The sequence below is a fragment of the Helicoverpa armigera genome, chromosome 29, assembly GCF_030705265.1.
Source record: "Helicoverpa armigera isolate CAAS_96S chromosome 29, ASM3070526v1, whole genome shotgun sequence".
Lineage (NCBI taxonomy): Eukaryota > Metazoa > Arthropoda > Insecta > Lepidoptera > Noctuidae > Helicoverpa > Helicoverpa armigera.
In genome coordinates this window covers 4,433,212-4,548,791 of record NC_087148.1, presented here as the reverse complement: position 1 = coordinate 4,548,791, position 115,580 = coordinate 4,433,212, and the positions used below count along the sequence as shown (strand labels likewise).

General features: G+C 36.8%; 4 protein-coding genes across 8 annotated transcripts; 2 read left to right on the top strand and 2 right to left on the bottom strand.

Moving 5' to 3' along the window:
- Window positions 1–3,803: 3,803 nt before the first annotated feature.
- Window positions 3,804–11,738, top strand: LOC110383418 (uncharacterized). Its single transcript, XM_064042529.1, has 10 exons — window positions 3,804–3,816; window positions 4,283–4,418; window positions 6,659–6,779; window positions 8,208–8,346; window positions 8,973–9,002; window positions 9,826–9,915; window positions 10,123–10,179; window positions 10,583–10,639; window positions 10,923–11,027; window positions 11,370–11,738. The coding sequence occupies exons 1-10, from the start codon at window positions 3,804–3,806 to the stop codon at window positions 11,597–11,599; spliced, it is 978 nt and encodes a 325-aa protein (XP_063898599.1). The 3' UTR covers window positions 11,600–11,738.
- Window positions 11,739–17,169: 5,431 nt separating this feature from the next.
- On the bottom strand, window positions 17,170–30,112 carry LOC110381176 (uncharacterized). Its single transcript, XM_064042747.1, has 17 exons — window positions 29,922–30,112; window positions 29,255–29,315; window positions 28,385–28,553; window positions 26,863–26,964; window positions 26,424–26,489; window positions 25,645–25,755; window positions 24,976–25,026; window positions 24,517–24,621; window positions 23,999–24,067; window positions 23,002–23,052; window positions 22,423–22,548; window positions 21,334–21,393; window positions 20,928–20,990; window positions 20,422–20,469; window positions 20,053–20,109; window positions 19,620–19,694; window positions 17,170–17,355 (listed from the first exon to the last, which is right to left on the bottom strand). Exons 3-17 carry the CDS (start codon window positions 28,530–28,532, stop codon window positions 17,255–17,257), a joined length of 1,233 nt encoding a protein of 410 aa, XP_063898817.1. The 5' UTR covers window positions 28,533–28,553; window positions 29,255–29,315; window positions 29,922–30,112; the 3' UTR covers window positions 17,170–17,254.
- A 5,626-nt stretch (window positions 30,113–35,738) lies between these two features.
- LOC110382776 (putative fatty acyl-CoA reductase CG5065) lies at window positions 35,739–99,807 on the top strand. Of its 3 annotated transcripts, none has more exons than XM_049851333.2 (13): window positions 35,739–36,044; window positions 78,498–78,770; window positions 80,755–80,871; window positions 82,211–82,333; window positions 82,750–82,875; window positions 84,280–84,433; window positions 86,518–86,619; window positions 91,417–91,609; window positions 92,117–92,223; window positions 92,727–92,859; window positions 93,372–93,500; window positions 93,955–94,083; window positions 94,537–99,807. In XM_049851333.2, exons 2-13 carry the CDS (start codon window positions 78,651–78,653, stop codon window positions 94,682–94,684), a joined length of 1,581 nt encoding a protein of 526 aa, XP_049707290.1. In that variant the 5' UTR covers window positions 35,739–36,044; window positions 78,498–78,650; the 3' UTR covers window positions 94,685–99,807. The 3 variants fall into 3 exon arrangements, with proteins under 3 accessions (XP_049707290.1, XP_063898588.1, XP_049707292.1); XM_064042518.1 differs by lacking the exon at window positions 35,739–36,044 and adding an exon at window positions 56,518–56,540; XM_049851335.2 differs by lacking the exon at window positions 35,739–36,044 and adding an exon at window positions 75,455–75,588.
- A 2,054-nt stretch (window positions 99,808–101,861) lies between these two features.
- On the bottom strand, window positions 101,862–115,368 carry LOC110382775 (uncharacterized). 3 transcript variants are annotated; one of them, XM_064042742.1, is made up of 18 exons: window positions 115,308–115,368; window positions 114,011–114,120; window positions 113,362–113,525; window positions 112,592–112,762; window positions 111,868–112,027; window positions 111,491–111,552; window positions 110,694–110,717; window positions 110,041–110,245; window positions 109,648–109,676; window positions 109,290–109,347; window positions 108,332–108,433; window positions 106,128–106,252; window positions 105,519–105,618; window positions 104,751–104,881; window positions 104,244–104,363; window positions 103,695–103,849; window positions 102,760–102,815; window positions 101,862–102,355 (listed from the first exon to the last, which is right to left on the bottom strand). In XM_064042742.1, the coding sequence occupies exons 2-18, from the start codon at window positions 114,096–114,098 to the stop codon at window positions 102,312–102,314; spliced, it is 1,794 nt and encodes a 597-aa protein (XP_063898812.1). In that variant the 5' UTR covers window positions 114,099–114,120; window positions 115,308–115,368; the 3' UTR covers window positions 101,862–102,311. The 3 variants fall into 3 exon arrangements, with proteins under 3 accessions (XP_063898812.1, XP_063898814.1, XP_063898813.1); XM_064042744.1 differs by lacking the exons at window positions 105,519–105,618; window positions 106,128–106,252; window positions 108,332–108,433; XM_064042743.1 differs by lacking the exons at window positions 109,648–109,676; window positions 110,041–110,245; window positions 110,694–110,717.
- Window positions 115,369–115,580: the final 212 nt, after the last annotated feature.

Genomic DNA, 115,580 nt, shown 5'->3' with positions numbered 1-115,580 from the left:
TTTGCCCTATAACCAAACCTTATATCTCAAAAAAGCTGGGTGAACGATGTATAAAGGATTCGGTGGTGACTGATTGTTGTGTAAAAGCGTTTGACAACACATTTTGGCTTTATAAGTTTATACAGCAAAAACGACCTATTAAGAATTGATGTAAAGGTTTACTTCACAACATTATATAGCTGTTATAGTCAGGCGTTATAGCAACCTCCATTGTTACTAGTATACAACGATAGAACTTTATAACAGTGTTTACTGTCGCCCTGATGCGCCTGATTTACGCAATAAAGGTTCGAAACGAACTATGATGTGTCTTTCGTTGTAGTAGAGATGACAACTCAAGAATAGGACGATATTGTGATATTGAGACATTTTAGATCGTCGTTACAGTACATAGTACTATAGTGGTCCCAAAAAGTCTACAACAGAGTGATTTGTTGATATAACTGAGTGTCAAATTTTATTTATGTAGCTTAATTGCCATATAAAAGGTTGTTAACGCTCGTTATAGTTGTAGTGATAAACTTATCACAAAGACACTTTTTTAGAAGAGTATTGTTTTTTTTATAACTATTATAGTCCCTCTATTACACAATAGTAGTATAACGGAGCTCTTATCTCTTTTAAAACATTATTACTGCGTATAAAAGTAGGCTAGCAATGCTTTTAAATGCTAATTCAGTTTCGTAAAGGCACTTCTATCGCTCTTCTACAACAATATTGACATTTTGATTCAGCGTAATTAATGCGACAACCAATATTTTTTGAAGACCCAATTATAGAAAATGGTTCCGTACAAAATATAGTTCACGTCAATGAACAAATGGAGAATTATTCAAATGGTTACAATGATTCTAGATGTGACAGTTTTTCAGGTCAGGCTTTTCTAAGTTTGTATGTACTTTCTAAGTATATCTTGGACACCAATGGCTGATAAAAAAGGTGAAGGAAAACATCTTGAGGAAACCTGGACTATAAAGTCTGAAATCACCAACCCGCATTGAGCAAGCGTGGTGATTAATGCTCAATCCTTCTCCGTGTATGAGGAGGCCTGTGCCCAGCAGTGGGACAGTAGTGAGTGAGGCGGCGCGAGGCGCAGTGTGGGAAACAAAATTAATCGGGTGGAGACATGTAGGCACGTAGGTTTAATGCTTGCCTTGCTATGTAAACTTCAAAACAACGTAATTAATAAGAGATATTTTAATTTTTCTACAATTAATAAATAGTAAAATACCTAATGGATTTGTAGTACGAAAAGTTTTTTTAGCCAATAGGTAGAATAATTAATCACAATAATAACATTCATCAGGGATGTAGTGGTCATTAATAGACATAATACCGCAGCCCCGACACCAGAAAAAAATGAAGCTTGGTAAAGATATCATATATTTTTTGCGCATGAAGTGCCTTGGTAAAGATGAATTGGTATGTAAACCACAGTTAACACAATTCTTATTTAACAGAAAATGTGTAATTTCCCACGGCCATTCCACTTCCGCAAGTAGCTTGAAGTCGTCACGAGTCAAAAACTTATCGATGTCTATAATGACTACCATTTTGCAGAACATTACACTGAAAAGAAAAAACAACACTATATTGACAAACTTTGGAAATTAAAAAAAAAAATTGACAACCTCAGAGTATTCAATAATAACTCTGACGTCGTAGTACCTGCAGCTGTATAGTATAAACCCATGTTTTCTGACGTGGTATTTTTATTTGTTTAATAAAAAGTATTCATCACATTATGGAATAAGGACAAACAACAAAACAAAGAAACAAGCTCAAAAGGAACCCTAATTTCATGTAATGGTGGTTGTAATATCTATGATAACGAGTACTATAATAGAGTTTAGGAAGCTGGAAGTATATGTATGACTTAAAATTCGTAATTGTTTTAGTTAAAGCTCATTACTTCGAAGGGGGCATTCAAATATTGTCGTAAACCCATATATAGTTTATCAGTAAAATTACAGGCGCACGTCATTTTCCCCGTAAGAGACGAATAACTAGATTACAAAATAATATCTAACTTACCACGGTCTCCTCGTCTCTTCTGATTTATCTTTTATTTCTCTTCTAAATAAAACACTGCAGCAGCGTGAACGAATGTAAAATGAATGAATGATGAATATTGTAATAGATTCATGAACTCTTCTACAGTTCTTAAAAAGTGTTTAGTAGTGTTGCTGTGGCTTGTATGTCACCAAATATAGAGATTGCGTTACTGTTACATCACTGCAACGGGCCCAAATTGTCATGCCTGATATCGTTATAGTTGTACTTTAAGACTGAATGGAGATATAATTGCGCCACTTTCTTTGTAGGTGCACCTTCTTTGGCCTTTTATTTGACCATCGATTAGTTTTTACAAAACGTTCTATGGCCTTCTATACAACTAACTTTTGCTGGTTGGGATATTATGTGTTTTTTTGTGGTTATTTATTGTGAAGGTGAGTTATTTTATTTTTATTATCATCTGCCTAGCCTTTTCCTAACTGTGTTGGGGTCGGCTTCCAGTCTAACCGGATGACGCTGAGTACCAGTGTTTTACAAGGAGCGACCGCCTATCTGACCTCCTCAACCCAGTTACCCAGGCAAGCCAATACCCCTACCCCTAAGCAAGACTGGTGTCAGACCTACTGGCTTCTGGCCACGAATTACGATTGCCAAAGATGTTCAATGACAACCAGAACCTACAGTTTATCGTGTCCTCCGAACCACTGTCTGAGGCACTTCTGTATTAGTAAAATTGAAATTGTAAAAGCATTTCTATTGTTGGCCCATGCCAAGGCTTTGTTCGTGATTTCTGATATGTAGAGGCTTTTCGCAACACTAAATTATTTTCCCAAATAATAGTACCTTGCCTCCTATCAGACTGTGGGATTGTTCTCGACCCCGTTACCGCGGCCCTGGTACATAAAGGGCTCCAGAAGGAATATGATGGGGTTTGGGCCGTAAGAGTCTAACATTCCCTCTCGTTATGCGAGGGTTTTGATGATTACCCACTATCTCAAACTCATAATTGTATAAATGTCTCTCTCTTCTATTAATCTCACCCATCCCCGTAATAATAGCTGAACCTTTGATGGTCGTCTCGTGTGGCTACGTCAGGAATTCTCATTTTTTTTTTGTTGGGAAATCATTAGTTGGCCCTTCCCGCCGTGGGTGCAGCGTGAGGGAGTGTCAGACTCTTACTGACTAAAAGGCATCATGTTCCTTCTTAAGCCCTTAATGTACCAGCGCTGCGGTAACTCGCGCGAACAATCCCGCAGCCCCGGCAGACTTTGGACTTATTGGGCCTCTCTGCGGTTTTTCTGATTCTTTTAGCAGAGCATATCTACGTGCTCAATTGCGGTCAACTTACCTATATACTTATCGAAATAATTACAATGGTATTAGTAATTTAGTGATTCCAAAATATTGAGGAAAATTGACCAATATAATCGTTGTAGGCATGCAAATAATTTAATAGATTTTACATGTTGCAATTACGTATTTTAATTGAACAGCTTTTGTCTGACATCAATCTAACCAAGGGGTATCGGGTTGCCCCGGTAACTGGGTTGAGGAGGGCAGATAGGCAGTCGCTTCTTGTAAAGCACTGGTACTCAGCTGAATCCGGTTAGACTGGAAGCCGACCCCAACATATATAGTTGGGAAAAAGGCTCGGAGGATGATGATGATTTAATATCTTTTGTCTAACTAAGTGACCGCCGCATAAGTCGATCTATTGACGCGGTTGGTTCGTGGATAGGTGACCATCTTGTCATGACTAGTACCTTCGTGTTTCGGAAGGCACGGTGATGGATCCCAGCTGTAATTTTGATAACATATGATTATCTTATTGTCAGTCATTACGGGTAATAACTTAATTAGAACCCAGATACTCTGAAAATCAGTTTTTCAAAGGGTGTTTTCATTGGGTTGAGATATTTTCCCTACTATCTTGAGGTTGGCTTCCAGTCTAACCGGATGCAGCTCTGTACCAGGTTTTACATGGAGCGCTGCCTATCTGACCTCCTCAAACCAGTTACCTTGACTGCCGAAGATGTTCACTGACAGCCGGGACCTACAGTTTAACGTGCCATCCTAAACGCAGTCATGGGTGTCCAAGATATACCTAGAAAGTACATACAAACTTAGAAAAGTTGCATTGGTACTTGCCTGACCTGGAATCGAACCCACACCCTGTCTCGGGAGGTTGGTTCTTTACCCACAAGGCCACGACGACTTTGTGCCGAAAAGTAGGTATGTCATAAAATAATTTTATTTCCTTTTTTAGTTATAGACAATGAAGTTCGTATAGAAATATTGAAAAGCAACCCTAAGGAATGCAAAGTACGGCCAACACATAACTTAGAGAGGGGGTCTAACTTTACTTTGTTAATCATCAGTCAATATTTCATCGAAGAAAATACGTAAGTAAAAACTTTTGACTTTATACAATTGATGGCAAGTTTTTTTATTCTATAACTAAGACCCGCGTCCCGTGGGATCTACTGCTCGGGATAAAATATAGCCTTCTAGCTTCCACCAGCGGCTTCGCCCGAGTAGAGTTCGGTTAGGTATATCGTGTTTCCAAGAAAATTCTTCTAAAGTCCGGGATAAAAACTATCCTATGTTCTTTCTCAAGGTCAACTCTATCTCTGTAACAAATTTTATTAAAATCATTTCAGTGGTTTAAATGTGAAAGCGTAACAGACAGACAGACAGAGTTACTTTCGCATTTACAATATTAGTGGGATGTTACTTGGGAAGAGCGTGTTTTACATTTGAAAAACTCTTTCTCGGTTGAAAGCTACACTCTTCCCGAGTAACATAGGCTATATTTTATCCTGGTACGGGCAGTAGTTCCCGCGGGACGCGGATGAAATCTAAAAACTAGTGTGACTGTAAATTTATTTTTCATCCCACCATCTCGGAAAGAATAGTTTTACCCTTTGATATCTAAGCGCAAAAGCCGTTTTTTTCCTCTAGAGCGGCAAAGTGATTTGAATCCCACCCAAAACAATAATGTGAAAGACTGCCAAGTTCGATAATATGGGAATGCTTCGCCTATAAAAGAAGTGAGATCTGAATAAGTACCAAGTTCCATAGTTACATATACCTCAGTTCAAAATAGTTACTTTTTAATGATGCTACTTGGCAAGTTTTCACACACCTTGTTATTAACCTACTAAACGCAATGAATCAAGTATTTAATTTTCTATTAAAACTTGCCAAGTAACATCATTAAAAAGTAACTATTTTGAACTGAGGTATATGTAACTATGGAACTTGGTACTTATTCAGATCTCACTTCTTTTATAGGCGAAGCATTCCCATATTATCGAACTTGGCAGTCTTTCACATTATTGTTTTGGGTGGGATTTCATTTATTTTTGTAATGTCGATTATTTTATTTTTTTCTTATGATTAAGTTAGTTAAGGAAATGTCTCATTTATACTATCTTTCAGATTTATGCTTCTTACAAAGAAATGAACTAGATTAACTAAATGGACTAGATTTACCAACTGACTGACATGACATGTTATCATATATTATGTTCGTGGATCAAACTTACACATTCGTTATTTTCGAAACTGACGCACACTTGGTCGTTTTCAGATCAGATTTTTACTTTACTTTGACTTAATACAAACCTTTGTAACGAATTTCAGATCGGTACGACCATTCGAAGATATATTATATAAATATAGATACATTATATAAATATAGATACATTTATTTCGTTTTAGTTCCTTAGGGGTATAAATTTACACCGGGTATAAAACACCTTCATTATTTTGAAACCGACTCACACTTGGCCATTTTCAGATTTTTCCCTTTACCTTGACATAAAGACCTACCTCCATGCCAAATTTCAAGTCAATACGACCATTGGAAGTGGTCTAGGTTTTTGATGAGTGAGTCAGTCAGTCAGTCAGTCAGTGAGTGTATAGTAAAAATAGCGATTTTGTGACGTCAATATCTCAAGACCTACAATAGGTATATTAATGAAATTTTGTATTTTAGATAAGTGAGGGGGTCTCAACAGATACTAAAAATTTGGTATGCGTAAATAAAATAGATTTTGAGTTATAGGGGGGTCGAATTTGGCCCGAAATGGTTCGTGTAATATAACCCACGGCCGGTGTGTCGCTTTTTTTGCTCGAACTTGGCGGACACACTGCCGTGTGTCTAGATTTAGAACATCGTGTGCAATACTCCATTTGTGACAATCTTGATAAGACTTTTCATGGACTTTTCAAACAAATACATATTAAAAAAAAATACTGCTTAAAATAATTAATTGATTAATCAAGTAATTTTTATTATTGTTTTTACATAGATTTTTAACCTCGTTTTATTTTTAAACTGAGTTTTCTAATAAATGAACTTTAATAGGTACCTACATCTTTTTAATTGATGTGCGCGCCATTTTGTTTTTTGAGTTTATAAATTTCCTCGATGAGGTGGGATGAAAAGTTACGTGTTGCACTCGAGTGCAAAGATTTTTCACCTTGTGCTCTTTTGATTCCCTTGCTATCGCTCAGGATATAATCAGGATATCATTTTAGAATCCTTCGCTTGCTCGGTCATCAAAATTGAGCCCGCGGTTAAAAAGCAACTTTGCACTCTTGTATAACAAATAACTATTTTTAACAATGATTTCAGGTGGTCCCTACCTGACCCTGAATTAAAACCGAAAAGACTGGAAACCTTAGAAAACGTAGAATTTCGCTCAATTTATGAAAAAGGTTTTAACTCTCAGATATCAACGTTTTTCATAAACCATGTAAGTATCTACTTGAACAGTCCTACCGCTTTTCTTAACGACGTCAAAAATCATAAAATGACCCCTTCCATTGTGGGTTAACAGCGGTGAGGGAGTATCAGACTCTTACTGACTAAAAACCGTCGTGTTCCGTCGTAGGCCTTTTATGTACCAGGGCCGCGGTAACTCTTTCGAACAATCCCGCAGTCCCGGCAGGCCTTGGCCCTACTGGGCCCCACTGATCGCCAGCGGGCTCAGTCGATTTCTGAGGGACCAACTTCCCGCATTAGGATAAAAGTTTTGCGTTGGTGTGTTGTCAAATTAATGCGACTTACGCGATATCCCGACCCACCATAAACTTCATCTTCTTCTTTCTCCTGCCCTGTTCCCAATTTTACTTGGGGTCGGCGCAACATGTCATTTTCTTCCATTTTCCCCTGTCACTCGTCATACTGACACTCACTCCCTTCCTATTCATATCATCTTTCAGGCAATTCATCCATCTTTTCTTAGGTCTTCCTCTTCCTCTCCATCCATCTACATTCATACTTAGCACACACTTTGTTGCATGCGTATCATCCCTCCTCATTACATGCCCATACCACGACAATCTTCTACTTCTCATCTTTTCTGTTTACCCTACCATACTTTACCATAAAGTTCATCTGAACGAGAAAAAAAATTGGGAAAGTTTTTTGTAATGTACCTAATGTCGACCACAACCGATTTCGGCCATGGCGGCTGTTCTCATATAAGGAGATCAGCCAGCTGCGCAGGATATATTATCATCAATGTGTTCAAGTATCGGACACAAATTACTTGTCATCCTACAGGTAAAACATGGTACCATTTTCCTTCTTTCCTTTTATCGATATAAAACATTTTTGAAATAATGAGATAAGGGGAAAATTTTGATTAATAAATACCGCTCGAATTCGTGTTGGTTTCAGTTCATGGAAGTCTCTCTGAAATTGGTTATATTTTATTTATTTTCAGCTCATGGGGAAAAAGTACTTATTAAAATATATCGGGTGTGTCGTACCTAATCACATTAAATCCTATCACATATACTCTATATTCTATGGCGAATTGTTAAAAAAAATAACCTAATCCATTCAGTGGTTTATCCACAGGAGTCACTTTTCGTTTTCAAAATTTATAACATCATCTGTAAAGCAGAGATAAAGTTAGTAGTAGGTATCGAATGTTTTGATTTTTATTCTATTTACTTTATTCGAAAAAATCATTTATTTTTATTTTTCATTTGTGCTAATGGACATGTATATTAACGTGTTTAATTTAATGTGATTAAGTACGACACATCATCATCATCATCATCAGCCTATCGCAGTCCACTGCTGGACATAGGCCTCTCCAGGTGCACGCCACTGAGATCGATTTTCGACAGTACGACACATCCGATTTATAAAATTTTATTTTTATTTTTAGACCCACAAGGTTAGAAAACATTTTCATGGAGTATGGCAATTCAGTTTCAAGATTTTTTTGGATAAAGCGGCTCGGTACCACGTTTTTTCGAAAGCAAATAGAAGCTCTATTTCTAAATGTAATACTACTGTCAATATAGGTGAGTACCTATTATACAATCCAATTGTAATCCTATAAACTGTACAGGAATGAATCTTATTTAGTGCGCAAACTTTGTCAACTTATAGTTAAATAAGTTTTATAGATACGTATACTTATTTTTATTTGGTCGTGTTTTAGTACAAAAATGAATAGTTATTGATATCGAAAGATGTTTATTTTGTAACCGATTGTACGGTCACAGTCGTCATAGTAGGCACGGCGGCAACGCGAAACCGGTTTACTGACGGAGCTCCGCTCGGCGCGCGTAAGAAGAGTTGGTATCCATATTTTGCTGATTTTTGGGCGGACAAAAGAATGAAAAAAAATTTTTTACTGATGATGCAGATATGTTCTGTTAACGATTCTGGACTACCAGTTTTTTTTGCGCACTGCTTAAAATTCATTCCTGTATACTAAAATTTTCTGAAAGAAAAAACCTGAGCCTAATGTACAAACACATATAGCTACTATAATCTGTCAAAAAGATTTTCGACTTTACCCCAATAGTATAAAGTTCAATTTTGATTGGGAAAACTTGACAGATTGAAATAGGTAGCTGGCGTTTGTACGTACGGCCAAAACTGCTGTAATAATATATTCTAATTATATTTTATTTTATTTCAGTACCTCAAAAAAAAGCAAATAATAAGGATGGTAAGTTTTATTATAACGATTCATTAATTATCTATTATTTCCCATGAATCGAAGAGCACGTAAATGTCGGTCCTGCTTGTGATCTCTCTCCGGTGGTGTCGGATTGTCGTCGCATCGCGCTATGAGAGTAAAGGAATAGTGAGTGCACCTGTGTCTGCGCAAATGCTCGTGTACTGTAATATGTCCTGCGCAGCTGGCTGATCTCCTTAAATGGGAACAGCCGCCGTGGTCGAAATCGGCTGTAGACGCCATTAACTTAGCAGAATCGGGCCTCATCTAGACACTGTCGTCATAGCACGAAGTTAGTCACCAATATCATTTCGATTGTGCTGCCATCTATTTGAACTAGTGCCGCGTTTCGTTTAGCGTCCGTATTAATGACAGTTTTTAAGTTTTTGAAAATCTGTATTGTAGGTAACTTTGTCTCACTGACATGTAATTTTTAACCGACTTCCCGAAAGAGTAGTTTACTTCTCAAAATTTGCATATTGCATATTTCAAGTGTCTTTCACTAATTACCAGTTACCCTATTTACTCACTTTTCATATCTATATCATCATCACCATCATCTCAGGCACAGGACGTCCACTGCTGAACATAGGCCTCCCCCTTAGATCTCCACAAATACCTGTTGGAGGCGACCTGTATCCAGCGTCGACGGCGACCGACATAAGGTCGTCTGTCCACCTCGTTGGTGGACTTCCTACGCTGCGCTTGCTAGTCCGTGGTCTCCACTCCAGCACTTTTCGACCCTATCGGCCATCCGCTCTGCGAGCCGAAATATATCTATCTATCTTGTAATAATTAATACATAATTTTTCAGAGTCGGTTAAATGGGAGCTGATTGCAGTACCTGTAATAGTCGTGGTCTTACTCGCACAAACTGTGTACATTATATGTATGAAATACAGGGGTAAGTACATTGTATGTATATCTAATGCCTGTAGGTACTCCATTTATCGTTGTTTTTTTATTTTTATATCTGTCTATAAAATTGATTTTCATAAAACGATTGAAAGGATCTTTGAGCAGTTTTGCCCTACTTTTAATAAATAAGTGCGGATTTCCCACCCGTGTGAAAGTTACAGTTTTAAGAATACGAAATTAATTTCAATTTTAGGCCAGCCGATGAAATTCAAGAGGAAAGGAAATAAAGCTAAGAACGAACACAGCCAAGGTAAGTCTATATTAATATCTACTTCTATACCAATAAGTATATAATAAAGAGAAAACGTTTTTTTGTTTGTTTGAACCCTAAATCCTCCATAACTACTGAACCGATTTGAAAAATTCTTTCATTCTTCGGAAGCTAGAGTATCCACCCCCCAAGTAACATAGGCTATGCTTTGTCCAGGTACGGGAAACATTTCCCCCAGAATGGGGGTGAAACCGCGGGACACAGCCAAAATTATAGAGCTGAAAAGTTTGTCTGTTGGAACGCACTAATTTCAAGAAGTAGGAAGTCCGATTGGAAAAAAATTTCAGTGCTAGATAGCCCATTTATCGAGAAAGGCTATCTATATACTCCTTTTTAGTACGATACGATAAGAAGGCTCAAGTCTGATGATTATTATTTTCAGCGAGTATAGCCGATCGACCGCCACAGCCGCTTCCTCCCGGTGCAGTTGTAAAACAAGGTAATTTTACTTCAGTTAATACTTCATCACACGCATCGAGATCGGTTCATTGTTGATTGATTTTTTTGTCTTTATTACTCGACTTCTCGAAGACGCTTGATTAATTTTAGATTTGGGTCAAAAATTTTAAAGCATAAAACAAAAATATAATTAACAAAAAAATAAAGCGACTTCACAAAATATTTTAAGGGAGAAAATCAAAATTTTGTTATGGCTCTAAAACTCAGTGGTTTTTATCAAGATATTTTGGGTCGGACTTGTATATTTTGTGAAATGTTTTTAGAATCTACACCCGTGAGAACGCCAGAACCCGTACGACATCCCTACTCAGAAGCAACTGAGGTTCAGCCAGTTAAACCGACAAATATCATACGCCCTTGTCTAAAAGGTAAGCTTTTTGCATTGTATGGTATTCCGCCCGCGGCTTCGCCCGCGTAGATTTCGGTTATATTGCGTTTCCAAGAGAATTCTTCAAATGTCCGGGATAAAAACTATCCTATGTTCTTTCTCAAGCCCAACTCTATCTCTGTATCAAATTTTATTAAAATCAGCAAAGTGGTTAAGACGTGAAAGCTTAACAGACAAACAGAATTACTTTCGCATTTATAATATTAGTAGAGATTATAAGTAGGTGTAGGTATATTACGAGTTTTAAAATATAAGTAATGGTTATATTAAAAAGCAAATGATTTTCTATGCATTTACACCAAAAAATTATATTTACTTTCAGCTCAAATACCGACAGCCATTCCAGCCCCGGTTCAGAATTCCTATGCCCCCAATATGTGTCCCGGTGAGTATTTACAAAAACTGAAAAAGATGAAAAGTCGTGGTGACCTAGCGGCGGACGAACCTCTCGAGTATGAGGGTGTGGGTTCGATTCCAGGTCAGGCAAGTACCAATGCAACTTTTCTAAGTTTGTATGTACTTTCTAAGTATATCTTGGACACCAATGGCTGATAAAAAGGTGAAGGAATACATCTTGAGGAAACCTGGACTATAAAGTCTGAAATCACCAACCCGCATTGAGCAAGCGTGGTGATTAATGCTCAATCCTTCTCCGTGTGAGAGGAGGCCGCAGCCCAGCAGTGGGACGATACAAAAGGCTGTAACAACAACAACATATTTGGAGTAACTGAAAATCTATCTTCTATGATTTGGGTAAAATAGGTCTGTTTTTATCCGCAGTTTTGGTGAAAAATAGACAAGGTTACAGAAATCAAGGATTTGATACCACTGAAGATGTACATCCTCATGACTTTGTGCGAAGACATTTGGAAGGTGAGGACATTCAACTACTTTATGATAATTTATTTTTTGATAAGTTATACTAATAACTAACTAACACGTTAGAATAATACTGGCATCCACGGCCGATTTCGACCACGGCGGCTGTTCTAGTTTAAGGAGATCAGCCAGCTGCGCAGGACATATTATACTGCACGAGCATTTGCTTGGACACAGGTGCACTCACTATTCCTTCACTCTCATAGCCGATGGGGCGACAATCCGACACCACCGGAGAGAGATCACAAGCAGGACCGACATTTACGTGCTCTCCGATGCACACTACGTTAGACAAGTCCTTGATAGACTTAATACTATTAACTTTTTCATGCTTCATATATAAATATTTCGAGAAAAATAGCAACAAACAGCATAATAAAAAAGATATCAAAAATTACTTGGAGGTACTTATATTATTTCCGCGAATGATAAGATCACGCCTCATCTGGGGCGCGATTCTACAAATTTTACAGAAAGAAAGCTGGAAAAAGCTGGAAACTTATTTATTTAATTTTATATTTATTTTGCAGCCAGACCATCAGCTCCAAAAATGATTAACCGTCATTCAGGATCATTCAGAGAGCTACGTAAGTGTTACATAAGTACTTATTCATCCATACTAATATTATAAAGCTGAAGAGTTTGTTTGTTTGTTTGAACGCGCTAATCTCAGGAACTACTGGTCCGATTTGAAAATTTCTTTCAGTGTACAGATAGCTCATTTATCGAGGAAGGCTATAGGCTACTTTTTATCCCGGTACGGGAAGCAGTTCCCACGGGATGTGGGTGAGACCGCTGGCAGAAGCTAGTACTAGCTATGACCCTCGGTTTCAATTGCGTCCCGTGGGATACTGCCTGTACCTACCCGGACAAAATATAGTCTGTCTTACCATAACTACTAATAATAACCCGGTGATTTAGTGTCTTCCCAACTGTGAAAGAATCTGTGTTAGATAGTCCATTTATCAAGGATCTCTCTCCGGAGGTGTCGGATTGCCGTCCCACCGCGCTATGAGAGTGAAGGAATAGTGAGTGCACCTGTGTACAAGCACATGTGCGTGCACTATATGAGAACAGCCGCCGTGGCCGAAATCTTCCTTGTACGTTTTATTATTATCGAGGAAGTAAATATTTTTAAAGCCGTGTAAATAGAATCGAATAGATTAATAAGGCCAAAACCAAAGGCTACTTTTTATCTGGGTGCAGGAAGTAAGTAGTGCCGGTTTAAGCCGCAGGTGGTGGCTAGTATCGTTGTAAGAAAACATTCGAATATATTTATTTTTTCAGCCTCAGCACCAATGCATTTATCGCCGAGTTCAAATCATCTAGTTTCTAAATCTTTCAAAGAACCGAGTAAGTACCTACCTATTTATTTGTGTTGCATATATTTTTTCAATATTAAATAGATACATACCTATGGAACTCCCTTTTATAAAGGGGGAAACGACCCTCTTACTAAGACTTCAGATAAATATTGTAAACTGGGATTTACTAAAAGGTTTTTCTTTATGGGAAATCATCAAATGACTCCTCCCGCTGTGGGTTAGCAGCGGTGAGGGAGAGTCAGACTCTTACTGACTAAACCCCACCATGTTCCTTCGTAGGCCTTTAATGTACATGCCCACAGCCCCGATATTTTAGAGGGCTTCCATACAACAAACGGGATTTTTCGCCGTTTTAAAGACCCCTTCGTGTGCAAGTTCAACTCGCTTTTACCCGGTTTTTTTGAGACATAATCTCTATGTTTAAATGTATATTATTTTCACAGAGCCGGCACCTCGTTTGTCACCTAATACGTCACCTAAAGTATTACAGCTTGCACCTAGACAAGGTATTTATCATGATTTAAATAAAACTTAATCATATTATTATTCTTAAATCAACAGATTAAAAATGCAGATATTTATACCTATCTATAAAGATTTCTAAAACATGGGTTTTCATCGTTTTATAATACCTAAACCTAGCTTTGTTTTTGGAGTTTCATGGAACCACTTTTTATGCATACCAGGATAAAATATAGCCTTCTTCGATAAATATGCTATCAAAAACTGAAATAAGGGTGCAAGTAGCATGTTGAGGCAAATGCGCAGGTTACAGGCATTTTAAAAACGTATGGGTCCAGCGACTCGCGCATGTACCAAAACAAAAACCCACCCGCGTGCTCTTGTCACTTGTCACTTGCGCATGTTAACTTGCTCCAACTACATGCACCGTGTAGATGCACCCTAATTTTTCAAACCGGACCAAATAGTTCCTATGGTTTTAACGCGTTTAAAAAAAGAGCTTTATGGACACGCGAGCTATTTTCATTTAAGTATCAAATTATAATTATGATGTTTGCTTCAGAACATGTACAGCCTTCGAAGCCAAAGAAAAAATTGCCAATATACCCACCGCCACCTTTACCAGGTAAAAACCCTTCAGTTAGAGTATTATTTTATTTTCAAATAGTCCTAACAGGCCCAGCCCACACCACTGGAACCGCGTCGGAGCGCATTTGAAGACAAGATGGTCTACAAAAGATGCGCGCGCATGCTCTTCGATGCTGAATTTATTCTTTTGTAGAACGTATGTCAAGGTAGTTAAGGTTTATATTAAATTGTTGTCTTCAAATGCGCTCCGACGCTAGTGCGCTTGGCCTAACACCTCTTTCGAAACGTCAAGCTAGGTGCACCGTTCTAAAGAGTAGGTCTTATGGAGAAAAATCGGCAAGATACTACATATACTATACACTCTTTATAAAGCTCTTTTATAGGTTAAAGTTTTAGACACACAAATGGCTTCTAAATAAAGTTCGCGCTAAACCTAATGGCGTAAATAAACAAATTTCCGAGCATTATTACGCATACCTTTCCTGTAGGCCTTACCTTTGCAGCCTGCTGATTGTAAGTCATTTCATACCAGCGGATTTTCCACTCGGTTTCTTCACGCGACAGCACAAAATCTGTCACGCACATTTTCGTACATACTTAAGTACCAGTTGTCAATTGTTTTATGTCGCCTATATACGGAGCAGAGTAGTATGTCTCAGAAAAACCGAGCGAAAAATCCGCCGTTGCGAAAACGCTGTAAAAATTGTTTTTGTGCAGCGAAACATGCAATGTTCTGATTAGGTATTTGTTATTCTTTTCAGAACGAAGAATATCATCCGATGATGAATGGCAGTACGAAGAATTACAGCCAGCGGCAAAATATATAAACGGTGATGGATTTTTATAATAATTTGTTAATAACTTAGGTAATATTAGTTAGTAAAAAGTGTATGTCTATCTTACCTTCCGAAATACGGACGAACTCGTTAGAGCCCTGCTTCATTAGGACGCCAATGGCGACGTCGCCGGCTACGTATCCAAGCAGTTAGTATTGAAATGTATGGAACCTCACTCTCTTGGCGACAGTTTGGCAACGTCGCCAAATTGGAGGCGTGGCCACGAGCTACAGTTCCCTACGTGGATTCTGGCTACCGTGGCAGCTTTGGCGACGGAACCAAGTTTGCCTCTACATATAATCATGGTAAAGAGCACCTCCCTCACTCAGTCGCCAGTGTGGTCGCCAGTCAGCTTGCGATTTCTTCAGCGACGACGTAAACAATTGACTGTCGAGACGCCATGGCCACTCGACTTGGCGAACTTTGGATGCCAGAAGTAGCCAGGCTTGCGCAACTGGCGACGTCGCCATGGCGTCTCAATGAGGCAGTTTCTATACATATATCATCTCTATCATAAGGTTAAGCAATTCTTGGTGCGGTCGGTCCGTGGATGGGTGACCATCTTTTCATGACGAGTTCCTCCGTGTTTCGGAAGGCACGTTAAATTAGTGTGTCCCGGCTGTCATTTGAACATCTTTAGCAGTCGTTACGGGTATTCAGAAGCCAGTAAGTCTGACGACCATTCTTATGAAAGGGGTTCCCAGTTAACAACAAAATTATTATGATGTAAACTACCATTCAAATGTATTTAGCTAAGAAGAAGTTGCACTTTTTAACTATAACGATAACCAAACCATAACCAGCCGTATACTTGCCGCCCATTGGTCACATCGGCGATTTGACTACTGAAAATGGTTCGGTTATTATTATCGTAATCGATAAAGTTAAATGGTGCAACTCACTGTAGGCATTGTAAATAAGGTAATTAGTTTTGAGTGAATATTTATTGTCTCTTTAATTATTTACTAATATAGATCTTTAAGTGAAGTAAATTCGTTATACTTATTGCATGTACGTACATTCAACTTCAGGTCAGTGGTAACAGTTTTATAGGAAAATCGTACTTATTACTATTGAGTTAAGGTGCATGACAGTTACCACTGATGTGCAGTCTACCGTACACCAGGTATACATAAAATAGGGATGTAAATAAAAATATTAAGAGAATAAAGTTTTTTTGAATTTCACACTAATTTAACTGACAAAAATTTGCGAATTGTCATTTTCTATATTTAAACCTTTTGTAATTTTCTTAAAAGTTAATTTAGTTCAACAACGCGTTTTAGGTATATTCAAGAAATAAAAAAGGTAAAGTATAGACTGCTATGCTCACCGAAGTTATAAAATAAGAATAGAAAAGTGTTATGAATAAAAACTTTATTTTATTTTAACTATTTACAAAAAATACATTTCTAATTTAACCTAAGTACATATTTATTTTAAATGCATCGCTTAGATTATAATATATGAATCAATAAAATACAAGTTTATACAATAAATTCGATGGTATACTTTTCTAAAAAGGTACTAAGTAGGTACAGACAGCAGGTCAACCTACCCGAATCTGTCAAATTTTACCAATCAAACATTAACCTTCCACTATTGTGATAAGGTTGAAAATCTATTGAAAAAAAACCGGGCAAGTGCGAATCGGAGATCCGAACCATTATTTAGAAAATGAGCAAAAAATCACGTTTGTTGTATGGGAGCCACCACACGATTTATTTTATTTTAGTTTTCAGTATTTGTTGTTATAGCGGTAACAGAAATACATCATCTGTGAAAATTTAAACTCTCTAACTATCACGGTTCATGAGATACAGCCTGGTGACAGACGGACGGACGGACAGAGGAGCGGAAACAATAGGGTCCCGTTTTACCCTTTGGGTACGGAACCCTAAAAAAATATAGATTGTGGTAGGTTGATGTGCTGTGCTATAACCGGATAAAATATATCCATTGTCACCCGGGAACAGTGTAGGTTTCCAACCAAAAAATAAAATCCCTTTTTTTTTCAAATCGGTTCAGCAGTCCCGGAGCCTTGTATGTACAAACAAACTTTCCCTAATTATAATTTTACAATAGATGGGTTAAATAACTTCTATCAATAAATATTACTAAATGTTGTATATATTAGGATCGTAATTAGTATAAGGTTTGAGCGGTTCATAATTCCATTCTTCATCGGACGAATCTCGGTTCTCGTTGAAATATATTTCTGAAAACAAGAAAACATGGTCTTATTAAAGTTAAACATATTACTTATAAAAATTTCTAATCACCTTCTAAGCAACATTTTAACTGATATACTGAATAAATGGTAGTTAAGACATGCTTAAGCAACGTTTATAAGTAAGAATTTTTATAAACAGCCCTCAAGTATTACTTAAAACCGTGAAATATATGCCTATATTTACGGAAAGAGCCGATTTTTCAACCATCAGTTAACTTCTATCTGAGGAATGAATACAGTAAGTAGTTTGTCATATTTTCCATACAAAAGCTGTCAAACATATTCTTCAGAAGAGAACAACTTGTTTTATCTGAATTTTTGATTTAGTTTATTGATTGATTGGAAAATTGGCCCTTAAACTACAAAACTTACCTAAAACTATACTAGTCTATTTTCATCGACAACATTAAGAGCGTATACGCTCGCCGCGCGATGTCAACTTTAGGTAATTCAACGCAAGAAATCACGCAGACTAGCGTCGCGGCTGTGTGCGTGCCTATCATACTTCACGTATAGTCACACAAACCATTTTGATCCTTTCGAGTGAAATTAGTAGAACAAAAAATATATTACTTAGTAAATAGTAAATAGCGAGAAAATAGTGTAAGTCTATGGATGACTAAAATATAAAGGCATGAAAATAAGTCGTTAATACTTACACTCTTTTGCAAAAAAATCGGACATCTATGAAAATCTTGGTTTTGAGGACTTTCTGTATATTACATACAATTTTCAACAGTACGAAATAGTCGACTGATGATTAATGGCAATGTAAGTTTCTGTATTTTAACCGATTTCATAAAAAGGAGGAGGTTTCAATTAGATTGTTTTGTGATTGTTCTCGATTTCTCAAAGACGCCTGGACCGATTTGAAAAATTGATTGTTTATATGAATGGTCCAGTCCATCTAGACCGAAAAATTGTGGTCAAATAACAACCAAATATTGGTGAAGAGCTTGGGTTTACCAAATAAATAAAATTAAAGTTTTAAGTTATCTATCCTATATGCTTCAAAAGTTATTCGGGATCAAAAGTCAAGGGTACATCCAAAATGAACATATAAATAGCTCTGCTCCTATCTAGCCTAAGGAGTCCGCCATATTGGATTAAGACTCGCGACACATTTTTTTGTTGAGTTATTCATATCAAGCCCTTTTATTTGATACCCATATCGTAGGAATGCATTAAAAACATTTTTGTCTCCATCTTGGGTATACCCCCATATTGGATATAGAATCATACATTGTCATTAAAACTGAACTTTCAAACAAAATTTCAACTCATTCGATAAAAAAAATATGCTTCAAAATTGAGCTTTAAATAAAATAGTAATGTATCAAGATTTGTTGGTCGCGCTTGAAATGTACTCTATTCTCGGTATCCACGGCAGAGGTTATTCACCCTACGCGATGTGACGGAGCGACACGTCCTCTCTCTGCGAAGCCTTGCGGCGGTCTGGTTTGAGTTGACTCGCGTGCAGCGTTTTATAGTAGTTTTTAAATAATTTATAAAAAAATAAAAAACGAGAGATTAAATTATAATGTAAAGTTTATGTTAAAAAAAAAGAGTTATATTACTATAGTAAATAATTGTTATATTAAATTAAGTAAGATAGGTAGGTAAAAAAAGCATTTGAAATTCACAATTTTTCACATTGTTAAAATATTTTTTTCTGAAAGATAGAGACCAAAATCAAAAAATGTTTTCAACTAACTATAGGCATGGGGATTTCGTCTATGAGTAAAAAAATAAATATGATTAGATTTTCCACTATTTTCACATGAATTTAAGCTTCGAAATAGACGCTGAACGGGAATTTTATAAATCATCTGTTACGTTATAGGGGTTTTAAGTATTTAAACTACACAAATTGAAATTTATGTTCAATTAACTATATAGACAGTGAAATTAACTTGCGTTATTAGAAATTAACATAGTTATAGGATAAGTAGTTAATGAGAAACAGTGGTTTGAAAAGTACCTTTTTAGGCCAAATGGCGCGCGGTTGACGTACACGCTCTTAACGCTCGTTTACTATTCATAAAACAACTGTTTCCATTTTTGCTGTAAAATTGAACGTGAAAAATCATAGTGAACAGTTGTTTCAATCAATTAACTGTAAATTTTTATAAACGGAAAGAAAGCTGACGTTAACATTGTCGGTGAACTGGGAACTGGGGTCTTAGCTGTTTAAAACTCCGCGTAGAGTCTGGGTCTTATACCAACTGCTGAAAAGGAGTATCCCTTACCTTCTTGCATTGGTTGAGGCACTGGTGGACTTCTAGGCTTCGACTGCTCGGCTGTTCGGCTTCGAGGAGGTGGTCCTGAGAGAGAAGTTACATATTAATAGAAAACAAATGGATAGTTTCACCGGTAAATGCCACCTACCAAAATCAACTACCAACCAACCCAAGTTTTCCAAATCGGTTCAGTAATTTCGAAGCCTTTAGCCAAAAATGAAAAAAAATGTTTCCTCTGTACAAGATACCTAAATACCTTCTTCTTCTTCTTCATATATTTATCTTGTTCTATAACCTACATTGTATATACCGTATTCATCATCGGATGATCATAATCTATGGTCATCTATGCTATATCATAGACACTGCGCTTGGCACGGAGAGAACCGCTCGACCTTAGCCTTATAAAAATAATAAAAATGTTAGGTTGTTGTATACTTACTGGAACTGGGCTTCAATCGAGAAGGCTCGGGAATAGTTGTTACTGGGACTGGCGCAACTGAGAACAAAAATATTGAGTCTTAGGCCCAACTTAGTAGCAAACATAAACGTCAATTATCTAAGTGTTTACTGCAAATCACGTTCAATTTTCAAATCAAACAATTGCCTGGGTAACTGGGTTGAGGAGGTCAGATAGATAGGCAGTCGCTCCATGTGGCACACTGGTACTCAGCTGTATCTAGTTAGACTGGAAGCCGACCCCAATATAGTTGGGAACAGCTAGGCAGATTGACAACAAGGCAGGATGAAGAAGATGTAAGAAATAGAGTCGCGTTTTTACATTTTGATGCCTAAAAAGAAGATTTCTTACCATTGTTTCTCCTTCTCATTGCTGCTTCTAACTCAGAAGTCTGCATATCTGTTATGCCAAAAAACAACACCAGATCAGTTCAAGATCAGTTAATTATACATATATTTCAGTATCATTTATAAATTCGCGTCTTAGTAACAGCGGCACGGATCGATTGACCATATTGTTAAGCAAAGCTTGGCGTCTTCGCTCTGTGAATCTGTGACCATCATCACATGTCAATTTATCCAGTCTTTCAGAAGGCAAGGTAATTGCACGCCTCCGGCTGTCATTTGAACATCTTTGGCAGTCGTTACGGGTAGTCAGAAGCCAGAAAGTCTGACAAGCAGTTTGACCAAAAAATCGATGTGAAGAGGTCATACAGCTACCTACTTCTAGTTAGACTGGAAGCTGACCCCAACATAGTTTGAGAAAGGCAAAACATACAAAAACATTACTGCTAGTTGGCAGAGATGCCAGTTTGTAACTTTCCTGCTATTTAAAATCTACTAAGAAAGTAAAATTACCGTTATTTCTTCTCCGTAGAGCTTGTTCCAATTCATTGGTTTTAGGAGTAGTAGTATGTTGTTCTGTGAAAGTTAATAATTATAATTAGTTAAACGTAAGTGTGCAGGAATTAATCAACTAGCTGATCCCCTCAGTTTCAACTACGTCTCGAGGAAACTATTTACTTCCCACACCTGAATAAAAAGTCGTCTAAAAACAAAGTAGAGCCTGAGAACTCTAGACTATGTTTTCACCATTTAAATAGATTCATTAACTTTGGCGTGAAAGCGCAGACAGGCTGAAAGAATTGTTTTTCACTACGATTTGTGTAAAGCTGCAGAAGTTATCTTCACAGCAGCAAAATTATTTGACGAATATCATTTCACGTTTTGGAGAGTTTCGAAGATATATAAGAATAAGACTTACCCACTGCGTTGTTTCTTCTTTTTAGAACTTGTTCCAGTTCATTTCCCGGAGAATTCACAACTGCGGAAAAATAAATAAAAGTATTAGGTATATCCAAGTGATAATCAATGATGTAAAGGTGAAGGGAAAAGTCTCGAGGAAACTTGAAATCCGCCTTGGGCAAGCGTGGCGATTAACGCTCATTCCTTCTCTGTATGAGAAGAAGCCGCAGCCCACATGACGGACAATAAAAAGGGTCTGCCGTAATGTGTTTCTTCATGCACGGGTGCTAATTGCCAGGCTAAGGGCTGCTTTTTGAAGGTGTCTTTCGGTCTGACCCAATTGAACTGCTATTGGGAGAATCAAAGCCACCAACTCGTGCACAGCAGTCTGTTACGCTATGCGACTACTAATATCCTCCTAGCCGATTATCGGCTACGGCGGCTTCTCGTTCTCATGTAAGGAGATTAGCCAACTACGCAGGACATATTATAGTGCACGAGCATTTGCGCAGACACAGGTGCACTCACTATTCCATAACTCTCATAGCCCGATGGGACGGTCATCCGACATGACCGGAGAGAGATCAGGCGCAGGACCGACATTTACGTGCTCTCCGATGCGCGACTACTACATAGTTAATGAGAAATGAAGGTAAAGAGTTTATAATACGTACTGAATGCACAGGACATATAAATAAGGTATAGTGGACATGCATTTGTGCAGACACAGGTGCATTCTCTTAGCACAGCAGTCACGCTATGCTAGATCTGCCATCCGACCGGGTTTCCCCGGATTTGTCCTCGTTTCGAGGCCGTCCGGGTGCCGTCCGGGCGGGGTTTCGAGAAGTGTCCGGGGAAAACCCGGACACTTTTCATGTAAAGAAGCACCTCATTGAATTTAAGTATATGTTAATAGTAAATGGATTACAAATTAGGTATAATTTTGTTAAAAAGAATCGTACTCGTTCGGGGAAAAAATGCGATTTACGCCAAATGTCCGGGTTTTTGAAATGTTTGTCCGGGTTTGGCGAAATTCGAGATGGCAGCCCTACGCTATGCGACCACTACATAGTTAAGGGGATAATGAAGGTATAGAGTTGATACTCACTGGATCTTGGTCTCCCAGGCTTGGGGGTGACCGGAGGCTTGTTCACGGGTTTGAGCTTCAACGTATTTTCCTTCACGTCCAGGAGTTTGCCTGTAGGCACCTTCTTTGGAGGTTTGGGTAGTCTTGCTGTAGAAAACATATAAATTAAAAGATATTATAATTTATAATATACATATGCAAGTTAGACGTTAATGGTACATTAACGATAACCGAACCATTTTCAGTTGTTAAATCGCTGATTTGACTTGCGGCTAGTTGTGGTTTAGTTATCGTTATAGTCACTTTGTCATTTTAAAACTTCCATTTATTTTAATTCTTCTTCTCATCACCTAACAAATAATGATTTTATCCCCTAACAAGCTCTAAGTGTCTGCAGTTTTCTCAAATCCGCCTGACGGCCTCTGACGTGGGTATGTAACAACGACTGCTACTGAGTAGCATTCGGGGACGCCGGCGACACGTGTCCTCCCAGGCACGGGGGTGTAACACCGCCAACTTCCAGACTCCGGGCTGCTTTGTGAAGGTTGCTAATTAAATGTAAAGGTTGTGAAGGTCGCTTGCTACTTAAAATATACTTACGTGGCATGGGGTTCACAGGAGGTGGTTCGTAGACATCCTCAGATTCCATTTCTGTAATGAAGTAATAAAAAGTTTTGGTCAAGTTATAATAAGCGTGACTACAGGATTAAAAATAGTGGTTCTAATTAGGAAACTATCCTGTTTTTTAATTGCCCAAAAATATTTCAAATGTAGTTTTAATTTGAACAAAACAAAATTATAAGGCAACAAAAGGTTAAGAGTGGGAGTTCGTCACATCTCAGTAAAATTAGTACCTAAAAGTGCCGTAGCACAAAATTAAAACGTATCGTATATCTGTTCGATAAATGAAAAAATATGTATTTGACGGCGCCACCGTCGATGTGTCAACCGTCGATCTGTCAAAGTCAAAGTCAAATCATTTATTTCATTTAGGCCTTTACAAGCACTTATGAACGTCAAAATTATAACTAAGTTTGATTCTAGTTGCCCATTCCAAAACGGTGTCAATGTCCCATGTCAATGTCCCATGTCAACGGTGGACCTTATATAAAGCGGCGCGCGCGCACGACTCGGTTAGTTGTTTTACGCCCCTGGCTGGAGGCCCTAAATTCTAGGCATCCACAGGGAAAAGTCCGGTTAAGCAGTACACGGCCTCCTAGGCTGAACTGCGAGATGCCATACCAAAAAGCACGACTCGGGTCATTCGTTCGCCGACCGTTGCCGAGTGCACACCTCCCACAAATTCGTGATAAATAATTGTAGTGACTAATACTGTGTTAATTGGAATAAACCAAGTGATTGTGTGAGAACCCCTTTGTTTTATTTAACGATGTCGGATCCTGACGCCGACATATTCAGTGTTTTAGGGTTATGTCAAAGATTTAAAGTGTGTTTAGATCAAACGAATATGAAGTAGCTTATATAGTCAGCTCCTCTATCGAGGAAAGCTACAGGCCATTTATTCGGGTGCTCAAAGTAATTCCTACAGGACCAGGTGAAACCGCTGGTGGAAGCTAGTAAGAAAAAAGAAAATTACCCTCATACACTTCTTGAGGTTGGTTGGGCAATGGCAGAGGTGGCCGGTTCGCCAAATTCGCTTCTCGATCTAGAATTATAAGATTTGATTAACATAGCTTTCTAGAAAAAACAAGTGAGGATCCAGCTGCCCCTGTGTGCAAAATATGCACCGCTGTCGCATCTTCTATAATATCAGTCAGCTGCGCAGGACATATTATAGTGCACAAGTATTTGCTTGGACACAGGTGCACTCACTATTCCTTCACTCTCATAGCGCGATGGGACGACAATCCGACACCACCGGAGAGGGATCACAAGCAGGACCAACATTAACGTGCTGTCCGAGGCACGGGTGAATCTATCACCAACTTCTAGACTACTGGCTGTTTTGTGGAAGTTTCTCTAAACCGTGCAAAGATATTTTTGCCCAATCCAGCAAATAAAACGTATAGGAATATCTGTCAAAAGTCTGATTAACTTTCTAGTAATAACGTGTAGGTACATTCATTTTTAAGTTTGGTAACAATTAAAACGAACCGTTTGATCTCCCTCTTGGGAGGGTAGGCTGTTGGTTCTCTTTCAGACCTGGTGGTAGCATCGTTGGAGGACCAACTCTGATCTTGTGGTCTGTTCTTGGAGTACCTGTAAATAATAAATGGATTGTGTAGAGTAGATCGAGTTATCAAACTGAGTGAATGAGTGATTAATAGATCAAGTTTTACAGGGGAAGGTTAAAACAACCTTTTGGTTGTCCTGGAGGGCTGCAAACTCCTTCCATGCAGTACTAAGGAAGAATGAGCGTTAATCACTATAACCGGTGAAGAAATCATTTCTTAGACAGGTGGAAAGTACTCATAGGCAGAAATAGATTAGGAAGTCGCTCCATGTACTCCATGCACTGGTACTCAGCTGCAAACAGTTAGTCTGGAAACCGACCGATGATGATGATGAAAATCATGATGTGGTTATTGTGAGAATTAATAAATAATAACTTACGAGGTATTGTGTTAACAGCTGGAGGCTGGGGTACTTGCAAACCAATGCGTCCTAGGAATAGATACAGATTTAATTGGGTTATAAAGTAATTATAATTTTAATATAGAAAATTGACTGCTTGGCAGTAGTTACGGGTAGTCAGAAGCCAGTAGTCTGCCACCAGTCTAACCAAGGGGTACTGGGTTACCTAGTGAACTGATGATGATGATGATATAGAAAATTGACTTTTTGGTAACATACATAAACATGACAATGCAAATTAGAAACTGTCGAATGATGCTGCTAGCATGTGTTCGCACGGCGGTTGCAGTTTCGCGGACATTTTAGAAATGTTCGCACGCAATGTGTTACTGTTTGCTAGAGCGAGTACACCAGAGACATTTGTGTGCGTCACAGTGCCGCGCACAAGAAAAAAATCATTAAATGACCCCTCCCGCTGTGGGTTAGCAGCGGTGAGGGAGTGTCAGACTCTTACTGACTAAAAACCGTCGTGTTCCGTCGTAGGCCTTTTATGTACCAGGGCCGCGGTATCTCTTTCGAACAACCCCGCAACCCCGGCAGACCTTGGCCCTGCTGGGAGTTGAATGATCTTGAGGAGGCTCTTATAACTACAAAGAGTGGTTTTTACACAAAAACTCTTCTTTGAAGGAAAGATAAATAAGCACTCACCATTCAAGTCAATATTAGGAGCTTCGTAAATGGCTTCATCGTCATCATCATCATCATCCCTCGGAGCCGCGATCTTCAAAGCCTTTGGAACTGGGTTCGCGCAGTAGCGTGCTGAAGAAATACATGTTTTGAAGGTTAAATAGGTACTATGAATAGGAACAATATCTGCAGTTATGTATTTGAGATCCTTAGGTATCCAAATGGTGGATTTAAAATTATAAAAAATATAGTTTAAAAAATTAAAAAACACGCTACACATGTATGTCATCAGAACTTATTATTTTTATTTTTTTTCTTTTATATTATACAACATGTAACTTAATTAACGCACATCCTGAAATTAGTTTGTTCAGAATCGTTTACTGAATCGATTTATATCATTTTTAATATAGGTAATTTTTTATCCCAAAAGTAATTAAAACTACGGAAATTATTGTCATATTAACCCTGTACAGTCAAAACAAAATCAAATAGACCGTAACTCAAAGTAATAAGATTTCGTGTATTGTCGGCTTTTTCCGTAGTTTCGTTATGTTGTTTCGAGTCGAGCGGCGCGCGGCGCGATATTTGCGTGCGTAGTAGTATGACCAAACAGTTCTCCAAGAATTGTTAAAACTAATTTAGTAAATATCAATGCATATACATGTTAAATTAAAAATTCAGTGTATGTGTTATGATTATAACATAATATTCTAATTGGGGTGTTTGAGGGTGTGCGTTAATTACGTTACATGTGGTATATCTATCTTTTATATATTGTTAAAATCCATGAAACTTACCTGTTTCATGTTCATCAGTTTCCGGTGTTATCTTAGATATATGTTTATGGGCATTCAAACTTCGAGCTGGAAAACAAACAATTATTAAAAAAATATATAATGCTGACATTCGGCGGCTGACTTAGTGTGGTATCTGCTCTTAGACAGGTAAAGTAAATATGTAAATCAATCATGTACTGACACTGACATAATATTTATATTGAAATTGTAAACAATTGAAAGATATTTTTTTTATTAAGAAAGACAGACATGTGTTGCTGGGGAGTTTGTTGCGCCACTTCTTCTTCCCAGCAATAACACATAGGAAGTGGTGAAGGGTGGGCGTTTTGGGGACTGTCTTTTGTAAAGTGACGTTCAAAAAGTGCTGTTTCAGCCAGCTTTGAATAAATGATTTTTGATTTTGATAAGAAAAACTTAATTTTACCTTGTTACATCTTACCTTTTGCTTTCAATACGGCGATGTAAGCTGTTTGAGCTAATATTATGAGTACGGACACTCCCGCTACAGCGCCTATTATCATATACTTGTCATCTGACGGTACTGTAAGAAAACAACACACAAACAGAAATAAACTATAAGAAATTTATACTTAAAATAAACTTAAAATTTGCAGTTAATAAACTTGCATCTCAGCTGTTTACGCTAGTTCAAACTATACGAATGATTTAAGAGTGGGTCTGGGTACTCTTAAATATGCGATAAGGCATATGTTATACAGGTGTGTCCTACCTAATCATATTAAATCCTATCACATATACTGAATGATATTCTATGGCGAATTGTAAAAAAAATAACCTAATCCATTCAGTGGTTTAGCCACAGGAGTCATTTTTCGTTTTTTTATAATTTACAATTACAACATCATGTGTAAAGGAGAGATAAAGTTAGGAGTATCGAATGTTTTGACCAGTTGACAGCTCAAGGGAGAATTTCCGTTGTTTGTAATGACTGACTCATATGTTGTTCTAATTTTCGCACATTTTTATTTTATATTTACTTTGTTTGAAAAAAAAAATGTTTTTATCTATTTAATGGTTTTCTAGTGCTAATCGACTTATATTAACCAGTAGGTATATTAATGTAATTATTTTAATTTGATTAGGTGCTACACACTTTGTATATCCTAAAATATGTGATATTATATTGGGCAGTAGATAAGTAAGTAATATTTTAAAGCTAATCTACTCTAATATTATAAAGCTGAAGAGTTTGTTTGTTTGAACGAGCTAATCTTAGGAACTACCGGTCCGATTTGAAAAAGTATTTCAGTGTTCGATAGCCCATTTATCGAGGAAAGCTATAGGCTACTTTTTATCCCGGTACGGGAAGTAGTTCCCACGGGATGCGGGTGAAACCGCTGGCAGAAGCTAGTGTATGTATAATTATCCAAAAGACACGATTCTTACCACTTCTTCCGGTACTCGACAAATTTTCTGAAATAAAAAAAAACTAAAGTTAAAAGTAGTAATAAAATGGGAAGCAAAACCCTGAAAAGCAAAAAAAAAAACGTTTTTTATGTTTTTGGAAGTCGGTTTTATTTTTTGTATGTTTTAAAAATCCTTTTTTTTAATGTTTGCGTATTTTTTTGTTGTGCTAATCAACATGCATATAAAACAACACAAGTACAGTATATAAAAGTATTTAATTTAATGTGATTAGATACGATACACTTTGTATTATAAGCGAGGACTTCTAATTGGCTCTCTGTCGACTATGACTTCCTTCTATTGTTTAGCTGTAAGTCCTCCATAGTGTGGCTGCGGGTTGTTCGCGCGAGTTACCGCGGCCCTGGTACATAGAAGGCCTATGACGGAACACGACGGTTTTTAGTCAGTAAGAGTCTGACACTCCCTCACCGCTGCTAACCCACAGCGGGAGGGGTCATTTGATGAGTTTTGACGTCGGAAAAAAGTCCTCCATAGTGTACTACATAAATAAATAAATAAATAAATAAATGTACCTGGTTTTGTGGCATTAAGAATTTCCACAACAGTTCTGCATTCACTTGAAGAATAGTTCGTTCCGTAGTGTGGAATTTTCGCCTTTTCTGGTTGAAATTCAGACATATTTGGATAGTAATAGAATTCAAATTCCCATGTACCAGCCATAGTTTTGTTCACGACGATAGACTGCAAAATTAAAAGAATTAATTAAATCTAAACAAAAAATTCAATACAAGGAGTACTACGGGATTGTTCGTACGAGTTACCGCGGCGCTGGTACATAAAGGGCTTCAGAAGGAACATGGTGGGTTTTAGTCAGTAAGAGTCTGACACTCCCTCACGCTGCACCCACAGCGGGGAGGGGTCATTTGATGATCAAAATATGAATACAAATTGAAACTTAGACAATCTGGTTACAGCCAGCAAAAAATAGAGGCTACTTTTATCCGGCTGCGGGAGGTAGATACCTCGGGTTGCGAGTGGAAACGCTTGGTAAAGCTAGTTGAAGATAAGTTTGGGTACATGATCATCATTATCATCTCCCGAGCCTTTTCCCGACTATGTTGGGGTCGGCTTCCAGTCTAACCGGACACAGCTGAGTACCAGTGCTTTACAAGGAGCGACTGCCCTATCTGACCTCCTCAACCCAGTTACCCGGGCAACCCAATACCCCTTGGTTAGACTGGCGTCAGACTTACTGGCTTTGACCACCCGTAACGACTGTCAAGGATGTTCAATGACAGCCGGGACCTACAGTTTAACGTGCCATCCGAAACACAGTCATTGGTGTCCAAGATATACATAGAAGGTGCATACAAAATTACAAACTAACAGTACAAAGCATACAGTTGATACAGTATATGTATAGAAATCATATTTTCACTTACAGAATTAACTTTCAAAGTTTCCTTTATTAGTACTTTGTCCTCTTCAGATCTTAGCCGCAACCTGAAAAACGATGAGCAAATTAAGGCCCAATCATATTTATTTACACATACACATTATAAAAACAGAAAAGAGAGAATTTACAAAGGTAATGCTTATTTCTAAAAAAATCTCTTTCAGCTTTCATCTTGGCTGATAAAAAGGTGAAGGAAAACATCTCGAGGAAACCTGGACATAAATTCTGAAACCACCAACCCGCATTGAGCAAGCGTGGTGATTAATGCTCTATCCTTCTCCGTGTGAGAGGAGGCCGCAGCCCAGCAGTGGGACGATAAAAAAGGCAAATAGTAGCGTCCAAGGCCGATTCCGGTCACAGCGGCTGTTCTCATATTATGTTGCACAAGCATTTGCTTGGACACAGGTGCACTCACAATTCCATCACTCTCATAGCGCGATGGGACGACAATCCGACACCACCGGAGAGAGATCAGGCGCAGGACCGACACTAACGTCTATCCGATGCACGGGTGTATCAATCACCAACTTCCAGGCTTCGGGCTGTTTTGTGAAAGTTTTTAAACCCATTCATTTTGGCCCGATCCGGGGATCGAACCCGAGACCTCGTACACGGTAGTCGTGATGATGATGATGAGATAAGTATATTCTTACCATCCATAATTAATGAAATGTTTCTCGTTTGAGAATTGCAAAATTATAGTAATATTGCTTCCATCAGTAAATTTGTAGTTCGACTGCAAAGAGCACGGTTTTCCAGCTATTATCTTCACTGGTAGAGAAGTGTTTTCTGTAAAGAAATACAAATTATAGTAAATTAGCGACCCGCTCCGGCTTCGCACGGGATAATATTATTTTCCCACTATATAATGGATGTCATTATACATATAAACCTTCCTCTTGAAACACTCTATCAGATAAAAAAAACCGCATGAAAATCGGTAGCGTAGTTTTTAAGATTTAAGGCCTACAAAGGGACATAGGGACAGAAAAAGCGACTTTGTTTTATACTATGTACCTAGTGGTTTTGCATTTTGATACAAGTGCCTTTAGTTTCTAATAGGCATGTCGAACGGAACATGAAATTAGTCCATCTTTAGATATATCCCTAAAATAATGGACCCGTATTTTTGAGTTTCTCTCACAAACACATAACAGCGATTTAATTTCGTGTTACGTCACTCTTAGGCACTCATTTTACATAAAAATTACGTCACAAACTCCCAATCTAAACCTTTACAGCCTTACTAAAAAAAATTAAACATCTGTTGAACACTTCTCTAAAAAAGTGTGGCTGCAAAACGGACTTATTTCAACGTCATAATCTGACATTTTTTTAGACAAGTGCTCAACAGACGTTTAAGTTTTAACGATTTGTGGTACGACGGTTCATGCCTTATAAGTATCTAAACGAATTTTTAAGGTCCTCCGAACACCCGCATTTGCGTTATATCTCCACTACTCATTTTATTCACCATGCGTCGAAGTATTGCTCCGCATCACTGTCCTCCGGAAACGTGCCCAGAAGACTGGCTGCATTGCCACGTTGAATGGCAATGCTAATTCTTTGTCCAAAGAACAAGCCAGCCCCCTGGTCACGCGAAGCGTCGACAAGCCTTTTCGCGATAAACTTTCATATAGTATCTATTCTATATAGTATCTATAGATATTCAAAAAAATTGGTCGTCGTCGTTGTCACTAGGTAATGTGAGTAAATAATTACTAAGTATAATTTTCTAACCAAAATCTATTTCCAATATTGGTTGCTGAGAGAAACGCGTATGAATAATATAAAATAATTATAGGAATAAATATGAATCATTCAATGTACGGGTAAGTAAAGATAATGAATTTAAAGTTTTATTAATTCCTATTAATTGTAAATGTTATTACAATATGTAATGAAGTCACTTTCGCAGTTTAGGTAAGGTAATAAGGATTACCGGGCTGCGGGATTGTTCAAAAGAGTTACCGCGGCGCTGGTACATAAAAGGCCTACGACGGAACACGACGGTTTTTAGTCAGTAAGAGTCCCTCACCGCTGCTAACCAGTAATCCTGACACTAGTCTAGCTAAAGGGTATTAGGTTGCCCGGGTAACTGGGTTGAGGAGGTCAGATAGGCAGTTGCTCTATGTAAAACACTGGTACTCAGCTGCATGCGGTTAGACTGGAAGCCGACCCCAACATAGTTGGAAAAAGCCATACAGATGTTGCGCTATGAGAGTGAAGGAATAGTCAGTGCACCTGTGTCTGCGCAAATGCTTGTGCACTATAACATGTCCTGTGCAACTAGCTGATCTCCTTACATGAGAACAGCCACCGTGACCGATAATCGGCTAGGAGGACTATGTCATCAAAATAGAAGGTATTTCTGATTGACATATTAATATAAATGAGTTCAAATTAGCTTATCATGTGGTTTTCCTTTCAGTAGACAATCATATAGGTACGTCACTGTTGATTGGGTAAATCACTATGGAGTTATAAAGGGGATTTCCCATGAAAACGTTAGAAGGAGATAATGAAAAAACCATGGATGTATTGGATAAAATTATGGCTAGAATGAATGCTACCTACTTATGAGCTCCGAAACTACTGAACTGGTTGGTGTAAATTCTGCCTTATTAGAAAGTCACTCTTCCCAAGTAACATAGGCTATATTTAATAAAATTAAATTTATAGGATTAAATACGAGAGCAAAACCGCGGGAAAACCAAGTTCCTCCTTACCAGGAGTGTTTATCACTGTACCTACTTTTCAATAAAATCGGTTCAGTAGTTTTGGCGTGAAAGCGCAACAGACAGATAGTTTAGAATTTTATAAAAGGCAGGAAGCAAGCATTTTCAATATAAGTCGGAATTCCCTATGAGTAATCGCCATGCTTACGACATAATGCTTATTTATTGTTATATTTTTGTATTATAACAATTAGCTACTCTGGTGAACTTAAACCTACTTAATAAGTGCATTTTAGAAGTTTTCTTATATTATTCTTCCTTGAAACCTTCTCATGATAAAAACAAGTGCAAAAAACTATATAAGTTTAGTAGTTTTGTCGTGAAAGCCCGATAAACAGAGTTGCTTTCTTAACTCTTTATAAATATTACCTACTGAGGATTTCAAATAAAACTATTATTGTAATTGGTTGATTAAGTATTTTATTTAACGTTCGAAAAGTGCTGTTTTTCAGAATAGAATAGAATATATTTATTTGTAAACACAGGTATTGACAAAGTAAAGATCTTACCTATGTATTATTAGAACGCTATGTTTTGTCATTAAGACGTACAAATATAGCTGAGAGAAAAAAAAACTTAACATTACGTCAGCCTACTTTATGAGACAGCCCAAAAAATGCCCACCCTTCACCACTTCCTATGTGTTATCACTGGGAAGAAAGAAGCATCATATTTGCACTAGATAAAAGCAAGTTCAATATCGAATAAATAAAATAACTTCTAAAAATAAACATTTATATCACTTACCCATCAAACACACACAATACACAATTTATCCCTCTATTGTAAAATAACAATTTTAAAAATAAAACTTTCTTCATAACAAAAAATCTAATATGGCCGCTTAAAACTTAAATTGACAGTTTACAAACTCACCTGTAGACATTATAGGTATAAATTTTGAGCACAAGAACACCAAATATATGTAAAACAACATTTTTACATAGTTTTACTGTAAATACATGTGCACTATATAGTATGGTACTTAATACTGAAAATGGCGGACTAGTAGGGTGACAGTAATTTACTTGTAATATCGAATTTTAGTTATTTTTTATCTTATTTCATATTTTCAACATATAATACATTATTAACATAGAAACTAATATGTACCTATCATATAATATGAAATAAAAATAATAACAACAAAATAGCAGATTTCGAAACGTTTGACGTCTCGAAAGAGCTTTTATGGGCCTGTATGAGTAAATATTTTTTTTGGGAATGATGCTTGCGAGGCTAAGTCACAGCCGCACAAGCAATCAAAAGGTTAAGTAACTACTACTTCTAGAGTCTTCGTAACTCTTTCGAACATTCCCTCAGCCCCGGCCCAATAGAAGAAGAGCTGTGCTTGGCTTTAGATAATTGTGATATGAAAACATAACATACTTTTCAATCATTCTTATAAGACAAGCTTTCCCCGTAGTTTCACCCGTGTTTCGAGGGAACACATTTTACCTTGGATAAATTACAGCCTATCTCCTTTTTTAGACTTTGGTCTATCTCTACGTTTTTTTATTTAAATCGTTTAAAATAGTTTTGTTGTTAAAGCCGAATAGTCAGACTGAGCTACTTTCGTACTTAAATAATACTTAAGTACCTATTAGTAAGGATGAGTAGAAGTATATCCTGTGCACATCAAATTTATAGTCATCCTACGAATGAACATGACAAGGAAAACAGGATAAATCTAAATACAATAGTTGAGTGTCAATAAATAACTAAATGTTACAATAACTTTTCCTTATATTTAGCTTATTTATCATTTTGTACTTTTGATTTAATTTATCTACCAGCGTTATATTGCGGTCACTATTCTGAATTCAGAAATCATCATCTCCCGAGCCTTTTCTCAACTATGTTGGGGTCGGCTTCCAGTCTAACCGATGCAGCTGAGTACCAGTGTGCCACAAGGAGCGACTCCTATTTCTTTGATCTGAGCGACTGCCTATCTGACCGGTACCGATCTTGGTAAAACTGGATGTGAGACTTTCTGGCTTCTGACTACCCGTAACGACTGCTAAAGATGTTCAAATGACAACCTACAGTTAATTTTGCTTGCTAGTGTCACATAGAGCGACTGCCTGTCTGACATCCTCAACCCAGTAGCCAATGTTAAAGGTCATGTAGGTATATAATAAAGTATACGTAGTATACGAGTAAGTAGATGTTTTATTCCACGAAAGCAGGTGAGATGAGTCGGACTGCGGGATTGTTCGCGCGAGTTACCGCGGCGCTGGTAGGTACATAAAGGGCTTCAGAAGGAACATGGTGGGTTTTAGTCAATAAGAGTCTGGCACTGCGGGAGGGTTCCTTTGGTGATTTACCATTAAAAAGCAACTTTCCCTTAATGTTTTATGTGTGCTCAGCTAACTGATTTGAGGAGGTCAGGCAGGGCAGTCGCTTCTTGTAAAGCACTGGTACTTAGGTTAATCTGGAAGCCGACCCCAACATAGTAGGGAAAAAGGCTCGGAGGATGATTTCCCTTAATGTTTTAATTCATGTAAGCGGGTGAACCCTACGTGTGTGTGTACGAAGGTGCACATTGTGTTAATATGACTCGGCGACTACGTCACTAAGTAGGAGGTAGTAAGCGCTCCCGAGCTTACACATACAAAGACAATGTACAAGCACATTTCTGCCGTCAATCATCTGTCTAGCTTTTTCCCAACTATGTTAGGGTCGGCTCCAAGTCTAACCGGATACAGCTGAGAAGGTACTAGTCTGATAGTCTGATACAATCAGAAGCCTGTAAGTCTGACAACCAGTCTTACCTAGGGCCTAGGTGTATTGTGGGTTGCCCGGGTGCTGGGTTCATGAGGTCAGATAGGCAGTCGCTCTATGTAGGTAAAACATTTGTGCCTACTCAGCTGCATCCAGGTAGACTGGAAGCCGACCTAAACATAGTTGTCTAGGCAGATGATGGAGGTAAGGTACATTTGTAGTCTACTTTTTAGCTTCCCTGTGGAAACTACTTCACTTGGATAAAAAAACTACATATAGATTTCCTTTAAATGCATTAAAATAATAGTTCTTTTTAAAAAAACCTACCGCCTGCCCTACCTATACCGAGTCCTAGTTACTAAATACGCTAATTAATATTTATTTAAAATAACAATGCGCGGAAAAATCAATTAAGTTACAATTGTGAATCATAAAAATACTTAACTAAACTATTCAAGTCACCTAAACTTATTTTCACTAACAGAAGTTTGAAAACAGCGCCATCTATTTTCACAAACGCGAACTACAAGCAAGCTTTGTGTACCTACTGGCTAAAATTATCCTGGATGACTGATGTTGTTTGCCCGTGAACCATCAAACATTGGAATGACGGTAGTTTATAATTAGCTAGTTTTAATAACTGAAAAGTTGACATAATGACCTAGTTTTGCTATGCTAATTTTTAACCGCTTTAATTTCAAAGAAATAGGTATGTTGGAAAAATATATTGAGCTAAGCATAAAGTATGTAAGTAATACTTTTTTGCCGATTTCTTAACCCTAAAAAACCGTCGTCGTTAATTTGAACCGCGAATCGAATAAAAAAAATGAAATCGGAACACCGAATTTACTTTTTCGCGAAAATGAAATTCGGTATTCAAAAAAATGCCATCGCTAAACACGCCGAAACGATAGTAACATTGATACGAGGGTTGTTCAAGTTTCATGTATTCTGTGAACTCATCTATTCGAGCATAGAGATTTGGGCGGCATTGGCGCATGCGTAGAAAACAGTGCCCTGCTTATCCAGTCAGAGACAAAATGGCTACCCGACGGATCGTCTCCAATTGATTTTTTTTCCCCACGAAACTAGTAACCACACACATTTCAACCTTACTGTGTTTAAATAAATAATTTTAAAATTAACCGCGTTACCACATACTGAGTTAGTGTAAAAATAAATTTGCCAGTGTAAAGGCTCAGGTTATGAAGTGTGTCGAGTGTTAAATCGTTATTACACGTTAAAATCGAGGGTTTTTCTATCAAATGCATAGACTTAAGTGTTATAAGTCGTCCCGTGTTCGTCGCAGTACACGTAAGTACATTATCCCTCATTAAATTCACGACTTTAGTTGAGTCCGAGTGACCTAAAATCTTTCTAATGCAGTTAGCAACAGAGGAACGAATGTTAAGGCGTGAACGATGCTCTACTAAGTCAAGAAAAAAAAGACGGTTGGTTTTGCCGCATTTTTCTTTCGATTTTAGAATTTAGATTCTAAAATTCGAATTCGAGTGTTCCTATTTAAAAAAAATGTGACGTTCGAGTTGACGGTTTTAAAAAATTGCAAGAATGACATAACGTTAATGTGTTATACATAATGTTAGGTTGCCGAAGTGGGTTTCCCCTAAATTTTAGGAATCTTAGTCGTGTCTCCTTCTCTTTTCTATTGCCGTCACTGTCTGGCTTCGTTCCTGAATGGGCTGTAAGCATGCGCTGTTTGACCCGGCAATATCTGGACTATTTCGCAAGAATTTTTTCAATAAGCTACCTTTCACGGGCGATTTTTTTCGCCAATGTCAAAGTTGACATATATTCAGCTATGTAAATGTGTGAGTGAGTAGAAATTGTACGTAAGGTTAATCTGATTATTGGCCATTGGAACTATGTAATCGTATTAAGTAACACTAGAGATGAACACGAAATATGCTCAATCGATCCTTTTTTCGTTGAGGATCTTAGATTGGCGAACGTTGTTTCTTAAGATAAAACTGTTTAATGTTAAAGATATATATTTTTATATTTAGATAGATAGACATTTTCAAAAAATCACTATAAAATTTAAAACTAAACCTAGTTAAAAAAAAAAAACTTAAACAAAAAAGAGAAAAATCAAGATTATTTATTAGTTTAAAATTATGAACCATAGATATGATGCATTTCGTCTATTTGAGAGCTAATTACTTGTCCTCAATTACGTCAGTATAGTTAAAAATATCATTTCTATCGTCATCAGAATGCACGCCAGGAATACTTTTTTCAGCAAATTTTCTGCCATTGAGTAAGCTTGTTTCGTTCAAATGAACATTCGTCATTTTGAAATCATCATCATCAGGCTTTTTATCGTCCCACTGCTGGGCTGCAGCCTCCTCTCACATGGAGAAGGAATGAGCGTTAATCACCACCCTTGCTTGCGGATTGGCGATTTCATACTTTAAAGTCCAGGTTTCCTCAAGTTGATTTTATTTGTCCTTTACCAAGATATACTTAGAGAGTACATACATACATATGACTTAGAAAAGTTACATTGGTACTTGCCTGACCTAAAACAGTCTATACCTAGATATCGTCTTAGAATGGCCATATAGATACTCATAATATCTTACTTTAGGCTACGCGAGTATCACTAGAAACTCATAAATAATTTAGATCTTGTATTTTGACCTATAAAACTATTTTGTCACCAAAAACTCTGTTTCGGAGGACATGTCAAACTGTAGGTCCCGGCGGTCATTGAACATCCTTAGCAGTCTTTACGGGTACTCAGAAGCCAGTAAGTCTGACACCAGTCTAACCAAGTCGTATTGGGTTACCCGGGTAACTGGGTTGAAGAGGTCAGATAGGGCAGTCGCTCCTTCTAAAACACCAGTACTCAGCTGCATCCGGTAACACTGGAAGCCGATCCCAACAAAGTTGGGAAAAGGCTCGGAAGACGATGAAGTCGCCAAATATTACTTGGCTCCGTATTTTATTCTCTTGGATATTCTTAGTTAAAGCTATTGAATAATGTGTGCAGGCGTTTAGTCTCGCTATTTTAACTTACCTCTCCATTGACGCGAATTGAAGCCGCGATGCTGAGAAATGAAGAAATAAACAAACGAATAGATCTAGGATTGATTGTACGACATGGTTTTCAGATTGTATGCAATCCTATTTTAGATTATTTTTTAGTATCTTCGCACTGCATTATTTTTCCACATCAATGGACGGGATCGAAAACCATTTTCTTATAGTTCTTAGAGACCCGATATAATGCCTCTTAGTCTGATAGCAGTCTAACCAAGGGGTATTGGGTTGCCCGGGTAACTGGGTTGAGGGGGTCAGATAGGCAGTCGCTCCTTGTAAAGCGCTGGTACTCAGCTTCATCCGGTTAGACTGGAAGCCGACCCCAACATAGTTGAAAATGCTCAGAGGATGAGGATGATTGGTCTCCCAAGGAAGGTTAGCGTCAGGCAGGCGGCCGGCTGTAAAACTTATGCCAAACATGTTGTAGTATGTTAAGGTCCGATAATATTATGATAAGAAAAGTATGGAAGGAGAAAACATGCTGCGCCGACTCCTAGGGCAGGAGGATGATGATGCTTAAACTATTTGACTTTGCCTTTCTTAACCGGGTGCGGGAAGTAGTGGGAACAGCTTGTGAAGAATTAAGATTGTAATGTTAATATATGTCAGGGTCACAAGGTTTCAATGATGTAATTTGCATGACGTCATGATACTTAATACTCGAGGAATCGTGCCCACACGTAGTATATACTAGACTGGCTGATTGTCGCGGTTTCACTAGCATTCTTGATTTAATTCGGGGACTCGGATACAAAATATCCTTGGATTAAGTATCTATCAGAAGCTGTTTCTCAAAAATTTCACCCATGTCCTGAGGAAAATTCTTCCTGAACCCGGATAAAAAATAAATAAATAGCCTATGTTATTAGGAATAGTGTTTAGCAGTTTCAGAGCGTGTAGGGTACATACTACCAAGAAACAAACAAATAATATTTCGTCTTTATTATATTTGTATGCATCGAAAAAAGACAGACGAATTGAGAACCTCCTCTTTTTTTGGGAAGCAAAATGCAAGAATTCGATCTTAAAAATAAAATGCCTTACAAACATTTATTCAGATAAAAAGGGACCATCTTTTTGGCAATGGTTATGAAAACAATTATACTATTATGGCGCCCCCACCTAACCCCAATCATGCCGGGTCGGGGTCTACGGATGTGGGTGAATAAATGTATAGAGGTACCTACAGTGAGCATTTGAGGGTTAACTCCCGTTTGTACGGTTCAGGTTAACGATGATTTTTTTTTGAAACAAAGGACTTTTTTTGGCGGATTTTTGTTGATTTTCAATAAATTGGAGAAAAAAAATGAGATTTATTTCTCAAACAAGTATTAGGTACCTAATAATATCTTTTAAAAGAATTGAAAACGGAAAATTGTTTTTAGTACATAAAAATAATTCCTGTTTTGGGTATTTAAATGCTAAAAACATATTTTCCCATGTACAAGCCTAGGTACTTATACTAAGATTTTTAAATACATGAGTCTACATAAAACCAAAATTAATGTAACTATAGGATATAAAGCAAACAGTAGTTGTAATTTTAATTTATGCAGACCAGTCTGAGCTTTAATTGCATGTGTTATAAAAGTGGAACAAGTATACCCCATAGTTAAATTGTTTTATTTTATTTATAAGTATAACTACTATATACCTAGGTATATAGCCATTTGTTAAAGCATTCACTAGACTCTCGTGTCTAAGTAACAGCCGCACGGGTCGATCGATCATAAGGTTCAGCAACGCTTGGCGCGGCCGGTCCGTGGATGACCATCTTGTCATGACGAGTTCCTCCGTGTTTCGGAAGGCACATTAAATGGTGGTTTCCGGCTGTTATTTGTAAGTCTTTGGCAGTCGTTACTGGTAGAAGCTAGACAGTCTGACAACCAGTCCTACCAAGATCATTCTGAATTCTGTCTCAAGATGTATCCGGTCCGTGACCGTGCATAGAGAGCACGTAAATGTCGGTCCTGCTTGTGATCTCTCTCCGGTGGTGTCGGATTGTCGCCCCATCGCGCTATGAGAGTGAAGGAATAGTGAGTGCACCTGTGTCCAAGCTAATGTGCCTGCACTATAATATGTCCTGCGCGGTTCGCTGATCTTTGCAAGATTTAAAAACTCAAATTCCGTGAATGTGCTTTTCACAAGAGATTATCTACTTAAACCTACCCCTTCTCTAAAACGAGGGGTTGACGAAATCTTTTGGTAGAAAGACGATTTTCCACCCCTTGTATTTCAAAGGGGATCTTCCAACCCCCGGATTTTATAGCCTTGAGATCCGTGACTCACCCTTTGCCAAATTGCCACAGATTATTATAGGTACAGTCAACTTCAGGTCAGTGGTAACAGTTTTATAGGCAAATCGTACTTATTGCTATGGAGTTAAGGTGCATGACAGTTACCACTGATGTGCAGTCTACTGTACCTATCTACCACGTGTTCTCGTCATTTTGAAAATTGCCGAATCGGTTTCGTTGTATTGAACTTTTCTATTTATTCTAATTTTGTATGAATTTAAATGTTTATTTTTATCTGCTAGCGGTTTCCTGTGGTTTTCCCCGCGTCCCTCCGAAAGGTCTGGCGTTGTCCGGGCAAATATGATAATAGTTACTCATGGATAGTGTATCTTTAAAACATTGACAGAATTTTTCAAATCAGCTCAGTGGTTTCAGAGACTTCGGGGTACAAACAAACAGCCAAAAAACCAGTGTGGCAAACATTGAGCGACTGCCTAGCTGACCTCCTCAACCCAGTTACGGCAACCCAATACTCCTAGGTAATACTTGGTGTCAGACTCACTGGCTTTTGACTACTCGTAAGTATCTTACTAAAAGTATTATTTGTATGAAAAATTACTTATATATTTATAGTTTTGACACGTCAAATTGTTTAAAATAGCCGAAGGTTAGGGGTTCATCGAATTAATAATATTGTAAAGGCGAAAGTATTTATTTTTTTTATTCTACATAGTATGGTATTTTTATTTGTAATATTAAGTAATTTCTAATCATTTTGCATAAAATTAATTTCTAATCATATATTTAGTAAGGAAAAATAAAATAAGCATAAGATTATTTTAAATCAAATACTTTATATATTTTTCTTAAAGCGTAAATTGTAAAATCGATGTTCAGAAACTTGTCGTTAAAATCTGTATACCTTTCTTTGTTATTCTGTCATTGTTATTTTTTTATTATATTAACAATAAAAAAGCATCTTTATATTAGGTACACTGCGGGCTCCAGAAGGAACATGAGGGGTTTTAGTCAGTAAGAGTCTGCCACTCCCTCACGCTGCACCCACAGCGGGAGGGGTCATTTGATGATAAAAAAATAAAGAAAATAGGTAGATATAGCAAAAATTAAAGAAAAAAACTCTGTTTCACTATTTCTTAATTACTAGCTACTCATTAAAATAACCTATACTTATAAGAATTGCTTGCATACTCTAGGGAAATCACTAAAGCGACCGAACTACGACAATGTTTTGAAATGAACGTCAGAACAAAAGTTCTGAATGTAAGAAAGTGTCACGTTTACCCCTGAGGAGTTACTGAAACAAAGTTTATGTTTTGCTTATATTTTTTCTTGTTAGTTTTAGGTTTTTTTGAATATTTTTGAGTGATTAAAACTTTAATTTTTCTTTCAAGGACTAGGTTTCATATGCTCTAGATTTTCCAAAATAGTCTTAAAAGGCCTGCTTGAGGTCTTAATGTTGTTATGTGTAGGATGGATACCATAAAAATACAAATTTTCAGTAATACTAGGTGTTACCTGTAGTTTCACCTACATCCCAGGAAGACCACTCCTCTCAATGAGGGAAAATTAGCCTATGCCATTTATCAGCATTTCCTGTGTGTGTACCAAAATTTATTTAAATTCGATTTAGGTTTCTTTAAAACAGGTGTATAAATAAGAAAACTTAAAATACTTAGATGTAGTTTGATTTAAATTGGTTCAGTAGTTTTTTCAGACAGACAGAGTAAGTTTCGCATTTATAATAGCAGTAAAAAGGATTAGGCAGCCACTTCCTCTCAGTCGATTACCTAACAAAAAGTTAATTATTTATTCAAATTGCACTATATGCGGTGAATATATCACCATAAAACTATTCAAAAACTGGTGATTAATACATAAACAGTAAAATGACATTTACACTACCCGACGCGACGTAAGTCAGACATTACGAATTGTGTCATCCAATTATACGGAATGCCACGGAGAACTAAATGACAAGCGGAGGTGCCATAATGGACTGCCGGGGCTGCGGGATTGTTCGAAAGAGTTACCGCGGCCCTGGTACATAAAAGTCACACAGTAAGAGTCTGACACTCCTTCACCGCTGCTAACCCACAGCGGGAGGGGTCAGTTGTTTTTATATGGTCGTTAAAAAAAGGCCATAATGGAAAATCTCCTAAGAAAGTAGCGCGTCAAAATGCGGGTGTTCAGGGCACGAGGAATGTTACTGTCTTCGTCCTTATACGCCTTCTTTGAAGTCGACAATTTTTTTTTATATAAAATTTCGTTGACTGATGTCACAAAGACCCAGCGGAGCCCAGCAGGGCCAGGGCCTGCCGGGGCTGCGGGATTGTTCGAAAGAGTTACTGCGGCCCTGGTACATAAAAGGCCTACGACGGAACACGACGGTTTTTAGTCAGTAAGAGTCAGACACTCCCTCACCGCTGCTAACCCACAGCGCGATAATTTGATGATTTTTGACGTCGTTAAAAAAAAGAAAGTAGCTCGTCAAAATGCGGGTGTTCACGGCACGAGGAATGTTACTGTTTTCGCCTTTAAACGCCTTCCTTGGAGGCAAACATTTTTGTAATACCAAAAATCGTTGACAGATGTCTCAATGAACGAGAACGCCTCTTTACTTCACTCGTAATTGATCGTTTTGGTCACGAATTTGACCTAGAAGAAGGCGCCTGAACTACCTGCATTATAGCATCTCCGCTCATCTTATTTACTCTGTGGGCAGTGCACTGGGGGCCATGCTAAATGGGCCAGCGAATAAACGGGAAGGACTTGATTTTTATGACTGTCTATAATTTTTGTGGCTAGTTTAAAGTGTAAAGGTTAAATAGGTTTGAAATCGTTTTCAGGATTTCTTAAAGTGTTTGAAAAGTATTTTTGTGAGTCAGCGTTTTTGAAAAAGAAAAACCTTGGGTTAATATCGATTTATAGAAAAATCGGTTAAATTAATATCTAATAATTGATAAATCTAGTTTTAGCTCTGTTTGTTTATTTATTATGATATTTCAAAACCAATTTCAAGACATTTTTATTTTAAAAGGTTAAATAACTTCTTTTTTTCTTAAAATATTTACATTAATTTAAAAAAAAGTTAAAATAAACTTATATATTTAAGTTCAAGACATGATTTGTATCTTTAAATAATAGGTACCTAATGTTAAAATATTATATCCACCTAATGTATTATGATAATCTAAGCAATTACATAAAACCTATTTCTAGCAATACCTAATGTTTTCGATTTTCCATATTTTTCAGCAACTAATTAATTTCAATATTAATACCATATTGTTTTATGAATGTAACACTACCTATTCATTTCATTAGCAATATTAAAATAGAACAATGGAAAGACCAAAGGTTCTTAATTGATTAATTTCATAAAAGTGACAAAACTATAATTTGTAGATAGCATCAACGTTTGACATCGCGTATTTTTGGCTTAAATTATTACTATTATATGTCAATTTGAATGTGTTACTTTGGGGAATCATTTATTCATATCAAATTGTAAAATTTTGATACAACTTTACTACAAAAAATACGTATTTTAATTGTGATTTTGTCACCAACTTTCCAAAAAGGAAGAGTTTCTCAATTCTGATCTGTATATTATGTATCCTTTCTGTGTGTGAGATTATCTAACGCTTGACTGAACAAATGGATATAAGCCAACGCATAAAGGTAAAACTTAGATCATGTACATTTGTACATAGTAAATATAGTCATGTACATAGTAGTTGCGTTCATAGGTGTATAATAATGTATAATTTATATGATAACAGTGTATGATAATCCTAAATAAAAAGTAGATGTATAATTAAGTCATTTGGTATGCCAGTAACAATGGGGAACATCAAGGAAATAGGTACCACGGCATCCTACTGGTCTGGTGATACAATTTCTTTGGTTACAAAAGAGATCAAAGCATAACAGATCGTTTGAGTTGTACACCAAAGAAACCCATTAACTCCGGTCAATAAAAGAGTTTTAATGTCTTATTTACGGGAATAATAATGGCATCCAGGCATATTGTCGGCCACAGCGGCTGTTCTTATGTAAGGAGATCAGCCAGCTGCGCAGGACATATTATAGTGCACGAGCATTTGCGCAGACACAGGTGCACTCACTATTCCTTCACTCTCATAACGCGACCTCCTCAACCCAGTTACCCGGGCAACCCAATACCCTTGGTTAAACTGGTGTCAGACTTACTGGCTTCTGACTACCCATAACGACTGCCAAGGATGTTCAATGATAGCCGGGACCTACAATTTAACGTGCCATCCGAAACACAGTCATTTCATGTCTAAGATATACTTAGAAAGTACATACAAACTTAGAAAAGTTGCATTGGTACTTGCATGACCTGTAATCAAACCACTCATACTTGCGAGGTTGGTTCTTTACCCACTAGGCCACCACGACTTTTTTTATTGATCCTTCTGTATCTCAGGAAAGTCTAGACTGTTTTTAAAACTACCAAAATACAGCAAGATATACATTTACAACTCAAGTGTGGTTATTGTCATTGTATATTTTTAAACTAGCTACGTTTATTTGAACTCGCGTGTATTCTATAAATAGATAACCCCTGCTGGTATAGTTAGAACAATTTAAACGCGAATACCATTGAGAGGATGGTTCAATAATTGGGAATTATTGTTTGTGAGGTTAAGCTGGAAGCCGAGGTCGGTTTTTAGATGGGTGGCGTATGTAAATGCTAAATAGTTTTTTTTAAATAAGATTTTAAATACTTACACTTATAAATTATTGTGATTCATTTATCAGCTTAATATCTATACTTAAGAATATTATAAAGCTGAAGAATTTGTTTGTTTGTTTGTTTGTTTGAACGGGCTAATCTCAGGAACTACTGGTCCGATTTGAAAATTTCTTTCAGTGTTAGATAGCCCATTTATCGAGGAAGGCTATAGGCTACTTTTTATCCCGGTATGGGAAGTAGTTCCCACGGGATGCGGGTGAAACCGCTGGCAGAAGCTAGTTGTTATATAAAAGAATGTTTGTGAACATAATACCTACTTTTTAAAAGAGTGTCTATGGAGTTTCTTGCCGGCTCTTCTCCATGAGACCAACTTTTTGGAACCATGCAACTAGTGTGACGTTTCATAGGAGCCTGCAAAGGCCTATTGGAAATAAATACATTTGACTTTGACTTATGAAGTAAAAATTATATGCGATAAATTCATTTTCTTTAACCGACTTCCCAAAAAGAAGAAGGTTTTCAATTCGTCGAAATCTGAAAACCAGCACAAAATACTACTTTTAGGTACTAAATCGGTCTAGAAGTCGGTGGTGAAATATAAACATAGCTGAATCCACTAGACACCGAATTTTTTGATGGATTTTTTTCTTTTAAACGAAAAAAAACAATAAAATTTATTTACCATCAGATATAAGGCGTTATCTTATCATTTGCGATATTAATCAAAGTAATACCTACTTCATTTCATTGTTTAACTCTGAAAGTTCTTTCAATTCTATTGTTTCGATAAAAACAAATTACGTACTTAATGCAAAAAATATTAATTCTTATGTTTTTCAATGTATTTTTTTTAATTAGTTCATAAAAGAGCAAAATTGGAACAAGATGACTAGGTACTTACAATTATATTTCTGTGTGTATGTCCGGCTTGCATGCCAAAACTACTGAACTGATTTTAACGGTACCTACCTATTCTTATTCTTTATTGCACACTAAACAGTAAATACATACGGGATACAGACAGTTATGTACAACGGCGAGCTTAACCCAGAATTGGGTTCTCTTACAGCCAACCTTAAAGCGATAGAGATATTCGATAGAGGTAGGGTCAATTATATGTGCACAACAAATATGAAATACTAAACAAATATTAAATAACAATAAACTAAACATATGTATGTAGTAGAGCTACACAGTATATAAACATAATACATATAGAATATAATATATATATAATATAATATATATATATATATATAAGAACAGAAATATCATCTTGATAAATAGTATTCCTTTACTCGTCTCTTAAATGCATCCAACGATTGGCTTTCGCGTATCGAGTGTGGAAGGGAATTCCACAGTCTCACAGCACGAACAGTGAACGATCCATCATAGCGGCTCGTAGTGTGGGAAGGGACACGAAGGAGAAGAGATGAGGAAGTACGACAAGGTTTGCCTCTCGGAACAAGAAATTCAAAACGTTCCCGAAGATAACTTGGTGAGAAGGGATTATAGAGAAGAGAGAAAAGAAAGTATGTGAGCATCTCGACGCCGCCGAATAGGCAGCCACTTCAGCCGACTCCGAAACTCCGACACGTGGTCGTACTTTCTGAGCCCGAAAATGAAGCGAATGCACAGATTCTGCAGACGTTCAAGCTTATCTAGAAGTTCCTCAGTCGCATCAAGGAAACAGACATCAGCATAATCTAAAAGAGGGAGAAGAAGCGACTGAGCAAGAGTAATTTTTGTTGGAAAAGGCAGGAACTTCTGGAGACGTTTGAGAGACTGAAACGTGCAAAATACTCTCCTGCTTACTTCTGCAATGTGCTTACCCCAGGACAGGTTGCAGTCCATTAGTACACCCAAGTTTCTGACTTGCGAAGAGTAAGGTATTGTGACATTGTCGTACAAGAGTGACGGGGGAGAATGCAGCCTATTCAGAAAATATCTGCCACCAATAATGATGGCTTGAGATTTGGAAGGGTTGACCAAAAGACCAAAGCTTTTAGCCCATTGACTTATGTTGTCAAGATCATTATTGATGGCATCAATTGTCCTAGGAAGCTCTTCGAGATGACAATGTTGATAAAGCTGCAAATCGTCTGCATAGAGATGGTAATGTGAAGTAAGTGTCTTTGTGATGGCGTTAATAAAAACGGAGAAAAGTAGAGGGGAGAGAACGCCACCCTGAGGAACACCCGCAGCAAGATCACACCACTCAGAGGAACCCTCGTCAGAGCGAACCGACTGCGAGCGACCTCGAAGATAGGAGCTAAACCACGCAGTTACAGACGGAGATATATTAAGAGAGGAGAGGATACCTAAGAGGATGTCAAAATCAACTGAGTTAAAAGCACTACTGAAATCTAGCAATACCAAAACTGTTAAGCGCCTGTTCTCCATAGCCAGCCGGATATCATCTGTGATTTTCACCAATGCAGATACCGTGCTATGGCCAGGACGGAAACCAGATTGGTACGGACTCAGCAGGCTATTAGAGGAAAGAAAGCGAGACAGTTGATTATTGACAACACTCTCAAGGACTTTGGAGAGGATTGGAAGTATGGATATTGGACGGAACTGGGAAACTGTGGAGGGATTGGGTATCTTGGGCAAAGGCAATACATGGGCTCTTTTCCATGATGTGGGAAAGGAACTGGTAAATAAGGAGTAGTTAACAAGATGTAAAATTACAGGAATTAGTACATCAAGGATAGGAAGAAGCATTTGAAGATGAAGTCCATCATCTCCTACTGCCTTTGAGGAAATGGATAAAATGGAACGCTTTATATCCCCCTCGGTAGCTGGATGGAAGGAAAACGAAGTACAATTTGGCAAAGAAATGTTCGACAGTACCTACACTGGTAGACCTACACCTAGAGCCTGAAAAAGGACAAAAGCTACTTTTCATCAGGTCACCCATCCACAGAATGACCTCGCCAAGCGTTGCTTAACCTTACAATCAATCGGTCTCTTCAAGCACCACGAGTATTGTAATACATAAATAGACTGGAGACTTGACATAAAAATAAATATACTTATTAATAGAATTGTCACCATACACTGCAGAAGCCAGATAAGTGTGTTTTATCCTTTAACTACGGCTGTTGTGTTTGCAGGATATTATTTAACAGTCAGTATTGTTTTACATAGGTACTTTTTGGCATATATGTAAAACTAGCTTTTGCCCGCGACTTCGTTTGCGTGGAAAAGTGACTTGCAGATTTTTGGTTTGACCAATAGATGGCGCTATATGTCCGGAAAAAAAATATTTTTTAATTTTTTGTAATAAAAACTATCCTATGTCCTTTCTCAAGTTCCAAACTGTGTCTGTACCAAATTTCACACAAATCGGTTCAGTAGTTTAGGCGTGAAGAAAAGACAGACATACAGACAGACAGAGTTACTTTTACATTTATAATATTAGTTAGGATAATAGTATGAATAATGTCTCAGAAAACCAATTAATTCCTAAAATTTTCTTCCCGTATTTAACCTCGAAATACATATAGAGGGTTGCTACCTTGTTATTACCACCTGATTCTAGTTGCTACCAGTTGCTACCCTCGTGATTTTGAAAATAATGATCCTTTAAAGGTAACATACTCCATTTTACATACAATTGATTAGCAATCTTATACTCAAATACCCAACAATATTTTCGAAGTAAACGCCTTCTATTACAGTCTGACAGTTATATTATGAAGAGTGTTGAGCAAATCTGGACTTTAAAAGTCTGACATCGCCTCAACCTCAAGGTGCTTAAGCAAACGTGGTGATTAACGCCCATCCCTTCTCTGTATGAGAAGAGGCCTGCAGTAGGATGATAAAACGGTCTATAAACCTCGGCGTATTCGATGTACATACATAGAATAAAAAACATACCGGCCGAATTGAGAACCTCTTCTTTTTTGGGAAGTCGGTTAAAAAAGGCTGATGACGATTACTTCCCAAAAGCACCAGTTAGAACCGGCCTGTGACCTATTCCTGCCTCAATATAATATAGATTGAACTAACAAATATTAACCAATGATGTTTCTACGTCAGTTCCCGCCTTCGCCACATGATGACGAAAAATACCTCGTGACCAGACTGACAAGCGAAAATGAACCTTAAGGTCTTTGGCACTTTTGACTTTATGTCTATACAATCCTGTTTAACTCGTACAATGCCTATAAGGTTCTTTTTTGTTTGGCATTTTTTTTGTCTATTCTTAGAAGAAATCTTGAAGTTATGGCCGCATGCATAGATGTCGGTTATAGTTTTTTAAGTCAATGGGGTTAATTTTGATATACCTAGACATAACAAAGAATGAACTAAAATTGAACATCTATATACATATATTAAATCTGTAAAAAAACTGTGTCTGTACATTGAATATATTAAAAAAAAAATTGGGTGGGGTTTACAAACAGGAATGGAGCACAAATCAAAAAAAAAATCTGTCTGTATGTCTGTATGTCTGTTTGTTTGTGCACGCTAATCTTCGGAACTACTGGACGGATTTCAATGATTTTTTCTTTGTTGTATCAGTATTAAGCCTGGTCAACATATAGGCTATAATTTATCTTCGAAACTTGAAGACCTGATGCAGAACACCAACAGACCAACAAAACTATAAGAGATACAAAAATGGTGCCATAGCAAAAATTGTTTCATGTGATGAGCATTTTCAGCTGAGATAATAAATTTTAAGATCTGGAACACCTGATGTGGAACCCCAAGAGCCCAGCTTCTCTGTACCATATACAGGTATGACGTTTTAGCAAAAGTTGTTCAACTTGATAAGCACTTTCTATTGACTTATACAAATTGAAGATCTAAAACACCTGATGTGGAACTCCAGGGGCCCAGCTAGACTATATCATATAGAGGTGTGACGTTTTAGCAAAAGTTGTTCAATCTGATAAGCACTCTCTGTTGACTTATAAAAATTGAAGATGTAAAACACCTGATGTGGAACCCCAGGAGCCCAGCTTGACTATAGCATATTAAGATATGACGTTTTTGCAAAAGTGGTTCAATCTAATAAGCACTCTCTATTGACGTATACATATACATCGAAGATCTGAAACACCTGATGTGGAACTTCAAGAGCAATACTACACTTGAAATGTATAGAAACGAATGTTATGAAATAGGTATGGTGACACAAAACCAACGATTATCCTTTTATACACTATAGAATTATGAACTCAAGGACAATCCCCGGTGGACGTCGTTAAAAAAAAAGACAATCCCCGGTCCTGTGCTATACTATTGATAACGGTGGATGAAAACTACTTGGGCTATTGTGATGGGATGCTAATGGACTAGGAATGGGGTAACTACGTTAACTATGGCACCTGCCGATGACAATGTATTAGATACATGTAAAAATTGCAGGTGGAGACTTCGCCAGCTCACTTACTGGGCCCCCGGGAATCAGTCACTGAATAACAACAAGAGGGCAACAGGGACATGAGCGGCTGAAGTGTGAGAATACCTCGGCGGATTTTAAACGCAGATTACGCGCTCCCTGTGGGCCACTTACCACGAGGCACCTATCCTCCGAGCAGGGCTACTAACCCTGCTCTAGCGACTCCACTCTGGACGGCCAAGCCAAGCCAGAGGCGTGAGACCTACCCCCGTCATGGTTCACTCCGACCGGCCGGAGATGGGGGACAGTATACTCTCCCTGGAGAACTCAGTATATATAGCCCCGCGGGGTAGCTACTCCCCGTCATCAGCCTCAGATGTCCTGCGGTGCTTATATCTCATTATTATTGTCGTTATTATCTCAAGAGCCTTTGTCCCAATTATGTTAGAGTCGACTTCCTGTCACGATGCAACTGAGTACCAGTGTTTTACAAGGAGCGACTGCCTATCTGACCTCCACAACCCGGTTACCCGCTCAACCCAACACCCCTTGGTAAAACTGGTCAGACTTACTGGTCTGACTACCCATAACGACTGCCAAGAATGTTCAATGACAGCCGGAACCTACAGTTTAATATGCCTTCCAAATAACGGTCATTGGTATCCAAAATATACGTAGAAAGTACCTACATACGAACTTAGAAAAGTTGCATTGGCAGGTACTTGCCAGACCTGGAATCAAAGACGCACGCTCATACTTGAGAGATTGGTTCTCTACCCACTAAAATTAAATAGGTATATGGAACGTTTCTAATGCGTATTCCGTTGTTTTCAAGTCAACGGGCCCTTAAAATTCAATATCAGACGATTCAGATCTTTGATTTTGCTGACCCCGTAGTCGCTGGCATAAGGGACAGGATCCGCGTACGAAGTCGCGGGCAGAAGCTAGTTAAAAATAAATTAAGTTTAATTAAGAAAATTGCCAAATGTTGACTATTTTGATAATTCTTGTTGTCTACTAAACAAACTACTGACACTAATTCTGCATCGATGTGTATGAAATAACATTCGGTAGATATACTTACATGTAGCCAAAATTATTAACGAAAAGCTAACTCTGTCTGCATGTCAGTCTTGCATGCCAAAACCACATAACCGATTTAATATCCCATATAGAGGCATTGGATATCATTACATACATTAAAATAAGCTTACTAACATAGATCTTAAATATTATGTATTACTAACAAAATATGGACAAAATAAATCTGAAATAAAGAATTTGGATTGAAGTGAATTGAATTAAAATAATTATATTTATGCACAGATAGTGTAAAGCCTGAGAAAGGACATAGGCTACTTTTTATCCGGATGCATGAAGTAAGTGCCTAGTTCCTCCGGAACGCAGTACATATTACGTAGGTACTTTACATTAAACCTGCTGCATCAATTGCGATAAAATTTACCAAACCAATAGACGAACACACCAGACACAACTAGGCGTCTATAAGCGCGCCTATAATTCTATAATGACCCCTCATTTTGCATTATCTAGACCAGGGGTTCAGGAGTTCAAAGTACCAGGATTTTAATATAAAAATTACTGTCTAACTCTCAAACAAGTTCATTGACCTATTGACATGATTTTTTATATGTACGGTCTTCATAAATATCTTTATGTCACTGGGGATTGACACTTTTGGGCAATTTAGTTTACTAATTGACTGACTAAGTGCTTTCATACTAGTGGATTTTCTGTTCGGCTTTTTCGCGTGCCAACACTTAGTTCAATGTTAACTATTTGTCAATTAGCGGTGCGAAATGACGTTTGAAACTCGAAAGATTTTTTGCCGCTGAGAATGTGTCGTGCGTAGATAAACCGAGCGGAAAATCCGCTAGTGTGAAAACGCTGTTAGTTATGTATGACATTATTTTCAGATTTCAATAAATTCTTAATAAATGTCCTTCGACACATTTGAGGTTATTTTTCATGTTCCTTAATGAAAAACTGACCACACATTGAGCAGCAATGTATTGTAAATCCCATAATATGTATGTAAGTCATGAAACCGTGTTTTTCTATTAAATAGTCATGGTTTTGTGGTTTTATCAGCTAGGTTTCTATAAGTACTGCACGTATGGGTACTCTAGTTTTTTTTCTTTAATCAAATGCCCAAAAAGGAACACTGATTTCTAGAGCTTTGTGAAAAGCTATAATGATTTTTTTTGTTAATATTTTGTAATTTTTTTAAACACTAAAATGTGATATTATTAAAAGGTGCATACATAAACACTAGCGCATACTTTTGTACAAAAACGCTTTTAAAAACAAAAACACTTCTAAAAAACTACAGAACCCTTTTCAAGCTACGAAATACCTTTAACCATTTTTTACATACCTACAATAAATATCAAATATCATATTAATTACTTTGTACCACAGTTTGTTACGCCAACGCTACATAGACTATGTTCCAGTAACTCCCTATTTACTGTTAAATTGAGGATATCCTGGTAGAAGGGCTCGTATGATTGGCCCTAAGGATAGAAGAGTAGCTTTAGTACTTACTTTAATATAAATGTGATTTATTTGGGCAAGGATTGACATTTAGGTAGAAACTGTTAAATGCTCGAACTTTGCCTGGCATTTTAATTTATTTTTCTGAAAAAGGTATTATACCTAGTTAGTTTAAGAGTGCTCGCACACTGAGACATTTTAGTCGATCGAGATCGTGGAATATCTGTGATACTTAAGAGGAAAATGTTCAATGTTCTTTTATATATTTATGTTTTTTTTTTTTATAAATAGTATTTTGTTATTTAAAATTACTTTAAGCGTGTATCGGTCTGTACTGCTTTAAATTACGCCAAAACTACTGAACCGGTTTAAATTTAGTACCTACTCAGATGAAGAAATCACCCTCAAAAGGGATTGAGGCTACTTTTTATCCGGAAGCGTGAAGTCCGAGGATTGAGGAGGTCAGATGGCAGTCGCTCCTCGTAAAACACTGGTTCTCAGCTGCGTCCGGTTACGAAAAAGGGTAGGCAGATGATGATTATGGCGTATTTAAATGACGTATTAACTACACCTATATCTAAGGAAATTTTACTAATAACCGAGTGCTAATTCAAGGTAAATATCATAATATGTAAATCTAAGGCGTAGAATATTATATACGTACCATAAAAATTGCGAAAAGTTACATATGTATATTTAATTTAAGGTTAGATCTGACCTAAAAATATTGCGAATTTTTGTATCACCTTGAAAAATAGATAAGTACACAAGGTCAATGTTAAAAGTTTTCCAATATTAAGTATTAGTTAAGTTAATCATTTATTTGTCAGTTGCACCATTTAACTATACTGTCACTGTTACAGCCTTATTATCGTCCCACTGCTGGTCTGCGGCCTCCTCTCACACGGAGAAGGATTGAGCATTAATCACCACGCTTGCTCAATGCGGGTTGCTGATTTCAGACTGTAGTCCAGGTTTCCTCAAGATGTTTTCCTTCACCTTTTTATCAGTCATTGGTGTTTAAGATATACTTAGAAAGTACATACAAACTTAGAAACGTTGCATTGGTACTTGCCTGACCTGGAATCGAACCCACACCCTCATACTCGAGAGGTTGGTTCTTTACCCACTAGGCCACCACGACTTCTTTCTATAACGATAACCAAACCATAAGCAGCCGTATACTTGCCGCCCATTGGTCACATCGGCGATTTGATAACTGAAAATGGTTCGGTTATCGTTATAGTTAAAAAGTGCAACTCGACATAAGTTTGGCAAAGACAATTTTTTAATGTATTGAATTAAAAACCTTTCTGAAAGTTTTTATAGCAATTGTTTTTGGATTTATTAAAGTTTTTAGTTATTATTATTTATTTAGTTTATTTTACATTTAAATTGAAAGAACTTTCGGAGTTAAATGTCAGACAAAGAAACGAAAAATTACCTACCTATAGGTATTATTATCATGAATGATAAAATCACGCGTATCCTGAGTAAAATTAGGTAAAAAATCAAAAAAAGCTTTAGGTATATGATGAGAATTTTCCACACTTTGTCTTGGCATCCACCTAAAGGACATATGTAGGTATAATTATATATTGTACAAGGTATATTATAACACACCTCATATTAGGTAAAAAATATTTTATGAACAGAGATTAGACTTAAACCGTTACTCAATTATATTACTGTAACTGTTACAGCCTTTATATCGTCCCACTGCTGGGCTGCGGCCTCCTCTCACACGGAGAAGGATTGAGCATTAATCACCACGCTTGCAATTATATTGGTCCATTGCAAAATGGAAAGTTACGGGTATTCAGAAGATGGAAAGTCGAAAAGTCTTACTAAAAGTTTTGGTTAACCAGGTAAATGGATTGATGAGGTCAGATAGGCAGTCGCTTCTGGTACTCAGTTGCATTCGATTACACTGGAAGCTGACTCAAACGTAGTTGGTAAAAGGGTAGGCAGATTATGACAACCGTTTTTCAAATCTCTTACAAAACGGAAGAGGTACATAAAATAGGTAAATGACCTCATATTTTAAACTAAAACTATTAAAACTAGGTATGTTTCGTTTAAAACGGCAAAACCTACGCGACCTCTCGGGGTCCAAAATGTAGTTGGTGTCAATGAAACTATATCTTAGGCTGTGAATACACTTAAGCCCAAGTGTAGGTCCATACAACATAAACGTCACTTTTCTTAAAATAACTGATTACTAATTTTCACATTAAATTTTCAAAGTTAGAAGTTAGTTAAAGTTTTCGGTACACCTACTTTTGCCTGAAACGTCTCATCATCATCACACCACTGTCCTTATACCAATTTTATTTGGGGTCCGCGCAGCATGTTTTCTACTCTTTCACGCTGGAGAAGTTATGGCAAAAGATTGACAAAGCTTTTGCCTGAAAAGACTATAAACAGCTGTATGAAGATTTCATTATCTCATATTATTGGTCGATTTTAAAAATCTTAGCTTATCATCTGCCTAGCCTTTTCCCAACTACGTTGAGGTCAGCTCCCAGTCTAAGCGGATGCAGCTAAATATCATTGTTTACAAGGAGCGACTGTCCATCTGACGTCCTCGACCCAGTTACCCGGGCTACCCAATACCCCTTGGTAAGACTGGTTCTCAGACTTCTGGCTTCTGACTACCCGTAACGACTTGCCGAAGATGGTTTGATGACGCTTCAAATTAAATGTTAGGTTAACGTAGTTATATCGGTATACCTAAGGGCATTGAGGAAACATTTTTCTATAGCAAACAAAGCGACAGGATGTAGGTATACTTTTTGAGTGCATCTTCAATACATGAGTGCATTGGTTAAGTACCACTCAGATTTGAGTAAACATAACCAATGATCTTTGTTTGCAGTAAATAACTTGTATCCTGAAATATGACATAAATTAAAAGCTGAGCATATTGACAATAGCTGAACGTGTAACTTTTGCAAAGCAGCCCGTAGTCTGGAAGTTGATAATTGACACACATTAAAGTCTGTAATCGCCATTCCGCCTTGAGTTCACCTGATGATTAATTGTATGAGAAGAGACTTTTCATGGGAAATCATCAAATGCGTGGGTTAGTGGCGTGAGGGAGTGTCAGGCTTTTACTGAATTACACCACCATATTCCTTCTGAAGCCCTGTATGTACCAGGACCGCAGTAACTCTTTCGAACACTGAGGTATTATAGTTCAATGCTTTCGAACAATCCCACAGCCCCGGCAAGAAATCGGCTCTACAGAGCAAGGGTGGTGATTAACGCTCATTCTCTCTATGAGAAGAGGTCTGAACCATAGAATTTATCATTCAAAAGCCTAATTATGAAGCTAAAAAAACCGGCCAAGTGCGAGTCGGACTCGCGCACGTAGGGTTCCGTACCATTATTTAGAAAATGAGCAAAAACATCACGTTTGTTGTATGGGAGCCCCCAAAATATTTATTTTATTCTTGTTTTCAGTATCTGTTCTTATAGCGGCAACAGTAATACATCATCTGTGAAAATTTCAACTCTCTAACTATCACGGTTCATGAAATACAGCCTGGTGACAGACGGACGGACGGACAGAGGAGCGAAAACAATAGGGTCCCGTTTTACCCTCTGGGTAAGGAAAACTAAAAACACCTTAAATCTACCAAACTCCATAGCCCATCTCAACTGCATCAGCAGTGGAAACGCACCTCACAACATTATATACTGTATACTATGCGCCCGCGCCTCAGTCAGCTTTCCGCTACCGTCGACGCTAGACGGTCGACTCCCGCGCATGTTACGTGCAGTGCAGTGATATTGTAACGATATAATTTGAATTTGAATTTTATTTTTTTTGTGAAAAGTTTTTTTTTGTGTTGTGTTTTTCGTGATTGGAGTTTTTTTTAATTTTGGTGGGTTGTTTACTTTTTTTTTATTTAAATTATGTTGGTTTGTTTTAGTGATATTTTGTGAAAAAATAATTGATGCAAGGGCGTATTGCAAAAAAAAAATTAAAAATCAATAGGTGATAAAAAATCTGAAAATATTAGATAATTATTTTACTCTTGATTTTTATGTAAAAATATCGTGGTAAACTTGGGCTTAAACCTTGATTTCTTAAAAGAAATTAATCTGGCAATAAGTGATTTTTAGAAAAACTTAAATAATTATGATACATAGGTATTTAGTGTAAAATTATAAAAGAAAATAACAAAAGGATCAATTTTAAATAGTTATTTTAAAAAATAGTGTTATCTACTGCATTTCAAAAATAAGTCTACCGATTTTTAAGAACAGACTGAAGTTTGTATTTTTAACCATCCAAATGTAAGTGCTAAAATGAATTTGTTTATGTCTAGAAGATGTAAGAAATTAACTAAATGACTATGTAGACCGTACAAAATCACGTAAATAAAATAGTCTGGATATTTTTAAGTTAAGCCTAATTCGATCAATCCGACAAATTCGATACTCTCACCACCCTACGAATCGTTTGTCGGATTACCACGAAACCGCTTTTAATTGGAGATTACCTATATATAAGTGGTAGTTTTCCGTGGTCCCGACTGTCATTTGAACATCTTTGGCAGTCGTTACGGGTAGTCAGAAGCCAGTAAGTCTGATACCAGACCTACCTAGGAGTATTGGGTTGCCCGGGTAACTGGGTTGAGGAGGTCAGATAGGCAGTCGCTCCTTGTAAAGCACTGGTACTCAGCTGCATACGGTTAGACTGGAAGCCGACCCCAACATAGTTGGGAAAAGGCTCGGCAGATGATAATATAAATAAGTGGTAATTTGTAAGTGAAACTTCATTCAACCTTTTCACCTTTTAAGAGAAACTCTATTTACTATAATAACAATAATGTCTTCTACACTATTAATTAAATAAAATTAACTATAATTGAAACCGAACTTTCGCTCATACCGTACCATCATTATATCATAAAGACGAGGTATGCAAGAATTTTATCATTATGATAATGTAATAAGTTCTCTAGACTTCTCTTTCTCTGCATACTGTTACAGCCTTTTTTTTGTCGTCCCACTGCTAGGCACTGGCCTCCTCTCACACGGAGAATGATTTAGCATTAATCATGCTTACTCAATGCGGGTTGGTGATTTCAGACTATTACCGTCTTACCACAAAAACTTTTAAACGTCAGTTTATGCCTTGTCTAAAAAAATGTCAAATTATGACGTTGACATATGGTTCATTTTGCAGCCAAAATTTTATTAGACAAGTGCAAAACAGGGTTTAAAGTTTTTGTAGTAAGGCCATTATAGTCCAGGTTTCTCTGCATAGCTTCTGCCTAATTATTATTACCTAGGGTCGGCTTCCAGTCTAACTGGATGACGCTAAGTACCAGTGTTTTACAAGAAGCGACTGCCTATCTGACCTCCTCAACCCAGTTACCCGGGCAATCCAATACCCCTTGGTTAGAGGGGCTGTTGGATTTCCTGGCTTCTATAACGACTGGCAATTTTTTCCGTATATGAAATTGAAGTAACTTATTTTGAAATGTGATAAATAATTGTTTCGTATAAGTGTGGGTGATATGAATCAGAGTGTTTAAGATATGAAATTATGTGAAAAGGCTAGTAGCAATATAACTTCAATACACGCTTTACGCAACATCAAGGGTAAATATAGCGTAGATATACTTCAGTCTTACATAGCCGTTTGAAATCAATATTAATGCTCTATAGAAAGTGACATTACAGTCACGCACCGGCACAGATTCTAGAGCAAATGGAGTACGCATGGCGAAGATGTTTTCCACATACCAAAAAGTACAAGACAAGTTTTAAATGGAAGTCGTTACAATTAGATAGAGTTCGTTTTTGCATCAAATACAAGCAACATGGAATCAAATAAAATGTCTTGGTGCAACATAGCCCGTGAAATATATACACGGGAATAGTACCTACGGCTTGCCAGAAGTGAAATAGTTTTTTTTCCAATAAGTTCAGTAGTTTATAATACTTGAAGAATACAAAGAAACAAAAATTATCCTCTAAATAATATTAGTTTAGATTAAGAAAACCCCTGTCGCATTTATTTATACAATCCTTGACTCTATTTAATAGTATAAATCGAACAATCGTACTTATAGTTTTTTTTTAGACCCAGTCGTGTCGGATTTCTTGTGTTATAACATGTACTGATATAAACTCTCCATTTGTTCTACATTCTGTGTCGCGATGCTCTTCAATACTACTTTACATGTTACTCTTGCTTTCGATATCAGCTGGAGACTGTAGTAATACGTATAAACGTGATTCACATAACATCATCCCTTGTCTAGCCTTTTCCCAACTATGTTGGGGTCGGCTTCCAGTCTAACCGGATGCAGCTGAGTACCAGTGCTTTACAAGGAGCGACTGCCCTATCTGACCTCCTCGACACAGTTACCCGGGCAACCCAATAACCTTAGGTGAGACTGGTTGTCAGACTTACTGGCTTCTGACTACCCGTAACGACTGCCAAGGATGTTCAATGATAGCCGGGACCTACAGTTTACCGTGCCATCCGAAACACAGTCATTGGTGTCTAAGATATACTAAGAAAGTACATACAAACTTAGAAAAGTTGCATTGGTACTTGCCTGACCTGGAATCAAACTCATACGTTTTTCACACTTTTGCTAAAATATATATACCAGAGCGTATATTGACATCCTCTTTCTTTTTGGGAAGTGGGTCAAAAAAATTATATGCATTGTATTAACAAACACTGTCTAGCCAAAATATTTCTACAGTTGACCGATACTTTAGTTATACAACATTTTTAAGGAAATATAGGCTACGTCTGATTAACGCATACCTTATCTTATCGCATGGATAAGAATGCGTAGACCACGTCATACAAAATTATTAATTTTTCACACATTTCATAGGAATTAGGGTAGGGCTCATATCTCTTACGTTAAATCTGTTTGTAAGTGATTCGTATTTAAAATGAATTTCATGTTTTTGATTAGGTGTAAGTTAAAATTCGCAATAATATTATGAAATGAAGAAGTTACTCTGTCTGTCTGTCACGCGAAAGTTTAGCTTTTTATATTAATATTGGTACAGAGATAGTGTAGAGCCTGAGAAAGCGCATTGGGCTACTTTTTATGTTGTGAAGAGTAGTTCCAACGGGACGAGTGTGGAAATGCCAAAGGTATTCAAATGACAGGTATCTAATTTAATGTACCTTACGAAACAAGGAGCAACTGTATGACAAGGTCTAATTTTGATCACCTTTATTGAGATTTTACCAGGAAAGCTAAGCTTATGATCTACCTGTGCACCTGTTACTTAGCCACGAGCTCCCCAAAAATTAGTTCACACATAACACTAATAAAGTTTATGAGTAAGAGTCAATTCCTAATTGCCGATTTCTATAACATATCTATCCATACTTTATCGATAAGAGATTGAAATATGACACAATTTACATGTGAACAATGTCTTATAGGTACTATTGAATGGTTATTTATATTAAGCCATTAAAGTAATCCACAGTAAAACCATCAAAAAATGATTCTCAGAAAGATTCTTATGACGAATACTCTCAAGTATGTATGTATGTTTGTGTAAAGGAAAACGCATCGGTTTACCAAGAAGAGCGGAGAAAGCTCGCTGACTCAGCGGTACCTACGTAATAAACGTCAAACGTCACTATCACCGAATTGGTATAGTTGAGAACAAAACTGTTTCGGAAGGTTTAAAAATATATAATGTAATAAATTACTATAGGATAGTTTTTTTTGTGTTGTAAATATCTATGTGTATAACTACGTAAATAAACACGTCAAGAACACATTTAATAAATTGATAAAAACGTTGAAAGTACATTTTTTAAGTAAAAAATCTAAGTTCTGAATACAAAGTAAAATATATGAATTGAATGAACTGCACAATTCTCTTGTCATATGTACTTAATTTTCTTAATTGTAAACATTAATTGCTATAGTTATTTATTTACCTCAAATTCTGCACATTATATTTAAAAATAAACTCAATCTATATTTACATACATTTTCTTAATTGGTTAAGTTAGTTGTTTTCAAGTTCCAAAAATAGACCTTATTTTGAAGCACAAGAATTGGTTATTGTAAACAATGAAAATGGAGTGATTTTGGTCAGGCTACCTAAAGCTAAATATTGTAAGTATATTTTTATTACCGAGTAGAGTCATATACCTCCAAATGTAAAGAAGGAAATACAATGAATATAGTTATATACACAGACTACTCGTATTAGTAGGTAAATGCATATAGATTATATTACATTATCGCAAAGTTAGCGTCCAAACGTATACATACATAATATATAGGTACTTAGTTTACGGAAAATATTTATATGCACAAGTATTTTGTTTAGTTTTAGAGGTGATTGAACGGCCACGAAATTGCTCTGTATTGTATTGTTAATTATAATTTACAAATTCTGTAATACATTACTGCAGATATTTTTATAAAACTGGAGTATTATTTATAAGCTTACATTAAATAGACTTTTTTACTTAAACCCGCTACTATCAAGAATGACTGGTCGGATTTAAAAAGCATGTATATGAATATTGAATCGAGGAATGCTATTTTTATCCGGGTGCGGGAATGTGGGCAGAAAATAGCTACTCTTACTTAAAAGCCAACTATTTCACTTCTAAGTTACAGAAAACAAAGCACAAATAAGTAAGTCCTAAGTTCAAGTTAAGCACACGATGCATAGCCGGCATCGTGCTTAGATTTAAATAGTTCAGTCGGTTAAGTTACTTGAAGCTACATTTAAGTAGGACAAGTAATATTGACGACAAAAGTGTTATGCAATTTTTTTTTAATATGCCACTAGTAAACTGTGATTAAGTTCTAAGTTTCAAATGAACCCGTCAACCCAGATACCTGGTCCAGGTAAGACTAGTTGTCCTTGTCAGACTTTCTGGCTGCTGACTACCCGTAACGACTGCCAACGATGTTCAATGACAGCCGGGAACCACTAATTTGAAGTGCACAGTTACATATTTTCCTATTGATAAAAGTGCATTGGTTAGGGTGATAAAGGTAGCTATGAAATATTAAGTTTATGACTAATTTGAATAATATAAGTCTCATTGTCACTAATATGAAATATTATTATCTTTGCTGCATTATTTACCATTTAGCTTTAGTTTTTTTACCGTGACTACACTTGCACTTAAAATAAAAATAAATAAATTAGATTATCAAAATATAGGTCTTGATAATCTTTATGTAATGAAAGATAATATATGTATACTTGTATAGTCAATTCCTGAGAATTTGTTTTTTTTCCTGAGGTATTCCTGAGACCTACACTTACACAAGTACCCACAAATCATATTACATTTAAATGGACATTATTTTTCAAAAATTGCCTTTCTAAGTTATTTTATTTCTGTAGTTTACTTCATTGAATTTCCTCAATGTCTCCAATAATAGAATGTAATTAGTTACTATGAGGATAATACTAATTAAAATGATTATTGGTGTTAAAAGATAATTCGCCTAATTAGTAGTTCCCCTCGGTTTTACCCGCGTGCCGACTGAACTACTTAATGCACGAGGAAAAAAATAACTACATATTTTATTACCTCTATATAAAAGCAAAAAAACACCTGTTTATGAAAATGTATATATTTATGCAAATAACCAAAATTTTTTACATATTATTTAATATGGTGGTTATAATTTAGGTGTCACTTAAACTAAAACAACCATTAAACCATATATTTTGAATAGTATATGAGGGGTCTCTTACCGACTTTTCTCCATGAGACCAACTTTTTGGAACCGTGCAACTAGTGTGACGTTTCATAAGAGCTTGCAAAGGTCGATTCGAAATAAAAACATTTAACTTTGACTTTGATTAACGTAAAGGTAAATCCTCAACTTCCAAGTATTTATAGAAATAAATACAGAAATAACCCGATTGATTAACTTTTTTATTTCTAATCATGTAACACTTTTGCTCGCAACGATACATGATCTAAATAGCGAGCGGTCTTTAACATATTTTTTAAACGTTGACATGTATAATACACAATTAATTAGTTAAACCCACTGTAATTCAGTGTTATGGTAGTCTTTCTAGCGACTAATCACGCCTACCGTATGTTGCTTGACCTACAAAAAGGCGCCTGACCTACCTTCCATAAAACATCTTCGCTGTTTTTCCTTTCATCATCATCTTTTCCCAAGTATGTTGGGGTCGGCTTCCAGTCTAACCGGATTCATCTGAGTAAGTACCTACCAGTGTTTTACAAGAAGCGACTACCTATCTGACCTCCTCAACCCAGTTACCAGGACAACCCAATACCCCTTGGATAGACTGGTGTCAGACTTAGGTACTGGCTTCTGACTACCCGTAACGAGTGCCAAGGATGTTCAATGACAGCCGGGACCTACAATTTAACGTGCCATCCGTAACACAGTCATTGGTGTCTAAGATATATGTACTTAGAAAGTTCATACAAACTTAGAAAAGTTGCATTGGTACTTGCCTGACCTGGAATCGAACCCGCGCCCTCATACTCGAGAGGTTGGTTCTTTGCCCACTAGGCAACCACGACGTTACGCTGTCTTTTCTTCCTCCGTGGATAATTCACAATAATAACTCCAAATTCTAAAGACAATAAGTTCCTGAACTTGACAGCTTGTAATGTTGAATAACAATTGAATTGTAATTCGATTGTAATATAGCTAATAGTAATAGGCTCGTGACATCGTAATTAGGCCTATTTGTGTTTCATGAATATCTATTAGGTATTTCCTTTCTGAATAATTTAGAAAGTGATTAAAAAACTAATAAGTGTATGAATATTAATTCATCAATTGTACTGTTTAATTTCGTTATTATAAATAAACAGAGGGTAAAGAACCAACCTCGAGTATCAGTGTGGGTTCGATGCCAGATCGTGCCTCGACCCCCGCTCGTCATTTTGTTCTCCATGGAATTATCTATCCGAAATAAAGTATATGAACGTGCGAATGAAAATTCCCTCTGTTTTAAGGAACACTTCCCGCAATTGGGTAAAAGTAGCCAGTGTCCTCTCGTTTTAAACTATCTGGGTACCAATTTTCATTTAAATTAGTTAAGTATTTTGGCTTGAAACCACAGACATTATTGTTTGATTTATTTAACCTAGTTAATTTCGAATTTATAATATTAGTAAGTACTTGGCTGCTTCGAAGCAATATAATTTATCTACTAATCCCAAAGGCGAGAATCCACCAGTGTGTGTCCCTGTTAACAAAATAAATGTTTCTTCTGATTTGCTATTATAATGGAGTTTTATATAAGTATTACATAAAATTCCGGGGAACCGGGTTCGATTCCCGGTTCGATCTACATTTGGGTAATGAGCATGCTTGTTGGTCGTGGTCTGGGTGTTACAATATGTACCTATTTATAAAATATGTGTATATACATATAAATATATGCAGTACATGTAGGGCTGCCATTTCGAATTTCGCGAAACCCGGACAAATATTAAAAAAACCCGGACATTTGGCGTAAATCGCATTTTTACCCCGGACGAGTCCGAATTTTTTTATAACAAAACAAGACCTAGTTTTGAGGTGCCAATGAGGTGCTTCCTTACATGTAACGTCAGGGCCATATCTAGCTCAAGTAGTAGGTACCTAGTATTGCAAGATTATGACTTAATATTTCCATCCTCCGAGCCATTTCGAAGGTCATAAATAAGAAAGCTCATATGGAAACTAGGAGTTAGCTTCTTGTTAGTAATAGGACTTAAAACGGCGCTACCTTTTTGATAGGTTAGACAAAAAAATGTTGAAAAATACAAACAACCGTAAAGTGAAGTCGCCGAAAATTTTTGAGTTTTTGGTCACTAAAGCACCTAAACTTGTATAATAAAAAAATCCGCAAACTGAAGAAGCCGCGAGCGAAGCGAGCGCAACATTTTTTGGATATTGGGATATTAAAGTAGCTAAACGTAAAAAAGATAGTGTTAAGAAAGGAAGTCGCGAGCGCAGCGAGCGCAACAATTTTTGAGTTTTGAGACACGTCGACTTCTGCAGTCTGTGTGTCGATTGTAATTCAACTCGTAAGAAAAATGTCCGGGTTTTCCCCGGACACTTCTTGAAACCCCGCCCGGACGTCCCCCGGACGGCCTCTAAACGAGGACAAATCCGGGGAAACCCGGACGGATGGCAGCCCTAAGTACATGTAATAGCTATATGTAGTCTATCAGTTGTGTTAGCACCCATAACACAAGTTAATTTATAACTTACCATGGGGCTAACCGACCGTGTGTGAAAAGGTGTCCCGACATAATTTTTATTATTACATAAATAATATCTTATGAAATTAACTCAGTTTTTAAACACATGACATACAAAATTACAAACTGTAACTACCGAATCAAGATTTTTAATTTTCCCTAAAGCAACAATTAAGTGTATTATTTTTGTTACAAACATTAATTGACTTACGTACATATGTTACGCGTTATAAATGTTTCAAAAGATTTAAAAAACCGGTTAAGTGTGAGTCGGACTCGCGTGAGGAGGGTTCCGTACTATATGATGAAGAGTTTCTTTTTTTTGCTTGAGCACGCTAATCTCAAGAACTACTGGTCCGATTCGAACAATTGTTAAGTGTCAGAGTGTCAGATAGCCCATTTATCGAAGGAGGCTATAAGATACTTTTTATCCGTGTCTGTAGACAAGTTCCTACGGGAAGCGGGTGAAACCACTGGCAGAAGCTAGTTAGGTATTTATAAAACACGTTCTTTGTATGGAGTTTAAGTAGATATTGTTAAATTGCATAGTTTTCGGTATTTTTTTATTAAATTGTCAATAGAAGTACGGAAGACTGCACATCAGTTTTAACTGTCATGCACCTTAACTCAATAGTGATAAGTACGATTTTCCTATAAAACTGTTACCACTGACCTGAAGTTGACTGTACCTACATCATCTAGGTATGAACATTTTAACTGTCTGGCTACCACAAGCCTGGTGTCAGACAAACAGCGAAGTCTTAGTAATAGGGTCCCGTTTTACCCTTTTTGTACGGAACCCTAAAAATGATTACATAAACATCAAGATTATGAGATACATCATGATTATGTAAGTTCATGACGATGTACATAATCACTGCATTCACATAGACCTCCATAACATAGTTTTTTTGATACAGTTACATACAAATATCAATCAGTTGAAAGTCAAAATAGAAAAAAAAGCAGAAAAAATAAATAGACTTTAACAATATAAATACTTACCTAGAATCTTCTCCTACGTCTGACATATATTATGCTGAAATAATGGGTGGCATAATTTTTTGAATCGATTCTGTAATTTTGGAGACTTCGAAACCAAAAAAAATCCATATGGTATTAGCATAGATTTAAGTATAACTAAGGACCGACCAAACACACTTAAAATAAAATAGTAGGTACTCGTAACTGAAAAGCATTAACAAACATACTTTTGGAAACTCTTTAGCATAACGTATTGTTATTATATAGGTACACAATAAATTACACAAACGTTATAACCATTCTTCCCTAACTAATTTGTTTGTACCTCTATATCTAAGCATTCTACATAAAATAAAAAGACATTAACATTTTGAAATCAGAACCTTAAAAAAACATTAAAACAGAAATAATGCATTCAAATTCAAAATGTTTTGGATCCCATTTTGACGTCATACAAAAAATAAAATAAAAGAAACCCAAATTAATTTGAAAATAACACAAAACACTTACTTTGTAAAACAACAAGTGTACCTAAAACAAATTATAATTGTGAGAAAAAAACTGAAACAAAATCAAAGTTTCAAGTTTTTAGTGTTTTAAGTGCTAAGACTTTTCGGAGGGTACAATAAATTGTAGGTCCCGGCTATCATTTAAACATCTTTGGCAGTCATTAAGGGTAGTCAGAAGCCAGAAAGTCTGACAGCCCGTCTTACCTATAGTTATTGGTTTGCTCGGGTGACTGGGTTGAGGAGGTCAGATAGGCAGTCACTCCTTGTAGAACCCTACATTATAGGGAAAAGACTAGTCAGATGATGATACCTATTACAGGTGCTTAAAAAAGGTCAATACCTACTCTACAGTTCCGAGGAGTGGGTCTTATGGCTAAAACAGGCAAGAAACTCCGTGTATAATCATCGGCAAGGATATTGAGCCCTGACCTTCACCTGCGCAGAAGTGATTTATTGGTTTATTGCCTTAAGTGTGCAGTGCGCAAAGCGATCCCCACTCTTCCGCCGAGAGCTCATTATCCGTGCCGATAACTATACACTCTTTTCAAAAAAGAGCAAAACGAAACTACAGGTCAATCAATATTGAAAATAAAACAAAATACTACAAACTAAAAATAAAAGTAATAAGTAGTAATAACAAGTAAGACGAACAAACACCGTTGTGCTCGACCATACCTGCGCGTGCGCACTTTCTCTGCTAGGTCAATGTACAGTGGAGTAGAATCCGTCTTGTAAGGCCTTGTGTTCATTGACGGACGTTTGAGATATGAATTTGTGTTGCTTACGTCATTGGGTTAAATAGTAGACGGTTAATTTGTGTGGTGTATAGTTGAGAGTGTGAAAAAAATTGGGTCATTTTTTTACATAAGTATATGACTTTATGTGTTTTTAACGGACTTAAAATAAGGAGGTTCCCAGTTCTTTTAAAAAATGTGTTATTAGTAGATTTACTTAAGATAATATCTTAAGATTATATCGGGCTTGGCTGAACCGATTTTTATGCGGTTTTCAGCACAGTACCTATTAATTAGACTTAGGATTTTAGGTATATTATTGAAGCTATTTTTTTAAAACATTGAACCTCGAATAAATTTAGTTTATTGAGTTAAGAAAAGCAACAAATGCACAAGTTTTTTAAAAACGATACCTCGCAAGATGTTTATTTAAAATGTATAAAATCACAAATATTAATCAATGGACTATGCAAATCAAACTAATCATAAGTCTTATCTAAAAAAATAGACATTTTATATGCCATTACATACCATCAAGTGTACCCACTACCTAACACTCAGAAATTCACTTCGCACTCAGCGGTACAGTCACGGACCATTTATGTACCAGTACCAACCATTGTTGTCCATTTTGGGCACGTTAGAAATTGTCACAATATCCTACTAATCTATATTTTATTGTTAGACTATTTGTTTGGTAGAAAAAACGTGAGAATTCTGTTAGAAGTTTTTTGCAAAGAAAATTGTGAACGGTATTGTCGTGAGAAAGTTTTGTAATTGGTAAATGATGGAGCTGTATTTAAAAAGTCATTATTGGTTATAATTTTTTGGGTATTTTTTTTGCAATTTAGTTTAGTTACTGATGAATTTAGACCAGCCGTGTACCTAAATAAAAACAAAGGATTGTATAAACATTGGGTGTCTAAAATAAGTACCAATCAAGTACCAATGAAACTTTTCTAAGTTTGTATGTACTTTCTAAGTAAATCTTAGACACCAATTACTGTGTTTCGGATGGCACGTTAAACTGTAGGTCCCGGCTGTCATTTCAACATCTTTGGCAGTCGTTACGAGTAGTCTGATGCCAGTAAGTCTGACAATAAGTCTTACCAAGGGTTATTGGGTGGCCCGGGTAACTGTGTTGGATAGGTCAGATAGGGCAGTCGCTCCTTGTAAAGCACTGGTACTCAGCTACAACCGGTTAGACTGGAAGCTGACCCCAACATAGTTGGGGAAAAGGGTTGGATGATGAAAATAGGATATATTTTATTTGGGTGTCGTAAGTAGTTTTCCTTTAATACAGGAGAAACTACGAGACATACTCAGTGTAAAGAATATCTAGTACGAAAGAATATCTAATTTAGTTCATAGATTAGCTAAAAAAAAAACAAAAAAGCTCTATGTTGGTTAAGACAGTTAATTGAAATCTTCATCTAATCAATTCTTACGTTCAAAGTCCAAGCGTTATTTAATGAAATGTGAAAGTTAACTTTGTTTGTTTGTCCCATTTTAGCGCTTACACCGCTGTATCGATTTTGATAGAGTCGGTACTGATATAATTAGCTTTTACGACCTGTTTCCCGCGGTTTCACCTGCGTCTCTGTTTATACTTACTTATACTTTTTTGTTTCTTTATTTGTACTTTAAGAAGGCTCCAAAAATACTTAACTCATTTGCAATAATTATATTATTCTTTAGAAGCTAGACTTTCCTTTTCTATGGTAAATCATCAAATGACCCCTCCCGCTGTGGGTGCAGCGTGAGGGAGTGTCAGACTCTTACTGACTAAAACCCATCATGTTCCTTCTTAAGCCCTTTATGTACCCTGCCGGGGCTGCGGGATTGTTCGCGCGAGTTACCGCGGCCCCGGTACATAAAAGGCCTACGACGGAAACGACGGTTTTTAGTCAGTAAGAGTCTGACACTCCTTCACCGCTTCTAACCCACAGCGGGAGGGGTCATTTGATGATTTTTGACGTCGTTAAAAAAAGCCCTTTATGTACCAGGGCCGTGGTAACTGTTTCGAGCCATCCCGCAAGTTAAGTGCTCAAATGGAGTATCTAGAGAATGTCTCTAGAGTGTAGAATGTAGTAGGTAAACTAATGCATTCGTCTCGCAGTCATCAGCAACACAGTTCCTATTCCTATATCCGTTATATGTAGGTTAGATAATTTGTAAAAGCCGGCCAACTGATGACGCATGCTAAAGTTGAATACTAGGTAGCTTTTGTCTGTGTTTGATGATGAAATTATCATTATTTTAGAGCTGGGTTAGTAAAAGGTAACTGAAATAGAGACTCAATAAAAAAAAAAGATGTTTTTTTATTATTTAGTGATGCCAAAAATCATCAAATGCCCACTGTAGGTTAGCAGCGGTAAGGGAGTGTCAGACTTTTACTGACTAAAAATCCATCATGTTCCATCTTAGGCCTTTTATGTACCAGGGCCGCGTTAACTCTTAAAAGATAACACTATACCTTCTTCATACAAATATCTTCAAGAATAGAAATCAGAGGGGCCCCACGTTTTTATTTTAGTCTAATATGACCGGGACCATCTACGTAGGTTGATAGGTAATTAACTATTTATTTATTTTCTAGTTTTCAGTGCACACGAAATAAAACCGTTTAACTTAAAAGTTTTTTTTACCGATTTTTTTACCTACGCAGCTTGACCTTCATAACCCAGTTTACTGGTCCGATTGATAGCCCTTATCAAGAAAGAATCTAATACTTATCATCTGCCTGCACAGAAGTTTTATCCTAACTTAAGCAAAACCGTACGAGAAAGCTAGTAGCACAATCAACTCCCTCGAGTTTCCTACTCAAAAATATACTCGAAAAATTCACCAAATATACGAACAGAAAAAGTGTGAAACAAGACTAGTTTTGCCCCCCGGCTTTACTCGTGTCCAAATCGCTTGGGAACCATTAAAATTGTTCGACAAAAACAAGCTGAATTTTAACGATTTTTCTAGCCGTTTCCGTGCCAAGTTTCTTTGAGGTTTTTCCAACAAAATCCGACAAATTGCGTGAAGCGTTTCGGATTTAGGTACACATGCATTTTCGTAGTTTTTGTTAGTGCCTGAAATTGCACCTTTTGATAAAGGAATGATTATTTTCACACATACACAATGTACTTACTTCTATTTTTCAGACTGTCAAACACATTCCGGGTACCTACGATTCCCAGCAATAGACATTTTAATGATGAGCACGTTTGATGGCTTTGGTCGTTAACACCCATAACACAATGACATGCTAATAATTACCTTGAGGTTAACCGACGGTGCATGAGAGGTGTCCCAATATTAATTAGGATTAAAAAATATAAATAAATTAATATTTACATTTTAAAATCTCAATTGAGGAAACAGTTACATCTCCTCTTATTGTATAAGAATACATTTTTATTTCTTTTTCGTCATAAATAAGTTAATACGAGTTCTATCATTCAAAATGACGTATTGCAGTGAGTATTATCATTCATAACGACATTCTATTGTTTGTCCGTTTATCCAAATGGCGTATGATAGCATATGCATTCATCCAATGCACTCTGGTCTAACCGTAATCCTCCCATTTAGGTGCACAGGCCCTAAATCCCACATCGACTAATTGGGCCCTGAGTTACATATACTAGTATAGGAATGCTGGATTTATCTATAGTCTATTTGAATAGGCTCTAAACTAAAGGTAAACATTTTGATACATTTTGATAGTACCTACTTCTTATTTAAAACATCATCATCATCATCCTCCGAGCCTTTTTTCCAACTATGTTGGTCCTAGGACTTTTTATTTAAAACATCAGAAAAAAATGCAATAATAACAATTAACTACCAACTTTATCAATTGAATCATTATTTTAAGTAGTAGTTTTAATATTTGTTTGAGTAAAAAGTCATATTAAGATTGTTAAGCTTTCGTTAAGTGTCTAAACAAATTCTAAAGTCAAAACCATATATTGAAAGTAAGCTAATAAGATTAGCACATTTTTCAAGTCTATGCTTACAAATAACTGCACACCCAAAAAGCTTCCGATTTTTGTTGTTTGTTACGCTTTCAAAAATGGCTGAACTTATTGAGATAGTTATAAGACTACTCGGTATATAATGTGACAAACCAACATCGTCTTGCACCAACCACCAACCTCACTTGGCCGTGGTGCACTATATATAGCTGGAATGTAAAATGCCTTTGAAATTCTTTGACAGACTGGTATCAAAGACCAGAAAGTATGATAAACAATCTTACCAATATTAAGTATTGTTATGATTGATGTACTTATATGTATTTGTATTTTTATGGGCCCTATTTGCCTTATATAAAGGAATAAATAAATAATATGGCAAATCAAGAACCTTTTTGGAATTTCTGTAAAAAACAAAATCTATGACCAGATTAGCTAATATCATAAGTTTTGGTGATCCCGCATAGAAGCATTTGAGTTTTACGAGTGGGAGCGTTTACATTGGGCGAGTTACTTGCCTGGTCAGAGTTTACTGGTTGCGAGTTGTAGAGTATTGATAGAACAATTTTTTTATCAAAGCTTGAGATAGCACGGTAGTGCAGTGTTTAATTTAGAGATTATTTATTTAATAGTTACGCCATCACAGTACAAATAGGCTACCTATGGCATTAAACTAAACAGCTATTATAAGAAAGAAAGCTAAAACTGACATGTTTGCATACGTTAAAGTCAACATTTAATTTACTAAATATTTTTTTCTCTCATTATATCCGTACATAATTATATCAAGACAAGTAGTACATTATTAGAATCATGTATGTCCCAACACACTACTTCTTAACTACGCATACACGAGACTTTAAACGACCTACATTATAATAGCAAAGTTATTTGACAAGACCTTTTCTTTATTACGACCAAAAAACTCACTGGAACGTTTACTGTACCTCGCCTAAATCGCAGCCAGTGACAACTATCCATACTCTACTAGCTCAATTACTCTCCCGAAATTAAACGAGGCATATTCCTTATTCCTTAGGCATAGGGCGTGGAAGGGCAATGCCCGACCTTGTCCCTATTGATTCTATTCTAACGGTATACGAGCTTTCTAGTTTTAAGGGGCAAATAGAGATGTGATTTTTCGATGGCAACTTAATTTTCTGGGGGCTCGTGACTATGTAGAAACGGGAGGGTGGATTATAGGTTAAGCGACATTTGCCGCGGTCGGACGTGGATGGGTGACCATCATTTATTTATTTTACATTAGTTAATAAAAAAAGACGACAGGAAATAAAATTAATGCTTATTTCAAAAGAAACTTATATCAAAGATGTTTATCTATCACTGGATTTAGCCAACTTCGCACACCCGGATAAAAAATTGCCTATGTAAAGACTGTCTCAATAAATGAACTATCTAAGTAACAGAGAAATACTTTTACAAATCGATACAATACTTCATGAGATTAACGCTTTAGACTAACTTTTCAACTTAATAAAATGAACATGTAAAGATAAAAAAGAAAATAACATCTGAATTGAGAACCGCCTTTTTTGGAAGTTTTTTTTAATAAACCAAATTATTCAACCTTGGAATAAATTAATGCTCTAAACAAACAACATTTGAATAACAATTATTTTATTGACCAATCACCTGTCTTTTCATTATTTATGTCTTTTTAACAACACTAACTTTTGCATATGACTTTGTCTGTTTAAAATATTTTTTAAGGAGAATGACTGCAGCGGAAAAATTAAATCCCCCTCCTCCGAGCCTTTTTCCCAACTATGTTGGGGTCGGCTTCCAGTCTAACCGCATGCAGCTGAGTACCAGTGCTTTACAAGGAGCGACTGCCCTATCTGACCCCCTCAACCCAGTTACCCGAGCAACCCAATACCCCTTGGATCCTAGCGGAAAAAATAAATATGAATTGGTTTTTTTGTTGTTTTACCTGATGATGAACAATCGATAAGATCACGCTTCATATCGAATGTTAATAGGAAAAACATAAAAAAAAAAACATTTAGGTAATATTTAAATTCCCCGCGACCAATCGAAAAATTTACCTTAAGTACTGACTATTGCATATGACTTTACCTGTGTAGGTAAAATATTTTTTACATATTTTGTAACTACTTGAACTGAACAGTTAGGTCTATTTGTTTCAGAAACGTCTTAAAAGAAAATAGGCTATTTATCTAATATTTTTCAAAAAGGAGGAGGTTTTTAATTTAGATTTTTGTATTTGTGGATGCCTAAATACGTTCGGTAAAAATCTGTCTAAACGTCAGTTTCATAAAAAAATATTAAGTGAAGAAAAACACCTTCTATTTGTAACGTTAGTTATCTAACATGAAAATCTTCGCATACATTACAAACATCAATGAAATCATCAAAATTGGCACTACAATTTCGGAGATTAGTAGTAAAAATCATGCAAATCTTTTACTACGTTTTATATGTAATAAATTAATTTATAAAACTGTGTCAGGGTCAATCACCGTAATGGCTATATTGTGCCAAAATCTTGTTTTTTAAACTATGTATGTATGATATAATTTTGTGAATTTAAATATTGCAAGGACCTTGCGTTCGCGGGTTTATAAATAGCAAATTAAACGAACTTTGTAATACCACAGATTACCTTAAGATACGCATTCAAGTTTACTAGCATCTGTCTGAGTTTTCACCCGCGTCTCCACTCTCCTGCGAACTATTGCCCTTACCGCAGAAAAATATAGCCTATGTTACTCAGGAAGAGTGTACCTTTCCAACAGTGAAAGAATTTTTCAAATCGGTTCAGTAAAACAAACAACAATCGAAAAAAAATCCTGTTTATTATATTAGTGTAGACTAGCTTCTGTAGTACCTACCACCCATTCCATAAGTGACTTCCTTCCTGTATACAGATAAAAAGATCAGATCTGTTGAGAATTAAGAAGTGACATACATACACAGATTTATGGCCTTTTCGTCTTACACTTTATTATCATTACATATTTAATAATCAACAAATATACTTACACATATTTACATAAATAAACAACAAAAAATTACCACCTTTATGGCCTATATATTTAATATAATATATGGTCTATATAATACCTGATTTTAAACCCACGCGTGAAAATACACGCAAGTGTACTTTCCAACTATCATTTTGATTGATGATAGCCGAAATGGGGCCAGATTAACGTAACCCCTTATCAGAGAGAAACCCGTCATCGGCTGATAACCGACTATCGTATCATATTGTTATCATTAGGCAGTTTTAAGTGACCAATATTTATTAATTTCAAAATTACCCATGTCTTTTTTTACCATCCAACTACTCTTGAGGTATCTGGTTGGGCTCCGGGATTGTTTGCGGTCCTGGTACATAAAGGGCTTAAGAAGGAACATGATGGGTTTTAGTCAGTAAGAGTCTGACACTGCACCCACAGCGGGAGGGGTCACTAGATGATTTCTCATAAAAAAGTGGTCTCGTTGCCCTGGTGACTGGGTTGAGGACGTCAGATAGGCAGTCGCTCCTTCTAGAACACTGGTACTCACCTGCATCCAGTTAAACTGGAAGCCGACCCAAACAGTTGAAAAAAAAAGGCTTAGCAGATGATAATTTTACTGTCGGGCACTACATAAATACTAATCGATCAAGGCCTTTGGAATCGTAAGACTACATTATCTTTATCGGAATTTAATCAGCTAAATTCTTTTCCAACTGAACTTTATGTTAAAATTAGAATTTCAAATTATTTTATGTAGCTGCAAATTGTACATAATGTGAATGAATATATCTTCTATCTTCATTATATTTCTTCTTCTTCTTGCCCTGTTCCCAATTTTATTTGTGGTCGACACAATATGTTTTCCGCTCCCATTCCTCTCTGTCACTCTTCATATTAACATCCACTCCCTTCTTATTCTTGTCTTCTTTCCGGAAATTCATCCATCCCTTCTTAGGCCTTCCTCTTCCTCTCCATCCATCTACATTCATACTTAACACACTCTTAACAAGTCTATGTAGTACTGTATGTATGTAGTACTATGTAGTACTATAGTCTATGTAGTATGTACTTTAAACACAGTCTATGTAGAAAATTTTCATGCGTTAGATGTAAAATATTAATTCACTCTCAACCAAAATACCAAAAATATATAATAAATAATACCTCCTTTATCCAATACAAATTATTTCCAAAACAACTAAAACCTATTTTACAGAAACTGGCCAAAACCAACAAGGCAAAAATATAAAAAATGACTGGAGACAAAACGTCAAAATGATGGCATAGATTGCGCCTATCTTAGAAAAAGCGATAAAATAAAAAGTGAATTATTGATAAACTTGTACATGAACGTATATTATTTACATTGGGCCGTGCTTGTGACTATTAAAATGTATCTGAAAGCGAAATACAAGTGGTTCGGCTGTTGCATACTTTGAATCTATGCATTGACGTTTAGTTGTTTCAAGAGAAAAGTGGAATTTTTTTTGTACGTCTTTTTTGGTAAGAACAAATTCTGTGATATCTGATGTAAGATTTCCATATTTTTGGAAATTTTAATTTAGAAAAACATCCGTTTTTAAAGATAGGTTAGGACTTTAGATCGAATGAATCAATCGATGTATTTATTTCTCTCGATCTTTTGAATTGAACTATAATTTCTTCTACATTTTTAGAAATTATTTGTTTCTTACGATTTTGTACCGTTGAGATTGCTACAACATGAAAATATAGTCTAATGTTGTTCACAACTGTTGTCAATGTAATCAAGGCTTAGGATAATTGGCTACATCCTACGGGTTTACTCACACATTTTAAAACTACTTTTAAAATCTACGAAGAATCAATGTGAAGGACATTCAAATTTAATTTAAATTACTTCAGCTGTTTTTGACCCAGTGTCTGACTTATAGAGGTCAGACAGGCAGTCGCTCTATGATACTCAGCTGCATCTAGTTGGACTGGAAGCCGACCCCGACAAAGTCGGGAAAAGCCTGGCATATTTGTAGTTTTCAAAGACTGCAAAAATACCCAGACGTATCTGCTTACCCTATTTTAAATAAAGCCGTAATTATCAAGTCCTTAATATCTTAAAATCTACTTATTATTTACAGACTGTTTCAATTAGGAGATTAACTTATGCAACGGTTTAAAGTTTAATACAGTTATTGCAAAACTCAATGGCGGTCCACATGGTACTTCCACATGGCGATAACTAAAAATGAGACGTGATGACATAAAGTTTGGTATATCAATCAATTGGCCCGCGGTTTTGAATGCATCTCATCATCCTCACCAAAAAATAAAATATTTGCTGTGGTGTTTGTTGCACCACTTTTTTTCCAGCAAAAACTCATAGGAAGTGGGGGGCTTTAGGGCTGTCTTTTGTACGTAATTGGCTTATCGTTTCATTAACGATATTACTCTCTTGTTTCTTATTACAAACAGATAGGGTCACATCTGAATGACCGTCAATTCAGACCAGGTTGACCCGGAGTCCTGGCTTACCTCGAGGCAACCGACTCATTTTTTGACGTTTAAAAAGTACTGTTTTGCAGCCGTATTTTAACGAAAAATTTTGAGTTTTTAAATTAAGAAAACCAGTTGATTATTTTTGGAAATTCTACACCATTGGTATTTTGGATGACCTAAATAAATATTCAATTTTAGCGGAAGAAACAAAAAACTTTTTGATTGATTGTGTAATTGCAACATAGTTCGCGAATTTAGATAAATATTCATGTGACCTATGGCGGTTTGTAATGTCTCTATTTTAGCCTTAAACTTGTAAACTCCTTGACATTTTGCGATGACAGAATTTTGGGATATTGTAACAGTTTTATATTTAATCAGCTGTTTTTGACATCATGGCTTCTAAATTCTAATATTTATAGTATATTGATATATTTTTGGAATGAACTTTAAGTTGCTGGTTTCAGCTGTCATTTGAAGATCTTTGGCAGTCGTTACGTTTGGTAGGCAGAAGACAGAAAGTTTTACCAATAGGTTTCGGGTTGCCCGGGCAACTGGGTTGAAGAGGTCAGATAGGCAATCGCTCCTTGTAAAATGGTACTCAGCTGCATTCGCTTGAGGCGGAACCCAAATAAAACTTTTAAAAGTGCATTAGCCTTGAATCTATTTAGTCGAGTTTGGTCTTATAAAGCAATCAATTTTGATTAATTATACCACTTACCAGATTTCACCTTCCTAACAATTTGTCTAGACAAAGTCAAATGTCTTCTTAAATAATTTCTTAGCAACAGCGGTTTTGAAGGACTTCCTTTCCAGCACCTGGATGAAAACAGTCTACGTGTTATTTTAATGAGTAACCTAGATTACTGCTTAGTTTTTTTATCAAAATCCGTTTAGCGGTTTGCGCGTGAAGAAGAAACACAAATAACAAACGATGTGATAGGTCTTTTAACGACGAAATGGCTTTTTGATCAGAAGCGTTCACAGTTTGACATACAAATTACACTATTAAAAAAACTTAACTGTTAAATAAATAGTTTTAGAGCCTTTAACTTCTTAGCATGAAGAAGTTAAAGGCTCTAAAACTATTAAACTGATTTGAAAAATTCTTTCACTGTTGAAAAGCTACGCTTATCCCCGGTGACATTTTATCCTGGTATAAGAAGTTAGTAAATTATATTATCAAAGTAGGAACTTTGGACTAGCCTTAACCTTCAAATGAAATCTATTGCAAAACCTACGAAATCCACCATTTTATATATTGCCAAATTATCCTTGCCATATTAAGGTCGAAACTCCAAAACAAGATTTAATAACTTCATTATCTCAGAAAACCGTTATTTGTATACAAAAATAAATATACCTTTGAGAATTTTGATTTAGGTGCAAAATATTTTTTTTGTTAGAGTTTTCTCAAATCCGCCTGACGGGCTCTGACGTGGGTATGTAACAGCGACTGCTACTGAGTAGCATTCGGGGACGTCGGCGACACGTGCCCTCCCAGGTACGGGGGTGTAACACCGACAACTTCCAGACTCCAGGCTGCTTTGTGAAAGTTTCTAAAACTCATGAAGCTATTTCGGCCATATTTTTTAACCCAGGATTTGAATCCGGGACCCTGTGCTTAGCAGTCGCGTTTGCGATCACCGCGATCATTGTAGCATTTGAAGAAAAAAAAATAGGTTCCGCCAGCTTCATCCGCGTCCCATAGGAACTATTTCGCGCACCTGGATAAAAAATGGTCTGCCTCCTTAAATGGGCTATCTAATACTGAAAGAATTTTTCGAACAGTCCAGGTCCAAGCAGAAAACAATCTTTGGGTTTATCCTTATACACGCTGGCTATTTTCTTTTGCAAAATATTCAATGTAGTACAAAAATGACTTCTACACAGATTTGTTACCTATATATATAATTAACCAATTTTTCCATCTTTCACAGGTATAAACAAATAACCATGTTGAAAAAACCAGTGGCCTGTTGATACTCTGACTCCTGAAACCTGCGACCTTACATGCGACCGGCTGATCAAGTTTACATGTATTTACCAAGTGTTCGAGCGCGAGATTAGTGAAGGGAACGAAGATATAAGCCATGGCGTCCTGTTTGTCCGGTGGCCACTATGTACCAGGGAGTCAGGAGTATGTGCCTGTCGCCGAATTTTATGCCGATAAGTCTGTTTTCGTTACTGGCGGTACCGGTTTTATGGGGAAGGTAAGCATTTTAAATATTTTTTCTAGAATTTTAAGTGTTGATGTTTTTTGTTTTCCGTCATTACCTGCCCTGGGCGTGTTTGTCCGGGTAACTGGTTTGAGCAGAGTTGGTCCCTGTAAAACACTGGTACCTACCCAGCTGCATTCGGTTAGACTGGAAGTCGAACCCAACATAGTTGGGAAAAGGCTCGGGAGATGATGATCTACCACTTTTATAAGGTCGACCTGTATGTAACTATGTATTGGAATCTAAGGTTACCAATTTAACCATCTTCCAAGGATCGTAGCGTCATGAAAATTGGCAGCTGTATGTAGTTCTGATGACAATATAATATTATGGTATTGTCGAACCGATCTGATGATGGAGCCGGAAGATATGAACTGGAACTTCATGATTGAACATGGTATCATAGCTATGTTTGGGCTTGTTAGTGAAGACTTGATTTGATTAAAAATAACTAGGTATCACACTATCTCTCTCACATTATGTTAATTTCTGCGACAAAAATACTTTTAGGTACCTACCTGGTAAAAGTAAAGTTTGTGTATTTCGAGGTTAAAGAATACAAGACAATGTACTTTGATATGATAATCTAAACCACTCTGACCTTATCAGTTACCTAATAAATAGGTTCAAGTTTAAAGCAGAAAAAACTAGATTCCCTCAGTTAACTCGCGCGAAAACGGTGCACTAGGCAAATGTCATTCTTGTCTTTTGATATTAATACTAGCTATTTCTCATGGTTTCTCGTGCCTACTGGTATAAAATATAGCCAATGAAAATCACAAATAATGTGGCTTTATATTGGTAAAAGAATTTTCAAAATTGGTTTTGTAGGTCCAAAGATTTGACCGCAAACACATCTAGCAATTGACACTGGCACATAATGAAACAGTTTGAATGTTGCATTATTTTCATAATTCGTGTAAAAAGAATCTTCACTAAACTAGTGTCCTAAGCTAAGCTTCACTAGTTTCCGCCCGTGGTTTCTCTCACGTCTAAAGAAAACTTCTTACTGCATATGGATAAAAAGTACCCTATGTTATTCTTATACTTAAACTACATAACCAACTGCCAAGCAGTTTTTTCGTGAAAGAGGAACAAACATTCATACATACATACAAACTTTGGCTTTTATAATATTAGTAGGATTATGTAACATATTATAAATTATTATCAATACTGTAACATTCTTGATTAATTTCGATAAAAGCATTTTATCAATGCAAGTTTAAAGTGATTAGCGTGGTAATCAGACGGGCTGGTTTATCTTATCTATTTGCTTTTGAAAACAGGACGTACAGTACTGACCTAATTATTAATTATTTAACGTGTGGTTACGAAATGTTGTAATTCTACCTTTATTTGTTTTAATGGATGTTTAGTACCAGTGTTTTATACAACTGCCTATCTGACCTCCACAATCCGCCAGTTTACCAGTTGCCATGGCAACCTGATGATAGTTGTCCCTTGCATGTCAGTCTAGCTGGGTTTTTAAGAACTGAAATTGATAAACATTTAGAAATGTCATCCTAGATGAACGATTTTATGCACTTGTTTTTTTAACCGACTTCAAAAAAGGATATTTCAATTTTTTTAAGTACTAAACTAAACTAACTAATGTCTGCGGCTTCACACACTTTTAAGACTTAAAATACCCGTATACTTTTTGCACTCGATCTCCAGAGTACGGCATATATCTATACAAAATTTCATGTCAATCGGCTCAACAATTTACAATGTTATATAGTGACTATGGATACCCTTATTTTGTAAGTTTCTTCCCGCACCCGGATAAAAAGTAACCTCAGTTTTTCCTTGCAACATCCAGGTCATCTTTCATTGAAGTCCTGTCAAAATAGGATGCCATTGCCATTTTAGAGATAAGCCGAAACAACTGACTGACAATAATTTTGACGTCATGAAAAGATTGCTGTTAATGATGATGATAAAATAATAATTTAACCAATGCGTTTACCCACAGGTGCTGGTTGAAAAGCTGTTGAGGAGTTGTCCAAAAATTAAGAAGATCTACTTACTGATGCGGCCGAAGCGCGGCCAAGATGTTGCTTCTCGTCTCACTGAGCTCACACAGTCACCGGTAAGTTTAACCGATTTCAAAATAAAGAGGTTCTATATTCAGCCGGGGCTGCGGCATTGTTCGCGCGAGTTACCGCGGCCCTGGTATGTAAAGGGAGGCTTAGGAAGGAACATGATAGGATTTAGTGTAGTGTAGTTAGTAGTTATTTGATGATTTCCCACCAAAAAAAGAGGTTCCTTGTCGGGATATGTTATATTTTGTAAGATTATCCGATAGCCGCAGGTCGATCAATCAAAAGATAAGCGACGCTTGATACTACAGATGGGTGACCATCTTCTCATGATGAGTTTCTTCGTGTTTTGGAAGGCACGTTAAATTGATGGGTCTCGGTTGTCATTTGAACACTTTTGGCAGTCGTTACCGGTAGTCAGAAGCGTTTGACAATCAGTCTACTAAACGGTATCAGGTAGAACTGGGTTGAGGAGATTACCTGTGAATGATCTCTCTCCGGTGGTGTCAGATTGTCGTCCCATCGCACTATGAGTGAAGGAATAGGGAGTGCACCTGTGTCCAAGCAAATGTGCGTGCACTATAATATGTCCTGCGCAGCTGGCTGATCTCCTTAGAGAGAACAGCCGTCATTTTTATTGTTACTTCTAGGAATACTATATTTACAAAACAATTGAATTATCATGGCTATTAGTGACGTGACCATAATTGCTAATTTTATTCAGTGTTTATATTTAAATGATGTTAGTAAACTATTTACTTTGTCATACATAAGAATTAAGTGCTTTTAACGTAATTTATTTAAGTGTATTTATTTGCGTTTTTAAGTTGAATGAGTTCTTCATTAGTTTAATATTAAGTTTGTCACTGAAGAACTTGTAAACATACTTAAATATGTTAGTTACAAGTGATTACGTGATGATGACTTTTGAACCTAAGATTGTACGCAAACAGGGGAAATAAAATTAATCATAACTTTTAACCGACTTCAAAAAATGAGGTTTTCAGTTGGACCTGTATGTATGTGTCAGTGCGAGATTGTCACGCATTTGGCAAAATCAATTTTGATCTGGCTTTCAGCATAGTATAGTATAAGGTCAGGCTCAGGAGAAAGTTTACGGCAGAAAATAAAAAAAATAAAATAAATTTTCGAATTTATCCAGTAGTTTTGTAGCCTTTATAAATACTTCAAATATAAAAGTTTCCTCTATATTATATTAGTTTAGATTTACCGGTATCAATATACTTGTAGGTACAGTCAACTGCAGGTCAGTGGTAACAGTTTTACAGGAAAATCGTACTTATTACTATTGAGTTAAGGTGCATGACAGTTACCACTGATGTGCGGTCTACCGTACCTAAGTTCTGATGAAGAATATTTGTTCTCCAGTTGTTCGAGACCCTACGGAGAGAGCGGCCCCAGGAGCTGAACAAGATAGTCCCGATAGTGGGCGATATTACGGAGCCCGAGCTCGGCATCAGCGCCGCAGATCAGACCATGCTATGTCAGAAGGTAAGAACACATTTTTTCTTATCTACACCATTAAAGTAGGCCCTCAACTAAATCTAAATAATCTCGATAAGTTTTTTTACACAAATACATTTCAAACAAAAAAAAGTTCTTCTTCAAATAATAATTTAATTGATTCGGTAATTGTTATTATTGTATTTAAATGTTTAGCCACGTTCAGTGTTTGAACTGAGTTTTTGATTAAAACGTCATTCCGAAACTGTGATTGTTGTAAACATTAATCTTGTGTAAAGTATTCTAAGATTAGCCCTAAAGCAAGAATAGAGACAACAGCAATTAAGACAGGAACATGTTGATTTACCCCTTTACATCTCTATTTTTGCATAGTATATCCGCTTACAATACTCTTTTCTAAAACTGCTCCTTTGATAGTAATATTCTCCACTATTCTCCACCAGGTATCGGTGGTGTTCCACTCGGCCGCGACGGTGAAGTTCGACGAGAAACTGAAGCTATCCGTCACCATCAACATGCTGGGGACTCAACAGTTGGTGCAGCTGTGCCATCGTATGCTTAGCTTGGAGGTGAGGATGTCCCCCATACAGCCTTCATCATCAGCTATCATGGTTCCACTGCAAAGCTCACGCCTCTTGTCATGCAGAGTAGAAATAGCAGCCTTGAGCCAGTTTAAAAATTTTGCAGCGGCTAAATCAGTTTATATTTTTCTAAGATTATTTCAGATATGATTATATAGCTCTATTATCATCAGCCTTTTTGATTGTCCCACTGCAGGACAAGCCTCATCTGATAAGACTTCCTCTATTGTATTCGTTCATTGGTGTCCAAGATATACTTAGAAAGTGCCCATCAGGGTCCATAATTGTGACTATCATTTTAAATTCTCCACATAATGTAATAAACGATATAATATGATACTTATATGTCACTTAGAATAGTTTCATATATTTTATCATTGTTTAGTTTTGTATTTATGTTCCTAGCTGGAATCTATACCTCGTAAAATATACACAATTCAAACAATTTATTCCCATTAAAATTTCCTTTAGGATCCTCCAAATTCTCACAGGCTAGAACATTCTTCATAGACTTTGTGGTCAATGAATTTCATTCTAGAAGAATTTATAATTGTTTCACCTTTGGGTCAAAAACATGTTAATTCTAGTTTACTAGAATAACGGACAATTAATTCTAAAATCATTATTTATATCGAGTGACGAAACCTCTGTTTACCTACGTCTGAAAACGAAGTAGGTAACAGTTAGCAAACCAACACCGACTGACTAACCTTCATTCCACCTTTTCCAAAACTAACAACAAACCAAAATCTGACAGTTTCAGTCTAACATTTCAGATTCCTTTCTAACAACATCATCTCTTCAACTGCACGAGAGACGACTGAATACTGACTGTGCACACAATGATTGGACTGACAAAACCTGAACAGTTTTCAACTAGCTACGATCTGATATCATCATCATTTCAGCCACAGGACAACCAAACACACTGCTGAACATAGCCCTCTTCCATTTCCCCCTCAAAAAGAACGGTTTGTAGCGGCATAAGTCCAGTGCCTACTCGCGATTGTTTTCAAATCGTCTGACCAGCTCATTAGACAATCTTCGACCTTATTAGTCGCATAGCGCGACCGCTGTGCGTCTCGGGTTGGATTCCCGGGTCGGGCTGAAATAGCTTTGTGGGTTTTGGAATCTCTCACAAAGCAGCCCGGTGTGTAAAAGTTGGTGGTTGATACACCCATGCATCAGAGAGCACGCAATGATCACCTGATCTCTCTCCGGTCGTGTCGGATTACCGTCCCATCGGGCTGTGAGAGTGAAGGAATAGAGAGTGCACCAGTGTCTGCAAAAATGCTTGTGCACTTTAATATGTCTTGCGCAGCTGACTCCGTTCCGCCATTTTTACCTCTAACCAGCTATCTAGAGTCTGATATATTCTTCCTCAATTTTCAGGCGTTAGTTCACGTATCGACGGCGTATTGCAACTGTGAGCGTGAACGCGTCGAAGAGACGGTGTACGCGCCGCCCGCTCACCCAGAACACGTCGTGACGCTTGTCCAGACCCTGCCTGATGAATTGGTCGATAGAATCACACCGGATCTTGTTGGTGAGTTGGTCTTTTGGTCTTTTAAAACCACCTGTGTAAGAGGGTGTTATGAATCTGACTGTGAAAGAACGGGGTGTAGTGAAACTCCCGAATGGATGGATGGATTTTATTTAGTCGATAATCGGGAGGGATAGGGAGGGCTCTCATTGAACATCCTTGGCAGTCGTTACGGGTTGTCAGAAGCCAGTAAGTCTGACACCAGTCTAATCAAGGGTATTGGGTTGCCGGGTAACTGAATTGAGGGGGGTCAGATAGGCCAGTCGCTCCTTGTAAAGCACTGGTACTCAGCTACCTACATCAGGTTAGACTGCAAGCCGACCCCAACATAGTTGGGAAAAAGGCTCAGAGGAGGAGGATGAATCGGGAAGATTCTGAAGATGGTCGCCGTTACAGAATGTCAAAAATATTTGTCAAAAAATTACAAAATGTCGTACGTAAAGTCCATTTCACGAAAGAAGTCCCGCGGAAAATTGTAGCACTATATATTTTTGTACGTATTTACTGAGCTATCGCATAGACACTAGCGCTGCGTCTGCGGGACTTCTTTCGTGAAATGGACTTTACATATATTTGATGGCTATGTGTGTCTGTCTGTCTGTGATACTGTAAACGGGTGAAATAGACGGTTGAAAGCTAATCTTGCTGTGATAGGTTTCAGAATTTACTATAATCGATGCAGCCGTTTCTAAAGTAGGTATCAAAATTCTATTTTTTTGTAAAAGTGCATTGACCACTTCCTCAGTTACTAAGTGAACGATGCGCTAACTTCCCAACATTATTGAGAAATCCAAATTCTTACTAATTTGTGTATCAACTGTAAATTAATTTAGGTACTTAATTCTTGCGCATTTTTAATTACTCAAGGTTAATGGTCAGTTTCGTTTGTTTAATTTTCAATTGTTTCCGATTTTTTTGATTGAGGTATTCTATTGACAACTTTCTAGACCATTTGATGGTGTCTGTCTATCTATATAATGGAGCCAGGCCCTGTCGAAGCAATAGAATAGTAGAATTTCATTATTCAAATATCTCGTCTTGGCTCACTCAGTGATATCCCTGAGAGAAGAAATTCAATTGGTTGTTTACAAACTTCTTCGCTCCGGTCCGTTTTTATATATTATGATTTCTGAAGAGTTGCGGGTTGATGGAACTATTTCTCGTACCTGGATAGAGTATAGCAGTAGGGTACTCAGCCGCATGCGGCTAGACTGGAAGCCGACCCCAACATAGTTGGGGAAAGGCTCGGGAGATGATGATGGATAGGGTGTAGTACTACTTATCGGAGGAAGGACACAGGATACTTTCAATCTTACCTCCATCAGTTTTCAGTAGCCGTTCTTGATTTATAAATAATATAACTTACACGATTTCGAATGTCTCTTATTAGTGAACTGAATATTTTATTCTTATTCAAACAAATTAATTATTTATGTTAACTAAAACGTATTTAGTGATTGCCCTTGTTAAACCTATTATCTTGACAATAATAAATTAGAAGTGAGTTACATGAATTTCTAATGCTTTGACAATGCATTATGAAATTACTGTTATTTCAATATCTTTAGCCTTTGTAACGGATAAGCAGAAACCAGAAAGTGTGACAAACTGTGTGATGGCAGGATTTTCATGTGGCTCCATTTGGTACTCAACTACATAATAGTTAAACTTTCTTAATGTATTTGGGAAAACGCTAAGCGTGGCGATATTTCAAATGTTGGTCCTGCCTGTGATCTCTCTCCGGTGGTGTCGGATTGTCGTCCCATCGCGCTATGAGAGTGAAGGAATAGTGAGTGCACCTGTGTCCAAGCAAATGCTTGTGCTCTATTTATGCTAATCGCCTGACCTTTTCGCGCATATATGACGCAAAAATACTTTATTTTTAGTCTATAGAAGGTATTCGATCGCCTTATATATTTAAATTATTATGTAATATACTTATTTAAGTTTTTGTTTTCCTGTGTGCGTCATTGAATTAGTCAATTCCTTTTTTTTCATCTATTTTTTTTTTCTCACGACGATTTTAGCTTAATTGCCTGTATTTTTAATGTTTTTTTTTCTAATATATTGACCTTTTGGTTTTCCAGGTGACAGACCTAATACATACACATTCACAAAGGCTCTCGCAGAAGATATGCTTATAAAGGAGAGTGGTAACCTGCCCGTCTCGATCGTACGGCCTTCTATCGGTAAGAATCTAACTATTTAAATACTATAAATATCTAATAAGTAGGTACATAAGTGGGTGAAGAACCAACCTCTCGAGTATGAGGGCGCGGGTTCGATCAGGTCAGGCAAGTACCAATGCAACTTTTCTAAGTTTGTATGTACTTTCTAAGTATATCTTAGACACCATTGACTGTGTTTCGGATGGCATAATAAACTGTAGGTCCCGGCTGTCATTGAACATCTTTGACAGTCATCCTCCGACAGACATTCTTGGTAGTCAGAAGCCAGTAAGTCTGACACCAGTCTAACCAAGGGGTATCGGGTTGCCCGGGTAACTGGGTTGAGGAGGTCAGATAGGCAGTCGCTTCTTGTAAAGCACTGGTACTCATATCATATCAGCTGAATCCGATTAGGCTGGAAGCCGACCCCAACATAGTTGGGAAAAGGCTCGAAGAATTATGATGATTATAATTCTAGATTACTAGTTAGAAATACTAAGTAATAATATTATTCTTGAATAGAAAACGGTGAAATTATAAATGTAAATAAATCGTTTGTCAATGCATTTTGTAGAAACCGACAAACACCAAAGTTCAACGACAACGAAATAACAGCAGTTTAACGTAAACAATTTGTTTTTAGAATTGAACGCGTAAATTCATAGTAAACATTATTTAGGATGTCAGATAGGCAGTCGCTCCTTGTAAAGCACTGGTACTCAGCTGCATCCAGTTAGACTGGAAGCTGACCCCAACATAATTGGCAAAAGGGTAGACAGATATGAAATATTTGAAAGTAAAATGCATGACAACACGAATTAATGATCATTCGATATTATTATGAATATACTCGTATTAAAATTTCAATATAATATAAGTAAGTGATTACATATTATCATTTACCAATAAACACAATTGAATCACCGGTACAAATATTTCGCCTATATTGATTAGCAAGGGCCTTGAAATATAGATAACATTTTTGATATATGTAGGTAAATTACAGTTCCTAGCTGCAATAATTTCAAAAACGTCTATTCAAATTAGGCTGATAAATCAGCACTTTTCGAACGTTTAAAACAAAAGACAGTCTCCAAAACGCCCGCCCTTAACCACTTCCTATGTGTTTTTGCTGGGAAGAAGAAGTGGTGGAACAAACTCCCCAGCAATGGTATTTTAATTTTGAAAATACAGTTTGGATGGTAAACTGTTTATGCTAGTACCTGGTGATTAATTAAACATGGACCCTGAAGGTTTCCAAACGACTGAATCGATACACTCTTCCCGAGTAACATACATGGGCTATATTTTATCCCGGTACGGGCAGTTTTCAGCACGGGACGCGAGTGGAACCGCGGAGAAGCTTTTCAAAAGAGCTATTTTAATTAAAAAAATACTAAATTCTCTATCACGTATTGACAATTTAAAAATGTTGTGTTTCAGCATGACTGAATATCGTACTTAATTAAGGCCATTTAGTGCAAATATCTAATCTAGTGCAATGTACTAAATATCTGATATTATAGGCGTAATTTATGTGCAATAAAATCATAAAGAAATTCGTTTAGTATATTAAATATTTAAATATCTGGAGCTAATGTATCGATTCGAAAAAATATATATTTTTCTATAAACAACTAAAACCACGATGGGTCTAATATCTGGGATAAAAAAAAAACTATGAACTTCCACTGGCTCTAAGCTGCATCCCCACTTTTTTTTAGCAAAATTGGTGCAGCCATTTTAGATATAAAATACTAGCTTTTGCCCGCGACTTCGTTCGCGTGGAATAGTGACTTCCGGCAAAAATTTGTTTTGACCAATAGATGGCGCTATATGTCCGGAATAAATTTTATTTTTATATTTTTTTTGTTATAAAATTTATCCTATGTCCTTTCTCAAGTTCCAAACTACTGTACTCTGTAGTCTGTACCAAATTTCTCACAAATCGGTTCAGTAGTTCAGGCGTGAAGACAAATAAACAAACAAACAAACAAACAAAGTTTTCCTCTTTATAATATTAGTATAGATAAGAAAAGAACAACGTTTTATTTTCTTTATAGATTACCCATGTTTTTCAATAGCAAAAACTCGATAGGTACAACCTTGCTATAATAGGTATACTTACTGGTACAATTTTAACCTAGAACCATTACATTTACAAATAACCTACGCAGCTACGTCTAGTCTGTATTATTATCAAAATAACTTATTAATAATGTATTAGCTATCAAAAACATTAACATGAAATTCTAATTAACTGTTTATCATGTCAGGTGAATTGGAAATTAATGACAATGTACCTATTATGCTTGGGGCTTAATATGAGCTCTAGGGGTTCCTAGACACAGAAGGAATAGTGAGTGCACCTGTGTCCAAGCAAATGCTCGTGCACTATAATATGTCCTGCGCAGATGGCTGATCTCCTTATATGAGAACAGCCGCCGTGCTTGACAATAGGTCTTGATGACATTATTATAACTAAGTACATATGGATTATAACGTGATCCAGGATTTATTTCTTGTCAAAGCGTTAGTAATTCAAGATAACATTTTTAAGAAAATACTATGTATTAAATTAGTAATTTATCACAAAACTAGAAACATAATTATGAATCATTTTTGACGTCATTAATTGAGAGATTTTATCGATTTGATACGGAAAAATATAACTATCACCTGCTATAGAGTATTGATAAAACTTCAGAAATCTATTTCCGCATCCATAGTTAAGTGTTTTAAGAAGATGTTTTGTAGAAGGACCTAAAATAATACCTTGGGGTATCCCTAGGCCCGAAAAGTAGCAGCTGCAAAGTTTAACAATTTTATTATAATACAATATATTACTGCCTATATATTACAATATATTACAGTCGTGGTGGCCTAGTGGTTAAAGAACCAACCTCTCGATTATGTGGGTGTGGGTTCGATTCCAGGTCAGGCAAGTACCAATGCAGCTTTTCTAAGTTTGTATGTACGTTCTAAGTATATCTTGGACACCAATGGCTGATAAAAAGGTGAAGGAAAACATCTTGAGGAAACCTGGACTTATAGTCTGAAATCACCAACCCGCATTGAGCAAGCGTGGTGATTAATGCTCAATCCTTCTCCATGTGAGAGGAGGCCTGTGCCCAGCAGTGGGACGATAAAAAGCTGTAACATATTACTGCCAAGTTTCATCCAAATCTCTCTAGTAGTTTTTGCGTGGAAGAATAAAAAAAAAACATAAATCAATCTAGACATACTTACAATCTTTCACGTTTATAAGATTTTTAATAAAGAAATTAAATTTTTAATGTTAATAAAGTATAGAGAAGTTAACAAATATTGTGGATATAAAATATATGTAAATTCTTATCAAAGAAGGATAAATTAACCTAGCCATCGTATGAGCCGGCACTGATAATATTTCACGTAATTTTACGCTAAACCAGTGGTTCTTAACCGGTGGTCCGCGGACCACTGGTGGTCCCTGGAGGCATTCCAAGTGGTCCGCGAAGCTTAGCTTTGACGACGTTAATTTTTATCGACTTGTAATTGCGAGCGGGGGTTTTCCCATGGACGTATATCGGGTGTGTGGTACCTAGTCCCCCCATTCATGAAAATGTATGTTTGGGCTACATTTTACGTAATTTTGGTTTTGAGTCTTAAAAAATAATTAAAATTTCGCGCTCGCTTCGCTCGCGTATTCAGAAACTGTATGCCCTTACTTTTGCATTTGTCAACAAACAAAAAGTTAAGTACGTTTGGGCTAAATTTTACGTAATATTTGGTTGAAGTCCGATAAAAATGTCGCGCTCGCTTCGCTCGCGTATTCAGAAACTGTGTGCCCTTATTTTTGCATTTGTCAACAAACAAAAAGTTTTGGCTACATTTTACGTAATATTTGGTTTAAGTCCGATAAAAATTTCGCGCTCGCTTCACTCGCGCATTTAGAAACTACATAGCCGAATTTTTCTTTATTTGCATTTGCTTACCTACACAACTGCCGCCATGCGTTTAGCTTTCATTAGAACTGACCCAAAAATTCTGTATTTTTTTTGATACATAATAAAGAAATGAGTGCTAATTTAGGTAAACCGATGAGGTGGTCCCCGGCAAGACAAACTTTAGTTAAAGTGGTCCCTGATGTCAAAAAGGTTAAGAACCACTGCGCTAAACTATGCCGATATGTAACATATTATTAATATGTATAATCTTATCAGCTGATAATATGGTCACGTGCGGTGTTTGGACTGCAGGGTAAAATCCGGTAACATTCTATCTATATGTCAAAAATAGATAATAGGGACTCGTACACTTGACAAATATGTGAATCATTGTATTTATAGTTAAAATCGATGTAATATGTCTGACTAGCTAGCTGTTCCCCGCGAACCTATTTTCGTTTCGAAGGAATTACTTCTGGCTCGAAAGGAAAACTTTTGCAATTTTAATATGGCATTGAAATCGGATCCTAGGTAAATTTGTGAGTCCTAATAAAGCGTCTAATGAATAAACTCTTTCAGATTTTTCAGTTCAAATCTTGAAACGATGTTTTCCTTCTCCATCTGTCAGTGGTGTCCTAGAGATACAATACCTATAATATTATATGACAAAAACATAGCTCCTGAAGGATCTAACCCACACGCCAGCACGTCATGCTCCTCTAATCTATATTTTTTCCAATCAACATGGAATCTTATACTAAGGAGATAAAGTTGAAAATCTATTTAAGAAAGGCAGATTGTTGTAGCCTGTGCATGAGTTAACCACTGGACCCTTAACCATAATTCTTTTTAAATAGTTAATAATAAGTTTTATTTACCTTATTTTCAGTACTCTCATCGCTCCGAGAGCCGGTAAAAGGTTGGGTGGACAACTGGAACGGCCCGAACGGGATCATAGCGGCAGTCGGCAAGGGTATCTTCCGTACCATGCTGGGCACAGGCACGAAGGTGGCTGATCTGGTGCCAGTCGATACCGTCATCAATCTAATGATTGTTTGTGCGTGGAGGACGCATTTGAGACGGTGAGTGATGACGAATTTGCTTTAAAGTGTCTCTTGAAGCTTCAAAAATATGAGTAACTTTCCAAGGGACGACTTTGCTTGAAACTGGATGTGGCTTGGCTTCTTCTTCGGTACATCTGTTTAAGAGATATGATGACAGACAGATAAACATGGGAGACAAGAAGTGCGTTTTGATCAACATCGATAAACTAGACGCAAAAAGCGGATCTCATTTAAACATAGATGTATCCATATCCAAAGAATGGATTGGTACCATACAGGAGAGTTTACCTCTGTGAGTGTTCGCCGTAACAAAAAACTTAATGAATACATAGACATCCAGGCAATAAGATCTTACATTTATAAAAACAATGTATTCCTATCAAATGATCGGTTCGATTTATATTCGATGAAAATGATTTAACGCCTACCATGTGATTATCGTGTTCATCATCATCCAACCTACCCTCAGGCATTTTTACTGCTATTTTCTTGTAATACTGAATGAATTTTCTGTTTCCATTTCAGAGGAGAAGGCGTAGTGGTGTACAACTGTTGCACCGGCCAGCAGAACCCCATCACGTGGCAGCGGTTCGTCAAGACCAGCTTCAAATATATGCGGAAACATCCGTTTAGTGAGTGTTTTGATTTTAAAGCCAGAAGATATTGATTTATTTAACTAGAGGTATTAGTTTCACTTGTAACTATGTATGTAAGAAAAGCTTGGAAACTTATTTTGACCCACGTCCCGCTCTTCGATTAGGATGAAATTTTGCACACGCTCTGAGTTCTGATGACAATGAATGACTGCTAAGAAACGTTATAAAAAGCGTGTTTTTTTGTTTTTTAAACTACTTCTTTTTTTTAGAACATGAGTATAAAGGATAAAGTACATGGGTAATTAGAATGGATAGTTAGATAAGTAGTAATGTAAGATGTGATAAAAATATAAGACAATACTTTTTTTATTTCTGCTGTCCGCAGTTTAAGTACTACATCGTAGAAACCTGGAGCCAACATTAGTCTGGCTTTAGGATTCAATATAATGTCTCCAATGTTAAATACTATTCAATTAGCTGTCAAATATATATAAAAAATACAAATGTAAAATGTGTGTAATAAACTCTTGTCATTACAGACGAGGTGCTATGGTACCCTGGCGGCGACATCACCAGCAACCGGCTGAAGCACGGCACTCTCTCGCTGCTGCAGCACCGCGCACCAGCCGCCCTCATGGACCTCGTGTCTACTGCTACTGGGAAGAAACCCATGTATGTATACTACTTAATAATGATAATAGGTTCAGCGGATTGTCGGCTACGTCGGCTGTTCTCATATAAGGAGATCAGCCAGCTGCGCAGGACAAAGTACACAAAAGTATTTCAGCAGACATAGATGCACTCTCTATTCCGTCAACAGGACTGCTTTGGAAGTATAAAATAAAGCCTATGTAATTTAGAGACTTGATCATTGTAATGGTGACATAGGTACATATTTTTGAAAATGGCTATTTAGTTTTTATATGACAACTATTTGCTTAACATAGTCCATGTGACTAACCTGCATCATTGGTCTAGTGGTCGCTGAGATGTGATGGGGGTCTCTAGTTTTAAAGAAAGTTTCACAAACTGTGCATGTACATTGGATGCAACGGAAATGTCGGTCTTTCGCCTGATATCTCTCCGGTCGTGTCGGATTGCCCTGAGAACTTTTGCTCTTATTATCCCTAGGAGAACTTGGGTATCTTCCTATACATCTTCTACAATTCCACGTTCTGTTCCAGGATGGTTCGTGTTCAGAACAAGCTGGAGAAGGCGGCTGCCTGCCTGGAGTACTTCACCACGCGCCAGTGGGCCTTCGCTGACGACAACGTGCAGGCTCTCTGCGCGTCACTCTCGCCTGACGACCGCAGGTATGGATTGTGAAGCTTGGGGAGATGTTATTAAGATTTTTCAGGAACATTGCCTTCGCGGGTCGGACGGGATTCTTAGAAAAGCTTGTATACCTACTCCATATGATTAGGCACTTAACTATAGATAAACGGTCTTTAAGTGTCATAACACTTAACCAACCCGACATATTTAGGAAAAGTCTAGACAGATGATGTAGCCTGATGCAGCTGATGAACTGATAACTGTAAACGATAAATTGGTGCTCAATCAAGTTACTGGACATACTTCATGAGACCCAAGGGCTGGTTTTATTTTGGTCATAAGTTAAGGTTTGCCATCCAACGCGACATTGCTGCCAGCTTCGTGGGTATACCCCCGGTGTCCGGTGATCATGAAGAGTTCTTTGTTTCTATCTTTTAATTGTAATTTTGTTTAAGTTAATATGAGATAGTAATTCTCTACTCTCATGTACAGGACCTTCGACTTCAACGTTCGGAACATCGACTGGGACGCGTACATCGAGTCGTACGTGCTCGGCATCCGGAGGTTCCTCTTCAAGGAGAGCCCCGACACGCTGCCCAAGTCCAGGGCTGTGCTGCGAAGGTATACATACATTCATTGGTTCTTGTTTTGCTACGTGTTTAAGACTGGTATTTTCAATCTTAGGTAATATTATAAAGCTGACGAAGCTTCTTTGCCTGAACACACTAATCTAAGAATCTACTGAATCGATTTGGAATATACCATTTACTGAATTATATAACGATATTTTTTGTGTGGGTGCGTGGACTAGTTCCCATGGTGTGCCAAACATTCCTAATCAGAGTCAAAGTCTGAAGCTTATACATGGCTTAGCCATACTCGATTAATGGACTGCAACAATGAAATATTTTTTATAACCGGACCAGTTTCTCAGATTAGCATGTTTAAACAAACAAGCTCATCCCCCTCCCTTTAAAATATTAGTATGTAGTGAAAGGTGCAATGCAATGCAACAGTGACACTTGTTTTATACGTACCCTATATTAAAATTAATAATATGCTTTTTGTTTCCAGATTACACATAGTCCACATCCTAACCCAAGTGGCGACCGTGTTCTTCCTATGGAGATTTCTGTTTTCACGCTCGAACGCTCTCCGCAACGTTTGGCGACGCGTGCTAGAACTGTTAACAAGGGCAGCCCGACTCTTAGCTATAGCCTGATGTCGTCTTCTACTGAAACTACCCTCGTTAACGCCCCTTCAAATCAAGCTTCCAATCACGCCACGATAAAAACAACCAATTTTGGCATTTGACATTTGTTACAAGATGGCGTCTCCCGCCATTTCAACATTGACACCAATAGATATTGTTAAGTACACGGGCAAATAATTTAGGTGATATATTTTTCTCTTTGAAAATAAGCTTTTACGGGGCTGTTAAATTTGCTTCGGGATTTACACTGTGTTGTGTAGAAATTAAAAATGTATATCGTGTTGATGACTTGTCTATGATTGTGGCCAGTACTGACAGTTGAAATGACAACTATAACCTCTTTTGTCTTTGATGTATAAACGTTAAGTAGGTCTTATTGTAATAAAAGAAACGGCTGTCTCTTTGTAAAAACTTGTTGATACAATCTGTTCCTATAAGAGGCATTGGTTATTCAAATGGTTTGTTCGTTCAGAAACGTAGGTTTTTCCATAACACAGTGTTTATCTTATATTTCCCAGGCGCTAGGCTGTTAGTTACGGAACGTTAAGTAATAGTAATTCCAATAATTTTGTACCTTTAACAGCTCAATGTCTAATGAATTCAAATCTGTTATCGCCTAGTTTTTAATAACAATAGCGAAATGTATTGATATTCATGTTAAACTCATTTATATTTTTAGTGTCAGTTTTGTGTCCTAATTTATCGAAGTCTTCGATTGATTTTATATCATGCTTCCATGAAATGACATTTGAGATTTCATCGATCGGCTTATGAATTAGTTGGTCTACCAATATTGTTGATTATTGAATCTTTGATTCTATATAACTGTTGACATTGATACTATTATATGCGAAGAATCAATTGAGAAGAACAATTTGAGAGAAGAAATAAAAAGTTTCGATCGGCACACAACTGACATGGTTGTCAAAGTTTGTACAATTTCGAGGCTATAAATGTCTGTAATGCAATTTACTTTTTAGTTGAAAAGCTTTTCTTTTACCCGCTGATGATTCATTCAGATATTTTAGCAGATTTAAGGGAAAACATTTCGTTTAGCGAACGCGCGTATATTTTTTCAAGATTGCAACTAGAATTTCTGATGGCTCAATAATAAATAGAAGTTTATGAACTAGTCAAATGCATTCGTTTTGAAGAACAACTCTTATGTTAGTCTTGAGGATTAGTTGAGCTGTTTTTATCACAATTGTTCGTACATATGGATATATTATATAATTAATATAACACTTTGGACACTTGCTAAATGCATAGAGTTGTTCTTGAACGCAGAAATATATATTATATATAGGTACCCATGTAAAATAAAGATTCCAAAATAAAAATTGTTAAACAAACGACTTAGCGAAAATATTTATGAAGTGTAAATCTGTGATACCTTCTAAGATATTGTCGACTTGTAATATAACTTTTGCATCTTCGATCTTCTATATATTATATGCCAAATTGTATAAATTGAGTTGGCGATCTATAAATGACTTATTAACATCCATTTTACTAGTTCAATCAGTAGATTTTCTCTCTGATGTAACTTTATGACGATGTGACCTCTAAACCTATCAAGCAAGAAAGTCTACTATTGAATTCAAGATGAATGAATTCTTTGATCTGTCTTCGGTTTCTGGTCATCTTATAGACGCCTCTCGAACTCTTAGTAGAAATATATTAGAATTTCTTACTATTTCTATAGAAATATGATAATGATGATGAATTAGAAGGTGTCACAAAGTAATTGATTATAAAGGATCGTGCGATTTGATAGCGGCTAGGAGAGTAGTGTTTCGAATCGTGGTAATGTATTATGAAGCGTAGGAATGCATGAAAGAGCGGCAATTCACAATTTTGTGAGTTTTTTTATGGTCTACCGCCAGCTAAACCCATTGTGAAGAGTTTGTATAGATACCTATTCTAGTGGGTTTGTTTTATTCTTAAAGTTTTCCATTTTGTAATTTCTATGCCCCGCCTAGGAGTCTAGCATTTGTGGATCAATATATAAATTGATCGTTTTCGAAGCTTTTCGATCGAAAATGCGACTCCTTCTATTCCTTATTTTGGCTGTAATGAAAGCTCAATTTCATAATCTTCCTTATTCACATGCTATTTTAATGGCTTTTTGAGATATGTGTATCAGACCATGTCTATTTATACGTAACAAATTTTTGAAAATAACGAAGTTCCCATGTCATAAATTTTGATATTATTAAAGTTAAAGTAACGTGGGAATTTGAAATATAGAAATAATAAATGCAAGATATCAAATTCGTCACGGCCGAGGCCTATAAAGTTAAGAAATAGACAGAGTTAATATAGGTTTTGCATTCATCTCTAGACTTAGGTGCCGGTTTCTTCCAAATACCTTTAACATTGTGATTTTTAGCAAACTAAAGATATTACCATCCAAATGAGTGGCAACATTACATACGTAATATAGAACTTCAATTGTTATTAGTGGTAAACTCCGAATTACACACATCTTCCAGTACCTATAGCCTATATAGCTTTTATCAGTTTTGCGTACCTCGATGACTTTATAACATTCGTCGAAATGAATTTAGTATGGAATATTTTGTCGCTCCGTTTATACTATTGCAATAAAAAACTGTGAATGGTTACCATTGTTATTAAAACGAAACTAAATGTTAGTGAAAACTGATTTTCTAAAGACATACCTCAAGTGAGTTAGGTATGTTTAGTAATTCCATTCTAAAATGGATAATATTTTCATGTTTAGTCTTAGAGCAGTCAGCTAGATATTTAATTATTACATGACATGGGTCCTTCAAAAGCTTAGTTGAAGCAAGCAAAACATTTTTAAAAATTAAATTAATAAAATTCGTTCCAAAATGACGCTTCCTTAGTGATAATTAACGTAGGTATTTATTGATTTTTTATATATAAAAAAAGTAATAAATTTCAGTTTTATATATCTATGCTAGGATACCCGTAGTAGGCCTTCCGCCTCATTTCCCTGTGCGTACTTACAACTTGGTTTCTTACCAAAAACGCGAGTTACATGATCCCATAATATTTGGTATAAGTGGTAACTGTTAAGTATTGCCTAAGTTTATACGACATGTTATTTAAGTGTTAGCATTTTTTCTTATTGTATAAGTCTAACAGGACACTTTGGCTCTCACTGTTTTTCTTGTATCACAATGATTGTAAGTAAAAAGGTGTTCGTTTGGCAAAGTTGGGGTTTGAAAGTTCTATCGATAATTCCTTCTGAAATGATACCAAGCTCATCATTTTTATTGAATTCTCTAACTTTCACAAGACTTGTTAATCCACCACTTTCTTCATTACCCTGAGATTGTTCTATATTTATTTATTTTGTTTTATTTATGTTCCTCTGTTCGTTATTTTTATCTGACAGTGCATTAGCTTCTTGTGTAACTATTGGATATGCTATAATGATAAATTATATAGTTTTATGAAAAATCCCAACTTTGTGACAACCGTTCCAATTTTCTTCCAGTGTCGAATTAATTTAAGTTCTCTTAGTGTAAATTTAAAACTTATAGATTCCTAAAAGGGAAGTGAATTCGAGAATGGGAAACTAGAATTTATCGAAGTCATTGATAAAATTGACTTCGAGATTCAGTGACTTCGATAAATGTGAGACTAGTGCGTACGTATATATTTGTTTTTGTCTGTAAGTATATTATATGTACATTTTGAAAAAGAAATACTTCAGTCATGTTGTTATTATTTTCGCGAACTTTCTGTTTAGTAGGTTTTTTGTATTTAATTAAGATAAGAGATATTGTTTGGGAGTCTACCGGTGAAATTGTACGTGCTGAGTTATTAATTGTGTATATAGAATTTAGTTGACCCAAAGTTAAATCCAAATATATACATGCAGGACTATTTTTTCATTTTTTCGCTCTATCTTTATAATGTAGACATGTTTTGGAGTGGTGTAAGGTTTGGCGGTTTTCGAACGAAAAATTCAATATGGCGGTCGATAGAGGCCGAGTTTAAAATTGGAATGTATTTCACAATTTGTGCGATTATGCGTAAGTGACGATTTGTGGCTAACAAACGTCTTGCGGTGGGTTTCTTTAACCGAGCGATCCGTTGTTTTGAGATTACAGATTGAATTTTGACTTAAGCTCTATCAAATTTCAATGTCTAATCGCCAAAACAGTAGATGGATAGGTTATAGAAATCTGCGGTTAGTTAATTCGGAAGTGGTGGCTTCTACTTAAATGGCTGAGTAGATAGTTGAAAATCTACCGATTTTAACGTAAACTTGAACTACCAAATAGTACAAAAAGTTATTACGAACAATTAATAAAAAGAGAATAAAGTAAAAAATTGCTTGTTTATTTACATTGAAAAAAAAATAGAGTGGATGGAAAAATTGAAAAGATTTTTAGGATCGCGCCAAAATTTGACAGTTAAGATGGCGGCTACCGTTCGAAAACCGCGTTCTATTGCTTTAAATACTTTTTTTTGCTTAGACGCCAGCGGTTTATGGCTATGGTAATACAGTAAAACCACGGTGGGATTAATAGTGCAGGAAAGAATATTGTGCTCAATGCTTGAAAGTCACTGTTCTCCCTGGCTGGGTATTGCGTGTAAAGGAACGTAAAAAAACGTATTCTAGAATGTTCAAAAAGAAACGTCCAGAAATCTGCTTTCTTTTCCAAAATATTTATTGAATTAATTTTCATTTATGAATACACCATAATATGCATTTAATATATGCTTTTTCCAGTCGCATTTTATCATAAGAAATATCATATTAACCCTACTTAAAAAAAATGCATTTATCTTGATGATTTTTCTTAACGATTCTGAACACAATAGGTAATCTAGATATTTTGTCTCACGAAAGCGGTTAAGCCATCCTTGTGTGTGTCATATACATGAAATTTGTCTTTGTATGAATCTGCGCTTCTACCACTCTTAAGCGCTCCCGGGCTCAAGCATACATAGACAATATGCACGTGCGTTTACACACACGAGTATGGGTTACCCGCTTTCGCACGAATGCCCAGCTAGACAAGGACAGAGATAGTCCGTAGGCAAAGAAATGTGTCTCGGTGATAGTTCGGTATATACATGGGGGGTTTATTTATTATTCCATAATGTAATAAAACGAATGTAAAGTTTTTAATGTTTTTATTGGGAACACCCCCCTATAAAAATCCTAAATTCCTCTCCTACTTCCAGAATGACCTTTCTTAATTCCAAAATACTATAATCTTTCTTTTGGGTTACCTACTTGAAAATTTTTATTCGGCGTAAGTTGTGATGACCTATAGTGGTTAAAACACAAGCCTCTCAAATGTGAATGAGGGTTCGATTTCAGGTCAGGCAAAAGTACTAATGTAACTTCTCTGAGACAGTACTTTCTGAGGGTATCTTTGACACCAAAGTAAAGTTGTAGGGAAAATATCTTGAGGAAACCTGCACTAGAAACTCTGAAATTGCCTTAGATAATATAAAATAATAGGTAGGTAGATTCGCAATCGATTGAAGTACCTTCATAGGAAGGTATTTTAGTTTTAATATCAGTCAGTGTTCGTGACATTTTCATGATAAGTGGTACCATGAGATACATGAAACCGTTATGGATAGCCACCGCAGCCTGTGTTGTCAAATTTTGATATTAGATATCTGAGGGCGACTGCACGTGCTGCTGCCGCTTCGATCCAAAACGGTTTCATGTAAATACATACAAACCAGTAGTGCTAGCTAGAATTCAAAACGAAGGTTTACTCGACTTCGATATGAGTATTACTGGTGTTTTTGGAAGATGGATACCGTTTATCAACATCTTCGAATCCTTTTAAATAAAACTACTTTTACGGATTTTATCGCGGTTATATTATATTATTTAAACCCGACGTTTCAGATCCTTTACAGCATCCATGGTCACGGGCAGACTAAGGTGTTGGTCGTCTTGATATATTAGTTACAAACAGCTACCCTACATTTTATTTTGCATAGGGACCCGCGTAAAAGAACACATCGCCGATGTCAAACACCGCCGTTCCAGACAGTCAGCAGTTTGTGAACACACACTAGACAAGGCCCAGCATTACATCAGATTTGATAAACCACAAGTCCTTGCAAAAGAAAACCGATTCCTACCTAGGATGATTCGCGAGGCTATTGAAATTAAAAAACATCCAAATTTCAATAGAGAAGATGGCTGGTGCATACCACCTGCTTGGAATCCCATCATAGAAACTATTAAATCAAAATCCAAGCCTACAGCTGCTCGACCTAAGGATACAGTGAGCTCGTTTTGCGTGAATCGGATTGTCAATAATAATTAACAAAATGTAGGGTAGCTGTTTGTAACTAATATATCAAGACGACCAACACCTTAGTCTGCCCGTGACCATGGATGCTGTAAAGGATCCGAAACGTCGGGATTAAATAATATAATATAACCGCGATAAAATCCGTAAAAGTAGTTTTATTTAAATGTCTAATATTCGCGTAAGTGTCAGAAATCAATATCTTCGAATCCTGTGATCAGCAAGTGTCATAGCAAATCTAGCCTTATAATACCTTCAGTGTAATGTGTAGGGTAAATGACAGTGCGAATTCAATATGTGAAAATTATGATAACTGAGTGAGGGACCTCAAAAACCCTGTGCTTCAAGGAGACGCTCCTAGAGCTGTTATCAGTCCACCCGTGACCACGGTCGGTGCAATTTGGATGAAACGTCGAGAAAATAAAATGGTATTGTACCTTTATATACTGTTTCGCGTTTAAGTCCTGATTATTTATAAATACTATTATTGCCAGTCGGTACGGGTAGTCAGAAGCTGGTTAATCTGACAACCAGGCTTACTAAGGGGTATTGGGTTGCCCGGGTAACTAGGTTGAGGAGGTCAGATAGGGCAGTCGCTCCTTGTAAAATAATGGCACTCAGCTGCACCCTGTTAGACTGGAAGCCGGCCCCAACATAGTTGAGGGAAAAGGCTAGCGAGATGATGGTATTTGTACACATGTATACAATTTGTTACTGTTTTCTAGAGCGAGTGGACCAGAAGATACATTTGTGTGTCAATGTGGAATTTCATCTTTAAGATTAGGTTGAGAATATGGCATTTATAAAAGTTGCTCAGTTAAAATTAGACAACAAGAATGAATGTTAATTAATTTATTTAATTAATTAAAAGATAAATAACATTGAAACATCGTTAATTACACAATACATAGAACTTCTAAAACGGTTTCAATAAATAGACACAGTACATAGTTAAAAAATACAGACAGTTTTATGAAAACGTGACTTCTTCACACCTCTAGATGTTTATCTCACAAAAGCGGTTGAGCCATACCTACTAGTGTGTGGAAATGTACATGAACATTGTCTTAGTATGCGTAAGCTGCGGGATTGTTCGAAAGAGTTACCGCGGCCCTGGTACATAAAAGGTCCACGACGAAACACGACGGTTTTTAGTCAGTAAGAGTCTGACACTCCCTCACCGCTGCTAACCCACAGCGGGAGGGGTCATTTGAAAAAGCTCGGGAGCGCTCAGTAGTGGTCGAGTCGCCGAGTCATACAAACACAATGTGCATGTATATTTACACACACAAGTTTGGTTCACCCGCTTTTGTGAAATATAACATGTATAACTATAGGCTGTAGATTTACGGCAGTGTTAAGCCTTTCTTCGGACTTGAAGGTTTTGAACCTAAAATATTTTGAAAAATTTAGATTTTTTGTCTTAAAACAGCCTTACGTAGAAATAAAGCGAATATACATATTTACTTAATGATACGACGATAACATGAATATTTTAGTGAAATCTACACTGAATAATAAAGGAACTAAAGGTAAAAAATAACTTTACAATCTTCATACATGAATCATTATCTGCCTAGACTTTTCCCAACTACAGGGATCAGACTCCCTCTTAACTAACCGCAATAATTTTCAAAGGTCTACAAAGAACTAGAATATAAAACTACAAGATCCAACAACTTTCGAAGGTATACAGTTAAAGACTACGAGAAAAATCTAAATCTAATTAAGGTGCAAGACAATTTGAACTTTAAGTTAATGAAAATAAAAATGATTATTCAGTAATAGTTCCACCTGTAGTGACTTCTGGCTTGGGAGGTTCAAATTCTGTATAGTCGTGTTCCACATACCTATGAAAAAAGTATAAAATTATACTTGGTAAAAAGTCCTGGTAGCTTAGCGTCAGTTGCACAAAACTCCATTAAAAATGCTTCTTTAAATCTATTGCTGACTCTTCTTTCTTTGTCAACCAGATAAAGTGTCAGCAATAGATTTAATGAAGCTTTAATTATAATGGAGCTTTGTGCAACCGACGGTTATTGGTTAAAGCACCTGCGTCTCAAGGATGAGTGTATGTGTTCGATTCTAGGTCAGGCAAGTAAGTAAGGACTGCGAGATTGTAAGAAAGAGTTACCGCAGCGCTGGTACATAAAGGGCTTAAGAAGGAACATGGTGGGTTTTAGTCAGTAAGAGTCTGACACTCACACTCCCTCACGCTGCACTCACAGTGGGAGGGGAAGGGGAATCATTTGATGATAAAAAAAGGTCAGGCATCAATATAATTTAGTAAGCATAAATTTAAGTGAAGGAAAACATCTTGAGGAAACCTGGACTTGTAAAAAGTCTGTAAACAAGAATCTGCCTAAGCAAGTGTGGTGATTAACGCTCATTCCTTCTCTGCATGAGAAGAGGCCACCCAAGGCCACCCAGTGGCTACCCAACTAAGACGTTTCTTCCTAGCAAAAACTCATAGGAAGTGGTAAAGGGCGGGTGTTTTTGAGGGCTGTCATGTTACATTTGCCATTTAATCCTCTTTCTAACCAACTTTAAAACAAAGGTCCTCAGTTTGACCTTGTACTTATATATGTTTGTGCGTTGGGCTGAACCGATTTTGATGCGGTTATCAGCATACTATGTATTTGTCAGACTTAAGGGAATGTTCCAGGTACATTATTGAAGGTTTTATTCTTTTATAAAAATAAGTTTTGAATGTCAATAAACCAACTTACTTCTCAAGCGGAGGGCAGAGGAAGTGACGTATGTTTCTAGGCATCACCATTTCAGCTTGTAACTTGCAGACTTCCTTGATGAACTCCTCGAAATCTGCCATTATCTCCTTGTCTACCGGACCGCCTATACCCGGGACGGCATACACCATGGTGATCTAAGATTTAATTAATAATTCATCACTTATTAATAACTTAAGTATCGATAAATTGTAACGAGAAAAATGTGTGTCTATCACCAGTCAGTCCTCATTATTATCCCTAAATATGAGAGTTGCTACCTAGACGCTACCCTCGTGGTTTTGAAATAAATCATCTTTGAGAGGAGACCAGCCAGTCTGACATCAGCTTTGCCGATCACTTTATCCAGTAAGAAGAAACTGCGCAAACCCAATTGTTACCTTCCGGTATTTAATTTAGAACCAGAAGAATATCAGTGGATGATATAAATTCTAGAAGGGTGGTCGTACTGCCACTGAATATTGCGAGAACCATACACCATGTTCGTTTGAACACATACTCAAGAGTTTACTAAAAACTTAAAGGTCTTACCTCAGGTATAGGGGTTTCTTCCTCCTCAATCTCTTCAACCTCTGGAACTATGATCTCCATGTTATCATCCAGGAACTGCTCCAATATATCTCTGATCATCGCTACTTCCTCCGGCTTGGCCTGACAAAAAATATATTTGGATTACACACAATGAAATTTTTGACAGGTATGTTTTATGCTGAAGATTTCAATATCACCCATATTGATACCCGTTTCTAATATCCCCATTTTGACCTTCCGATATCACCACTTCGGCATACTCTGTGACATCCCCATTTTGAACAACCTATTGTACCTCCCCGATTTGATTCCCCATATTGACCTCCTCATTTCGTCTTCTAGGACCTCTGCTGGAGGTCAAAATGTAGTCCTTCATACTTGATCAACTTTTTGCCGACGGTGCGAGTGATTCTTATTTTGTAGCCTAATTGACGATTCCTAGACGATAATCATCATCACAATACGTAAGTGAGTTTGTCATAAGACGAGTCGTAGATCTTAATTTACCTTCTTCTTCTTCAGATCAGGATCAGGTAATATAGCAATTTGTTCATCGATGTAGTCCATAATTTCTTTCTCTATAGTTTGGACAATAAACTCTCCACTGGTAGTCGACATTTGACGCCCAGCCACCATTCCTAGAATCAAATTAAACTAAGTTAACATTTGAAAGAAAATAACGTGTCAAAAATAGATGCGAGAGTTTTTCAAAGAATTATCAAAATACTTGTGTAGAAAGAAGTGCTTATTAATATATTTATATATTAATATATTATCTTGAAATGTAACATAGGATTTAGATTTACGCGATTTATACGTAAGAAGGATGGAAAATGTTAAACCATTTACCGATCATTCCAAATATTCTATTTGTTGTTTTGCTTAGTGGAGATATAATTTTGACATGAGCCCTGCATATAGAAGTAATGTTAGGTAAATCTAGCAAGCAAATCAACACATAGATTGAATATTGGACACAGCCGTTAACGTATCGATACAATGATTTATAATCCTTATGAAATATGATGAAAACAAATAAACTTATCATTACTTTTAAAGGAGAGGGAATAAATAGGGAAAGGTTGTTATGAATAATTTTACATCGACTCAAATACACATCAAAATACTCGAAATAGAATTTCTTTCCCAATCAACATTGAACCTTATTCTTTAGAAGAAGTATTATAGATTTAGGTACCCTGATGTCTTGGTGACTGCAGCTATTAGCCAATAATAGCTTTTGTTAAATACTAAATAGAGGATTATTGTTCTAACCAAGATCATAATTGGCAGTCTTGAACTTATCCACAATAGTTGCTATTTCTGAGAACGTTTGCTCCAAATCTTCCAAGCGTTGTTCACGGTATTCATATGTCTAGGATAGGAATAATAGGATAAGGATTAGGATTATGTATTAGGAACATCATTTACAGTAGCGATTTGAAAATTCTTTCACTTATAACATTCACTCATCATTTGCTAAGACTTTTCCATGGGTATTCCATGCATAGAAACTCTATGGCTTTTATCGATAAATGGGTTACCTAACAATGAAAAAAAAAATCCAAATTGTTTCAGTAGTTAGGGATTCGTGGTCGGGTTAAAACCTACTTAAATGTGGCCCTACAAGTACTTTTACAGATTACCACAATTCCTTATACCACTTTACCTATAGAACCTATAGTTTTCAAGTTTATCACATTCGAGAGGTCCAGAGTCCACCAAATCGGACTAGAGGGGAGAAATCTTTGGGTAACCAATGTGTGTATAACGAAATTCTACTACCTAGTTGTTCAAAAACTTCTCCGCTCCGCTTTGGTGGAGCCTAATGCAATGTAGAACTTTAACTAGAGGTATAAAATCGTCTGATGATAGTATTTATACTTTGCATAAGAACAGGGCCAGTTTCTCCGACTTGGTAACCATAGCAACTTCTTCTCCATCTTCCGGTGTTTTCCCTGGTTCAGCCACGAACAGTTCTTCAGCCTCAGCCTCATCTCTTGGTTCCCCTGCATTCGGTACCTTGGTTATGACCCGGGTTTTATTTATACTCTTATTTCTCTATGTGTATGAGGGATTTAAGGTAAATAGGCATGATAACAGAGTAACTCTTTGATTTTGATTAGTCTGTCTTTTAGGTTAAATTAGCTAACAATTATGGATTGATACTAATATTTTTTACTGTCATTATGCCTATTACATTATTATGTAAGGCTACGTGTACTTAGGTAATTGGTTAAAATACCGCTAGAATGACTATTACTAATACTATTTTTACCCGACTGCCAAAGAAGGAGGGTAATGTTTTTCGAGTGTATGTAAGTATGTAAGTATGTATGTATGTCTGTTCCTTTGTGACCTCCTGTAGCCTAAACGGCTTGATGGATTTTGAAGTATGAGGTATCGTTAGATTTGTCTTGATTACGGGAGTGTCATAGGATACATTTTATCCTAAAAGTCCCACGGGATATTTTTTCTAAATTTCCCTTTAAAAAAATATGTATGCGGTATCATTAGATTCATTTCAAGCACGGGAGTAATTAATATAGGATACGTTTTTTCTCAAAATTCCCACGGGAACATGTTAATTCTGCGTCAACGCAAAGCAACTCATGCGTTAGCAAGCAAAAAGCGATTCTTTTGGCGATACAATCACGTCGTCTTGATCAAATGCATGAACGTCGTCTTGATCGTCTTGAACGTCGCATTGGCGGTAAATTTATGTTGCGGAGTAACATCACTCGTAATCTAAAGCCAAATGTCGTCGAAATAATTTAAAATGGTACTTACATATACATAGTCTTCTACATCTACAACATTTTCGTTAAATAAAACAGCTAAAAGTTATAAATAAAGAATTATTATTAAAAACAAAATACCCGACTGCACACTAAAAAGAGTAAAACAAGCCCCACAATAATATTGATCAATACAACTTTACTGAATATAATTTATAAATATTGATGGAAAGCATCGCAGGCGGGGACCACCTTGACCGCCACCAACGAAAATTCTGCTAAATGGTGCACAACCCAAATGACTATAAATGAGCCTCTGTTGGTCCCCGCCTGCGATGCTTTCCATCAATATTTATAAATTATATTCAGTAAAGTTGTATTGATCAATATTATTGTGGGGCTTGTTTTACTCTTTTTTTAGTGTGCAGTCGGGTATTTTGTTTTTTTAATAATAATTCTTTTTACATGGTATGGTTGATATAGTACTACTTATACGAAATACTTTTCCATGAATACCATTCATATTACTACAACTAATTCCAACATGACAAAATACATATTAATAACGACTTATCTACCTACAATCAGCTTACTTTAAACTGTAAACCCAGACACCATTAAAGCGGAGCGGAGAAGATTTAAAAATTAAAAAAAGCAATAGAATTTCTCAACTCAGGGATACTAAGTACCTACTGTTGTATAAAAATTTATCTCTGCTTTAGAAGAGTCTGGCCGTCTTGGCTATGTTTACATACAGCTATTTTACTTATGCTTACTTATTATTCATTCTCAAGCTTTTACAGACGAATTTTACTTTTACATAATATAGTGACCAACTTTACATTTCCAACTTAAACTAATTAATATACACTATACAGAAAACTCAAGAACTTGTATTAAACCTAAATACGAATTCAAGATACTCCAAAAGTGGTTTTAATAACAACAAAAAATAGTGTTGTCACAAATTGCAGATTTTAGGGGTTATAAATTAATTAAAATAGTTAAACAATTCAAGTAAATTATGTACTTATTCTACTAGTACTATATACTAAAGATTGTAAGGAAGTATGTTTGTTACCCTTTCCCGCTAAAACTAGTAGATGGATTTTGATAAAACTTGGCAATAACTTAGTTTATATTGAGGCCCATTACCATATACCTAGCCTTTTCACAACAGCTATGTTGGGGTCGGCTCCCAGACTAACCGCATGCATTGAGATCTAGCATTGAGATACAGCCTATCTGACCTCCTCAACCCTGTTACCCAGGCAAGTTTAAACAGAAAAGGAAAGAAGTTAAAAATTCTGCAATTTTGCGACAGCTCTAAATTAAAAAAAAATGTTCAACCGTATATTTCTAATTTGACGGGTTGATCTTCTTCGTCAAAGACCAATATTTCTATAGATTTTTGATGTCCTTCGTCTTCTTTTCTTTCAGCAGCTGGCGTTTCTAGTAACACATTGATATTTTCAGAATCGAGAATTTTCTAGTTTTTTTTTTTTTAAGTATCACGTTTCCACACCTCTCGATCCTTAGAGCGCTCCCACTAGTCAGGGTTGTAGGCGTCCAGATCGTCATGCCATCTCTTCCGGGGCCTACCACGTCTGCGGTAGCCATCCTGTGGTATCCACTGAGCAACACCATTGGCCCACCTGTCTTGATGCATTCGGCTGACGTGCCCAGCCCAGTCCCATTTTAATTTTGCCGTTTTTTGGCCCACATCGAAGATTCCTGTTTTGGAGCGTATGACGGTATTGCGTACTCGGTCCATCCGCTTGATACCTAAAATACTACGCTCCATTGCTCTTTGGCAAACCTTGAGCTTGGACTTCTGAGCACTCTAAGGATCGAGAGGTGTGGAAACAAAATGGGGAGGCCTTTGCCTAGCAGTGGGACGATAAGGGCTAAGAAAAAAATAAAAATAAATAAAAGTATCACGTTCTTTATACATAGATCTATCTGAATAAAACATTTTTGTCACCAAGCAAAACTCGCATTCACATGAATTCTTCACTTTTTTTGGTAGGTGAGATATTATTACCAGAATCTTACTGACTAAAACCTCTCCATGTTCCTTTTGGAACCCTTCATGTACCACAGCCACGGTAACCCGTGCGAGCAATTCCAAAATCCAGGATTTTTTCTCTTTATAAGACTCAAATATTGGTCATCTTTTGACACCCTAATAGAATTGACTTCAATTATAGTTTTACAAAGATCTACTTCATTCTCAATACCAATATTTTAATTATAAATAATTCTGTTTCCTCCATAAGAAATAAAATATCATGTTTGTAGAACTCACCTGGTGGTCCATAGCCAAAATCTTGCATTTTAGTAGCACTGAGCTGCTTCAGTTTTTTCTGAAAAGATAAAGAATAAATTATTTAGCAATTTGGACGCTTTCATTGCCCAGTCACGGGAGTCTAACACTCGCAACTAACATCATGTTTCTATATCCCACAAAGCTATTTCGGCTCAACCCAGGACTCGAACCCGGGAACCTCTGTGTATACGGCAGACATGCTTGCGAACACCGAGACATACGGGGCAGCTAACTCTACAACAACTCTTTACTGATTTATCAAACCCAACTTAGTACACAAAACATCACATATAATTTTGTACAATGTACTAAAGATATGTATATTATTCAAACTAACATCAACTTCTTCATCTGGTGCAGGTCTCCCTGAAAATGCAACAAATAATAACGTAATATCTTCTAAAGAAAATTATCAAGCAAGAAAATTTTACAAAGGTCCAACAGGCCCGTTTAGAAACCAAAAGATGTCTATATTCAGCCGTATTTCTCACTTGGATAAATCAACCAGCTATTTTTTTAGTTATTTCACCCTACCCTATGTATTTTTTTTTTATTTTTTTTCTTTAAATTCTACTAAGGTTGCAAGTGGTAGCTCAACTAATGGCAGCTGGTAGAAACCAGGTAGCAACTCTTCAAATGATTCGAGAGATAGGGGGTTATGACGGAAATTCCGATAAGTATACATAATTTTGTTCACGAACTTATGCTAGCAAAAAATAAACAAGTAAACCTATTCTCTCTCTCATATAGTTATCCCTCTCGGCTTCTCGTATACGCTCTATAGAAGCCGACCTCTCAATCTTCCCGATAGTAGGTAACGTCAGTTTGACACTCAGTCTGGCAGTGCGAGCCACGTGGTCGTCTATTAAGGCTAGTCGTTGAACATCCTGGTCTTCCCAATACTCATCGTCTTCTTCATCATCATCGGAGTCCACCTGTTTTTGGAAGGTAAGGATTTGGTGATCGGTTAATAAGGAATGAGGAGGGTTGGAGAATATGTGATCTAGTACATAATAGTTATCGGCACGAATCTTGAGCTCTGACCTACATCTGCGCAGAAGTGATTTATTAGCAAAGAACCAATCCCGAGTGACGGCTATGACGCGATGCGCTGCGGGCCAATCACCGCTTTAGCCCGCCCCCGCGCCTCACTTCATACCACAAAAGGGACCCAATAAATTACTTCTGCGCAGGTGAAGGTCAGAGCTCAAGATTCGTGTCGATAACTATACTGGAGTCCTTAAAATGATGATCTATTCTATAAAATTAACTAAGGCGCTTTACAAGTTGAGCAACTTTACTTTTACTAACTTTATTTTTCGAAAATATGACTTTAGCTAGATAATTTACTGGTAAATAAAAATAGCAAGTTTGAAGACTTACTTTAATCATTCTTGCAGGATCAGCCTAACAAGAAATGAAAAAATAATATGTATAAGAAAACGACCTAACAACTTATTCATTGCTAAAACCGTGAAAGGGGTATTAAAAAGTTACAGCCTATTTATCGTCCCACTGCTGGGCTGCGGCCTCCTCTCACACGGAGAAGGATTGAGCGTTAATCACTACGCTTGCTCAATGCGAGTTGGTGATTTTTGAAAACTGAGTATTGCAAAAAAAAATATAAAATTACTGACTTTAATGTATTATGTATTTATATCACAATCTACGTCAATTAGCTTTGCTAGTCTGAAGTAGGTTACTAGTAACTGCAAAACAGGTAAGTTTTAAGATAAAACACTACTGCACGTGTTTTAGGCATCAAATGGCTGTCTTCAGAGCGGCAAACTTATTTGACGGGAGCTGTGCAATTGTATGCATCTAGTCGTTGAGACATTTTTGTTCGGGATATCAATTTTTCACAAAAAAACAGGATTAAATATGGGATGGTATAGGTATGGACAATATAACATAGGAAATGGAAAAGGGTGTAGGTAACTTGTATAAGAGTGGATATCATCATAATAATTTATTGGATCCTCGTCATCCTCCTGCCTTTTATCATATGCCTAGCCTTTTCCCAACTATGTTGGGGTCGGCTTCCAGTCTAACAGGATGCAGCTGAGTACCAGTGTTTTACAAGGAGCGACTCCTATCTGACCTCCTCAACCCAGTTACCCGGGCAACCCTTGGTAGGTCCTAACTTTTATTTTCTTGGTAGTTAATATGTTATTACTCACCGCTTCTTGATCTTCTCCATCATCTTGAACTAACTCCATGACAGGAATGGCAGGTGCAGCACCTAAAACAACGAACAATTTTTGTCTTCTTAACTGTTAGCTTTTCATAATACGGTTATTTATTTAGAATTATTGTTTACTAGCTTCCGCGCGCGGCTTCGCCCACGTAGAGTTCGGTTATATCGCGTTTTCAAGAGAACTCTTCAAAAGTCCGGGATAAAAACTATCCTAATTTCTTTCTCAAGGTCAACTCTATCTTTGTACCAAATTTTATTAAAATCATTTCAGTGGTTTAGACGTGAAAGCGTAACAGACAGACAAACAGAAAGAGTTACTTTCGCATTTATAATAAGTATTAGTAGAAATAAAGCTCTTACCTTCTCTATACCCATTATGGTACTGAACATCCTTGGAAGCGTCCACTTGTGCGAGGAACCTGTACATCTTCAGGAAGTCCTCCATTGGTATAGCTGCTGAACCACCATCAGGCTCCTTGGTTAGAGACTCGCACAGAAGAATCATGGTGTGAGTTAGACACTGGAGAAGAAGACGAAAAATTAGGGAACAAGGAAACTAGTTGGAAGTTTTATAATTCACTCGGTTTCTCAATACTTCGTGAACTTCTGGACGATGATACTAAATACATCTCTGTACATAAGCTAGTTTTGGCAATTATGTTTCGTTTTTCAGGCGAGCTTAACTGACATACGAATATTTATCTCATGTCTAAGGAGACATCAAAAACCTACAGAGGAAGCCTTTGTCTACATTACGTACAACGAAATTTCATTTGAATCAGTCCATCGGACTTTCCAGAAAAGCGTTACGCAAAGATTTAGTTGTTTCATCCAATGCTGAGGTTATTATCGCATTCTCTCTTCTAAGAAGTAACTGAACCTATACAGGAGAAACCACGCGCAATGGCTAGCAAACAATAAAGTATACCTGCCGAGGCTGCGGGATACTTCGCGCGAGTAACCGCGGCCCTGGTACGGATAAAAGGTCTAAGAAGGAACATGGTGGGTTTTAGTCCGTAAGAGTCTGCACCCAGCGGGAGCCATCATTTGATGATTTCCCATAAAAAAGACGACTCCAACATACCTTAGTCAACATCCCACCAGCGACCGCCAAGAAATGTAACAAAGGCACTGAATCCTGTCGCAGGTACACCTCACAGAGACACAGGATCCTCTTCAGCTCCATGTGGTCTAAGCAGAACCCTTGCCAGGCGCGCTTCACGACCGCTGTGGGCACATCTGTCATGCCATACATCTGGGAAAGAAGGAGAAAGAAGGAGACTTGATGAATTTGACGGCCGATTTCAATATTATATCTATTTGTTAATCTGATAACTAGAGATAGAATTTTGACATTGGCTTCTTACAAGTTATGTTAAATTCCTGTATCTTGTAAGTGAAACAATATTAATGGAATATAGGGAACAGCCGTAAGTTGCAAGTCATTTACAAAACCGGTTAAATGCGAGATGGACAAAATTACGTTTGTTTTATGGGCCAATATGAATTAATTTAATAGTCCTCACACTGTGAATAACTAGTATTAGAAAGTACATAAATAAGATGTACTTTAATCTCCCCAACGGGGCCCAGTAGGGCCAAGGCCTGTCGGGGCTGCGGATTGTTCGAAAGAGATACCACGGCCCTGGTACATAAAAGGCCCACGACGGAACACGACGGTTTTAGGTGTACTTTATTTTGCACTTCCTTATGTACTTCTTTCTGTACTCCTATATGTACTGACCTTATGTACTCGCCTTATTTGACACATTTTATATGAAGCCTGGGTATGTCAAAATCAAAAAACAACCGATAAATCGGTTAATGTAATCCTCAGATGGAAGACGAGATTACCTGATTAGCCAAGACCTTCAAGCAGCCTCGAGTCAGTCCCCCTTCAGTGCTGTAGATAGGATACTCCAGTCTAAGCTTCACGGGCGGAGCTCGGTGCTCAGCCAATGCTCTGAAGTACTCAAACGACCAGCGTAGAAGATCGTACGGTTGAGTTTTTATCGCCGCTGTTGAAGAATAGGTATGGTAAATTATATAAATAAATAGCAAGTATCAACTTTTTCCGCTATGTAGCTCATCCCTTCTTAACTTATATCATCTGAGCAGCTTCAAATGATGACTGATGTAGTTACAAAGTGGCTACTGCTGATGTGCCTAAGATTGAAATACGAAACTAACAATAACGATTGTACAGGAATTTTTAAAAGCTTCAGGCAAAGTAGAATCAATTTTACCGAACTTGTCCATACTATGTTCAGCTTCGTTATGAGTGCGAAGGAAAAGTATGTGGACGGCTATAATCCACAAGAAAGAAAAAAAATAAGTTTTGTTGCACGTGTAAAGACGCATATAGGTACACATGGACAATATAAATATAATAGAAAAATAATGCGCAATACGGCTCTCACTCAGCATAACGCTGCGACCCGAAACGAGACAGAGTCCCAGCGCTGGTTTTCAGCGACAGCCGAAATAACAGGACACAACTTACCTTTACAATATCTCTTGAGGATATAAGGAAATTTCGGAGGTATTACAATCTGCTGGGAGCAGTACATCTGCTCTATAAGCTCCGGCATGATGAGGTGGCTTCAGTGGCTACTGGAAACAAACAAAGAAATATCATCATCTGCCTAGCCTTTTTCCAACTTTGGAGTCGGCTTCTAGTTTAACAGGATGCAGCTGAGTACCAGTGTGCCACAAGGAGCGACTGCCCTATCTGACCTCCTCAGCCCAGTTACCCAGGCAACCCGATATATTAAAAAAAATTATGTACTATAGTAGGTACAGTAAACTGCACATCAGTGGTAACTGTCATGCACCTTAACTCAATAGTAATAAGTACGATTTTCCTATAAAACTGTTACCACTGACCTGAAGTTGACTGTACTAGCTTCTGCCAGCGGTTTCACCCGCGTCCCGTGGGAACTACGTGGGTGGTCCCATAATGAATGTACTATTATGTACTCTCTTATTCTCTCTTATGCACTCTCCTATGTTCTCTCTTATGTATCCCTTATGTACTCTCTTATATACCCTCTTATCTAATCCTGTTATGAACTCTCATATGTACTCTCTTATATACTATCTTATTTACTTTCTTATGTACTCTCTTATCACTCTCGTATGTAGGTACTCTCTTATTTTTAAACTTAAAAAATAAATAATGCACAACTTAAACATGAGTCCGCTCCTTTATAAACATAAGTTCAAACTTGGTATCATAGATGGCGTTACTAGTACCTATTGGCACAGTTTGCATACATGTTTTTATTCTCTCCACTCCCGAAAATGCATGAAACCAAAGAGAAAAAGCTAGTGTAGTATATAAATTAGCAGTCACAACTGTAAAAACAATACTACTGATCTTTAGGTTTAATTACTCGTTTAAAACAATTTATCATAGAGGGAAATTATCGCCTCTAATAAGTGCAAAGTTACACTGCTATCCTAGCAATCGGTTAAACATTGGTTTCACAATTTCTACAATTGAATTACCTTACACCTATTTCTTAAGTAAAGTACTGAACTTATAATAAATTTCTACATTAAATTTATTTTATTAGGTACTCACATTTTGTAATAGCTATTCTACGTACTCCACTTACACAACTAATCTCACACTTTAATAGATATGTTCTTCGTGCGTGCAATATGCTTAGAAAAACGTGCAATACAGTGCGTGCTATTTACGCTTGTAGCATAATTTTAACAATAAAATTATTCTGTTATTCCTTAAAACTTTTATAAACTACTCTAAACAATTAATAACATTAAAGATCACTCACGCTATTTTCTTTTATAGATATTACGAATAATTTACAGTAAAAAAACTCACCACTTCAAAATATACAATACTGCTGTTGTTATCCCGTTGCTATGGCAACCGTCATGTGTCTCAAATCATGATTTTGACAATATGGTCACGTTGCCATTGGCGACTTGGCGACCAAGACATATTGTGATTAGAAAAATTACTTAAAGATTGGATTTATATTATTATAAGTACCTAGAGTAGGAATACCTACTAAACTAACCTAACAAAAAATGCTTATTGTACT

What these genes read in the sequence shown, in the direction of transcription:
- LOC110383418 (XM_064042529.1), top strand. An exon ending in CAACGTTTTTCATAAACCAT is followed by an intron (nt 6,780 to 8,207) that starts GTAAGTATCTAC and finishes TTTTATTTTTAG; the next exon opens with ACCCACAAGGTTAGAAAACA. An exon ending in AAAAGCAAATAATAAGGATG is followed by an intron (nt 9,003 to 9,825) that starts GTAAGTTTTATT and finishes ATAATTTTTCAG; the next exon opens with AGTCGGTTAAATGGGAGCTG.
- LOC110381176 (XM_064042747.1), bottom strand. Translation starts at nt 28,532, where the DNA reads ATGGCTGGTACATGGGAATTTGAATTCTATTACTATCCAAATATGTCT. An exon ending in TCTTAATGCCACAAAACCAG is followed by an intron (nt 26,965 to 28,384) that starts GTACATTTATTT and finishes GTTTTCTTACAG; the next exon opens with TACCGTCAGATGACAAGTAT. An exon ending in ACCTCAAGAAGTGTATGAGG is followed by an intron (nt 23,053 to 23,998) that starts GTAATTTTCTTT and finishes ACTTCATTACAG; the next exon opens with AAATGGAATCTGAGGATGTC.
- LOC110382776 (XM_049851333.2), top strand. Translation starts at nt 78,651, where the DNA reads ATGGCGTCCTGTTTGTCCGGTGGCCACTATGTACCAGGGAGTCAGGAG. An exon ending in TATGCGGAAACATCCGTTTA is followed by an intron (nt 92,224 to 92,726) that starts GTGAGTGTTTTG and finishes TTGTCATTACAG; the next exon opens with ACGAGGTGCTATGGTACCCT. An exon ending in CTCTCGCCTGACGACCGCAG is followed by an intron (nt 93,501 to 93,954) that starts GTATGGATTGTG and finishes TCTCATGTACAG; the next exon opens with GACCTTCGACTTCAACGTTC.
- LOC110382775 (XM_064042742.1), bottom strand. Translation starts at nt 114,098, where the DNA reads ATGCCGGAGCTTATAGAGCAGATGTACTGCTCCCAGCAGATTGTAATA. An exon ending in CACCAGATGAAGAAGTTGAT is followed by an intron (nt 109,348 to 109,647) that starts GTTAGTTTGAAT and finishes TTATCTTTTCAG; the next exon opens with AAAAAACTGAAGCAGCTCAG. An exon ending in TTTTGGCTATGGACCACCAG is followed by an intron (nt 108,434 to 109,289) that starts GTGAGTTCTACA and finishes ATGTGTTACTAG; the next exon opens with AAACGCCAGCTGCTGAAAGA.